This window comes from Anguilla rostrata, chromosome 4, assembly GCF_018555375.3.
Source record: "Anguilla rostrata isolate EN2019 chromosome 4, ASM1855537v3, whole genome shotgun sequence".
In the NCBI taxonomy this organism is placed as follows: domain Eukaryota; kingdom Metazoa; phylum Chordata; class Actinopteri; order Anguilliformes; family Anguillidae; genus Anguilla; species Anguilla rostrata.
The window spans coordinates 34,608,619-34,752,797 of NC_057936.1; the positions used below are offsets into that span (position 1 = coordinate 34,608,619).

At 42.3% G+C, this 144,179-nt stretch overlaps 3 protein-coding genes and 2 long non-coding RNA genes across 9 annotated transcripts in view; 3 read left to right on the forward strand and 2 right to left on the reverse strand.

The window, feature by feature from the left end:
* Positions 1-10,812: 10,812 nt before the first annotated feature.
* Positions 10,813-65,879, forward strand: LOC135253275 (integrin beta-1-like). 4 transcript variants are annotated; one of them, XM_064332364.1, is made up of 18 exons: positions 33,774-34,153; positions 37,125-37,179; positions 51,990-52,056; positions 52,545-52,630; positions 54,672-54,894; positions 55,637-55,807; positions 56,020-56,258; positions 56,993-57,148; positions 57,341-57,436; positions 57,973-58,062; positions 58,291-58,431; positions 58,943-59,145; positions 59,512-59,750; positions 60,352-60,574; positions 61,400-61,632; positions 61,919-62,085; positions 63,283-63,367; positions 64,632-65,879. In XM_064332364.1, the coding sequence occupies exons 3-17, from the start codon at positions 51,990-51,992 to the stop codon at positions 63,358-63,360; spliced, it is 2,412 nt and encodes an 803-aa protein (XP_064188434.1). In that variant the 5' UTR covers positions 33,774-34,153; positions 37,125-37,179; the 3' UTR covers positions 63,361-63,367; positions 64,632-65,879. The 4 variants fall into 4 exon arrangements, with proteins under 4 accessions (XP_064188432.1, XP_064188434.1, XP_064188433.1 ...); XM_064332363.1 differs by lacking the exon at positions 37,125-37,179; XM_064332362.1 differs by lacking the exons at positions 33,774-34,153; positions 37,125-37,179; positions 51,990-52,056; ... (10 more) ...; positions 60,352-60,574; positions 61,400-61,632 and adding exons at positions 10,813-10,879; positions 11,332-11,417; positions 11,771-11,993; ... (8 more) ...; positions 16,957-17,179; positions 17,988-18,219 and having other exon boundaries at positions 61,918-62,085.
* Positions 65,880-69,338: 3,459 nt separating this feature from the next.
* LOC135253278 (integrin beta-1-like) lies at positions 69,339-85,211 on the forward strand. The gene is made up of 16 exons (XM_064332368.1): positions 69,339-69,541; positions 69,903-69,968; positions 70,161-70,252; positions 70,593-70,812; positions 72,831-73,001; positions 73,895-74,139; positions 74,549-74,704; positions 76,630-76,725; positions 76,968-77,057; positions 77,694-77,834; positions 77,930-78,129; positions 78,778-79,019; positions 79,238-79,460; positions 79,546-79,781; positions 80,628-80,794; positions 83,399-85,211. Exons 2-16 carry the CDS (start codon positions 69,908-69,910, stop codon positions 83,462-83,464), a joined length of 2,406 nt encoding a protein of 801 aa, XP_064188438.1. The 5' UTR covers positions 69,339-69,541; positions 69,903-69,907; the 3' UTR covers positions 83,465-85,211.
* On the reverse strand, positions 73,052-74,666 carry LOC135253280 (uncharacterized). The gene is made up of 2 exons (XR_010329573.1): positions 74,528-74,666; positions 73,052-74,247 (listed from the first exon to the last, which is right to left on the reverse strand). It is a non-coding gene; the product is annotated as an uncharacterized LOC135253280 (long non-coding RNA).
* LOC135253279 (uncharacterized) lies at positions 78,316-78,651 on the reverse strand. Its single transcript, XR_010329572.1, has 2 exons — positions 78,598-78,651; positions 78,316-78,535 (listed from the first exon to the last, which is right to left on the reverse strand). It is a non-coding gene; the product is annotated as an uncharacterized LOC135253279 (long non-coding RNA).
* An 8,001-nt stretch (positions 85,212-93,212) lies between the features above and the next one.
* LOC135253276 (enhancer of polycomb homolog 1-like) overlaps positions 93,213-144,179 on the forward strand; it is a 62,155-nt gene continuing 11,188 nt past the window's right edge. Inside the window, exons 1-4 of one of the 2 annotated variants that reach the window (XM_064332367.1) lie at positions 93,213-93,409; positions 107,056-107,153; positions 134,885-135,044; positions 142,308-142,453. In XM_064332367.1, the coding sequence (XP_064188437.1) occupies positions 134,945-135,044; positions 142,308-142,453 (246 nt within the window). In that variant the 5' untranslated portion in view covers positions 93,213-93,409; positions 107,056-107,153; positions 134,885-134,944. Of the gene's footprint in view, positions 93,410-107,055; positions 107,154-109,492; positions 110,030-134,884; positions 135,045-142,307; positions 142,454-144,179 lie in introns of those variants that run through there. The other variant, XM_064332366.1, reaches the window with a different exon arrangement.

Genomic DNA, 144,179 nt, shown 5'->3' on the forward strand with positions numbered 1-144,179 from the left:
AAACACAAATAATTTGGATAATTATATTACAATAAAGCTTATTTTAAAAAGGCTAAGGGAAAGATAGGAATATGCCTTCTTTAATTATTAACCAAACAGCTTTCTCCCGCTGAATTGCTTGCATGGCCTAATGCCAGGCAATGCAGAGCTATTGTAATGTCATGTGCATGAGATTCATGGAAAGAGTTGTGAATAAAGTACTGGACATTCTGAAAACGGAGCAGGCAAGATTAGCTGAAAGAACCATTACACCTGGATTTATTTGCATAAATGTAATTTTAAGAAGTGGAAAAGAGACAAATACTAATCCAACGATGTTCACAGTTTTGCAAGACATGAGTCACTGTATGAAGTGTTTTGAAAATGTGTACTTTTTTATGTGCATAAGCATTAAAATAACTGAAAGGTTTTCTTGTGTATGCAAGTGCGCAGCCCAATCAGCCAGAGATTCTTATGGTAATTGTGCTGTGCCAGAGTCTCAGCTCTGAGATAACGCTCCGCACACAAGGGCTTTTGCACAGTGTGTCTGCATATTTAAAAAATAATAACAATAATAAATCACCCGGCCAGATCCGTCAGCACACTCACTGGTGCAGAAGAGCCCATAAGTAGCTTATGAGAGCTCCTACAAAATGACTGATGAAGCACTGAATTATCATTTCATCCTGACACTCTCAGGCAGGCGAGCCTCAGGGCTTTCCTCCTCAGAGGCAGGGACGCTCAAATCTGCCCCTCGGGGCCAGCATTACTGCCCGTTTCGGTTTCTACCTGGTAGTAACCTGATCGATTCATGCCACCGACTGCTCAGAGATGTAACTCTCCTGGTATCCCAGGTTTAAATCAGGCCTGATTAGAGGAGAAGAATGAAAACCAGCAGAACTACCGGCATTGAGGGCCAGATTTGGGTATCCCTGCCGTATGGTAATTGTTTTAATCGCTTTTTAAACAACCATGAAGAGACAGCACGACTACAAAAGGTAACTTTGCAGGTGCTTCAAATGCATTCATGTGTCCCAGGGGCAACTGGGGCCCCCCTGCAGGTCTGCTTTATAGATGAATGCCCCTGTAAAGCACAAGAGGTACTGAGGTTCAAAGAGCAGTCTCAAGCCTCTAAACTGCAAGAGGAATACTTAATACATCTTTGCTTCTGAAGATGATATATTATAAAGCTATATAGCTGACATGTTACAGAAGCATTCCAGGTTAAGTGCAGCTCCAGTGGGCACAACCTTCTGTGCTCCACTCGTGATCATAGCTGAAACTGTCTGGTAGATCCACCACACTACAGTGCTGGTGATGCAATCATATTGTTCACTCAAATACAGGCCAACCTACAGAAAAGTAACCCCCGTAAAATCAGCTGTTATATCCCTTGGAGTTATATCCTTGAGACCAAAAACTATCAATGTGTTAAAATGTCAAATAAATGTGCTGTTTTATAAAACCTTTTAATGAACTCTCACTGGAATCATGTCTGACATTGTGATAATTCACCACATAGAATAAATCATTACATCAACAAAAAAGAACATTTAAGTCCTCCACAGAGTAGTGAAAAGCTGGCACTGAATGTGATTCTCTGCGACATAATTGTCTAAGAGAAGGGGTTCCAGGGGAACAAATTCCATTTACATGCATACGGCCATTGGCTCCATGTACTGTGCACTGTGATGGAGCATAGTGGTGAACTTGGAGCAATTGTAGAGTAGTGTTTGTGGAGCCTTCCATTACAATAATAAGCCACACTTTTCCAGTATGACACTGTACACTAGTACATTGAACATTGTACATGTGTACCTTGTTCAGTTTTCTTGTTTGCTTGTACAACTGTTTAATTCTGCTTCTTGTTATATACCTGTTATATATTTTCTGTTTATGTATTTTGGGACATCATTATATGACCTTATTTTAGTTTGTCAATTATTAATTTGCTCATTACTTTAGTCCCAAATTACTTTAGAGGCCATCATAGGACGCTACATGTATTAAGTGTATATCAGAAGAGGAATATGAACAGGGGCGTAGATAAGAAGCAGGTGTGTTTTCAGTCAGTGCAGGAATTCTGTGAATTTTATGGTTGCAGGTACCACCTTTAACGACTAGTTATAAAATAAACAGTATTGAGATAGACTAGGCTCATCTCCCTTAACTATCAAGACATTTTAATCTGTTTCTACTAGCTTTGCTCCCCTTTTATTGTAGCATGTTGCTTTGTAGGCTTTTTCTTTTTTTACTTATATTTTTGCTAACTTTGTGTTATCTCAATGTTATTTTGGATCAACAATCAATAAAATACTTTGAGCACTTTGACAAAGTGTGATGCAAATAAAATGCATCCTTTATATCCTCTTAAGCAAACTGCAACATAAACAAATGGTTTTCATGACCAGTTTGGGCCCCAGGGAACACTGGATAGTTAAATGAAAAAATCTACCAATATGGTAAATTCTTGTCAATCAGCAACACTCAGAGCAACCAGACATTATGCCCCAGCCTTTGCCCTTTCTTATACAACCCTGAAGCTGCAGACATTGTCTTGTGTTTGCACTTGGTAGATCTTCAGCCCTAATTGAAGGGCCAGGGTCTGGTGGAGAGAGCACCAGTAGAGACTGCCTGAAAGAGGAGAGAGTGGACAGGATGGTCAGAGAGACCAACGGTCAGTTTGTAAAATGGCAGGAACCATGAGACAACAGAGTCAGTGAGGGCAGACAAGAAAAGTCTTATAAAGTAGACTTAGGAAGGAACAGATAGAGAAGGGAGCACAGCCAGAAGTGTCCAGGGAGGGGATTGAGAGTCAGCTGCCCAAAGGCCTGTGCCATATATATCACCTGCATCTTATAACACACCCTCCTAAAACCATATCTTTGCACAGACCCATATCTTTGCACAGACTCAGTCACTCTGCAGGTCTCTGTTCCTCTGGCCTAGTTGTCCTCCTCCTCCTGGTGTTTCACGGCAGTGTGCAGCTGCTGAATCTCGGACCTGTCCTGCCTGATGAGGTTGGATCTCTCACTGCCCGCGGCATGTGACTGCTCAGGGTTCGGGGGGCCAGAGTCTCTCATGGTTCTGAAGAGGGTGCACCCTCAGGGGGAACAGGAGGTACATTAACCTTAAATTACATTAAGAGGTGCTGCCCACGGACAGACACAGAGACACAGTACTGATAGCGGGGAGGAGGCACACCAAGGCCTTAACCATGGCTCCTTCTTTAGCTTATCTGTCTGTACTTTAAGATCCTGAAAACAGAGTTGAAACCGGTCCAGACTTCTCTCAGACCATATTTATGCACTTGAATGTGACACTCAGCGCTGCTGCTGGTTGAGTCTTTATCTACTGAGATCTGCCTGCCTTTGCTAATACTCTCCTTCTTGCCAGTTTGACATGTTTGACACAAGGCATTGTGCCAGGCAGCGAAAAACAGACAGAACCTGTCCCTATTCTCTTCTGGCCCCAAGTATTCAGACACCAGGGCCACTGGGAAGCTCTTCAGGAGTTTAGTTTTGTGCTATTCTTTGGAATTGGCATCGTGATTGTTTTCAGGGCATTGGATTTACAGGATGAAACTTCCACTCCCTGCCTCCCCCATGGCTGGTGTCAAACAGACACTGATCAACAATACACGGTATAGTTTAACGAGAATGACTGATGAGCTGGTGTTATGTTGCTTTACGATGTACAGTAGCGTCTCTTTAGGGTTCTTTTGTCTGATGGAAATTAAACTCCCGGTCGGCAGACATCAGACATCTGCAGTGAGTGAACTCGGCCAATTTGGCCGTCTGCAGATTCCTGGCCCATGCGTGGAGACAGAAATTGAAAAACCGGAGTGGAATTAGCTGCAATCTGCATTATGGAAAAAGTGAGGATCTATTGTGCTCTGTTCTGGGAGATCCCATAAATCTCCTCTAATGGGATAATCCTAGGAGGACTCTTTCAGGACCCTGGCCATGGTCCAAGCAGTGCTCGTGTGAATATTTCCTTTCCTCAGGATGTCAGGCACGAAGGTTGGATTCAAAAGCAGACCAGGAAGTACAAATTAATATTTGAAGGTGATTTATTCAGCAGTTCAGGGTACAGAATCAGCAAACAGTCTCGTAACCAAAATTCAGGCAAGGGTCAAAGTCCAAAAAAAAAAAAATCCAAAGACAGAGTCGGGTAAACAGGCAGGAGTCGAAACCGGTAATAGTAAAACGGAAAACAGACAGAGTTTGTAACTGGGAATCAGAATAAACGCAGATAAGGCTTGAACGGCACTGGAGGCACGATCTGGCAAAGAACACACAAACCGGCAGGGTATAAGTAACAGGCAGAATGAGGAGATAATGAGCTGCAGGGGAGGAAGGTGAGGAGGCTTATTGAATAATCGCCTCCGGAGCAGGGTGTGGCAGAATGACTGACAGGAGCTGAAGGCGGAGAGTGGGCGGGGCCAAGGAACATATGGACTCTGTAAACAAAAACAAAACCATGCACTCACTGATCTACCGTCGGTCCAAAGAACAAGTAAACGTAATGTCATTGGTGCAAAAATGATTATGCGTTGTTTAGGACTGTCGAATGTTGGTGCCTGACTAGTCCAGAGTTGGTCCAATGAACAAGTAAACATAATATCATTGGTGCAAGAATTATTATTTGTTGTTTAGGACTGCCGAATGTTGCTCAGCTGCTCAGACGTGATTGGTTGGTACAGTCACTGTCTCTCATGATAATAAGTGTGACAACGTCAAGTTTGAAGTTTGACGAGGGTTAAGCTGCGTAAGGTAAGTACTTCAGAATTATCCGGTTGGAGTTAATTATGTTTATATATACTGTATGTATGTGTGTGTGTGTTTGTGTCAGGTTGTTGTAATTTTGAACTGACTGAATCAAATAGCTTATTCAACATCTGTGAGGTAAAAAATGAAAATAAAATTATTTTTTATATATATATATATATATATATATATATATATATATGTACAGCAAGAATTTACCCCAGACTGCTTTGCTTTGACTGAATGAAATAGCTTATTCAACATATGTGAGGTAAAAACAGAACTTTCACGGGGTTTCCCTTTTTTCTGTCAATGGGTTTCCTTAAAAGCTACCTAGCAGATCAGCGCCCTTAGTCCCTTGTCAGTCAGTCAGACAGCACAGATGGCAGAGCTGCAGAGTGATAGGTGGATGGCAAGGTAGGGAGAAAAATAGGTCAGAAACCGACACGTTTAGTAACAGAATGTAAATTGCTCTAATATTCTGCTTAAACAATGTTTCGATTTTACTACATGATAGTTTAACGTTAGCGTAAGATAGTTTGCAGCAGGTTGCCTCCAATCTTTGGTAGCTAGCTAACTGTTATAATGGGCTCCAGAATTATTGGCACAAAAAAATGTTAACTAAAAAATAATAGAGTTATTGACATAAGCTTTATTTTCCAACATGTGTGCTTGATTAATGATTCATTGGAATCAACCAAAGTCTTAAATTTTTTAAATAAAAAAAATATTTGCCCAAAAAACAGGTCCCACAATTATTGGCACCCCTGGTTTAATACTTTGTGAAAACACCCCTGGCAAAGACGACAGCCATGAGTCTTCTCCTATAATTTGTGATAAGGTTAGAGAACACATTTGGAGGGATTTTTGACCACTGCTCCATGTAGAACTTTTCAGAATCATTGATATCTTTGGGCTTGGGCTTATTGACCCCCCTCTTTAGTTCAGACCACAGGTTTTTGATGGAATTTAAGTCTGGAGACTGAGATGGCCATTGGAATCCAATCATGATTTCATTTCTTGATATAAAAGTACCAAACCGAATGGCCAAGCTAGTTCAAGTTTATTGTCCCTTGGCGCATTTCCAATCTGTTTACAGATTTGTCATCATCACGTCATGCCATCAGTGCATTCACTTAATATTAAGGTTTTCCTTTCCCTTTGTCAGTTCTCCTCATTTAAATGCAGAGTTGAGCAGAACAGGGCAGGTGATGAGAGAGGAGCAGAGCAGCTTGGACAGAAGAGAGGAGCAGAGCAGCTTGGACAGAAGAGAGGAGCAGAGCAGCTTGGACAGAAGAGAGGAGCGGAGGAGCTTGGGGAGGAGAGAGGAGCAGAGCAGCTTGGACAGGAGAGAGGAGCAGGAGAGGGGAGCAGCAAGTGAGAACTTACCTGACTGCTGGAATACATATCAATTTGAATATTTCACCAAGACTTACCCAATTCTTATATTTCGCATAGTCACAAATTAGCAGAAGACATACTGAAAAGGCAAGATGAGAAAGCTCTAGAATCAAGCTTTCTTAAAACACAAGCTGAAATTTTAGTTTCAACCCACAATGTCTTCAGAACAGCATACTATATTGCAAAAAATAACCGGCCTTACCCTGATCATCCAGGACTAATAGAGCTACAGATGATAAATGGTGTAAATGTTCTTCACTTAAATGTCACATGTACAGACATTGTATATTTTAGATCAAAAGAGATGAGGCAAGCATTATTGGCAAGTATCAGAGTGACCCAACCAAAGCTCACTGTTATTGTGGATGAAAGCACTTTGTTAAGTAGGAAGTCTTGTTTTATTGTGCACCTCAGAACGTCAGTTGATAGCTCAGAGCCGTTGACCTTCTTCTTAGATCTTCTTGAGCTAGAGAATACAACCACAGATGGAATCACTAGGGAGCTACTGAACAGCCTGCTGAAACAGGGTCTTGATGCTGCTTTTCTCAAAGAATGTCTGGTGGGATTCTGCTCAGGTGGAGCTTCTGTAATGGTAGGCAAAAGAATGTGTATTCAAAACTGAAAAGTAAGTTCCCAGGCCTCATAGGCTGGCATTGTCTAAACCATAGTTTGGAGTTTTCTGTATCAGATGCAGTCATGCACTGCACAGAGACCAACCACTTCACAAGTTATACTGTCTGTATAATCAGTCACCAAAGAACTTAAGAGAGCTTCATGCTATAGGTGTATGTTTGAGAAGGATTGGTCAAGTTTTAGGGATAAGATGGGTGGCTTCATCTTTCAGAACAGTAAACGCTGTTTGGACAATGTATGCTGCACTCTACAATCACCTCACAGCTGCAAGTAAAGATGTGAACCGAAATTCAAGTGAAAGATGTATGTACGAGGGGCTAGCAGCAAAGTTGAGTTCAATTGCTTTTGTTAAAAACCTTGGGCTGATGATGGACGCACTTGAGGAGCTTAAAGACCTGTCTGAGGCTCTGCAGTCCAGAGACATTAGACTGTCTCAATCAGTCAATCTGATAAAAAGGCAGCTAGATGTTTTCAATACCATGAGCAGGAACCCAGACAGTGGTCCATTCTACAAAACTGCGTGTGAGGCTGCGCAGCAAGGTGCTTTTAATGGCATAACACTACAGAGTGACAGCAGGCAGAAGGTAATAGATCCCAGAATGTTCTATGAAGCACTATGTAAAAGCATAGAAACAAGAATGGTCACAAGTGAAGAGGAATCACTCTTTCACGAAGTCAATGTGTTGGATAAAAACACATGGCCAAGCCCTTTACCATTAATGTATGGAGAAAATTAAGTAAGAGAGCTATGCAATCTTTTGAAAATAGGATTCTCTGGTGTTAAGCAAATTTATATGGATTTTAAGGTGAATGCCAGTGTATCAATGCACAATTCCCTTCTGAAACTTAAACATGCAGTGGAAACCATTGCTGTGAGCAGTGCAGAGTGTGAGAGAGGTTTCTCGGAAATGAATCCAGTTGTGACACCGTTGCACTCACAACTGAAAATTGAAAATGTCTCTGCTCTAATGTTCATTAAAATGGTTGGACCTCCTCTTACTTCTTGGGACCCCACAAAATATGTCAGGAAGTGGGTAGCTACCAGAAGGTCTGCAGACCATTTAGCGTGTAGACAAAGATGCACTACCACACAGGCTTCCCCATATCAGCCCATCTGGGATCTGATGAACTTACTGGTCTTACTGATACTTTTACAGTAAGATGTTGTGCACAAAATTTTTAGAAAGTCATGGAATTTGATTGTGTTCTCTGTGATGGAATTAACTGTAATATTAGCCTACTGTTTCCACTGTGTGTATTGATGTGGAAGTTAAAATTCTTCTATCTAGCTAGTTGGGATAATGTGTCTTCAGTGAGTACACATGTAGTTGCTTCTCCATTTTTTCACTTTTCTATCTATAGATTATGGTTAGCAAGATTGCAAGGAAATGGTGATTGAAATTTTATGGGACTTTGAAAAGTCATGGAAAGGTTTGGAAATTTGAAAAGGTGTTGGAAGCCTGTGTATATTGTAATATTGTAAGATGTAAATTAATTCCAGTTTAATGTAACTATTAAAAAGACTGTTCTATTCATATTACTTTGTATTATTATTCTCTCCTTTAGTAGTAACAACACCATTCCTATATTTGATACAGATACACAGGAGAGTGCACTTACAGAAAGATTTTCTTGTCATCAGCTGTAGTTTCGCACACTGCCAACAGTATCTAGAATGACTTTGATTAGCGTTTTAGTGTTCAGAGCAGAGGGTTGTCTCACCTTGTTATATTTTATTTACAGTTTGTCAAATGATATCAATCAGATTTTGTAGTCTATGTGCACCCATGGCAACCCTGAAACCACAGAGCCCCCCCACATAACAAATCCCAATTTAACCCCTGGTTATACGTGTCATTTTGATAACAATATAATTTTATGTTATACGCACCCCCAGTGTGGTTAATGTTTTTGTTGTTTCTAAAATAAGATAATCCGATAAGCGCATGAATGACCGCTGAAGACTGTTCTTTTGTTCACATGTGAAAATTTTTTACTGTGATCTAATCTACCAGTGAACCAGTATGGGTGTATACAGCCAATTAGCTCGTTAAGCTTTTAGGTCCAGGGTAATTGGTGGAAACAAAAATGTGCACCCACACCGGCCCTCCAGGACTGGAATTGCCCACGCCTGGTCTAAATTATACCATGGAGTATACAGTAAATACATTTAAACGTAAGCCTAACTATGCTCATTTATTACTCTAACAAATAATGGTCACTGGTTGGTTAAAAATTAAAGTAATCCCCCTTGTGGTATAATAATATACAATACCCTTTATTACTGGTAATACTACATTTAAGCGGGAAATCCTAAAGGAGCCTTTTTTTTTCTTTTTGGGTCCCTTTGTACTTTATTTTGGACACACACACGCACACACACAACCACATGATTGATCAAGAGAAATAAATCTTCTCTACACACTGTTGCCTTGCATATTCTGTTTAGTTAAGGTTTCATACACTGTACATAAGGATAATTATAGTAGATTTCTGGGGAAATACAGAATATACCACATAATATCTTGGTGTAGCAGTTCCACAGTGGAGGCACTGCGCTTATTATTCATTTATTCACTGCTCATATATATATTACATATTGGATACCGTTTGTTTCATTCTTACATTTGCATTGTTAGTATTACAGGGAATTGAAGAAACGCCGTCTACTGGTAATAGGAAGTGTCAGCCAGCTCACCATCAAGAGAGTGTAGCCATAGTTGTACATCAAGCATACATTAACATTCTAGACACTGCTTATGTCACTCTGCTGGTCAGAGTTCATTGCTAGTCAACAAAGGGTTACACAAGTATGCTGCTTTACTGTTTGTCTTTGATTTGTTGAAATTAAGATTTTCAAATATGCTCTCTGACCAAAACAAATTCTGGTTACTGTTCATATTTAACAGTAAAGCCCTTGACCTAAAAAGAGCAGCACAGAATGTCCCTTTAGCTTGACATTGGCTGATAAAGGGCTAATTTTGGTTCTGCGACCCTAAAAGCTGCTCTATGATCTAATTGAGGGTCATAGACTTGCCGGCTCTGCCGCTGCTCATATAACAGGCACACTCACGGAGGACTGATTCACCCGCCGGTACTGTTAGACACACCGCAGTGACTGGAAATGGAGTCTAATCGGCTCGGGGGGTGGGGGGGTTTGGTTTCATGTCAGAGACTCCCGGACGTCATGTCTTATTCTTGGGGCGTTACTCGCTCTTGTTGTCAACCATGCATTCCCTGCAGGGAGGAAGGTAGGGTGGTACGGCTGAGGCATTTAGCCTCCATGAGGCAATGGGCTTAGTGTTCAAGGGTTACTTATTGATTTGCCCATCATCAGAGGGCTGTGGATCAATGGAGATGACCCAGACATAAGTGAGGAGGGGAGGTCCAGGACAGGGGGCTACTGACTGTAGGGGGCCTGTGCTATTTACAGGACAGAGAGCTGCCGCCCCAGCACTAATCGCACACCAGCCCCCTCTACAATCCTCTCACAGCCTGAGAATAACACTGCTGGCCCACACACACAGACTCAAACACACACACACACACACGCACGCATACACACATACACACGCACAAATGCGCTCGCACTCACACACTCTATCCCATGGCTGACCGTGATTTAGGAAACCCTCCATAAAGCTCTGCTCAGTTGGGCTCTTAAGATGTCAGTAATGAATGTGGTCTCAGAAATAGAAGCACTTAAAAATGATCCACATTCCACATGGTTAATTAGGGGAGCTTAACTTTTAAACAATGTTTAGTAATTAATCGATCGCTTTTTATAATTAGGATGTTTGGGCGTGATTGAAGTAATTCATGCTAACAGCATAATGCTTTCCGCAGGCATTTCCCATAGCAACTATGTTGTTGTTTTTGTTTTGTACAAATGGAAGCTAACTATTGTGTACAACTGGAGGTTGAGAATCCTATCAAATGCAAATGAACTTCCATCTAATCATCCAAACCTCTACATTGTGTGTTCTGAATTATTGTGTAAATGTAATTAATTTATTTTTTATTTTTTTAGATGGACCTGAAGGTACTTTTTATAGCAACTCTCTCAGGGATAATTTGTTACAGTTGTGCCCAGCAAGGTAAGTTCTTTTTATTTTCTTTTTCAGCTTGGTTTTATTTTTGTAACTCACGACACATTGGTAAACTGCTGTTTGGTCACATGATCATAGCAGTGAATCATTCTGGTAGTGTCAGTGATTTTATGCCATTTGTAAAAGAGTGTGGCATTAAAGCCATGCACAGAAAATCGGAGCATAGTGCTAACATGGCTGCGTGCCGTCCCGTGAGGGAGGCAAGCACGCGGACCCGATGGGGTGATGTCATAATTCCGAGGAACCCGCCCTCCCCATCCTCCTCCAACATGGCACAGACGTGAGAGCGGAATGTTCCAGTTTCAGCCTGCCCCATAGAGGGGGACAGGAACCGAAAGCTGCCTCGTTCCAAACTAAATATTGTGTGTGCGCTGTATCACCTTGGGCAAGTTTTGCTCACTATTGATTTTCCTAAAAATGTTCTTCTTTTTGCCCTATAGAGGGGAATGACTGCATCAAGGCCAATGCAAAATCCTGTGGGGAATGCATCATAGTTGGAGAGAAGTGCGGGTGGTGTACAGACCCTGTAAGTGCATTCAAAGATGTTTTTTTTTTGTTGGCATAGTAGAACTCCTTCCTTTTTCCCCTGTAAGATGTGAGGAGTTCTACTCTACCCTGCTACTTGTACCATTGTGGCCATTGCTGTGATGTTGTTGGAGTCTCAGCTCCAGCAGGGTTTAATATCTGCAAAATATGCACAGCCCAGGGATTTTCAGTCAGTGTGCTTCATGCAGGGACTTGTCTGGCTTTATCTGATGCTCACCTGAAAGGCTACAGAAGGGTGTATGCTCCCTGGGCGTATGTACTTAATGTACCCATACACGGGACAGGTGGAAACCATGTGTACCTGCAGCGGCCTTACCGTCTCGTCCCCTGCAGGACTTCCTGAAGCAGGGAGCGCTCGCATCGGCCCGCTGCGACGAGCTGGAGTCGCTGAAGAAGAAGGGCTGTGGCGAGACTCTCATAGAGAACCCCCGTGGGAGTGTGACCATCTACAAGAACGTGCCGGTCACCAAACACAATAAGAACGGGGCGGAGAAACTCAAACCCGAGGACATCACACAGATCCAGCCACAGAAGATCACCCTCAACCTCCGATCTGGTAACCCTTTTTTCACGGTTGTGCGCTCACCTCTGGCCCTTTCCCAGTAAGGAATGCTCTGTGTGGTTTGTCCCGCACGTGCTTTGCATTAGGAAATTTATTTTTGGTTCCCAAATCTTTTTGTCAAGAGGTTTAAAAATGGAGCATGCAAATTTGATTTTCAGAGATCATAGAAAGCCTTGTTGAGGAGCATCTGAAGGTTAGCCTTCATATGCTCCTCATAGTCTTATGCGAATAGTCAACCTTTAAGTGCTGACCTTCTTATATATGTATTCTAATATTAATGTTAAAAATGTACATTATATGTACATGTGCATATTATTAAAAGGACCGATTATTTTGGGTTTGATTTCTGTAACGTCTACGGAAATGTGTGATCCTTTATTGTTTGTGCGGTTCTTTCATGATGATGCGATAGTCTTTTGTTATTAATCATTCAGTCTCCATCTCATCTGACTTTTTTGAAGCCTTGTGAAACAGGCCTGGGAAGTTGGCCAAAAAGACAAAGCCAAAATCTAAAATTCCAATCCGACTTGTTATTAGTTTTAAGAAATTCTCATCCTTTGTGCCATCATCAACAACTTACTATAAGAAGCTACGTTTGGCCTCTTCTTTTGCAGTCATTTGAAGACCATGAAGCTTTGTAACAGAATCATTTTAAAGTATTTTACCCAGAAGGAAGGATATCTTTCAAGCTCTTTGTCCCTATCTTTCTCTCTCTCTATCTCTCTCTCTCACTCTATGCAGGTGAAACCCAGTCCTTTAATCTCAAGTTCAAAAGGGCAGAAGACTACCCCATTGATCTGTACTACCTTATGGACCTCTCATCCTCCATGAAAGATGATTTGGAAAATGTTAAAAACCTGGGAACAAGTCTGATGGTAGAAATGTCAAAGATTACCTCAGATTTAAGAATTGGTAAGGATCCATATTAGCATATTCTCCATTTGCAGATTAGCAGCTGTCTTGATTTTGTAGTCTCAGAGCCCAAGAAGAATAAGAGAAATGTTTTGACCCAACAAGTGTTCACTTTCTTATTGTTAGTGGAAAGATGTCCTTATCAGCTTGGTCCTTGATTACAGTTTTTTGTGCATGGTCTGCTGTCCCAGTGACATTCCTCTAAGGCTGGTCTCTGTCCTTCCCCCTCACCCTTTCCCCAATTTAGGGTTTGGCACCTTTGTGAAGAAGTCCAACATCAGCACCACCCCAGCCAAGCTCCTGAACCCTTGCACTGGTGACCAGAACTGCACCGGCCCCTTCAGCTACAAGAATGTGCTCAAACTCACTAGCGACGGAAAACAGTTCAATACTCTGGTGGGCCAGCAACAGATCTCTGAGAACCTGGATTCACCTGAGGGTGGCTTCGATGCCATCATGCAAGTAGCAGTCTGTGGCGTAAGTGTGAACAACTTCCTGTTTCCGCAAGCAGGTGGAAAACAGTGACCTTGCGACCTTGCGACCATTTCCCTGTACTTTGACCTGGCAGTAGTTAAATAAACAATGCTCAGTTCCTTCTCTATATAATCTGTTTTTTCTAACCAGATTTGATTTATAGTTACTCTAGTGGATTTGTTTTGGAGGCCCAAGGTGTTGATGAACATCTGTACCTCCCACCCTACCCAATGCCCCACCCCCCTAGGAAGCAATTGGCTGGAGGAATGTGACCCGCCTACTCGTGTTCTCCACCGACGCCGGCTTCCACTTCGCAGGAGATGGGAAACTGGGCGGGATCGTGCTGCCCAACGATGGGAAATGCCACCTGGAGAACAACATGTACACGATGAGTCACTACTACGTGCGTAACTGCCTCAAACTCTGCCCTTGTAATATAGTTTGTTCTGAGATAATTTTTTATCTTTCACTGTAACTACTATGGAGATTCGAGCTGTAATGAACAGTTAATTTCTGTGTACAACAGAACATCCATCCTAACAAATGAACAACTGTTTGATAATCAACCATTTTCATGTTATTTCTTCCTTTCCAGGACTATCCCTCAATCGCTCAACTGGTCCAGAAACTTAGCGACAACAACATTCAGACCATCTTTGCCGTCACTGAGGAGTTCCAGCCAGTTTACAAGGTGTGCTTGAGTGAGTCAGTGTGCGAGTGTACGCAGTCCGTGGCTGGTGATCACAGCCGCGGTGCATGTGTTCATGTCTGGGAGAGATCCAGCTATTTGGAATGTCTTCCCTGGGACGGAACCATCTTCTCCTCATTACCGTGTTTGTACCCCACAAGCGTTTCCTATGTGTTCCGTCCCTGCTGGTGATGGTTTGGTTCATCGTCCTTGTATGTTTTCTCAACAGGGACTGTAAGGCTCAGTCAGGATGGAATGAGATGTTATTCTGGTAGACTTTAACTTGGAACACCCTTTGTGGTGACAAAACCTCAACACTGAAAAAGGATTGTAATTTTAGACTCTGTTGTAGAAATATGTGCTTTTATGGGCCAAATTTAAGCATCTTGCCTGAGAGCTAAATCTGTCTCAACAAGGTACACATTACTGTCTTGCACATTAGAATTGCATAAATAGATTTTTTTCAAAAAAAATGTGGAATATTTTGTTTTTGGAAATGTGAAGAATTTTGCTTTGTTTCCTCTTCAGAAACTGCAGAATCTCATTCCGAAGTCTGCCATTGGCACTCTATCTGCCAATTCCAGCAATGTGATCAACCTCATTATTGATGCTTATAGTGTGAGTGAGGCTCAACCCTAGAGGCAGTTTGTACATGTGTGATGTTCGTGCACCATCTTATGTCAATTTCTGTGTATTCAGTTTCATTCCCATATGGACTGTGTTGATTTGGCTTAATTCTACTGCTTAAAAGTACGTGCTTTGAAGACTAAAACAAGTGTTAGCATAAATAAAAATTTTTGTAGTGCCAAACTGTGCTATGAATTCACCTGTGCAATACCATCCACACTCTGCTGTGTTCTGTAGTCCCTGTCCTCAGAGGTGATTTTGAAGAACAGCAAGCTTCCCAAAGGGGTGACCATCACATACCAGTCCCACTGTAAGAATGGCCTGGTGGGAGAAGGAGACAATGGCAGAAAGTGTTCCAACATCTCCATCGGGGACGAGGTTGGTATGAGCCTTGTTCTTTCCAAGTTCGCTCTCTCTTTCTGTTGCTCTCTCTTTCTATCTGTACCTGTCTTTCTGTCTGCTCAATCTCTCTCTCTCTCTCTCATCTTCTTGTGTAAAAATATTTTGTGGTGCAGTTTCCTGTGAAACTTTACACGTACTTCAACCACTCGAGTATAGTGCAGGTAAAGTTTGCTGCGGAAAACTTTGGACTCCTGGGAGCCTCCCTTGTCAGGCTCACAGCCTGACCTGGGGCTTGTTTCATGACAGTGATTTGCAAAGATTTTCATTCGTAGATCACATGAACTTGTCAAAATGCCTTTCACGGAAAAGCATCACTTGCAAATCTCAAATAAACAGTGCCCCCAAGATTTCCCCTCTGATATTGCAGTTCCATGCAAAACTGTATTAGACAATATACTATAAATTGTAATGATGATGGCATTACACACTACTGATATACCAAACCCCTCCTTTCAGGTGTCATTCAAAATCAGCGTCCAAGCACACAAGTGTCCGAAGCAGGGCCAATCGAAGACCATCAAGATCAAACCCCTCGGCTTCACAGAGGAGGTGAAGATTGTCCTCAACTTCATATGCGAGTGCTCGTGCCAGGCCGATGGAGAGAAGGACAGCCCCATCTGTCACAACGGGAATGGAACATTTGAGTGTGGAGCCTGCAGGTAGAGTCTCCCACATCCCCACATTACACACCTTCAATGGGCTGCAACAATACAGTTCTTAAAATGTCCACCCGCTGGGCATCTGCCAGGCTTCATTATTTAAAATGGTCTGTTGAGCATCTAACTGTCTGAATGTTTTCTTCTTTCTTTCTCATGTATTAATGTTGTCTGGCCTTTTTCCTTAATTTTAACTTGATAGAACACTGAGGTATTTCTGTAAACAAATTTGTATGGAATGGAGTTTGCATTCTGTGTCTGAGAGGAGTGACCGGTGTTGGTATGAAATTTCAGGCTTGGTCCTCCAGTCTTTTGTCTCTCTGTAGTCTCCTTCTCAGAATCCTTGTCTCCTTCCCAGGTGCAATGACGGGCGCATTGGCAGACAGTGTGAGTGCAGCACCGACGACGTCTTCAGCGACGACCTGGATGCCAACTGCCGGCGGGACAACGGCGCCGAAATCTGCAGCAACAACGGGGACTGCATATGCGGCGCGTGCGAGTGCAAGAAGAGGGAGAACCCGGAGGAGCGCTACAGCGGCAAGTTCTGCGAGTGCGACAACTTCAACTGCGACCGCTCCAACAACAAGCTCTGCGGAGGTGAGACCCGCCATTAACGCAGCCCGTTTGCAACCTAGCCGCCATTTGAAAAGTAGCCGTTTGAGACGTAGCCATCGCGTCCTGGTTGAGCTTGGCGCCATTGCAGTTAGGGAACAAATGTTGTGTCCAGGACTTTGTGGGTTCATATCCTTGGCTGAAGGTTGCTGCTTTGTTGTTGTCACAATTGCTGTGTCGCTATCCCTTTTAACAGCTGGTAATTTACTAAATCGATTTATGTAAAGTGCCTTGCTCAAGAGAGCTACAGCAGCAGGATTTGAATCTGAAACCTTAGTTACATGATCAGTTCCTTAACTACTGCGCTACTCTGTTGCAACACACTTGTTCCCTTGAGCGCAGTAGAGGACTTGACCTAAATTACTTCAGTAAATACTCAGCTGTATAAATGGGCAATATGTGAAATATTATTTGGGAACGTTTCCCTGGTTACCTGCTTCTGTTTGGAAGAATAATATGGTCATTTAGTGTATTATGATGTATGAGATTGCAGACATTTTAAAATGGGTTTGGCTGTGGAGTGCATTTGGAAGACGGCTCGACGAGACGTGGGTTTTTTAACCGGTCATTTTTGGACGTTTGGCAGGGCACGGCCGCTGCGAGTGCCGGGTGTGCATCTGCGACCCCAACTACACGGGCAGCGCCTGCGACTGCTCCATGGACACCACCACCTGCCTGGCCTCCAACAAGCAGATTTGCAATGGGCGGGGCACCTGCGAGTGCGGCTCCTGCAGGTGCACCAACCCCAAGTTCCAGGGCCCCACCTGTGAGATCTGCCCCACCTGCCCCGGGGTCTGCGCAGAGCACAAGTGAGTTTGCACGGCCGCGTGCGTCCCTGGGCCTTATAGCTGACTCGGTGACCCCAGGACTCCACGTAGCGCAGGACAGACCTTTTCCCTATTGCTGCGACCATGCTGCAACACTTCTGTGACTATTCTGTCAGGTTCTTAATATCTATAGGTTTAGTGTTTTAATAAGCTAAATATCTCTTGAAGAGATGTGGTGCTCCTTTAAAAAATCACCAAAACAATAGTATGTTCTATTTATTTAAGATTTCTTAATCATTTATTGAATAATATCTTATTTAAGTATTTTGTCCATGCTCAGCCTCTTAGATGAAATGGACAAATTGTGTGTAGCTGAAGGTGAGACAAAAGGCTAAATAACAAGCAAAACAAAAATATTTCTAAAATTGGGCACTGATGAAAACCACATCCTGTTTCTTGGCGAGGATCATTTCAGCTCTCTTTCCCACCCAGTGATAAAATTCCTGCATTGGTCTGGAGGGAGAGCAGTTTTCTGGGCTGTTTATCTGAAGGCTAGTCTGTGCCTTGCATGAGTGTTGTGTAAACTCCGCGGTGCCTGCTGAGCAGTGCAGTGTTTCCTCCCGCCAGGCCTTTTCACCCCCTCAAGCCCAGGAGAACTGGGGTGATTTGAAAGCCTTTCGCGCCTGTGGGAGTTGTAGTCCACTGTGTTGTTGTGCTGTAAACTTCCAACTCCCATGAGCACCTCCATGAAATGTAGGACATTTCCTCCCCACGTGCACCAAGCTGAGTGTAGGCCAGAGTGACTGTGGTGACTAGGCTGTGTTTAAGCGGTGACCTCTGCCCCCCACAGGGAGTGCGTGCAGTGCCGGGCCTTCGGGACGGGTGAGAAGAAGGACACGTGCGAGAGGGACTGCAGCTACTTCAACCTGATCAAGGTGAAGGACAGGGACAAGCTGCCCCAGCCCGTGCAGGCCTTCCCCCTCATGCACTGCAAGGAGCGCGACGCCAACGACTGCTGGTTCTACTACACCTACGCTGTCAACAACAACGCCGAGAAGGAGGTCCACGTGGTGGAGACGCTCGATGGGCGGTGGATGTGTGGGTAGCCTCCCTAACTTGTTGGTCAGTAGGTCCTCAATCCTACCTGCGCTCTGCTGTGATAAAGAATAGTAGAGACACACACGCTGAGCTGGTGTTGACTTCACGGCAGGAGGAATTATTCTTTCCCTTTTTCACAAAACATACTTCAGGTATCAAACATATCTGTTGTAAACTAATGGCCTTAGCTTCATTTTTGTATGACATGGCCATTTAACAGCACTGAGCTAGAACAGTAACAGTTTCTTCACATGTTAATTTACTTTACAAGACTATAACTCAGTTAGGCTACTTGGACCCATTGAACACATTCTCACTATTTCAGTATTCCCAGGAAACACATTCACTTAAAAATAAAGTACATATAGCCAAATATATATATATATATATATTCTCTTGTTCTCTAATCTAGTACATTTTCACTGTGTCCATGAAAAATAATAAATGCATTCATTTTTACTGTCTCAACATGAACTGTCCTTACAGTGTTATTTTAACCAAAAACTAATAAAATGGCTTTTGTCCTATAGGCATTATGACCTCTTTTGTTCTTGTTTCATTCTCTTAACATAAACCAAACATTTCCCTTTTTCCATAAAACAAACAAATTTTCCCATTGAGTTCAACTACATTCAAGCTACATTTGCCCATGGCACTGTCCTCCATTATGCTTTGCATACGTTGTGCAGTCGCCATTTTATGTGCTAAACTACTTCACTATCGGTCTTTGTCAGTTACGTGTGTGTATTAGCTGTGACATCACCGAGGCGCCATTTTGAAGGTATAGCTACAGTGAGCGGTACAGTAAGCAACACGAGAAGATTTCAATTAAGTTATCAAACCCATTCACTCGTTAAACTGAGAGAATAGGCTACCATACCAAGACAAACTCAGCAAGGATGCCAGGGACCGTTATTTGGCTAAATTGTCATCTATTAACGTCATTGATCCATACGATCTGACAGCAAAAAGTTGGAGTGCTGACCCCGCATTGCTGCCTCCAACCTCATACTCATATTACCAACTATCTTGCTTACGGTGTAAGTGTGTATACCTGTGAACAGTTCAGAAACTATAAATCCCTTGAAGCCCACAAACATTTCACCAATGGCTGGCTGCAGGATTTGTTTACATTTTGACCGAAGGACTGCGACAACACAGTCCTAACAGCAAAGGTAAGCAAGATTGGCTGTAATCAAGGAAACTTGTGCTTAACATAGCAGCCTTAAACTCGCATTCAATTCCCCCCCATTAAAGCAAGATATTACAAATATATTACAAATTTGGGCTGTAATGATGATGATGAAGTCATGTTATACTCTATATCATCAGGGCTATGCTTCGGCCCATAGCATCATGCCCATACCATGATTATGGTTTGTTTATTTTGTTTATTTCGAACATGAACATAAGAGTCATGAATAGTACATTATTATGATTTTTAAAAATCACCACATGTTCAAAAAGGAGTAGGAAGAAGTAAAAATGATCTAATCCTACCCCTTTTTCATACAACATAATTAAGTTATTTACCGCTATATGCTTTAACATACCCATTCAGCATGTTTAACCTGACATAATACTAAAGTAAACTAGAAACTGTCATTTTGTATATTGTACTTCTCCAAAACATTTTATGCCCACTCTTAAATTGGTTTAAATTTCTACTTAATTTGATAATAAATAAAAGGAAGTGAATGCATATAACATGCTCCGAGTTGATTACATCAAATGGCCTTGACCACAGAATACCTCAAAAATGGCGGTTACACCCGAAATGCACTTCGGTTGTCATGAGTTTTAAGTCATCTGTCAAAGGTTAGAGTTAGGGTTAGGGTTACGGCTAGGGTTAAGGTTATGGCTAGGGTTAGGGTTACAGCTAGGGTTAAAGTTAGGGTTAGGGTTACTGCTAGGGTAAAAGGGTTATGGCTAGTGTTAGGGTTAGGGTAATGGATAGGATTACGTTCATGGCTAGGGTTAGGGTTACGGCTACGGTTAGAGTTAGAGTTAGGGTTACGGCTAGGGTTGGAGTAATGGTTAGGGTTACAGCTAGGGTTAGGTTGGTAGGGTTAGTAGGTTAGGTTAGCGCTAGGGTTAGGTTAGGGTTACAGTTAGGGTTAGGTTAGGGTTGTTGTTAGAGTTAGGAGGTTAGGGTTACGGCTAGGGTTAGAGTTAGGGTTAGGGTTACGGCTAGGGTTAGGGTTAGGGTTAGGGTTACAGCTAGGGTTAGAGTTAGGGTTAGGGTTACAGCTAGGGTTAGAGTTACGGTTACGGCTAGGGTTAGAGTTAGGGTTACAGCTAGGGTTAGCGTTAGGGTTATGGCTAGTGTTAGGGTTCGGGTAACGGATAGGGTTAGGTTTATGGCTAGGGTTAGATTTAGAGTTAGGGTTACAGCTAGGGTTAGAGTTAGGGTTAGGGTTACAGCTAGGGTTAGATTTAGGGTTAGGGTTACGTATAGGCTTAGAGTTAGGGTTAGAGTTAGGGTTATGGCTAGGGTTGGGGTTATGGCTAGGGTTAGAGTTAGAGCTAGGGTTAGGGTTACGTGTGCGAGTGTCTTAGTATACGAGAGTGTAGCAATTGTAGCAGTATGGCTGGGACTGGATGGGGCAGGGGAAAGGGATAAAGCTTTGAGTCATTGCTAGGGGTTGGTTGGATAAGAGTGTGTTCCCTTCTGCACTTCAATACCGGTATGATGGTTGACCCAGAGTGTCATACGTGAATCTTTCTGTTGGTCTCCCTCTCCGCTGGGATCTTCTCATGTCTTCTTTTTCTCCTATGTTTCCATCATCCATCTCTTCCACTTCATCAGGCATTTTCTCGACTAACTCTGGCTTATCCTGAACCTCCTCCCTGTCCTGAGTTCTCCCAGCTTCTTGTCTGACAGGAGGACAGAATTCTCTGGCTGTTGCGCGAAACTTAGGCTGATTTTGAGGATTCTGCTGTGGCATGATATATGTCCGTGTTGCTGAGGCCTTACAAGTCTATAGCATGCGATTCTGCTCCGGAGGTCATTATGGTAGGTATACTCTTCTTCTTCCTCAGAGCTATCTGTTACTGGTCTGTTGATGTATTTTTCAGGTTGTTTCTGTCTTTTCTGTCCTGTCTTTTCTTCCTCAGGGAGTTCTCCTTCTAGAGGTAGGTAATTTACTGGCAGCAGCAGGTTTCTGTGAAGCACACGCAGTGACTTGCTACCTCTCTCTGGCTGTGCTTTATAGACTGGTCCATCTCCCAATCTTTCCACCACGCAATGTACTACTTCACAGTTTATCTGGACCTCCTCTCTCTGAGAGATCTTTCACCAGTACCCTGTCTCCTGGCTGAAGAGTAACACCTCTCACGCCTCTATCATACTGTTTCTTTCCTTTAGCTGAGGACTTCTGGCTGTTGTCAGCAGCGATTTGGTAAGCTGCTCGTATCCTATCTGCCCACTGCGAAGGTCTGATGGTTGCATGCCTCAGTCTCTCTCCTGGAGCTAAATAGCAAGTCGATCGGTAACCGAGGAGCTCTGCCGTAAAAGAGGAAGAACGGAGAGTATCCAGTCGCTTCGTGCCTCGTGCAGCTGTAAGCACGCACGATATGAGGCAGGTGATCCTTCCATTCACTCTTCCTCTCCTCTCGTAGGGTGCGTAGCATTTGAAGGAGTGTGCAATTTAGTCTTTCCACCGGGTTGCACTGTGAATGATAAGGAGTAGTTTGTGAATGAGCAATACCTGTTGTTGTAATCTTTGGAACAAAGCTTTAATTCTGAAACTCACTACAAAGTAAAAAGAACTCACTTTTGCTTCATCTAAGTGATCCATTAAGTAACCATTACAGCCAATGATTATTTGGAAATAAATCGTAGTTGATTTGATTCACAACATATTTTTCATTGGGCCAATATGAAAAATAATTATTTCATCATTTTTAAGCATGCAGCACATAGTGTTACTAAGTAAAAGAACCACACAGACCCAGTCCTCTTCTTACTGAAGGATGGTTGGGCATAAAGTCACCCCCTCTAGAATTCTCGCTGTGCTATTTTTTTTTTTTTTTTTGTGTCCTCACTAGTAAATCTGTTTTGAGTGGGCGATATGGGCAACAGCACAAGGGTGCATTTGAATAAATGGGAAGGTAGTGTAGCGGTCACACACCGGTCAGGCAGTTGTGGCACAGTCTGGTTGGGACTGGTATCGCTATAACGCAGCTTTGAATAAAACCGTTCATAGTTCAGTTCCTCATCTTTGTCATTTTCCAGGGCCTCTAGCTGTAGGCAAACCTGTTTCCATTCATTTGATTACTGATTAGTTTATTAAATCAAATTCGAATAGTATGAATATTTTTTTTCAGATTAGACCACACTAAAAGTTGAAGTCTAGAACTTATTACACTAATGCTCTCAACGTGTATATTATGGTTCATCGAAGCTTGAAACTTTGTACCCTCTATGAAAGCATCAATGCACTTATTCTGTACGTCACTCTGGACAATTGCGTCTTCGTAATTGTTAATGCCATGTAATGTAAAACTTTGGTATGGATAAAAACAGAAGAAAAAAGGTTAATTGCAACAATGAAGTTTCACACATGAACTTGGACTAAAATAATGCTGATCTCTGGAGAATACCTACTGCCACTGGCTTGTCGTGTTATATAAAAATAATTGTGTAATCTGTTGACGTGTGTTTGATCTTTGAATGCTCTGCATCTGAGCACCCATGGGGACAGGCTACCTCTGTGCATGTGTACAGAATTCCACTGAGGCCCATGCTACACCAGCTGCACCATTCCAGGGGGCTCCTGCTGTTACCAGGGAAACCAGACATGGGCATCAACCCATGAATCACATCCAGGTGCAGTCAATCTGAAGTGTCTTTGGGGCAGGAGTTACTGCATAGGATGTGGTGTTTGATGGCTCTATTGAAACCACAGGAGAGTTACGCTTCAGTGCAAATGCATTATGAATCTATTGAATCCATTCCAGAGCACTGCAACAGTGTTTTAATTAAGCATTTAATGCATGTGGGTTTAACAAGGCAAAGATGCTATACAGTTATAAATATGTATTCCAGATGTAGTATTTATTGAAGCTATATCCGCTCCAATGAGAGTTACAGCATACAGTGTATCATGGTTATATTTAACCGACTTCAACTGAGGCGTAAATGTTGCTAGTACTTCTATGGTATGCATAAAGCAAGTGCTTGTCTCTCCTTGAGATTCTTGACATAAATCACACTAATTCTGAAATGAATTTTGAATGAACGTAAAATTCACCAAGTAGTCAATTTTCAGAAGGACTTAATTAGGCATGAACCATCAAAAATAAATACTATGATTCCAGAAAAATATTTCTACATTTTGTGTGGAGAGATGTAGTAAAATGAATGGCAGCATTTCTGAATGTATGACAGAATTTCCTATTGCTCGTGCTTATGTGTTTTCAAGACATTTAGCACATCATTCAAAGCACTTAACACACAATTCTTTACCACTTGCTCCCATATTTACAAAACAAAGTTTTTTATGTTTATGTTATGTCCACGTTCGTGAAAAAGTATTTTTAAAATGCACAAATTTGCATCAAAGCAAAAGCATCAAGCACTATATTCATCTGTCGAAGAACACAAATTAAAAAAATCATTTTAAATAGTTATACATAGAACAAAATTAATTAGAAAGCAAATTAATATTCTGAACCTATCATTCTGATTGATCTTGTCATTCAAAGTTAACATTATAGCAAATCAAGCTCTGACATTTCTGATCACTGGCTAATTCCATGGTTTCCAGCAGGGTAGCTTGTTTGATAGATAGCGATAACTTCCACCTCCCTGAGGAGGAAAACACCTCAGTGCGGTTAAGGAACACGGTGTATGGCAGCAGGTATAAAATATAAATTGCTGGTACCCAGCAAATCAAATTTTCGAATCTGATTATATGTATATAGCACATTTTATCAAGAATATGCTTCCGCTTCACTGCCTAAACCCACTAGTCTCTGATGTAACTCCAGAAATGTTTAAAACTGGGCTGTGCTGTTGTAATATAAAATGCACGGAGGCCCACCCTCCAAATAATCAAGCAAGCGATTACAAATAATCTTTTCTTCTAGCTGGTAGTAACCTGATCGATTCATGCCACCGACTGCTCAGAGATTTAACTCTCCTGGTATCCCAGGTTTAAATCAGGCCTGATTAGAGGAGAAGAATGAAAACCAGCAGAACTACCGGCCTTGAGGGCCAGATTTGGGTATCCCTGCCGTATGGTCATTGTTTTAATCGCTTTTTAAATAACCATGAAGAGACAGCACGACTACAAAAGGTAACTTTGGAGGTGCTTCAACTGCATTCATGTGTCCCAGGGGCAACTGGGGCCCCCTGCAGGTCTGCTTTATAGATGAATGCCCCTGTAAAGCACAAGAGGTACTGAGGTTCAAAGAGCAGTCTCGAGCCTCTAAACTGCAAGAGGAATACCTAATACATCTTTGCTTCTGAAGATGATATACTATAAAGCTATATAGCTGGCTTTTTACAGAAGCATTCCAGGTTAAGTGCAGCTCCAGTGGGCACAACCTTCTGTGCTCCACTCGTGATCATACCTGAAACTGTCTGGTAGATCCACCACACTACAGTGCTGGTGATGCAATCATATTGTTCACTCAAATACAGGCCAACCTAGAGAAAAGTAACCGTCTTTAAAATCAGCTGTTATATGCCTTGGAGCCATGTCCTGGAGACCAAAAACTATCAATATGTTAAAATGCCAAATAAATGTGTTGGTTAATGAAACCTTTTAATGAACTCTCACTGGAACTATGTCTGATATTGCAATAATTCACCACATGGAATACATCAATACATCAACAAAAAAGAACATTTAAGTCCTTCACAGACTAGAGCATGTCTTAATGGCAAAAGCAGGAGATCGGCTGGCACTAAATCTTATTGTCTGCATTGTCTAAGAGAAGGGGTTCCAGGGTGACAGATTCCATTTACATGCATACGGCCATTGGCTCCATGTACTGAGCACTGTGATGGAGCATAGTGGTGAACATGGAGCAATTGTAGAGTAGTGTTTGTGGAGCCTTCCATTACAGTAATGAGCCACACTTTTCCAGTATGGTTCTGTACACTAGTAGGCTACATAGAACATTGTACATCTGTACCTTGTTTAGTTTTCTTGTTTTCTTGTATAGCTGTTTAATTCTGCTTCGTGTTATATACCTTAAGATGCTAAAATACTGCAATTGTAAAATATTTTCTGTTTATGTATTTGGGGACATCATTATGACCTTATTTTAGTTTGTCAGTTATGAATCTGCTTATTACTTTTGTCCCAAATTACTTTAGAGGCCATCATAGGACACTACATGTATTAAGTGTATATCAGAATAGGAATAAGAACCGGGGTGTAGATTATAAGCAGGTGTGTTTTCAGTCAGTGCAGGAATTCTGTGAATTTTTTGGTTGCAGATATTACATTTCACCACTGGAGGGCCAGTTGTATAAGAAACAGTATTTTGATGAAGGCTCATCTCCCTTAACTATCAAGTTTTTGATCTTATATTTTTTCTTATATTTTTGCTAACTTTGTGTTATCTCAATGTTATTTTGGATCAACTATCTATAAAATAATATGAGTACTTTGAAAAGTGTGATACAAATAAAATGCATCCTTTACATTACAGGCAGATGCTCTTATCCAGAGCAACTTACACAACATTTTACATTGTATCCATTTATACAGCTGGATATGCACTGAAGCAATTCCGGTTAAGTACCTTGCTCAAGGGTACAACGGCAGTGTCCTTACGCGGGAATCGAACCTGCGACCTTTCGGTTACAAGCCCAGTTCCTTACCCACTGTGCTACACTCCGTCCTTTATACCCTCTTAAGCAAACTGAAACATAAACAAATGGTCTTCATGACCAGTTTGGGCCTCATGTAACATTGGATAGTTAAATGAACAAAAAAAATCTAGCAAATGTGGTAAATTCTTTCAATCAGCAACACTCAGAGCAACCAGACATTATGCCCCAGCCTTTGCCCTTTCTTATACAACCCTGAAGCTGCAGACATTGTCTTGTGTTTCAATTTGGTAGATCTTCAGCCCTAATTGAAGGGCCAGGGTCTGGTGGAGAGAGCACCAGTAGAGACTGCCTGAAAGAGGAGAGAGTGGACAGGATGGTCAGAGAGACCAACGGTCAGTTTGTAAAATGGTAGGAACCAGGAGACAACAAAGTCAGTGAGGGCAGACAAGAGAAGTCTCAGAAAGTAGACTTAGGAAAAAACTTTCTTAGCACACTTATTGTATCCTGGGAAGGACAGCAGACAATGTGCCCTCCTTTCATGTTTTTTAATTTATTTTTTATTCAGACAAGGAGAAAGCACAGAGGGTAACAACAGATAGAGAAGGGGCCACAGTTTGGAAGGTTCCAGGAAGGGGATTGAGAGTCAGCTGCCCAATGGCCGGTGCCACATATATCACCTGTATCTTTTAACACACCCTCCTAAAACCTGGAAATGTCTTTTTATCCCCTGTAAGAGCCACGGGTCTCTGGTCTAAGTCTCAAGAACCATATATTCTACTATGCTGAAACTTACAAGTGACATTCAGTAAAAAATCATCCAAGACGCTTGTGTAATGTAAACACAGCAGAACGCATTTTCACAGCTGGATACATCCACTGAGGTCCTTCAGGTTAAATACCTTGTCAAAGGTTTATAGCAGCAATGCTCTTCTGGGGAAGGGAACTTGCACCCTGGCTTACAAGACTATTTACAGGACTATTGAGAACCGGCAATGCCAAGAGAGGCAATCCTACTTTATCTACGGGTAGTAAACAAAATAATGGAGACACAAACATCCCAGGAGTGAAGTGGATATCCATCATACACATTTCATTGAACAATTATTCTAAATGAAAATGTTAATTATAAAGGGAAGGTTTATCATTACATCATCATTTAAACAAGTTGTGTACAGATGAAGTTGAGCATTTCTCTTACCTGACTCTGTTTACCAGTTGTGTGAGAGAGCTGTGTGAGGCAACGTCTCTTTCTGGTTTGGATTATGAAGAGTGTGTTTCACTCCGCAGGTCTCTGTTCCTCTGGCCTAGTTGTCCTCCTCCTCCTGGTGTTTCACGGCAGTGTGCAGCTGCTGAATCTCGGACCTGTCCTGCCTGCTGAGGTCGGATCTCTCACTGTTTGCCCGCGGCATGTGACTGCTCAGGGTTCGGGGGGCCAGAGTCTCTCATGGTTCTGAAGAGGGTGCACCCTCAGGGGGAACTGGAGGTACATTAACCTTAAATTACATTAAGAGGTGCTGCCCACAGACAGACACAGAGACACAGTACTGATAGCAGGGGGAGGCACTCCAAGCCTTAGACTTGGCTCCTTCTTTAGCTTATCTGCTTGTACTTTAAGAGTTGAAACCGGTCCAGACTTCTCTCAGACCACATTTATGCACTTGAATGGGCTGTTGTGACAGTCTGTGCTGCTGCTGGTTGAGTCTTTATCTACTGAGATCTGCCTGCCTTTGCTAATACTCTCCTTCTTGCCAGTTTGACATGTTTGACACAAGGCAGTGTGCCAGGCAGTGAAAAACAGACAGAACCTGTCCCTATTCTCTTCTGGCCCCAAGTATTCAGACACCAGGGCCTCTGGGAAGCTCCTCAGGAGTTTAGCTTTGTGTTATTTTTTGGAATTGGCATCGTTAATGTTTTCAGGGCACTGGATTTACAGGATGAAACTTCCACTCCCTGCCTCCCCCATGGCTGGTGTCAAACAGACACTGATCAACAATACACGGTATAGTTTAATGAGAATGACTGATGAGCTGGTGTTATGTCGCTTTACGATGTACAGTAACGTCTCTTTAGGGTTCTTTTGTCTGATGGAAATTAAACTCCCGGTCGGCAGACATCAGACAGCTGCAGTGAGTGAACTCGGCCAATTTGGCCGTCTGCAGATTCCTGGCCCGTGCGGGCAGACGGAAATTGAAAAAAACCGGTGTGGAATTATAGCTACACTTTGCATTATGGAAAAAGTGAGGATCTATTGTGCTCTGTTCTGGGAGATCCCATAAATCTCCTCTAATGGGATAATCCTAGGAGGAGGACTCCTTCAGGATCCTGGCCATGGTCCAAGCAGTGCTCGTGTGGATATTTCCTTTCCTCTGAAAGCTATGTCTTTTGTAGTGCACAGCTGAGAAGCACACCGTACCTATCTGTTTAAAGTTTATGCAGTCACACAAGAAATGGGCTGCATTATTTAGTCTCCAGGGGAAACAAGGCTTTCGAAAAATCAGCCAAACTTTGTTGGCTGGTAATGTCATTGAAGTTTGTGTTTTTTTTATAGCAGTGGTGGTTCCACAAGCAAAAATATAGACAAAATTGCTCATTTGGAAATTGTTTGTTTTGTTAATAATATGAGTAAACTTCTGAGAGTATGTGAACATGTTTACAATTGCATGTGAATGTGTACAAAACTGTGTGTGTGTCTGTGTGTGTGTGTGTGAGAGAGAGAGAGAGAGAGAGAGAGAATGTGTATGAGCACAAGTGTGTGAACATATGCATGTGTGCCTCCATGTCTGCTTGTACATGTGTGTATCTGTATGTATGCGCATGTTTGTGTGAGTGTGTGCATGTGTGAGATGTGTGTGTGCATGTGTTTGGGTGTGCATGTGTGAGCATGTGTGTGTGTATGCATGTGTGTACGTGTATGTGTGTGCGTGCGTGTCTGTGTTTATCTGTGTGTGTGTTTGTGCTTGTGCATGTGTGTGTACGTGTGTGTGTGTGTGCGTGCATGCTTGTGCATTTGTATGTGTATGCATGTGTGTGTACATGTGTGTGTGTGCATGCATGCTTGTGCATTTGTGAGTGTGTGCATGTGTTTTTATTTATATTATCTTTCTTTCTGGAATCAAAAAGAAAAATAAGCAGTGTGCCCTGTGAGTAGGCTGAGTCAGGTGTGCTTTGCTGAGAGGACTGTCTCTGTCGTATAGCCGGAGACCAGCATCAGCAGCCCCACTTCACTCATCCATTCCCTCCTTCTCGCTGATGCATGAGCAAATGTCTGGGCCCAGTTACATATGCCACACAGCCGAAAGAAACAGGAGTCCATTTGAGGGGGAGAAGTGTAGCTTCTGTTTTTTTTTCTGTTCATGTCGCATGTGAGCCCCCCTAACCCCCCCCCCCCCCCCTTTTTTTAGAGTTCCATCTAAACTAACAAATCAAATCATCTGTGCTATTGTTCTCAATTCAAAAGGGGATAGTGCATTGGGCTTCTTGGCTTTTCTTCCGGAAGAAGTTAAGTTCTGGAAAGTGCGGATACGAGAATGTAACCAACGAGGTGTACATTCTGGCACACAGCAACCTGATGTTTTTCAAGTAGTAAACTTAAAGGCACTGGTGTCCAATATCTGTGTGTTGACTAAAAGTTGCCACAAGGGGGCAGAACAACAGAAGAGCATTTCATTGTATTAGTAGTGTATGAAAAGGAATGAACATGGGACCACCGCTTTACCTCTTAGGAAATGTTCAGTTGAGAAAAAAACTTGAGAAAACAGCATTAAACTAATCATTCTGAGGCTTTTTTGAGACAGCAACAAATACATTTTACATTATTAAGTACAATGTAACAATGTGTTCATATTAATTATTGTGTAATTAAATAGGTATTAGGGCAGCTGAATGCCATGCAGAACCAACAGCTATGCTGCTGCAGAAGCTTAATAAATATTTATTTTCAGCAGAGAACGGACTACAGACACAATCTTATTGAAAAGGCATTGAGTCCATTTTAAGTGCTTTGAAGGACATACACTGAACTGTGTGGGAAACAGTTACCCTTGTCAGAAAGAAGAGGGAAGGAAATCACATTTGGGGATTTGTGGTCTCTCTCTTCTCTCTTCCCTTTTTCTATTCTTTTTCATTTGTCTGAGAAAGTAAGAAAGCTCAACACAGCCTCCACATAAATACCACAGACAAAGAAACTGCAGGCAAAGCCGAAATATTTCAAAACTGAAAAAAACCCTTATACCCTTTCTTTCTGCTGGCAGAATAATTTCATCATTTTTTTTCTGTGTTTAACAGAATAATGTGCCCAGTTCAATAATGTTTACTGTACAAGGTTGTGTACAACGCAGACGACTGGTAGCAATAATGACTGATTTACTTGCTGTTTGTTTAGTAGTACTTTATGACTGATTTTGAAGACAGAATTAACCAGTGTTTCAAGGCCACTCTATTTGGCCACTAATTACACATGACAGATTATTTGTTTTTTTATGAAACCAAGGGAGGGTGCAGAGGTGATCCCTGTTCAGATACGAGAGTGAGGAAGATCAGAAAGAAGAACTCTCCAGTGATGTCTCTAAAGAAACCTTCCCCAAAACCCAATAGGCCTGTAATTAGCCTACTGTGATAACATAGCTGAATGCTAGAAATCCACTGAGAGCATACACCCATACCCACACACCCCCCCCCCAACACACACACACACACACACATACACACACCCACACGCACACACAAGCATACATGCACACACACACAGGAAATGCCATTATTTCACTAAATTAATGCAACTGGGATGCTCAGAGCAGGAATGTCTGTGCCTAAGGCAGGGGCGTACAATCTTATCTGAAAAGGGCTGCTATGGGTGCAGGTTTTTGTTTTAACTAATCATGGTCTTCAATCACAACTTTGATAAGGTGATCAGGTGTCCTAGTGCTGTGCCAGAAAAAGAACCTGCGCCCGGCTGTTTTCGGATAAGACTGGACACCCCTGGCCCACGGTCTAAATGCATTTTGGTGTACACCGATTGAAAATATCATGCCAGCAAGAGTCTTTCTGAAACCATCAACGGTCTGGTAAAATTATGTGGACTTCTTTGCCAGACTTTTTTGCTATTCTGTTCAGTTGCATGGAAGTCAATAAACAGATGTTCAATAGGCTCTGCATCATGTTGGGAGAAACCCTCACAGCCTCCAAATAAAGACACATGCTACAGTCTCTCATAAACAGCACAGTGCCGAGGAGTCATTTACCATCATCGCAAGGGGTTCTATTCTTAATCCAACTAAGCGACGAAGACAATGGTAGGCAACAGTCATGATCACTGTCACATCGGCATTGCGGAGAAAGCTCCATCAAATCATGAAGAGAACTGCGGTTGAACCTAGTAAAAGAATATTAAGCTCGGTAATGTAGAGACGCATATTTCTGGAGGCATTGTATCTGCGCAGGTACTGTCTAATATGAAAGCAGGTTGTATATTAGATAAGTGTATGAGTGTACAAGTGATTTAGGCTGTCAGGCTATGGCCAGACCCTGCAGACTACCACTCTGAGTCACTAAGTCACGTTTGTTTGTTTGTTTCAAGTATTGTATTCAGCCTAATAAAATGTTAATAGTAAGATGCAAGAGTAAAATAATAATAATTGTTAATTATGGACAGGGATTTATTGTTATGACATCAGCGAAATAAAACTCTGTCATTAATATCAGTGGACAGCCAACTGCCAGCATTATACAGCGCAACCTGCATATCAGAGTTATGTAACTGTTGCAGCTGATTTTGCTATAATACCCACTGAACAATAACGTTTCACTGTTACTCTTCTGATTTTGTTGCAAATAAATAAAAATGAAACAAAAAAAAAGCTGGCCTGGGAATTTTTCTCAGATAAATAAGGGTTGCATTTATGTTTCATTACATTGTTAAATAAGAGCACTTAGCATCTATACTGTATCGGAATTATGGAGATAAAAGTTTGTCATTCATAGAAATAAGAAACCAAGTATCTGGGGAATAAACAGATAGATTGATGTTCTCATCGAGCGCTGAGCACATATTTGTTGATTATTGTTTAGTTGGAAACATTTTAATACGTCTTCAAAAATTAAGTCAAAGTAAACGAAGTAGGACAAACCAGTATGAATGCATCAAATATGTTCATTTGAAATTATCCAAAAACTATTCAACTCTTTAAGAAGAGTGTTGTGGACACACCTTGTTATAAACACACAGACGGGTTTGTTCACTGTTTAAACGATGTTAAAGTCAAATGCAAAGCTCTGCTAACAGAACAGGTATTGAATGGGGTGTCAAGGCCTGAGAGAATGCCAAACAGTAGACTGTCTGAATGACCTCTTTGATTTTGGAAAAGGGGTCTCTCATGAGCACAAGTGGTTCCTTTGTTTTCAGTTCAGAGACAGGCAACACTGAAGGAATTAGTGTACGCCTAACAGTTAACTAGGAACTTTTGCCACACCCATGTACTGTAATGGAGAACAGAGAATGTTTTTAGTGTGTCAAATACATTTTCGAGTTTGACTTTATGCCTAAATTACAGCTACTTTCACCATAAAGCCATACAAAAAAGAAATAAATTAAGAGACCAACAGGATATCAGAGAAATATCACCTACAAAGGGTAACATGAAAATGGCCACAGAAAAGCTAATAATCCAGTGAGGGGTGATGTCATTACTTATTAATTCATTTAAATCTTTAATGCACCTATTATACTTTGAAACAACAGTTTGATTCAAACACACAAATTCAAAGCTGAAAATGTGTCAGAGAAAGATTCTGGATGTTTGCAGAGGGAAAGATTGGGGTTCACTGGGCATATTTGTGTAGTGATTGTTATAGTTTTTGAATACATTATTTTTATATTGCTGCTGATAATCAGTGATATTTAAACAAGAGTTAAAGAGTTCAGACTGATGGTGGCACTGATTTAGTTTTTTCTTTGTATTGAGCCACAGAGGTGTTGGTAAATGTGTTACGGTGTGGTGAATGCAGTTAAAAGATATTTGATGTGGTGAACACTGATGAATAAACTTTTCAGAATCTGAGGTTGAAGTCAACAGTTATTCTTTATTCGGCAGCTGTGAACATTGTGGGCAAAAATTAAATGTTTGCTGACTTGCAACTGTAATTCAGGATATAATTTCTGAAAGGGTAAAATATACTTGTTGAAAATAGTTTTACATTTAAAGAATTCAAAAATAATGACCCTGAGTAAAGCTGGTGTGGCTACAGCCTAATAAACCGTTAATAGTAAGATGCAAGAGTAAAATAATAATATGTAATCATTTTTGCCGGTAAATTGCATGCCCTTTGGCTGTATATGGCAATATGCAAAAGAAGTGTTCGCAGGAAGTTTCCTCTTTGATGATGTTGTATTTCCAGCGCAAATAAACATAAATGCATAACATACATATTTTGATCTTTGTGTGTGTGATGCTTTATCCTGTTTCAATATATTTCATCACGTGATCATGTGCATGACAGAAACATGAAGTGTAAAAAGAGGTCACATTGCATGTAAGGTCCCAGCAGCAGCCAACCACCTAAGGTGCAATTTGTCCATTCTGGCGTTACAATACACCTAACAATAAGTGCAAGTCAAAGAGAAAACGGAATTCCAGTTTGCGGCCACGGTAAAATTATATTCTGAACTCCCAGTCACAAGGTCAGTTCTGCCAGGATATACAGGCTACTCAATGACTGTGGAACTGTTTCAACGCGCATGACGTATGCTCGGCATTTCCTGTGGGGGCGGGTGGTGATAAAGCAAGGATGGTTGCTGAGTTGTCTCTTCAATCCCCGATCTAAATTAGGTACGGAGGGGTTTCACGCGGTTTTTGCGGACACATTTCATGGTGTTAAACGCATCTGGATCCGTTTGCCCCCGACGCAAATTCAATTTTACCTATTTACCATATTCCACTAAGCGACGAAATATGGTTTAAGAAGAGGAGTGAACCGATTGGTTATATTTTCCAAGAAAAAGTATCCAGCAAGACGTAGAAGAGTTCATTGGGTTTTTTTAAAGGATTGTGCGGAACACCTCGTCACCACATCACGTATGTCGCTTTAAACGCGGGAAGACTACGATCTGGTTTCGCTGAAAGCGTTTTAAGGTGAATATTTAAATTCGGATAATAGTGACACATTTTTACGCACGATGTATTTGTGTCGGGACATCGGCTAGCTTAGTTTGCTTTGCGTCTTTATACTCTGGTGTTAGTTATATGAGGACATTTTTCCTTTTGTATTGTAGCGTACTGGCACTGCATTGCATGCTTGCTGTACAAGTCGACACATCTTTCTATCCATAGCCTAAGGACTTGGAATGCGGTTTGGATATTTTTGGGTGGGGATTGGCGGTGTGAGGCTAAAAATGTTTTTTTTTTTCCCATCTGTTACTGTTAAGCCAATGTGATTTAACATCATACACTGTTGATATGCAGTCGCACAATAATAAACGATTTTACCGATGTTTTCACTTTATAAGGTAACTGTATGGCTGTCTGTGACGCTATTCTGGAGCCCTCATTCCGGCGCGTCCGATGCAGTATTGCATTGGATCAGGCCCAGAATCTCCAGCACTCAGTGACCATGGTTTAAAAAGAAACACTAGTTACATTTAGATAACGGGATTGTAAATCAGAGTAAAAGTCCCGACTAACGGCACCGGTACTTCATTTTATTTATGCTGAAATTAACTGATCTCTTGAGATAGTTACGACAGTAGGCTACTTTTAAAGGACGCTCTGCTGGACTCCTAGTGGTAGACTCGCACGCCTTTTGTTTGGGGGAAAAAAAGTTTTGTGCTTTGTTTTGTTTTTCCAGTCCACAGTTGCTTGCTTGCTCTTTGTCTGAAAAACTAAACGGTTAAAATTTTGACATTCTGAAGCTGAACGACTGTATTCTCAGTTATACAATTTGACCTTTTTTAGGGAGTGTCTTTTATGAGAGTGTAGCAAACTGACCGCTGAGTTTGTCTCGCTACGTAGACCTGTTGTTGGATGTGTCGAACGCCAGGAGACCAAAATGCTATTTAAACTGTGAAACGTCGAGGTTATATTTGGCACTGTAGCCTTGAAAAGTCAAACAGGCCAAGTTACCCTTTTAATTATTTGTTTATTTATTTAATAAGCCAACATTGCATTGATGGATAGGTGTATGGATGTCTTTGTACTTTTCCTATGAGTAATTTCCAACCATGTGTTTTTCCAGTGACATGCAAGTGTATTTTCCCAAGCTGGGAATCCACTGTTTTAGTGTTAATGGCACATGGAACATGGTTTGGGTGTATTTTGCTACCTGAATATTTGTCAGTTTCACCAATACCAACATATAAAACCTCTTAGACTTACTTGTGTGCCATCCTTTTAAATATGAAGTCAATTTGGATTTCCTCATGTTTTATATCCATATTTCAGAGTATTTTCTCGTGCTTTGGCAAGGTGTGTTTACATTTTTTTAGGGTAAAGTGTTTAAGTATTAAGAGGCCTCTCTCAGTAGAGACCCGTTAGCCAGTTCAAACCTGGTCTTCCCTTGTAAATGTCTATTTGTCAGTGTTGACACAGTAATTTGGTTCATGCTTCTCTCCTCTCTGCATAATCATATATTACAATGTGTTTTTAGCCATTCTTGAAGTTTAAACAATTTCCTGAGAATTAATTGGAAGTTGTTGGGGTTTTTTTTTGTTTTGATTTGTTTTTTCTCAAAATTGTATGTGGTTCTTGGAATTTGCCTTCTACGAATATACACTGCTGTGCACTGCAACAACATGAAAGACTTAAGTCAGAGAATGTGTTTTCATTATTGGTTAAAAATGCTGTAATTTGAAGTTTTCTTTTTGACCACACCGCTTCTCTCTGGTTTGTCATGGTAACTGTATGCCGAGGTTAAAAAGAAGAGACATTCACAGTGAATTTTATGTAAACCTTAAAAACAGCCTTGTTGAAAGTCAGGGGAACCATACCGATTGTGAATAATGGTTTATGCTATCATTGTGCTTGGTGTCTTAGTGTAATTAAGTAATATTTTCATGTGGTTAAACCAGCGTTTAGCTGTGGTTGGCAAACTGAGGGCCGGTATTGATGCAGCATGTTTGGTCTGAACGGTTTCCTAGTTTAGCAAGGTGTTACTCAGTTGCTTCCTTTGGGAGCATTATAGCCTTTAGGGGTGTATTTTTGTTGGCATGCAAGATAGATCTAAATCATCTGCTGTTGCAACTTTGGAAGTGGTCTTGTAATCAAAGGGTCTTGGGGTTTGATTTCCACACAGAGCACTGCTATTAAATCCTTGCACAATGTACTTAACCTGAATAACTTTTTTTTACAACAATATCAATATATGTGGGGTTTTTTTTAAAAAGGGGGGCAGCTAACAACACTGGAAAATGATTTCTTCCATCTTGATGAAGTCCAATAATCCATGAATAACAAACTAAACTGTAAACATTCAGGCCCTCTGGTCAATCATGGATTGTCATTTTAAGTGCTTATTGAATTCCTGCTGCTATATCTGCACCATCCTGAGGTAAAAAGATTTCTCCATTTGCTATTGATGCTTTACCTATTTTTGCTTTGCATCCATGTCTGTCTGGATGAACTAATCGATCATCAAGTTTAGCTAGGTTAAATTTAGGCATGCATAATTTGGAAAGTCTGGATCAATAAGTATTTGGCTGACCATAATAACTGATATTGATGCCTCCCTGTTTTAAATTAAACAAACTGCAACCAACTTTATTGATAAATGGAATAGCCTATATCAACTTATGAAGGAAAAATGCAGCACATTTTATTTATTTTAATTATGTGCTTACTTTATCATTAAACGGAGAGCATGACTCTGGAGAACTACTGGGTCTGTATCGCTTTGCTTATTAAATTGGCTTGGAAAAATGATTTAAAGACATTCAGATTAGGCTGGTTTTTGAGACATTTTCACTTAAATTACAGCATCAACAATGCATCAGATGCCTTGCCCCTGTTATCAGCTTAAAAATGAAGTCAATACAAGCACAATATTGTTATGCATTCCAAATGCTTCCCTAGCTACACTGATACTGGCCTTTTCTGTGTTTGCTATTTCTAGTGTCTTGTGGCATTTGCTGTGTCACTGTATCTTTTGCCTGGATATTGCTCAACAAGTAAATAAAAGAAGCCAGTTGTATCAACAGTGGTGTATCAACTACTTCTACCAAAGGGGTCCTTTTAGCAATGTGGATGAAAAATAAAATTGAATGGTGAGATTTTATGGAGGTCCAAACCACAGTTCAGTTGGGATAACAGTTAACATCCTTCTCTGCAAAAATCAAGATTCCGGACTTCTGGGTTTCATCCAAAGCTCTCGCCTCCTCTGTAACCATAAAAAATGGAGAATGCAAAGTTCTCTTTCTGGTGTGCTGGGGAATCTTGGGCATAAATTAAGGGCACGAGGGGCTGAAATGCTTTTTGTGGGGGAGCTAATTGAGGAGAGTTGGAGGCAGGGCATGAGTTATGCCAGCAGAATTAATGTGACCTCAAGCCCCGCATAGCAGCTGTTGGGGGGCAGAGTGGCAGTCTGATTCATGGGAAGTTTGACCGCTCACCAGACCCCCCACAACCCAGCCCTACAATAGATTCCACCTGCTTTATTACGCTAGTTTGTTGTGTATGTGTACAGACTCACTTGTATCTACCTTTTTTCTGTCCTTTGAGAGAGGAACATGGTAAGCACACATTGCTTAGCATACATACTGTACTGACAGTTGGGCTTTGTTGGGATCTTTTATTAATACATTGTTCCTGCTGCTTACCTTCAAATTTAAAAAGCTTTGATCTCTAAGAAGGGAGGAAAATGGAAGAAGGGGATGAACTGAGAAGATGAAGTAGGATGTGAAAAAATAGGCCTATCCTTTTATCTTGATACTTTGTGTGCTTTCATGTAAAGACAGTGGGCTCAGCTCAGACTGTTAATTGGTTATGCATTTATTTGGCAGACTTATACAGGGGAGCCTTCACCACCCTAGCAAGTGCCATTAAAGGTCTATCCAACTAAAACATGAGTACTGAACAGTCAGTAACTGTCATTAAGCTGTGCTTAATGACTGTTGCAAACAGTAGGATTGTTTCAGAATGTACTTGGCCTTATAATTTCTGAGAGAAAAATGCCTTCTTTATACTAATGCACACAAAGATATTAAATACTGAATGATCAGTACAAGTGACACTACCTTGTATCATAGTGTTCATAAGATCTCAGGATGATCTGTAAGAGTGACCTCACACAACATGATCTCACATGTTAGAGGATCTTGAGCAATATTTTCTAGTTTGGACATTTTCAGAGCTTATTCCACTGTTGGAGGGGGTGGGGGGGCTGTTAGCATGCACCCACACACCCAGCACCTTGGAATGGTCCCAATCTTTTATTGAGCCACTACATTAAAAATCGTGTGAGTGTTTCAGTTCATTAATGGGCAGTTCCAGTAATGGCCTAATGGTGTCAGTGGTCAGATTTGCTTGCCATGGATAGGTTATTGTGATGTACAAAAAGAGCTCTATTGAGTGATTTGCATTCTAAACTTTTTTAAAAAGTAAGACCAGGGAATGTCTAATGTGCGTTGTGTTTGGGCATGTATGAGAGCATGCCACAAAGACCTTCTTTGTGGAAGAACTGCCATTCTGAGAGTTTAGATTGTGGTGGAGGGGTTGGGCTCAACCCCTCATATTTGGCTGCATGAGGCATTCCCCACTCATGCTCAAAGGCTTTGTATGATTCTGCAGGTTCAGGATACCACCGTCTTTAAAAAATAAAAAATAAAAAACTGAAATGATGTGGTTTGGTCTGTGTCTATCAGGTACAGTGTGCATTTGGTATGCTTAGTAGGCTTGTAAGTAATGGAGAGCACGCTGGGATATGTTCTCTTAAATCGCAGCAGCTTTTGTGTACAATAGCTATTTCGAAGCTGGAGGATCTTTTGCAAAAGTTGGAAGCACTGGACCTCCATCACACTGAAATTCAGTCTGACATGTTCCTTTCAGAGGAATATCACTCTTGGAAAATGGGATCCTAATGGTTTTGTTCCTAATGCTCTAACTGTGCTCCAAGGGAAATATATTTTCATTCAGTGAATCAACTCGCTAACAAATTGCCAAGAGTAGAATTTGTAGAAGTCAATGTGATCAGGCTTAAATGCAGACTTCACTTATTTCCATTAAGCCTGTCAGTTTTTTTTACATTGCCTGTTAAGGGTCTGCTCTGGCAGCTGCCTCTAATGTGACTGCAGCCATTGATAAAACGTCACATTTATATTCAATCAGCCTCTCTGCTGTTGGAAAAGCAAGGTTTCATCAGTGCCTTAATGGGTGGAGTTGAGAGAGTGCTGTCCATCACTAGCTTGAGTGAACCAATCAATACTTTTTTCCATGGTAAAACACTGAAATGGCTTTTTTGTAAGCAATTTGTGTTACCGTTTACTCAGGGATAGACTTGCAAAGTCCTCTTTTAGTGTTTTGTGTAGTAGACATTGGTTACCAATGCAGCACTTTGAGCCTTACTGTGACCACCTGCATTACTGACAGAACCACATCGGTTTTATCTTACCTTTTTATCTCGCTGTATCGGTTATTCATAAAATGAAAATGCAACTGTGTCTAGTAGGGCTGTCAAAAAATATTCGAAGTTTGAAAAATATTCGAAAATCTTTCTTTCTTTTTTAAGTTCGAACCTAAATTTGAGCATTCGAATATTAGTTTTGGATCCCGCGTTTAGTGATTAACATGAATATACAGGCTTTTCATACGGTGAATCATGTTCATGCACGCAAAGTTCATTTCCTGTGCTAACGTTACTTCCTCTATCAACAAAAAACGTTCTCCCCTGGACCCAGAGCAAGTGAATCGTCTGGTTTTCCTTGCCAATAACCTCCGGTGATACTTTCAGCTCCATGGACACCTAACGTTACCGGTCAGCTAGCCTCGCGAGCCAGTCTCTTTTTTCACTTCGTTCAACGGATCTGGTCAGCTAACAATTTAGGCTAAATAATGTTCCCATGGCAGGCTATGTTTCCTTTCTGTTCTGAAGATTTTGATAAAATTGGATGATGAAACAAGTTAAACAACTAAACTAAGTAATTTGTTGTTTTAGGCTACAAGTATTAGCCGTTTGAATATTTTTTGTGTTAAGAAATAAACAGGGATTTCCTATAAACAATCATTCCCCTATTATTGTGATTAATAAATGCCGAGTTGTGGAAAATTACATCCACGAGAAAGTGCTTTATTCATTTGCGCATGAGGCTATAGAAACTGCAGGGGGCTCATTTATACAATTAACTTGCGTGTGCATACGTCAAGTGAAGACCTGACGTAGAGCCACAACCGTTTCCACCGTCAAATCATGTTGAAATTTTATAAATCACTACTTTGATGTGATTTTCTACGTACACGCCACACAGTTGATCTAAAATACGTTTTATAAACGAGGCCCCAGATGTAGTAACCTAGTATGAAAGTTCACCGATGTCCTCTATTCTACTGCCCGCTTGTGGAAAATAACGCGCAGGCCAGTTTAGAGGGAGCGTCACGTGCATATTGCGCCCGACAATAAGCAGCTTATTTTTGTGAATTATATGGAAATGATATTCGAATATATTCAAAATCTAACTAATTACAAAAGCTAATATTCAAACTCAATTTTATGGCACTTTTGACAGCCTTAGTGTCTAGGCTATATCACCTGTTCCTTTGTGCTCCAATGCAGGCAAGGTATTGCCAGTATTTTGTGGAGCATTTGTTTAAAAATGGAGACACTCTCGAAATAATAGACCTTGCACAACATCCTTGCTTAAAGTTACAATCTCGAAGATTTGTTTCGTTCTCTTTGGGGGTACCAATGGCGAAAAGCAGTAATTGCAGGTGTGTTTTTGGACCTCACTTCCCAGAGATCCAACCGGATCCAACCAGTGTCGCCTGTGTGACGTCAGTCAGTTGGCACCTGGGCCACGCCAACTATAACACTTACTATTTACTGAATAAAAAATGGTTGTTATAAAAGTAACGTTATGTACACACACATTCATTGTCTAACATTAGGCTAGCTTAAGCTGTCTTTACACTGCCGAGCTGGGTTAAAATGCTGTAGCAGACCTGGGGTAGAATTATTTATGATCAATATCCGCAGACATCTTTATCCACCTTTTGCCCGGTATGAACATCTTTACACTGCAGAGAATTTGCAGGATCGCCAAGTGCAGTTAGAACGTTTACAATCAGACGTCTTGGAATTTTGCAAGTTGCATCCAGTCTCTTAGCGAATCATTGATCTGAACTGACCTTTAGTTAGCTACATTGCAACGTTGCAACAAGGTAGCATTGCATTCGAGAGACGTTTTGTGAGCTCAGTACCAGTCGGTAGCATTAGCTAGCGTTTTTTCTAATTGTTAGCTGACATTAAATTGTGTTAATTACATTAGCTAGCTAGCTAACGCAACGTTTTTCCCGGGAATGTCGCCACAGACACCCAGTTCTTTAATCATAAATTATTATATTAATAATAATATAAATTAATATAATAGGCTCAATCACCATTGTGTTACCTAATTCGGCGATAGATAGTGACTTAACAGACATTTATTTTAATGAAAATCTTTTTAAACATGAAGCGTATTTTATATTACATAATTTTGTCTTTATTCCTGTAACTAGTTAATTTCATGCATCCTACCCCTCAAAATGGTATACTTTAGAATACATCTACTATTATAATGCAGCAATTTTGGTACTTCCAAAAGTAAATGCCACCCTGGGTTTTGTTTTAGAGAAGAGTAGCTGTCCTCCTGATTAATGAGCTCAGCCTACCTGGAGTGAGTGCTGAGGTATAACCCCAAACTACTGTGCATGGTCCTGTTTCCTGCTTTACTATGGACTACAACAGGGCGGAGCTTACAGTCCATGGGCAGGGATCAGACGGCCCCAATCACAGGTTGCCGCTTCTACCGAATACAAACAAAGACTGGGCATTACTACCACTACTCTCTAGGAAACTAGCCACTAAAGAAAGAAAATCTAGTTTACCTTTGTGCTTCAGATCTACTGAAAAGAAAATGCTGGTTTGCTATGGTTTTCCAGCTATATAAATTGCAAGGGTTTAACATCAGTGAAGGAAAGTGTTTACTTTTACTGGCTACCAGAGGATGAGGGTGAAGGTACTGTTTGCAGCTGGAACAGCAGATACCCCTCCTCTCTCTCTCTCTCTCTCTCTGTGAGTTTGATCACCACCCTCTTTGCCCATAGTTCTTGTAAAATAAGCAATGGTAGAGGTCTATACCTATACCAAATTTGCTCCTGCCACTGGCGCTGTTTCTGTGCAGAATTTGCTTTGGCCAGCTGCTAGGAGAGACATAATCAGCTACACCTTAGTCTGTTTAAATGAGGTTAATGTTGTTTTTCTGTGGAATTTCCCTTTAATGTTTTGCTGACGGTTGCCTACAAGTTAACAAAGTCAGTAAGGAAGCCTTAAGCTGCCACCATATGTTTGGGTTGAATTGGTGGGTTGGTTTTGGAGCATGATGACTCCTTATACCATAGATTGATTTCTCTCCCTTTTCTAAGGCTACATTGTTCCCCGAAAAAGTGTGATGCACTCTGTAGTTCAATCCCCCACCGTGACATTTTCTGAACTGTGATCCCTTCTCTCTCGAGTGTTCCCTCCATCTGCTGTCCTTTAAAAATGAACAAGTAATACATAAGTTTTGTCATGTTGGGGAAAGTACAACTGTAACCAACTAGAGACATATTTCAGAAACACTAATACAGTTATACCGATGCAGTGAAATGCTCCAGCACTTTGATAAATTTGGCAAATGTATCTTTTTGCTGTCTGTCCTCTTCAGGCTTGTTTAAATACAGCAGCAAAAGTTTCCAGCACTTCGATACAGTTGGCAAATGTATCTCTTTTGCGGTTCATGTCCTCATCAGGATAGTTTAAATAAGGAGGAGGGATCCCAACAGCAGTCCCTCTGGGAGACTCACCCACAACACACAGTGCAGACTGTTGGTACTCTATGCGTTCCATTTTGAAGACGGTTCAGATTTTGAGGACGCCCCAAGTAACTTACAGTTTGGTAAAGAATCGCTCGGGTGATCACTGATACTAAGAAATTACAGAGGCTTAGGCCAAAATTTTCACATGCATAATTTTCACACGCACTAAGCTCAAATAAAAAGCCATTTGTATGTCTGCAGAATTCTCAAACGGTTGTGTGCATTTTTCTTCTGTAGTTCTCTTGTGGAAATCGTGCCATTTGGCGCACTGCAGTTCTACACAAGGGCTGGGGGGATATTTTCCAAACATTTCAAACATTCCAATCATTCAGTGAAGGCTGCCAGCAAAGGCTATAAGGACACAGCTGGCCTCTCGCTGTGGTAACGGTCCAGGACAGTGGAATAAGCAAGTGTGCCAGTGAAACCACTATCTCCCCACGCAGCTGGGAACTGGGCTTTGCGTGTCCTGCTGTAAATAGACAACGAAGCCTGTTTATTACAGCCTGCTCTACTTTAAAGTGGAACAACAAAAAAAACACTTGTTAAAGGCTTCTTTTAGACCATCTAATTGCTGCATCTCTTAATATTACTTTGTTGATTTACTTGTTAGGTGTACTGTGCATGAAGGTACTCATAATACTTTGGCAAGATGCCTTAAGTGGTTTTCATTGTCTACATTACTGCATTGTGCCCATTTATATTGGGGTCTTTACGTTTACGTTTAATTTTCAGGTTAAGTAGAACTTTATAATGGTACACCAGTGAAGTTGCACCTGTGTATAAACATGGATTTTTAATTCTTTTAATTTTCAGCGAATTCCCTTTGCCAGTACACCATACTTGCACTTTTAATGTCCTGGCAGCAGCTGTCACAGGAATAGCCCAAATGTTTATGATGACATGCGTCAGCTTGTTTTTCCTGTCTGTAAGGCACCTCTGTTAGTTTGTTGTTGGAATTGCACATGGCGATTGTGATCCAATTCTGTGTTTGGTGCAGTACATGCTTGTTCGAGTTTGTACTTTTTGTCACCTTTTGTTTATAAAATGCTTGTTTTTACTGTGATAGATGTATGATTTGGCTATCCTTACTGACATATCATAGTGCTGCTGAACCAAACCAGTGCAAGTTCCACGTGTACTTTATTTGATCTTTTGAACTCATTCTCAAAATGCTGGGAGGGTCATGTGGTATATGCAATGGTTCTTAACAGGTACATTTGCTTTCCCAAATGACACAGGCTGTGTAGAGGACATGATTATAAAGTCTGTTACGTTTGGAATTTGCCACATGATCTTTGGATTCACCTAAAATATGCTGACTGAACTACAGGACAGGAAAAAGATATCATTGATTGCCTTACACGTTGTTTAATAGTCCCACTTCAAAGCAAATTGAATCCTGTTTTGAATTTGAGTCAGAGCTGGATTTATTTTTATTTTATTTCTTCTTTTTTTCTGAGAGACATTTAAACCTACCATGTAACCTGTTTGTTAAATAACTGGTTGCCAAGGTGAAGGAGAGTCTGCAGTTCAGCCTAATCAGTAGCATCTGAATCTCATTAAAATACCTTGTCCTGTTATGAAGGCTTCACAGAAATGGGCTTAAATGTGTACACTGCTAACCCAAGGAGCTCCCTCCCATGACTTACCGTTCATTCACAATGTGCATTTCATCTTTAAAATGTCAACCAAGGGCATCACAAAGCAGTCATCTGAAGTATTCAGCAATGTGCATGCTGAAATTTAGCACCGGATTAGGAGGACGCTTTCGGTGAGCACAGACCAAATGGTTTCCCTCAAGGTTTTCTTGAAGGTCCAGGAAACTGGATTCAAATTGTGATTATATTCCCCAGAAGTGACTTTTTTATATTTCTTTCAAGTTTTTAACCCAATTATAACCATTAAATTGTAATAAACACTATTAGATTATTGTGACCTGTTCAGCGGACATGGACAGGGTGGGCATGTATCCTGCGCTCATTAACATTCAAATGCATAAGACACATCATATGTAAATCATTCCTCATTGCTAGCTAGGTTAGAACTGGTTAGAGCAAATTGTCCCATGCAGCAACCTTACAGTACCAGACAAAACAAAAGAAAGCAACATAAACTAGGCTTTACCATCATATAGTTAAACCTGAAGATCATTCAACGTGTCATGTTTTAACACTGAGCTACTGTACACCAGTCTCTATAGCAGTCTCTAGCTCCGGACCAAACGCCTGAATAAAGAAAGTCTTTTCCACACGTGTCAGCTTCATAGCTATTTAATTGCAATAGCTAACAGTAGGCCTACTTACCGATTCACCTCATTCTGCAACGTTCCAGGTGAAAATGGGCACTGCAAATACTAACTGTACAGGTTATTGTAATATTGCAGTGCCCATGAGCTCCAGAAATAAAACCCATTTCTGGTAGGTCACATCATTTTTGGGGAAAACGTATTCCTTTCTTTGCATCCAGAGAAGGGACGATTCTTCAGCATTGTTTGTTTTTTGCAAGAATCATTTTAAAATATTTCTCTGCTGTTTGTGAATGCAAAAAAGTATTAAAACAACACATCAGCAAAGAATTCGCAGATTTCAGTTTTATGGAACTTTAAAAGCTGCTAGGAGAACTGTACTGCAGTTAGGCACTGCTTTGTTGTAAATGCAACGTATTCTCATATAAGTGGCGACTGGTTGTAATGTGGAGTATCCCAGATAACTAATGTGTCACAACCATGTGTTTATATAATCTGTGTAATGATAGTTGAGCATTAAGTACAGCTAAACTAACATTATGTTGTCCAGAATAAAGGATACTTGTTAAATAACCGGATGTTGAAATGTATTCATGATGTGTAAATCTGGATTTTAGAGGGAAAGTATGAGGGGGTGTACTGGCTTTGAAAGGAGTGGTTGGTTGTTAGTTGCTAATGGACAAGCTAAAGATTCTTTACAAAATCATGTATTGCACACAACTATGAACAGTGTATGCACTGGCCTTATGCTAAGTCTGTGTGAAATATTAGTCCCTTCCTTCCTGCTGTAAATATTATACTGTGAACTATGCCACATATTGGCTGCTACTTTAATCTACCGTTTGACTTGACTGTCGTATTACATTTCTGTTTAAATTGGTTTATGTCCAGGCTTCGTTGGCTTAATTTTGGCTTGAACACTTCTGTACAGTGCAGCACTGACAGTGATTTAAAAACAACCCCAAAAAAAATCAAAGGAAGGTTTTAATTGGTGCACAATTGGGATGCAGGCCAGCCACTCCAGGGAGATGCCCCCTGCTGCTGAAAAGACTTTTTTTGTTTGGAGGGGGGGGGTTGATTAGTCTGTTTGTTACCATGGTGATAATGCCTACTCTATTATGCCCCACACTGGGGTTTTGGCTGCCAGCCAGACAGCATGCCATTTTCCTAACGTGATTGGGTGGGAAGAGTTTTCTGAGTAAAGGGAGCAGAAAGGCTAACTCAGCAGTTTATGGGGACAGGAGGCCCCACACATATCCTCTGTAGATTCATATAGGCTAGATTCAGTCACAGTGTGACTATATTGCATTACCAACTCTGGGTCACAATAGACTTGAGTATCATGATTTCATAAAAATCCTTTAATTGAAATTTACAGTTTTGGAATTTAAACCCTTCGTCAATATTAATATTATATCGTGTGGAAAATTACATTTCAGAATCCCATCAGTTTTTTCAAACCTCTTTTAATTAGAATAAGGTTCAGTTTCTAATATAGTTCCTGTCTGTATTACATCTGCACAATCCTCTATGTTGTCTGTTTGATATTTCAATATTTTGAATACCGCATACCTGTAGCTTCATGTATGGAATGTAATAACATTTCAGAATGCAATAAAACAACTTGATTGAACTTTCGTTTTACCATACTGAAACTGGAACATGCAATTACTTGGTGACTGTCTCCTCCAGCATTTACATATACCACATCTGCTGAACAATTTAAGATTGGTATATGAAGGTGTGGTATACGTAAATGATTTATGTCTAGTTAACAATGAACATGTTAGCCTGGTGCAGTCCATAGGGCGGCCACCTCTCATCCCATATGCAAGTGCCCTTGTGTGGTTTGGGGCTGCACAAGCTGCTTTGGAGTTACTTGAAGTGAATTTTCTTTCTTTAGACCACGACTCCTAAATTCCCCTTATACCAGCCATTGTGAAGCCCACACATTGTCAGAAACACCTGCAAGCGCCTGAATTATCCTTCATTACACTCAAGAACTGGGCCAATCAAAAACATAAAATAAATGATATTTATAAAACAAAGTGAACTGCCTCTTTAATGACTCTGAAATCATTTAAACCACTTTACAATTAAGGGGTAAATTTACCCAGCCCCCCAAGAATGTCTGACCCCCCCTCTTTAGTATGTATGGAAGAGTTTGCCATTCGCTATCAATACAGGCTAAAATATATTTATGGGGGATTATTTGGTAGCCAATGAGAATGAAAGCATGATTATATTTCTTAAATTAGTTCTGATGTTAATCTTTCTTATATTTATGTAGCCTATTTAGTTCTAATGTTGATTGACAGTCTGGCACTGGACTATGAACTGGCCTTAAGGGGGATTTTGATTGGAATGGAGTTTTATTCCCATTGTATTAAAGCCTCTGATGTGGTGTACAGATTGAAAACACAGCTTAGCTGTAATGATGAACAAGATTCAATTAATGAAGTGTGACTAATTGCTTTTAGCCTCTTCTTATTTAGTATGGGTCTTGCATTAAAATTTTGGAAGCCCCGTAAAAGGTTCGTGTTCTTGTTGAAAATGTGGTAGACATGGCAGCCATCTGGATGTTTTCCACTCTCTCGTTGGTTTTTCTGCGATATCCATCCCATATCAAACAATCCAGCTGCTGGGAGCTGGACGAATGGCGTCTCATGTGGTGGGAGTGAAATTGTTTTGGAATGTGCACTGACAGTTAGCCAAAAAAAATCAAACTGATGTTGTCTCATAAGATAAGATGCTTTAAAATACTCCCACAGCAGTAGAAGTCCCCAGGACTCTTCTACTGCTGCATATTTATGGGTGCACTGAAACCCAAGACACTGTAAGTGCCTTGTTGTTTTTATCCATTTGAAGCTGAGGTTGAGCTCCTACATATGAGGCAGGGAAATTATGAATTTTGTGGTCACTTTTTAAGTATAACCTGAATGGTTAATTAAAAAAAGAGAAGATAACTGCAGTTCTCTACATGGTGTCTCATTTTAGTTCTTGATCTGGACTTCCTTGTCATGACCAGGGTATGTGCTTCCTGTTTAGAGGAAACAGACAAACACTGACTAAGCCAGAGTCTGGTTGAGCATTTTGTGATTCTGCTAGTGACCATGACGGCCTGGCCCGTTCCTGGCCTCCCAAAGCGGCCATGAGAGAATTGGATGAGCTGCAAGCTGGTGATTCTGGCTTTCACACTTGCACCCTGTCTACAGACCCATTATGTACAGTCTTGCTGCTTGGTTTTGAAAATGTTAAAGAAGGTATTTCATGTGTGGTGAGAGGGATCACTTGGTGGCACTCTCTCCCTTCTCTCAGACAGCTTGTCCACATCTGATCAGGGCCGCATTTCACGGTGGCTCTGGGCTCTAGCTGAAGGTCCTGTGGTTGAATCTTCTCACGGGTGGGGGGTGCGGGATTGTAATGAGTAGAACGATTTTTGTTGGTAGTGTTCCACTTTTCTATTAGGAGGAGGGTTGGGGCGGGGCTGTTGCAGCATTGCACTGGTCGATTGTGCAGTTGGTCACTGTAATATGTTTGTATCCTTCAGCGGAAAGCCTCCTTTTCCTGTTTAGATTCCTGTCTCATTAGAACTGATCCTCGACTGGGCCGTGCCGTGGTCCTGGTAACAACACACGCGCCCTCACTGCCGTGCTGCTGGTGGACTCTTCGCAAAATTGCTTTTGCTGCAGCAGAAATTAGTTTTTGCGCTGACCAGGGGCATTTTTTTAATCTAATGAAAGCGGTGTAGTTCGGACTAATGCCCTCACTCTGACTGCCAACAGGCCTCCCTCGTGCCTCAAGCTGAAGGAATATTTTACAAAGATGCCCCCGGCCCCCCTTTTGCTGAACTTAAACAGTGCTCTAGCAGTTAATCACTCAAGCAGCTTTCTCTGCATGCCTTCCCCCCCCCCCGCTGGAGTAGAGGGAGGTCTCTAACCGAGCTCTGTGTTCTGGGGAAGGGGGCGGGGCCCTGAGGTTGCCACCTATCCATATATGGCAGCACATGAACAGCAGCTGTGCATGCTGTGTGCCATGATTGAGCTCAGGCCTTCTTCAGGTCTGTGGAGATTCAGCCCTTCTGGAGTTTTGGACCACCGAGACCCATTTTAGACGTGTTTTAGGCAGTGCATCACTGCCTCCCCTGGTGTGCTGGCGAGAGCCCCGCTCCCCAGCACCTTAAGCAGGCGGGGCTGTCGTTAGTCCCCAAGTGAGGTTCAGGAGCAGTGTGTGAGGGGCAACAGCTCCAGCTAACCAGCCAGGCAAGAAAGGGTGATATGCAGCAGGACGATTTTGTCCAGTAGATCTGTTCATTTGTGTTCACTCTTGTTTCTCGCTTCATCCAGGCTTCTTTTACGAGCCTCTGTTTTTAGCCTCATCCTGAGGGTGGTGTGTCCACTTTTCTTGGTGGGCTGCAGTTACTTTATCCAATGGAGGCTGGCCTGAATAAAAGAGGTTATATTTATATATTATATTTATTCCTCAACATATCATATGTACCTTTGAGAAAAGTCACACACACATACAGGCTGTTCATATACTTGTCTCTGTGTAAACTAAGTGCTATGTATTGAGCATAGTCTTTGTGGGCTTTACCAGACTGCGTTTGATGTCCATGGCTCTTAATCTGATGGTATTAGGGATATCCACCTCCTTGTCTCTCATAGGTGTACTTAACGTACCAGTTCCGATCTACATAGTTGACTGCACTCACATTAACTGCTGCATTATTGTATTTGTACTCAAATAGCTTTCGTGAAAATAATTTGATGGGTTTTTTTTTTCTTTGCATCAAACTGACACACCATCCCCTTCAAGTTGATTGCACCTTTGTTTTGTTATACTGAGAATATTTAACCAAGGCTTTACCGGTACAGTGTTGTTCATTTTTCTATCTTTGTGACCAATGATGTATGTAAACTTAAAGCTTGAGTCAGAGTCCCAGACAGTCTCGCAGTGAGCTCTGCTGATAGGAGTAACAGAGGAAATGCTGAAAGATAGCAGTGAATAATCAGCAATTTCCTGTTTTTTCCTGCACGCACACGATGAAGAGTTTCTTGTTGTCACATGTAGACTTGGAGGCTACCGTTGGCAGGCTCTCTCAGATCCGTGAGGCACTCTTTAGTCACTCATCTTTCCCTCCTCACCCCTTCCCCCCTTCCAGACCTTCTATCACATACATTTTACTTACAACCATCCCCATCTCCACCCAAGTGCCTGAGATTTGTATTATAATTCTCTTTACAAGTTACAACCAGCATCTTGATGGAGCAAATTCCAAAGAGCAGCATAAGACACGTAGCAGCAGGACATGGAGATTACAGGTTATCTTAGTGCAGCTCTTGAGACATAATAAACATCCTTTATCTTTGGTTGTATCTGAAAACCTAAGTCAGGAAAATAAATAGGCTAAAAATTGTGGACCGTGAACTCCAAGTATGCTGCTTTACTGTTTGTCTTTGATTTGTTGAAATTAAGATTTTCAAATATGCTCTCTGACCAAAACAAATTCTGGTTACTGTTCATATTTAACAGTAAAGCCCTTGACCTAAAAAGAGTAGCACAGAATGTCCCTTTAGCTTGACATTGGCTGATAAAGGGCTAATTTTGGTTCTGCGACCCTAAAAGCTGCTCTATGATCTAATTGAGGGTCAGAGACTTGCCGGCTCTGCCGCTGCTCATATAACAGGCACACTCACGGAGGACTGATTCACCCGCCGGTACTGTTAGACACACCGCAGTGACTGGAAACGGAGTCTAATCGGCTCGGGGGGGGGGTTTGGTTTCATGTCAGAGACTCCCGGACGTCATGTCTTATTCTTGGGGCGTTACTCGCTCTTGTTGTCAACCATGCGTTCCCTGCAGGGAGGAAGGTAGGGCGGTACGGCTGAGGCATTTAGCCTCCACGAGGCAATGGGCTTAGTGTTCAAGGGTTACTTGATTGGTTATTGATTTGCCCATCATCAGAGGGCTGTGGATCAATGGAGATGACCCAGACAGAAGGGAGGAGGGGAGGTCCAGGACAGGGGGCTACTGACTGTAGGGAGCCTGTGCTATTTACAGGACAGAGAGCTGCCGCCCCAGCACTAATCGAACACCAGCCCCCTCTACAATCCTCTCACAGCCTGAGAATAACACTGCTGGCCCACACACACACACACACACACACACACACACACAAGCATACACAACACACACACATACACACAGAAGCATACACACATACACACGCACAAATGCCCTCGCACTCACACACTCTGTCCCATGGCTGACCGTGATTTAGGAAACCCTCCATAAAGCTTTGCTCAGTTGGGCTCTTAAGCTGTCAGTAATGAATGTGGTCTCAGAAATAGAAGCACTTAAATGATCCACATTCCACATGGTTAATGAGGGGAACATAACTTTTAAACAATGTTTAGCAATTAATCGATCGCTTTTTATAATTAGGATGTTTGGGCGTGATTGAAGTAATTCATGCTAACAGCATAATGCTTTTCCCAGGCATTTCCCATAGCAACTATGTTGTTTTTGCTTTGTACAAATGGAAGCTAACAACTACGTACAACTGGAGGGCACCTAGAGGTTGTGAATCCTATCAATTGCCCATTAACTTTCATCTAATCATCCAAACTTCTACATTGTGTGTTCTGAATTATTGTGTAAATGTAATTTTTTTTTTTTTTTTAGATGGACCTGAAAGTACTTTTTATAGCAACTCTCTCGGGGATAATTTGTTACAGCTGTGCCCAGCATGGTAAGTTGCTTTTTCTTTTCTTTTTTATTTCCCAGCTCGATTTTATTCTTGTAACTCACGACAAATTGGTAAACTGCTGTTTGGTCACATGATCATAGCAGTGAATCATTCTGGTAGTGTCAAAATTGCGATGCCTCCCACTCTAGATTTTATGCCATTTGTAAAAGAGTGTGGCATTAAAGCCATGCACAGAAAATCGGAGCGGGGCGCTAACATGGCTGCGTGCCGTCCCGTGAGGGAGGCAAGCACGCGGACCCGATGGGGTGATGTCATAATTCCGAGGAACCCGCCCTCCCCATCCTCCTCCAACATGGCACAGACGTGAGAGCGGAATGTTCCAGTTTCAGCCTGCCCCATAGAGGGGGGCAGGAACCGAAAGCTGTTTCGTTCCAAACGAAATATTGTGTGTGCGCTGCATCACCTTGGGCAAGGTTTGCTGGCTATTGCTTTTTAAAAAAAAAAAAAATGTTCTTCTTTTTGCCCTATAGAGGGGAATGACTGCATCAAGGCCAATGCGAGATCCTGTGGGGAATGCATTCAAGTTGGAGAGAAGTGCGGGTGGTGTACAGACCCTGTAAGTGCATTCAAAGATTTTTGTTTTGTTGGCATAGTAGAACTCCTTCCTTTTTCCCCTGTAAGATGTGAGGAGTTCTACTCTACCCTGCTACTTGTACCATTGTGGCCATTGCTGTGATGTCGTTGGAGTCTCAGCTCCAGCAGGGTTTAATATCTGCAAAATATGCACAGCCCAGGGATTTTCAGTCAGTGTGCTTCATGCAGGGACTTGTCTGGCTTTATCTGATGCTCACCTGAAAGGCTACAGAAGGGTGTATGCTCCCTGGGCGTATGTACTTAATACATAATACAATACATACATGTACCCATACATGGGACAGGTGGAAACCATGTGTACCTCTGATCTCTGAAAGTTACTTCGTTGTATTCTGTGGGATCCACAACCACATCATATCCATAACGGTACCACAATGGCCCCACACCTAGCACGGACAATTTGAACGTCCCTCTCGTTCACTGTATTCACATACAATTCACACGTAAAGCAATGTTTGTATTGCCAATGAACATTGTACAGTTAATTTTCTTTAAGCACTAACAGGCACTATTGTCGGTCCATCCTAACTCTCTACTCTTGTGTTGTTTGCAAAGTGTTACAGGTATTTTACTGCAAAATCTCCATTGTAATGTTGGCATAGCTCTGGGCACTATGTTTTTTGCTTGTTTGTTTATCTGTTTTGTGCTTTTTGACATTGACAGGGTTTATCTGCCAATGTTAATGCTTTTCGTTCCCTTCTGTGAGAATGGCACAGGAAATGGTTTTCTTTCACTCTTATGTAATCGGCCTGGAGTCTTGCTTCTCGGCAGTGTTTTCTTAGGCCTTATAAGGGAACAGAGTGTGTTTGGTGCCCGCACCCCTTGCTTGCCTTAAACCAAGACCCCTCAGAAATGGAACACTTGGTAACAGGTGGTTATAGAACAAATATAACACAGTTCTGTTTCTTCTACATTTGATATTGCAGTAAAAAAAAAGAATGGAACAGTCCTGTTTTTGATCCGAAGCCGAGACCAAAAATAATGGGGTTGTCCGAAGGTCATTTGAGCACAATGCTTTTAAATTCGACAGTATTCCCATTGTTTTTGACTATGGGAATAATTCACAACCTCAGAATCAAAGTAGAAATGAACCTGCTGCACCATTTCCCGGTTGCATTAAAGGAGTACCATGGTGGTTGAACGTGACACTTCCCAGTTGTCTTCAGGCAACAACAAAACAAATGTGCATAATTGTTTTATTCTTCAGTCATTTCAATGTACTTTAAAACGTATTTTTCTAAGCCTAAATTTCCCACGATAAAAATTCACCCGAACCGTCTGGGCGTGGTAATGAGAACTGTCAGTTAGCTATGATTGACAGACCGTGCCCCGTTACCATAGCTACCCCCATGCTACGCGCTCTCTTTGGGAGACTGAATTTTCACAAGCTAGCTAGCTTAGTAGTATATCAAGTATCGATAGATAGCTAAGGTAAGGACGTTGACTTATATACAGTTATAATTTTTGCTATCTAGCTAGCCAAGTTAAGATAAAAGCACAACTATAACGTCCTCATAAAAGCAAACTAGCAAGCTAACGTTATCGATAACATTGGCTTATGAAAGCAAACCTCCTAGCTAGCGAACGTTAGCTAGCTAGCTAAATGAATATAACCAGAAATAATCTAAAGGCACTCTAATTTAAGTGAACCTAACGTTAGTCAAATATTTGCATTGTCTGAACAGCAGGACGGTGTGTCCTGTCAGATTTCTTTACGGGGCGTGGAAATGGGAGTGGTTACTGTATTCGTGACGTAGCAAAATGACAACTTTCTCAACCGGTTGAAAATAGGACGATGAATTTAAAACGCATATTTCTCCGAAAATACAGAACGGACATATTTAATACTTTGCTCATTGTGTTTCTTCAATGCCTCTTGTGCAAATAGCACATAAAACCGAGAAAGTGTGAAAATCACCATGGTACTCCTTTAAGCTTTGTAGCTGGTCTTCGTGTTGGCACAGTGGCTACCTGCAGCGGCCTTACCGTCTCGTCCCCTGCAGGTCTTCCTGAAGCAGGGAGAGCCCACGTCGGCCCGCTGCGACGAGCTGGAGTCGCTGAAGAAGAAGGGCTGTAATATGACTCTCATAGAGAACCCCCGTGGGAGTCACACCTTCGACAAGAACGTGTCGGTCACCGACCGCAGTAAGAGCGGGGCGGAGAAAATCGACCCCAAGGACATCACACAGATCCAGCCACAGAAGATCACCCTCAACCTCCGATCTGGTAACCCTTTTTCACGGTTGTGCGCTCACGTCTGGCCCTTTCCCAGTTAGGAATGCTCTGTGTGGTTTGTCCCGCACGTGCTTTGCATTAGGAAATGTATTCTGGTTCCCGAAACTTTTTGTCTAGAGTTTTAAAAATTGAGCATGCAAATTTGATTTTCAGAGATCATAGAAAACCTTGTTCAGAAGTATCTGAAGCCTAGCCTCATAGTCTTATGCGAATAGTCAACCTTTAAGTGCTGACGTTCCTATATATGTATTATGATATAAAATGTTAAAAATGTACATTATATGTACATGTGCATATTGTTAAAATAACAGATTATTTTGGGTTTGATTTCTGTAACGTCTATGTAAATGTGTGATCCTTTATTGTTTGTGCGGTTCTTTCATGATGATGCGATAGTCTTTTGTTATTAATCATTCAGTCTCCATCTCATCTGACTTTTTTAAAGCCTTGTGAAACAGGCCTGGGAAGTTGGCCAAAAAGACAAAGCCAAAATCTAAAGTTCCAGTCCGACTCTGTCTTAGTTTTAGGAAATTCTCATCTTTTGTGCCATCATCGACAACTTAGTATAAGGAAACAGTTTTACAAGAAGCTACGTTTGGCCTCTTCTTTTGCAGTCATTTGAAGACCATGAAGCTGTCCAGCAGAATCATTTTAAAGTATTTTACCCTGAAGGACGGATATTGTTCAAGCTCTTTGTTCCTATCTTTCTCTCTATCTCTCTCTCTCTATGCAGGTGAAGCCCAGTCATTTAATCTCAAGTTCAAAAGGGCAGAAGACTACCCCATTGATCTGTACTACCTTATGGACCTCTCATTCTCCATGAAAGATGATTTGGAAAATGTTAAAAACCTGGGAACAAGTCTGATGATAGAAATGTCAAAGATTACCTCAGATTTCAAAATTGGTAAGGATCAGATTAGCAGCTGTCTTGATTTTGTGGTCTCAGAGCCCAAGAAGAATAAGAGAAATGTTTTGTCCCAACAAGTATTCACTTTCTTATTGTTAGTGAAAAGATGTCCTTAGCAGCTTTGTCCTTGACTGCAGTTTTTTTGTGCATGGTCTGCTGTACCAGTGACATTCCTCTAAGGCTGGTCCCTCACCCTTTCCCCAATTTAGGGTTTGGCTCCTTTGTGGAGAAGACTGTCATGCCCTACATCAGTACCACCCCAGCCAAGCTCCTGAACCCCTGCACTGGTGACCAGAACTGCACCAGCCCCTTCAGCTACAAGAATGTGCTCAAACTCACCAGCGACGGAAAACAGTTCAATACTCTGGTGGGCCAGCAACAGATCTCTGGGAACCTGGACTCACCTGAGGGTGGCTTCGACGCCATCATGCAAGTAGCAGTCTGTGGCGTAAGTGTGAACAACTTTCTTTTTCCGCAAGCAGGCGGAAAATAGTGACCTTGCGACCTCCCATTTCCCTGTACTTTGACCTGGCAGTAGTTAATAAACAATGCTTAGTTCCTTTACTATATAATCTGTTTTTATGCCTCCGCAACGGCGCAGCCGTGGCCGGAGGCATTATGTTTTTGGGTTGTCCATCTGTCCGTCCGTCCCGATTCTCCTGAACACGATATCTCAGGAACTTCTTGAGGGAATTTCTTCAAATTTGGCACAAACGTCCACTTGGACTCAAGGAAGAACTGATTAGATTTTGGTGGTCAAAGGTCAAGGTCACTGACCTCACAAAACACGTTTTTCCCTTGATGGAATACAAAACACGTTTTTGCCTTGAGGGAATTTCCTCACATTTGGCGCATACGTCCACTTGGAATCAAGGATGAACTGATTAGATTTTGGTGGTCAAAGGTCAAAAGTCAAAGTCACTGTGACCTCACAAAACACATTTTTGGCCATAACTCAAGAATTCATACGCTAATTATGACAAAGTTTCACAAAAATGTCTAATAAGATAAAATGATGGAGTGATGACATTTTATATCCAAACTAGCTACTGGTTGGCGGAGGCATACAACCACAAGGCGGTATTTCTATTTTCTAACCAGATTTGATTTTTAGTTACTCTAGTGGATTTGTTTTGATGAACCTCTGTACCTCCCACTCTACCCATTGCTCCAACCCCCTAGGATGCAATTGGCTGGAGGAATGTGACCCGCCTACTCGTATTCTCCACCGACGCCGGCTTCCACTTCGCAGGAGATGGGAAACTGGGCGGGATCGTGCTGCCCAACGATGGGAAATGCCACCTGGAGAACAACATGTACACGATGAGTCACTACTATGTGCGTAACTGCCTCAAACTCTGCCCTTGTAATATAGTTTGTTCTGAGATAAGTTTTTATCTTTCACTGTAACTACTATGGAGATTTGAGCTGTAATGAACAGTTAATTTCTGTGTACAACATAACACCCATCCTAACAAATGAACAACTGTTTGATAATCAACCATTTTCATGTTATTTCTTCCTTTCCAGGACTATCCCTCAATCGCTCACCTGGTCCAGAAACTCAGCGACAACAACATTCAGACCATTTTTGCCGTCACTGAGGAGTTCCAGCCAGTTTACAAGGTGTGCTTGAGTGAGTCAGTGTGTGAGTGTACGCAGTTCGTGGCTGGAGATCACAGCCGCAGTGCATGTGTTCATGTCTGGGAGAGATCCAGCTATTTGAATGCCCGTGGAATGTCTGCCCTGGGACGGAACCATCTGCTCCTCATTAGCATGTTTGTACCCCACAAGCATTTCCTATGTGTTCCGTCCGTGCTGGTGATGGTTTGGTTCATCGTCCTTGTATGTTTTCTCAACAAGGACTGTAAGGCTCAGTCAGGATGGAATGAGATGGTATTCTGGTAGACTTTAACTTGGAACACCCTTTGTGGTGACAAAACCACAACACTGAAAAAGGATTGTAATTCTAGACTCCGTTGTAGAAATATGTGCTTTTATGGGCCAAATTTAAACATCTTGCCAGCGAGCTAAATTTGTCTCAACAAGGTAAACATTACTGTCTTGCACATTAGAATTGCATAAATAGATTGTTTTTCTAAAAAAATGTGAAATATATTGTTTTTGGAAATGTGAAGAATTTTGCTTTGTTTCCTCTCCAGGAACTGAAGAATCTCATTCCGAAGTCCGCTGTTGGGACTCTATCCGCCAACTCCAGCAATGTGATCAATCTCATTATTGATGCTTACAATGTGAGTGAGGCTCAACACTAGAGGCAGTTTCTGTGTATTCAGCTTCATTCCCACATGGACTGTGTTGATTTGGCTTAATACTACTGCTTAGAAGTACGTGCTTTGAAGACTAAAACAAGTGTTAGCATAAAATTTTTTGTCAATTGCATGTAGTGCCAAACCGTGCTATGAATTCACCTGTGCAACACCATCCAGTTAAGCTGTGCCACACTGTGCTGTGTTCTGTAGTCCCTGTCCTCAGAGGTGATTTTGGAGAACAGCAAGCTTCCCGAAGGGGTGACCATCACATACCAGTCCCACTGTAAGAATGGCCTGGTGGGAGAAGGAGACAATGGCAGAAAGTGTTCCAACATCTCCATCGGTGACGAGGTTGGTATGAGCATCGTTCTTTCACTCTTTCTGTTGCTCTCTCTTTCTGTTTGTACCTGTCTTTCTGTCTGCTCAGTCTCTCTCTCTCTTGTGTAAAAATATTTTGTGGTGCAGTTTCCTGTGAAACTTTGCACGTACTTTAACCACTGAAGTAGAGTACTGGGAATGTTTGCTGTGGAAAACTTTGGACTCCTGGGAGCCTCCCTTGTCAGGCTGACAGCCTGTGAACGGTTTTATGAATCATGAAAGTGATTCATAAAACTGCAAAGATTTTCTTTCGCCGATTGCATTAACTTGTCAAAATGCCTTTCACGGAAATGCATCGCTTGCGAATCGCAAATAAACAGACATATCACAGGTTGCCCCTCTGATATTACAGTTCCTTGTAAAACCGTATTAGACAATATACTATAAATGTAATGATGATAGCATTACACACTACTTGTGAGAAATGGACAAATTTGTACATGTGCTTGCTGTATGCATTGATATGCCAAACCACACCTTTCAGGTGTCATTCAAAATCAGCGTCCAAGCACACAAGTGTCCGAAGCAGGGCCAGTCGGAGGTCATCAAGATCAAACCCCTTGGCTTCACAGAGGAGGTGGAGATTGTCCTCAACTTCATATGCGAGTGCTCGTGCCAGGCCGATGGAGAGAAGGACAGCCCCATCTGTCACAACGGGAATGGAACATTTGAGTGTGGAGCCTGCAGGTAGAGTCTCCCACATCCCCACATTACACACCTTCAATGGGCTGCAACAATACAGTGCTTAAAATGTCCGCCCACTAGGCATCTGTCAGGCTTCATTATTTAAAATGATCTGTTGCGCATCTAACTGTCTGAATGTTTTCCTCTTCCTTTCTCATGTATTAATGTTGTTTGGCCTTTTTCCTTAATTTTAACTTGATAGAACACTGAGGTATTTCTGTAAATTAGTTTGTATGGAATGGAGTTTGAATTCTGTGTCTGAGAGGAGTGACCGGTGTTGTTATGAGATGTCAGCCACTGTGTCTTTCAGTCTTAGACGGGTATTGTCTCTCTCTAGTCTACTTCTCAGAGTCCTTGTCTCCTTCCCAGGTGCAATGAGGGGCGCATTGGCAGACAGTGTGAGTGCAGCACCGACGACGTCAACAGCGACGACCTGGATGCCAACTGCCGGCGGGACAACGGCACCGAAATCTGCAGCAACAACGGGGACTGCATATGCGGCGCGTGTGAGTGCAAGAAGAGGGAGAACCCAGAGGAGCGCTACAGCGGCAAGTACTGCGAGTGCGACAACTTCAACTGCGACCGCTCCAACAACAAGCTCTGCGGAGGTGAGTCCCGCCATTAACGCAGCCCGTTTGAAACCTAGCCGCCATTTGAAAAGTAGCAGTTTGAGACGTAGCCATCGCTTCCTGGTTGAGCTTGGCGCCATTGCAGTTAGGGAACAAATGTTGTGTCCAGGAGGTTGTGGGTTCATATCCTTGGCTGAATGTTGCTGCTCTGTTGTTGTCACAATTGCTGTGTCGCTATCCCTTTCAACAGCTGGTAATTTACTAAATCGATTTATGTCAAGTGCCTTGCTCAAGAGAGCTACAGCAGCAGGATTTGAATCTGAAACCTTAGTTACATGATCAGTTCCTTAACTACTGCGCTACTCTGTTGCAACACACTTGTTCCCTTGAGCACAGTAGAGTACTTGACCTAAATTACTTCAGTAAATACTCAGCTGTATAAATGGGCAATATGTGAAATATTATTTGGGAACGTTTCCCTGGTTACCTGCTTCTGTTTGGAAGAATAATATGGTAATTTAGTGTATTATGATGTATGAGATTGCAGGCATTTTAAAATGGGTTTGGCTGTGGAGTGCATTTGGAAGACGGCTCGACGAGACGTGGGTTTTTTAACCGGTCATTTTTGGACGTTTGGCAGGGCACGGCCGCTGCGAGTGCCGGGTGTGCATCTGCGACGCCAACTACACGGGCAGCGCCTGCGACTGCTCCATGGACACCACCACCTGCCTGGCCTCCAACAAGCAGGTCTGCAATGGGCGGGGCACTTGCGAATGCGGCACCTGCAAGTGCACCGACCCCAAGTTCCAGGGCCCCACCTGTGAGATCTGCCCCACCTGCCCCGGGGTCTGCGCAGAGCACAAGTGAGTTTGCACGGCCGCGTGCGTCCCTGGGCCTTATAGCTGACTTGGTGACCCCAGGACTCCACGTAGCGCAGGACAGACCTTTTCCCTATTGCTGCGACCATGCTGCAACACTTCCGTGACTATTCTGTCAGGTTCTTAGTATCTATAAACCGGTTTAGCGTTTTTAATAAGTTGAATATCTCTTTAAGAGATGTGGTTCTCATTTAAAAAATCACCAAAAGACTGGAATGTTCTATATATCTATTAATTGTTCTATTTATCTATTAAAATCATTTATTGAGTAATATCTTATTTAAGCATTTTGTGTTCATTTGCGATGCTCAGCCTCTAAGATGAAATGGACTAAGTGTGTGTAGCTGAAGGTCAGACAAAACAAAACAAAAAAATTCTAATATTGGGCACAGATGAAAACTACATCCTGTTTTTTGAAGGCAAGGATCATTTCAGCTCTCCTTCCCACCCAGTGATAAAATTCCTGCGTTGGTCTGGAGGGAGAGCAGTTTTCTGGGCTGTTTATCTGAAGGCTAGTCTGTGCCTTGCATGAGTGTTGTGTAAACTCCGCGGTGCCTGCTGAGCAGTGCAGTGTTTCCTCCCGCCAGGCCTTTTCACCCCCTCAAGCCCAGGAGAACTGGGGTGATTTGAAAGCCTTTCGCGCCTGTGGGAGTTGTAGTCCACTGTGTTGTTGTGCTGTAAACTTCCAACTCCCATGAGCACCTCCATGAAATGTAGGACATTTCCTCCCCACGTGCACCAAGCTGAGTGTAGGCCAGAGTGACTGTGGTGACTAGGCTGTGTTTAAGCGGTGACCTCTGCCCCCCACAGGGAGTGCGTGCAGTGCCGGGCCTTCGGGACGGGTGAGAAGAAGGACACGTGCGAGAGGGACTGCAGCTACTTCAACCTGATCAAGGTGAAGGACAGGGACAAGCTGCCCCAGCCCGTGCAGGCCTTCCCCCTCATGCACTGCAAGGAGCGCGATGCCAACGACTGCTGGTTCTACTACACCTACGCTGTCAACAACAACACCGAGAAGGAGGTCCACGTGGTGGAGACACTCGGTGGGTGGTGGATGTGTGGTGCTCTTCACTGGCTCAGGAGTCAGGATCTGCTTCTATTTATGCCATTTTCTAGTTTGAATTTGCTAGTGGCATAAAGGAATATGCTATGTGGAGCTTTGTTTACATACATATACATGCATACTATGCATTTATAGACATACGTACAATAAATTTGTATGTGTATATGGTGTTTGGAAGTAGGGAGCAATGAATCTGAGGAATTGGCTCTGACTACATTTCCCATAATACCTTGCCTCATCTGATCTTCTCCCCGACCTTGCGACAGAGTGCCCTACGGGTCCCGACATCATCCCCATTGTAGCGGGCGTGGTGGCGGGCATCGTGCTGATCGGCCTGGCGCTGCTGCTCATCTGGAAGCTGCTCATGATCATCCACGACAGGCGGGAGTTCGCCAAGTTTGAGAAGGAGAAGATGAATGCCAGATGGGACACGGTAAGGGGCTCGATCGTCTCCGCACTCATACGGGACTACAGTTACAATATGTGTTTCCGTCTTTCCTGTCATTCCAAATTGTAGCATTGTGTCCCGGGCTGATGAGTGCAGGATACAGTCAGAAGGGAGCGTCTGTGGAAAACGGGCGTCTTTCCCGATGACCGTAAGGTGGAGTTGTCAGTCTCGTATGAGCCTCTGTCCCTGATGTGTTTAACAGGCCTGTGTGCTCTTTCACTGGCCTGTCTCGGAAATGTAGTTCAGCCTCCTCCAGGGCTACTGCAGCGATCTCCAAAGAGCTCCAGACCCTCGGCCGCCTGTTTAAAATCAGCCTCACACGCGCTGAGGATACCACCTCTGGCTGCAGCTGCTACGGATGGGGCTGTTGTAACAGCAAGGGCTGCAGGCTTATTTCAGGCCCGGAGGATCAGTGAAAATGTCGACCTTTCCTTTTTCTGGGAGTGGCCTCTGGTTTCCAGTGTATATAGTGAGGTAGTGTTTCCCCCTGCTGTTCAGCTTGTGGTACTGCATATCTATTATTTGACAAAGGGCATAACAAGGACACCGACAGCTGGGGGCAGGGCAACTGTTCAGATTACTCACAGCTTGGCCACATGCAGAGGGTCTCTGGTCACATGACCAGGGCGGTGAGGCTTGGGGCTCTGGGGACTCTGTCATTACAGCAGATGAAGGCAGCCCAAAGGCGGATAAAAGGGAGGATTTCCAGAGTCCTTTCCAGCCGTCCTTAAACTCCACTTCAAATGAGTCGTCAGTTGAGACTGTTTATGGTTTCTGTGTGTGCTGGGCTCAGTGCCCTACCACTGTGGAATCCCATCTGGACATCGGTGATTGTAGACCGTCTGGGTGTATGTGTGTGGTCGGTGGGTACACACAGTTCGGTTTTTAATATAGACGGCAGGGATCTGTGTCTGTGTGTGTGTGTGTGTGTGTGTGTGTGTGTGCGTGCAGTCAGTCAGCAGGTGTATGCATTTCTGTTAAATACACTGGTGATCCTGTGTCAGCTTGAGGCAGTACAGGTGTCAGAGCATGAAAGTGAATAGTGAAACTTCTGATCTCTCTGAATATTGAAGTCTCTCCTGTCCGCTGCTCATTCCCACCCTATTCTCATGCTCACACCATGCTCTTGATCTGTCACCTTTTGTTCTGCTCTCTCATGTCTGTCCCCTTTTCTGCCCATAGCAAGATAATCCCATATACAAGAGTCCTATTAATAAGTTCCAGAATCCACACTATGGACGCAAAGCTGTGGCGCTATAAGTTCTGAGTTTGTATTCCTCTCTCTCTTCCTTTTTCTGCATGGGATTTTTCTAGCGTGTTTGTGCTGACTCTTCTGAACTTCCTTCATCTTTGCCACCATCTCTCAAAATCCTTGCCCTCTTTTACATCCACACATCCGTTTCTAACGTACCAAGACTACTGGGGGGAGGGAGACAGTTTACCTGGTTTCTTTTCATGTTGGCGAAGTGAAGTTTGCTGAGTGCGTCCCAGTGGATAAACGGGCCAGGCTTGTAACCCAGAGAGGTTGCAGGTTCAGCTCCTATTTGAGGTACTGCCATTGTACCCTTTGCTTCAGAATAAATCCATCAGTAGACAGGGATAATGGGTGGAGTGTGCACCGTGTACATTTTGCTGTGTCTGTGCCCTGTGTGAAGGCACCTATATGGTGGGAAAATAAGTATTCGGCACTGGGCATGTCGGCGTCATCACCCTGTGCCACTATTTACCCTGGTATATTACTCAGGCCCTATGCTCTTTCACTTAACATGGTGTGTGACTGCTGGAAGCCTCCGTGTGCTTGCAGGATAACCTTAAACCTGCTGTTCTGGATTCAGGATGGCTCTTATTTGTCATTACATTACTGGAATTTGGCAGATGTTCTTATTCAGAGCGACTTGCAATGAGGAAAAGTGCATAAATTGGGGTTAAAAGCAACAGTAACTCTAGAGGCGGGGGAGAAACACACACACACGCGCGCAAACACACACATTCTCTAAACAGCTCAGTTCACAGGCAGGGTTGTTGGGAATCCAATCAGTTTTTAAAACTGCTCGCAACTGCATGTTGTGAAGTTTGAATTTAACATGCTGAACAGATGTGCTTTCACAATATACTAAATTCTAACAAAAAATAACTATTAATAATATTGGTGTTGCTGTACTGTGAAGTAAGTTTTATATAGCATTAGAGTTCACTGATTAATACATTTTCAGAATGAAGCTACCTTAATATGACATGGAGGTTTGCAAACTACAGGTATTTTTGAGGTATCAGGACCACTATCTTGCACACTTTCGTCATGGTTCCAAGTTATCGTGTGATAAATCTTGTTTGAGATCCGTGCTGAGCTTTCTGCTGAGATGGGGTGTTCTCTGAAAGTGCCATAAAAATAATGGCTCTGCATGTGGGAAATGTAGTTTATAAGGTAAGAACTGGTGATGACCTGAGTTCACGGCATGCCTCTGACCAGCTGACGCATCGCTAGCTAACGGCCGTGCGCGCTCATCCCTGTTTTCCCTCTCATCTCCCAGGGCGAGAATCCCATCTACAAGAGTGCCGTGACAACTGTGGTCAATCCCAAATACGAGGGCAAATGACGGAGCCTCTGTTCTCTCATCACAACACTGTATGCAAAATAGTCCAGGGCAGGGGAGGGGCAAGGGCGAGTTTGTTTTTTGTTTTTTTTTTTGTTTTTTTTTGTTTTGGGTTTTTTTTTTGTTTGTTTGTTTGTTTGTTTTTTTACATTTTCTCAATTTCCTTTGTTTTTGTAGACACAGTATAATAGCATTGTGTCACTCTTTCTGTATGTTTTACTAACCGTAGTTTTTTTTTGTTTGTTTTTTCTATGCATCATTTGAAAAAAAAGAAATGTACAGTATGTGTAAACATGAATTTACTTTTGTTGATGATCCTTTTAAATGTTTTAACTGAACTTGTTTTTTTGCCACAGGACTGGCAAGGACAGTTATGGTCATATTGTGCCTTTCACAGAACACAACCCGTATGGACATGAGAGATTCGTTCTATGCATGGACTTTTAGCTATCGGGAATGTCAGACGGGACCTGAGTTTAGAACAAAGACGTGTAGTGTTGCGCATTGTGATATGGCTGCCCCCTGAACAGCCATACAATGGTGCAGTGTGGGGTTGTGTGTATGTAGATTCTGTTCTGAATAAAGATGGAAATAAGTTGGGAGTAGATTATTGTTTCTGTTTTTTTATTATTATTATTATTATTGAAACATTCAATGGAAATGTTAAAATGTGTGGGGAAATATTTGTCAGCGGAATCATGTCAATGAAAATTTATAACAGGCAGCAGTATTCTGGAAGTAGGTAGAAATTGCTTATATACAAACTCAGGTCCTTTTCTGTGTTCAAATTCGAAGCTATACCAAATAGCTGCCTTATTTGCAAGACTCATGCCTTATTTCAATTGTTTTGCATCAACCACCTTAAGCGAACTTGTTTCTGAAAGGGTACAGAATGTTTCAATGGTCAGAGCTTGCTTGTTTGTTTTTTTGTACTGTTTATTATGTGCATTCTGAAGTGAAGAGGCTTGGTTATTCTTTTCCACATGAGAGCTCAGAATGAACCAACGCATTATTGTTTGAAGATCAGTGTTAAGGGAAACGGCCTCTTGGACTCTTAAAGACTTTAACGGCACATTTACTCCACGCCTTGTGTTCCTGTTTTAAAGTGCCTTTTTGTTTCTGCATTATGTTCACTTTTGCAATACTGTCTCTGAACTTATTTATTAAAGTACCAAAAAACAACCATTACGCTGCTTTGTGTTTATTTGCCATTCCTTCTCCTTGGATAAGTTTAAAAAAATCAATTTCAGTAGTATTAACAGTGATTTTTGTTTCCGTTTCTATCTTCAGTGTGAAAAAGATGGACAGGCCTAGGCACAAGTTTCGCCACTTTCTTGGCATGGGAAGTAACACTATATAGAGCAGTGGTAACCAACCCTGTTCCTGGAGATCTACCATCCTGTAGGTTTTCACTCCAGCCCTAACTAAGCACACCTCATTCAACAGCGAGAGGTCTCTCTGAGCTGCTAATTAGTAGAATCAGGTGTGCCAAATTAGGGTTGAAATTAAAACCTTCAGGACTACATTTCCAGGAACAGGGCTGGTTACCACTGATATAGAGTATGCCCTGTATTGGCCACCCGGTGGTGCTATTACAGGCCTTTGAATGAAAACAGCACACAATCTGTGTGCCTGGAAAAAGTATTTGCTCCCTTCCTGATTTCCTTTATTGCATATTTTTCACACTGAATGGTTTCAGATCTTTAGACAAAATATATTCCACAAAGGGAACCTGAGTAAAGACAACACTTTTTTTATTATTAAATTAATTTATTGAAAAGGCTTATCAGACATCCATAAAATGATCCCAAACATACTGCTAAAGCAACAAATGTTTTTCAATGCCAAAAACTGGACATATTGTTTCACCTAATCTAAATGCAATTCAAAATGTGTATCATATGCTGAACAGAAAACTTCAGCTGCACAGGCCTGACAGAGCATTACCAGAGAAGATACTTAGCACCTGCTGATGTTTATGGGTGCCAGACATCAAGCTTTCTCTGCATGCAAATGAACTGTGATGAAGTTTGAAACATGACTATATATATGTATACAGCACTAGGCAGTAGACACCCTAGATTTTTTTTATTTAAATTTGCCCTTAGATGTTCATTTTTTGTTTTATGCATTACTGTGTCAGTAGAAAAGAGCAAATTTGACATTTCCAAATATTCATTTTCCAAAAAATGTAATGCTCCAGCGACATTATTTTTGTATTTTGTGCATATTCAGTAATAGACCACTTTTCCGATTAAAAACTTGATTACTTTGTGGGTACAAAGCCCAGTGCATGATTAAACAAAGATAACAAACAGATGCTAATGATCAATAACATAATGAGTTGATTGAACAAAACTTATTAACTGAAATAAGGAATCAAACTGGGAAAAGAACTAAAAGGTGAGGGTGTGGCAGATGTTTAACATTTAAATAATAAATTCTTATACCATGGCAAGAGTGGTGCAAGGTGGTCATCCTGCATCAGCAAGGTCTCTCCCAAGCAAAAACCCAAGTACGCCCCTCCATAGTCCGGAAAGGTCTTGTCAGAAGTGGTCTTCAAGGAAGAGTTGCTGCCAAAAAGCCATTCCTCTGAAGTAGAAACAAAGCTAAAAGTCTCACCTATGCCCAAAACCACAAGGACTGGGGAGCTGGACAATGGCAGCAAGTGCTCTGGACTGATAAGTCAAACAGGAGGCAGTTTGTCGTAGAACAGCCGGAGAGCGCTACATGGACGAGTGTCTGCAGCCAACAGTGAAGCATGGCAGAGGTTCCCTACAGGTTTGAGGCTGCATTTCTGCAGATGCAATTGGAGATCTGGTCAGAATTAGTAGAATCCTCAGTGCTGAGACGAGTAAGCATCCATCATGCAATACAATCAGGGAGGCGTCTGATTGGTCCCAACTTTCTGCATTCTGCAGCTGTACAATGACCCCAAACACACATCCAAGGTCATAAAGTACTATCTTCAGCAAAACAAGGAGTTCTGCAACAGACGGTAAGGCCTCCACAGAGCCCTGATCTCAACATCATTGAGACTGTCTGGGATTACCTGTCGAGACTGAAGCAAGTGAGACAGCCAATGTTTCTTAATGCAGTTTTAAAGGAGAAGGGTGGTCACACCAAATATTGATTTGATTTTGTTCTGAACTGTTCACTGCTCTTCATAGTAATTTTTTGTTATGATATTTAGAAACTTTTCATGTAATTATTTTTGAAAGCATCATTGCTTTATGGAATTTTTCCGTGTGCACACAGTACAAGGAATAGTTTTTTTTTTTTTTAATGACTGGTTGGTTGTAAAGCCTCACCTCTGCAGATCATCTGACTGATGCAACTGTCACTACTCTGCATTCCCTTTTCAATGTGAACATTTTTATCCATCCACCACCATGTCTTTATTTTAATTTAAACTTGGGCTACTCCACTCGCACTGTGCTTGCATCCATCCGCACTTGGAGATTCCTCATATTTTGTCATATAGAGCCTCATATGAAGTTTTGATAAACACAGAGAAGTGTGTACTGTGGGAAATTCTTCTGGATCTTCCTGTTCTGTAGCACATTAGTTTGCTTCCACCAGGTGGCGCCACATTGCTCTTTGGAGGCTGTGAATCAAGTGGTCCTTGTCAACTGAGATGATCTTTTAACAGTCTGCATTATATAATTGTATGCACACTATATCCTCCTAAGGCATGGCAAGTCACTTCTGACATGAGTTTCTCAAGAACCATATATTCTACTGTGTTGAAAGCTACAATACACTATAAACTGCTTACTTTTAATATTAACAAGAAAAAAACAAACTTGAAAAACAAACTCATTTTAAAATGATCAGTTAAAAAAGTATTTGTTTTCAAATTAGCTTACTGGAGGGGTTTGAGTTCTCATAACATTAAGTAATGTGGCTCCATGCTTAATTTTAGTTTAATGAATTTAAGTAAATAATTATAAACAAGAGGAAGGGTGTTGCCTGAAAAGGTTTTTCAGGCAACACCTGCCTGAAGTGTCTTCTGCATCAAAACAATTCACAGCTCATTTCCCCCAGAGTGGTGCTGAAATGTGTGCCAAGTTTAGTGATCCTGCGGTAACTTCAGATGGAGGAAGTTTGCCTACTTTTCTTTTCTTTGTTTTCAAATCCTCGTTTGAACAAGCACTGGAATTGAATCAAATCCCTGGTCCACCCTCTGGTTACAAATAAACTTCCCATGATGGCAATATCTTGTTACATCATTTATTCATAAAGCATGCCAGCAGAGAAGGATTGAACGTTTTGCTTTATATTGGAAAGGCTAAAGTAATGTTCTTTGCTGAGGGGTACAATAACAGCTGTGTCCCACCTATTATTTTGCACCCCCTGGTCCTGCAGACACACTTCTGTAAATGCCCTGCTCCTGTGTAATAATTCCCACTCTACTTCTAACAGTCTGGAGCCTTGACCACCCACAGCAGTGTTGGAGTTGAGCTAATTTAACATGACAAGTCTATTATTATTCAATCTGGACTTACAGTTTGACCAACCAGGTGATGACAGGGGCACTTGACTCCATCCCTGGTCACCTAAAGGACCTGCAACTGGATTTTCTCCAATGTCTTGCAAATCAGGGAAGGGTGTAAGACAGCAGCCACATCCTGAGTCCCGCCTGTGCTGTTGAGTGCAGGAGCGGGGAGCTGGGGGCGGTCCTGTCCCACCTCCAGAGAGGCAGGAAACTTAACCAAGATGTTTGGTCTTTCCCACCACACCACCCGCCCCATCTCCACAAGTGTTTCCACTACCATCAGGATATACTGTAGAGCTGAGAACTGGCTAACGCAGGGGACTGCACCTATGTGGACAATACCCAGAAGGTAATGTCAGGATCACATGTATGTTAATTGTAAAGAGTATGTGTCTTAATCAGTTCCTTTCATCTATGTAATCTAATATCTGGCTGTTTGCACAGCCATGTAGATGGTTTAAAACATTCTCTGTTCTTTATACTCATTGTAAGCTTTGTATGAGGCTATTCAAGAAATGTCTAGGATTTTCTTTTCTTGTTCTTATTTGAAATGCATTCAACTGAGAACGCTTTTTTATGCGATTGATGTCATTATACAATGCAATGGAATATTCTAGCATAATTATGGTATATTTCACTATGCCAAGAGTAAATCATTGAGTTTATTTATGTATCACTGTATAATTTTTTATTCTATTGTTTTTGTCAAGATATTATGAAAGTAGTAGTTGTGGTATTACTGCTGTGCTGCTGGGACAGTGCCCAGGGAGAACAGGGTAAGGTCACCCCTATCACTTGCATGTTTGGCCCACAACCTCACCTTCTGTGACACAAAATCTTTTGGCCATTGGAGCCTCATACCCATGAGGTGCCTGCCTGAACCACCTTTGCAAGTTGGCATGTTCCTCTGGAGCTCCCCCTGCTGGTGGTGCTGGAAAAGGCTAATGGTCTGACTGCCCTCACCGCAGGTGACAGAGAGCAGGCCTGCCATGCCGTTGGGGCGCGGAGCTGTGACGAGTGCCTGGCGTTGGGGCCACATTGTGCCTGGTGCTCAAACGAGGTGAGGACCTCCTACCTAACACTGCAGCCTCTAGTGATCACTCATTTCACATATGCTCTATTGTTCCGTATTATACTGGGTTACTAGACTCGGGGTGTTTTACGTCCTGCAAGTGGTTGAGCAAAAATACGGGGTCTGCCTCATGAGGGAAAACTATTGCCTCTGGTGGGGTATAGCATTAAACACCTGTCTGATAGTCTTCAAACTTCAGAACATTTGGCTGTGAGCTGGTTTAAAAAACTGACTGTGTGTGTTTGTGTGTGTCTGTGTGTGTGTGTGCATATGTGTGTGCGTCTATCTGACTGTCTGTGTAATCTGTCCATGCCTGTCCACTGCACAGAGTTTCAATAAGTCTGGCTGGTTCACCTGGGAGCGCTGTGACACTGTGAGTGCTCTAATAGAGAAGGGGTGCCCCCAGGGTCAGATCGAGGACCCCCGGGGAGACACCATGCTCCTGCTCAACCATAATGTCACGTCCCACCACGGGGATCAGAATCAGCATGCAGCCAAAGGCACCGTCCAGCTGCAGCCACAGAAGGTCCGGCTGCATCTGAGGCCAGGTGGGTCTCCCACACCTGTACAGGGCTTTTACGGTATGGCCTACACGCCTATTCATTCCAGACTGGAGTCTGTTATCACACTGGCGAGCAAACAGTTTGAAAGCACTCGCTGCAATAAGGAATTTACTGAAATGGCTATGTAGGAGGTTTAGCTGGAGGAAGGGCTGAAGAACACCCTGAGGCTGAATTTGTTCTATGATTGTCAGATGTCATTGTCAATAGGGTTGCAAAATTTGGGGAATGTTCAAGGGGTGGAAGCTTTCCATAGGAATTAACAGAAATATATTGGAATTATTTGGATTAAAGGGAAATTGTGGAGATTATTTGCATGGGCTGCATTTACCATGTCATATGCATATAGAAATATTAACCTTCATCATAAGCAGACATCATGTAAAACACACTAATAGAGATCAAAAATTGATCATTTAGTTTTGATTTGAACTATAATTAAACAAGTTTACTTTTTACGAGGGCTTCTTTCACTGAACACCAAAAAAAACAATAATGTTGAATAATGTATTCCATTACATTACATTACATTACATTACAGGCATTTGGCAGACGCTCTTATCCAGAGCGACGTACAACAAAGTGTATAACCATAACCAGGAACAAGTATGACGAAACCCCTAGAGAGAAGTACCGGTCCAAGTACAGGGAACAACCGCATAGTTCAACCTGGACCCTGGTGGTTAAACTGATTAACACTAACAACGAGAACGGCAACAACGCAATCTATGGAAAAATAAAAATAAATAAAAATACAAGTAGTCGTTAAGACTGGCGCATCAACTAAGTCACCTATTAAACAGCTGCCTAGTTACAACCCTAAGTTTAGTCATTTACAGGGGGGAAGGGATGGGGAGAGGTGCAGCCTGAAGAGGTGGGTCTTCAGTCGTCGTTTGAAATGGGTCACAGTCTCAGCTGTTCTGACCTCCACAGGGAGGTCATTCCACCATCGTGGGGCCAGAACAGAGAGGAGACGTGTTCTGGAAGTGCAGGTGCGAAGAGGGGAGGTGCTAGGCGTCCTGAGGTAGCAGAACGGAGGGATCTGGCTGGCATGTAGGGTTTGAATATCTTTTGAAGGTATGCTGGGGCTGATCCCTTGACTGCCTGGTATGCTAGAACCAATGTTTTGAATTTGATGCGAGCTATAACAGGCAGCCAGTGGAGGGTAGTGAGCAGGGGAGTTACATGGGAGTGTCTGGGTAGGTTGAAGACCAGACGAGCCGCAGCATTCTGAATGAGCTGCAGGGGTCTGGTGGCAGATGCCGGTAGTCCAGCCAGAAGAGAGTTGCAGTAGTCCAGGCGGGATAGAACCATTGCTTGGACCAGGAGCTGGGTTGAGTAGGTGGTGAGAAAGGGGCGGATTCTGCGGATGTTGTATAGGAAAAATCTGCATGCCCGGGTTACTGCTGCAATGTTGTTGGAGAGGGACAGCCTGTTGTCCATCATCACTCCGAGATTCTTGGTGCAGGGTGATGATGTCACTACGGTGTCCCCTAAGGAAATGGAAAAGTCGAGGAGGGGAGAGGATAGAGCAGGAATAAAGATTAGCTCCGTCTTTCCCGGGTTGAGCTTCAGGTGGTGATTGTCCATCCATCCATCATTCCTTCTGATGGACGAATATACTGTGTCTGCAGAGGGTTGCATTTCTACTGAATTCCCATGACAAGTATCTGTGCATGCCATGCTAGAGTGCACTACACTGGAAGAATTGTATTTCAACCGAATTTCTATTAAATGGCACAATATCTAAAATTACTTCTTTATGGGTATTTTCCCCCCAAAATAATTCACTACTATAAGCTAAGATTTTATATTTAAATTATACAAAATTTACAAAATTACAAAGCTTAACTTCCCATAGAAACTTTCCAGAAAGTTTCCGGGAATTTACCGTAAATTTTCTGACCCTTTGCAACTCTAGGTGTCACTGGGTGGCCATTGAACACAGATTCCACTTGATTCCTTCTCTTCTTTATTTAAATGGCATAATATGTTGCACTTGGCAGGGGAACCTCAGACTTTCAAGGTGAAGTTTAAGCGAGTGGAGGGCTACCCGATTGACCTGTACTATCTCATGGACCTGTCCTTCTCCATGGAGGACGACCTGCTGAATGTGAAGCAGCTGGGAACGGATCTGATGAAGGAGATGGGAAATATCACACAGGATTTCCGAATGGGTGAGTAACATCTCTGAGCAGGATATGGAACCGCTAGACATTCACAACAGAATGTGAACAGTCCGTTTGTTCTCTCAATACTGCTACTGCTCTTACATATTTGATTTGCCTGCTCTGGCTTCATTCATTGCTGGTCTTATAGTTAAACACATCATCATACATTAACATTGTACTCTCTCACTCCACTGTAAAGCAACACATAGCAGGGATTAAAGCAGGGCTGCCCAACCCTGTTCCTGGAGATCTACCATCCTGTGGGTTTTCACTCATACCCTAACAAGCACACCTCATTCAACAGCTAGAGATCATATTGAGCTGCTAATAGCATCAAGTGTGCCAAATTAGGGTTGAAATGAAAACCTACAGGATAGCAGTTCTCCAGGAACAGCTTTGTACTAAAGTGCAGTCTTAAAGTGTAAGCTCCACTATACTACATCTGCACTGAAGAAATAAACTGGAGAATGGATTTGGATTTGAATTTGTTTTAAAATATGATGAACAGGCCTTCATCAGGTTAGTATTGTGGAGAGGCTGGGATACACAACTTCATCATAGGATGAAGAATAATGGTTAGGGAAACAGGGCTTGTAAATCTGAGGTTGTAAGATCAATTTACAGGTGGAGCACTGCAGTTGTAGTCTTGAGCAAGGCACTTGACCTGAATTGCTTCAGGAAATATCCAGCAGTAAAAATGGACTGTACGCAAATAATGTAAGCCGTATGAGTTGCTCAGGATCACAGCATTTGCTCAGTGTTTTAAAAAGTAAATGTCAGTACTCTCATGTGCTCTCTGTAAATTAAGATTTGTTTACTTGTAGTAAAAGTAAAAAGGATGTAGGTCTGAGAATTTTCGACAAACTTCTAAAAACAAAAACTGTCGTCTGCACGTGAAGGGTTCGGCGCGTTTGTGGACAAGACGGTGATGCCGTACATCAGCACCACGGAGTCCATGCTGCAGAACCCCTGTAAGAGACAGGAGCCCCAGTCCTGCGCCCCGGCCTTCAGCTTCCGCCACGTCCTCAGCCTTACCCAAAACGGAAGCCTGTTCGGTGAGCTTGTGGGCCGCCAGAACATCTCAGGAAACCTGGACTCGCCTGAAGGGGGGCTGGATGCCCTGATGCAGGTTGCTGCGTGCGAGGTGAGGGGGAGGGATGGGTGGTCGGGGGCTTTGATCCTCAGCTGAGTTTGGCCTTTGTTTCCAGTGAGCGTTGTCCCCGGAGACACATAGACAAAGGGTTGGCTTCACCTGTGAAGAAGTTCTTATGTCTATAGTCCCACTGTTTATGCGATACTGATTTAAAATTCAGCATCCAAACATCAACTTGTGTGGGGAGCTTTTTTCTCCCTTCTCCACATCAACAAAGTAAATGTTTTTCCTTCATTAGACTATTTATGTTATTATTATTGCCTTTGAATATGCATTTCCTGCATTATTTTATTTGCCAACTCCTCCCTCATCTAATTAGTTGTTTCTCGCAAATGAATCAGATCTTCGGTCACTGTGAGGGATTAGTTTTGGGGCTTACAGTGTTTACCACGTCCCCTAGGAAGCAATTGGCTGGAGGAATGTGACCCGCCTACTCGTATTCTCCACCGACGCCGGCTCCCACTTCGCAGGAGATGGGAAACTGGGCGGGATCGTGCTGCCCAACGATGGGAAATGCCACCTGGAGAACAACATGTACACCATGAGCAACCATTATGTAAGTTATAACACAAAAGTACTGCTGTAATTAGGGAGTTAAAGGATGCCATTTTAAATTTGGTCACTCTTTCTATATGTTTTATATTTTATTTTTTAAAAATGAAAATATAAATACTCTTAAAGTGTGAAAAGTTAAAGCACCTCAATTCAGGCTGCAATTGACGTGACCATTTTTTTTAAACGAGGACACAAATACATTACAATAAAATAAATCAAATATTTACATTACGCTACATCTGGGCAAGGAGACTATAATAAACAAAAAGATTGTTCATTTATTAATATGCTTTTAAAACAGTGTGAAGATTTATACACAGTGCACATATTCTAATATGCCAAACTGAAGGCTTCTTCACTGCATACACAAAACAAAGATGCTTCAGTTCATTTCTCTTTATAGAAAGGAGGTCCCTCCTCAATAAAAACAGTAATATAAATAGATGCAAGATGTTAACTACAGTCACCTCTCAATGGGGAACAGTTGATTAAACAGTTTAGAAGGGGGCAGACAATCTTGGCAGCAAACTGAATAGTTTCCGGGGTAGGTCTCGTGGACCTTCTTTCTGAGTGTCCGAAATATAACTGTCTACGTTTAAAAGTATTTATAAGTGTTCTTGTTTTCACACATTCAAGTGTGTTTGGTGGTGTGGCAGTACACTTATTAGCCCGGTCAGTGCTGTGTTTTTTTGGATGTTAGAATACTGCGTTTGGTACTGTGGGCATTTGTGTCTATTAGCACTAGCGTGTTAGATGAAAATGTGCTTGCTTGGTCTTTTGACCCAATCGGACTATCCTTCTTGTGAGTATGTGCCTTTGGTGCTCTGGCTACTGCGTCTGTGTGAGTTTTTTTATATTGTCCGCGTCTTTGCCCTAAGTCTACCCATGTTGCAATAAGGTATCCTATACATTATCTGAACACATTCTTGATTTTTTAGAAATGTACTGCATAAAACCATCGAAGACGTTGTCAAAACATGGCGATCCAATAGCTTTGCTATAATAAACCAACTATAGCATAAACAGGCTTACCCACCAACCGGGTCATTCACAGGAAGAGAACAACACAACCTAAACAAAAAGAACAGCTGCTTATAAGCTATAGACTATATAGACTATAGTCTGACGCTACCTGTTTCAAAATGTGTCTATACCGGGAAGCTAAGTCCAACTGTCCAAAGGAAACCAAAGCCTTCTGAAAACTGCAACTGCAAGTTAAACACTCTAGGGTAAAATAAAAATAAACACACCACGTTATCTCCGACTTGGGTGCGGTGATTTTATTATTTTTCCCAACCCACTTACGGCAGTGGCACACCGTGTGGCACACCAAGTTTTTGACTGGTACACCCAAACATCGAGGGTGTTTCCTTGGCCTTTCCGGTGATTGTTTGGAGACGCTCACCCCATAACGACGGTAGCGAGTTGCTCGAAAGTTGAAATAGGGGAAGAATAAAATAACCTTTAAAATAATCTCTGCGTTCTTAAGTGCCCTTATTTTGTATAGTGCAGTCAGGTTGATTTGTGGCTGCCCAATGATTTTGCTGTTGATTTTTTTAAAAAATTCCCAGTCTGTTCAGGTTGGCTGTACTTGTATTTCCAAACCAACTAATAAAACGGTGCGTTAAAACACTTTCAGTGAAGTATTTAGCCTATAAAACAGTGTATGGATGGTACAGTCCACATTTAAAAATCTCAGCTTCCTTAAGAACAAGCGGTGTGACAACAAGGAGCCCCAGGTTAGCCAAGTAAAAAGGTAGGTATGCAAGGCAGATGGACGTAACTGTGAGGGCCAGAGTGCTTGTTTGTGTCTGCCTGAGTATGAGGTGCACTGTGCTTCTGTTTGTGAATCTGTGAGTATAACAGTGTTGAGAGGAGTCATTTATGTCTGTGTAAATATGAGTGTTTGGCGCTGTGGCCCAACAGGACTATCCCTCTGTGGCTCACGTGGCCTACAAGTTGAAGCAGAAAAATATCCAGACCATATTTGCTGTGACCCAGGATGTCCAACACTTGTACGAGGTATGAACTGTCCAAGCACACATGCCCTTTGCTTTCATCATTAGACTTTAACACAAAATGAAAATTAAAATGGCCAGCTACATGCAAACTGCCTCAAGGTTGATTCTGAGTATTAATATTTTTTTAGACAGAGAAAAGAAATTAAAACTTGTTTTCCTCTTCATCTCTTTTTTACTTCTGCACAAATAAGAGTGCCTCCGATTGTTACCAGCACTCTTAATGGTCTCATTATTCTTTGACAGGGTTTAAAAGGCATGTTTCCAAAGTGCGCTGTTGGAACCTTGTCAAACAACTCCCACAATATCCTGCAGTTGATTGTTGATGCTTACAATGTGAGTGCGTCCTTGTTCCCTCCTACAGAAGCCATTTCTGCTGTTTCCATTGCAACCCTGAGGGACGTGTACCAAATAACACAATACACAACACACGTTTAGCACCATGCTGATCATTTATATTTTCTTTTACAAGAGGTTAGACACCCCCTGGCCCTTGTATCTTATAGATCAGCAGTTGATTTGTAATTTTCTAGTTTTTTCTACTTATCTTTATTGGCAGCTGACATTTGTGCATTAGGGAGATAACAATTTTCTATAGACCATGACTGCAGTGACTCAGGCATACTTGCATTACATTATTTGTATGTTTTTCTTGTCAAATATATATATTGATTTTACATCAGCTGGATAATCCTTTAAGTGGTCTTGCCAGGAAGCTGTAGCCTGCCTTGCTCAGGATTATGTCTGCATGAATACGCATGGGATTCAGATAACAATCTTCTTGTTCCATAACCACTACACCACACTGCCAGAACTTTCACAACTTTACTGGACCAACCATGTGTGAATGTAATGAGCCCCTGTCCCATTCAGTTTGTGTTTGCAAAACAGGAACTTTCAGCATGCATCAAGGTACCCAGCAGTCAGTTACTACATGTGTGTGACATTGTGAACTTGAACCAATTCCCCAAGGCCCTGACCTCAGAGGTTATTATGGATAACAGCAACCTGCCAGAGGGCTATCAGATAGCATTCAGCTCCTCCTGCAAGGACCATGTGCTTCGGACCGGAGAGGAGGGTCGAAAGTGCTCAAATATCTCCATTGGTGATGAGGTGGGCTTCTCTCAAACTGCCCTTTGGCCCAAATACTCCCACACCACAATAACACGTGTTTGCATGCTTCTGAATTTTGCGCGTCTCGTCCTCAGGTGAGCTTCCACGTGAGCATCACGGCGACGGGGTGTGAGGGTGGCAGTGGGGAGTCACGCGTGTTCATCAAGCCCCAGGGATTTAGTGAGGTGGTGGAGGTCTTGCTGCAGCCGGTGTGCCAGTGCAACTGTTCCCAGTACAGACAGCCCCTCAGTCCCAGCTGTAACAGTACAGGGACTCTAGAGTGTGGGGCCTGCAGGTCAGAACCAGCTCACTTTTCTCTTGCTGACAGTCTGTGCTTTCACAGCCAATGGGCTCCTCCATGTGGCAGTGTGTATGTGTATGAGACCTGAGAAGTCATGCAGTGTGTATGTGTATGAGACCTGAGAAGTAATGCAGTGTGTATGTGTATGAGACCTGAGAAGTAATGCAGTGTGTATGTGTATGAGACCTGAGAAGTAATGCAGTGTGTATGTGTATGAGACCTGAGAAGTAATGCAGTGTGTATGTGTATGAGACCTGAGAAGTAATGCAGTGTGTATGTGTATGAGACCTCAGAAGTAATGCAGTGTATAAGAAAGTGCAGTAGCAGCGTACATGCATGGAGAGCTCAGTAGATGCAGTGTGTGTATGAGCTCAGTAGTTATGCAGTGTGTGTGTGAGGCCTCAGAAGTAATAGTGTGTGTGTGTGTGAGACCTCAGAAGTAATGCAGAGTGTGTGTGAGACCTCAGAAGTAATGCAGTGTGTGTGTGTGTGTATGAGACCTCAGAAGTAATGCAGTGTATAAGAAAGTGCAGTAGCAGCGTACATGCATGGAGAGCTCAGTAGATGCAGTGTGTGTATGAGCTCAGTAGTTATGCAGTGTGCATGCATGAGAGCACAGTGATTTTGTTAGTCTCATCATAGGTGTAAGGAGGGTCACATTGGCACATTCTGCGAGTGTGATGAGGACGCATTGAATAATGGGGACATGAATGGCCAGTGTCGGCGGAACAACGCCTCAGAGGTGTGCAGCGGACATGGGGACTGTGTCTGCGGGAAATGTGTGTGTCACAAGAGCAGGAGGAATCCTGACCACATGTATTATGGGAAGTACTGCGAGTGTGACAACTTCCATTGTGACCAGTACCAGGGCCTGCTCTGTGGAGGTAAGGGTAGACTAATAACCTGAACAGAGCCTCATCTTAGTGGTATAAGTAGCTCGAGCTATTACCTTTTACAATACTGTCATAAAGTACTGTTCCTTTCATTAGGTAAAACCCAATGTGAAGAATGTTACTTGAATAGTACTTTTTTAATGTAGCATGTTTAAGTGTAGCATGATGCAATATGTGTGGCTGTGTTCATGTGTGTGTTTGTGTATCAGGACAGGGCAAGTGCAAGTGCGGCGTGTGCCAGTGTTTCCCAGGGTTCACTGGGAGCGCGTGCGAGTGTCCGCTCAGCCTGCAGCCGTGTCTGTCCCGCGCCGGCTTCCTCTGCAGCGGCAGGGGACGCTGCGTGTGCGGCACCTGCGTGTGCGAGGACGGCCGCTTCCAGGGCCCCACCTGTGAGATCTGCCCCTCCTGCCCCGACGTCTGCACTGAGCACAGGTGAGACGGCCCGCTCGAGCCCTCCGGGGAAGGAAGGCAGTGCAGCCCGCGGGCAGCGCAGGTGACACATGCCCCTGTCCCGCAGGGAGTGCGTCCTGTGTCGGGCCTTCAGACAAGGCCTTGGGGAGGAGGAGTGCGACAGGGACTGCAACCATCTTAACCTCACACTGCTAGAGGAGCTCGCTCACCTGCCCCAGGAGAACCATAACGCCGGGCTCCACAGGTGTAAAGAGAGGGACGTGGATGGCTGCTGGGTGCACTTCCTGTACCAGGCGGAGCACAGAAACCAGTCTGCCCACATCCATGTTGCTCTTGAGAGAGGTAAGCTCATCGACCTGCATGCTTCCCGCCCCCCTGCCCCCCCGATGCAGTACAGTACTGCAATGCCCCCTTTCCACTGTACGTCTGGAACCAGGCGACCCCTAGCTGGAGCTAAAGCTTGCTGACTTGGTACATTGTAGTCCTTGCATTTCTATTACAGTGCCTTCAACTGGACCTAGGCCCAAAACGGCATTTATTCCATTTAATGAAAAGTAATACATTTGAAAATACATTAAAGTAAATATACTAGAAAATACTGTATATTGCAACACGTCACAGTAATTTGCCAAATAGACAAATGATTGCCACTTTAAAACATTACAATATATCACGTTGCAGTGATATATATTATAATATTTTTCCACATACTCACATAATATATTATATTTCCATAGGGGATGTTAATGCAGTCAAACAATTGCTTAAAGAATGGAATATACTGCAATTTATTTAAGTTAATATATCAATGTATTTAAGTTAAATATATTATCATGATTAAAAATATATTGTATATATGAGTAAATATGCAGATTATTGCCATTTTCTAATTTTAATTGTCACTTTATTGCTCTGAAATATATTTATTATTGTATATTCCAAGAAGTCAATGTGTTTACAATATATTATATATTATATTTCTGCAAGGAAATATTTTGTCCTCTGATTCTGGGAATTGATTCTGGGACTTGCCAAAAGTATCACATTGGAACTCCCTTATAACAACAAAATGGTTTAAATATAAACAATACTCAAACTGAGCACTGGGCTTTGTGTTTGTTGCTTCACTGTGAGTTCCCTGCAAAGGCCCTCTCCTGTGTTTGACCTGGCTTTCCCCCACTCGCTCAGAGTGTCCCTCGGGCCCTGATGTGGTACTCATCACTGCCCTGGTGTCTGGTTCCATTGTGCTTTTGGGACTGGTGCTGCTGCTGGTGTGGAAGCTCTTTACCACCATCCATGACAGGAGGGAGTTTGCACGCTTCCAGACAGAACTGGTGAAGGCCAAGTGGGACATGGTGAGTGGGACTGCTCCAGACCACACTGTACACACTGTACAGCACTACATCATACCACACTGTACCCTACCACACTACATCATACCACACTGTACAGCACTGCATCATACCACACCGTACCCTACCACACTATATCATACCACACTGTACCTACCACACTGCGCTGTACCACATGTACACACTGCATCATACCACACTGTACCCTACCACACTACGCTGTACCACACTGTACAGCACTGCATCATACCACACCGTACCCTACCACACTACATCATACCACACTGTACAGCACTGCATCATACCACACCGTACCCTACCACACTATATCATACCACCTGTACCTACCACACTGCGCTGTACACACTGTACAGCACTGCATCATACCACACTGTACCCTACCACACTGCGCTGTACCACACTGTACACACTGTACAGCACTACATCATACCACACTGTACCCTACCACACTCATCAACACACTGTACTACACTCATCATACCACACCGTACCCTACACACTATCATCAACCACACTGTACCCTACCACACTGCTGTACCACACTGTACAGCACTGCATCATACCACACTGTACCCTACCCCACTACATCTACACACTGTACAGCACTACATCATACCACACCTGTACCCTACCACACTACATCAAACCACACTGTACAGCACTGCATCATACCACACCGTACCCTACCACACTATATCATACCACACTGTACCCTACCCACTGCGCTGTACCACACTGTACAGCACTCATCATACCAACTGTACCCTACCACACTGCGCTGTACCACACTGTACAGCACTGCATCATACCACACCGTACCCTACCACACTATATCATACCACACTGTACCCTACCACACTGCGCTGTACCACACTGTACAGCACTACATCATACCACACTGTACCCTACCACACTACATCATACCACACTGTACAGCACTGCATCATACCACACTGTACCCTACCACACTGCGCTGTACCACACTGTACAGCACTGCATCATACCACACTGTACCCTACCACACTGCGCTGTACACACTGTACAGCACTACATCATACCACACTGTACCCTACCACACTACATCAAACCACACTGTACAGCACTGCATCATACCACACCGTACCCTACCACACTATATCATACCACACTGTACCCTACCACACTGCGCTGTACCACACTGTACAGCACTGCATCATACCACACTGTACCCTACCACACTGCGCTGTACCACACTGTACAGCACTGCATCATACCACACCGTACCCTACCACACTACATCATACCACACTGTACAGCACTGCATCATACCACACCGTACCCTACCACACTATATCATACCACACTGTACCCTACCACACTGCGCTGTACCACACTGTACAGCACTGCATCATACCACACTGTACCCTACCACACTGCGCTGTACCACACTGTACAGCACTGCATCATACCACACCGTACCCTACCACACTACATCATACCACACTGTACCCTACCACACTACGCTGTACCACACTGTACCCTACCACACTATATCATACCACACTGTACAGCACTGCATCATACCACACTGTACCCTACCACACTGCGCTGTACCACACTGTACAGCACTGCATCATACCACACTGTACCCTACCACACTACGCTGTACCAATGACAGACAGCATGGTACTATACAGTAGGGCTGCATGATTTATCGAATCATAATCTTTTTAAGCATAATAAGAATAACCGCTGACATATAGCATGTAGGCGACCTTTTTTTTTTCTTTACTCATACTTGATGTGATAGGAAACAACCAAACGTCAGAGGCCATGGGAAATACTTTCGGAGGAAAAACCATGTTTGATATGACAACCAATCAGCAGAAAGGTCATAAAGATTCAATGTGATCATGTGATTTGCTTTATCAATCACAAAGCTACAAGGATTGCTGCTGATTGGCAGTCTTTTCAGCACCCACAGTACAGTGGATATCAGCCTGTGATATCAATGACGTTTTTTTCTTGGAAGCGTTTCACGCCGCCTCTGACGTTTAGCTGTTTACTACTGTATCAGGTATGATTAAAGAAAAAAGACGAAAGATCACCTTATACGCACTAAGGCAGCGGTTATTCTTATTATGATTATAAATATCACAATTTAATAAATCGTTACTCCCTACTATACAGCACATTGTACTGCACAGTCCCCACTGCAGCTGCTATTGCTACGGTCATCGAGTAATTACGGGTATTCTTACAGTAATGCCAAATGAAGCCATTATAAACATTTGGTGGCATTCACTTTGAAATTCACTCTTATCCGTCGCTCTGGATAAGAGCGTCTGCCAAATGCCTGTAATGTAATGTAATGTAATGAAATGTGCATTTTATAGATTTTCATCTTGATAGACTTTCAAGTTAACATTGGGCTCCAATTTGATGTCAACTGATAACTTGGAAGTTACAAACAGTTCACAGGTCAGAAAATGCCCCAGTGTACTCCCAGGGTGTCATTGTCCAGTTTAAATGTTATTACATACCACAATGTTTTATTAATTAAAATGATGGGATCTGTTTGACAGACTGACTTTCTGTTCATTGCAGGATGATAACCCAATCTACAGGAGTGCCATTACAACTGTTCACAATCCCAAGTACAAGGCCCAGTGACCACTCCTTTCTTTGGCAACAGAAAATACACAAAGGAAGTGTTTCCTCATTCATGTTTCTCTTTAGTGGCTGAATTCCCTTTATAAAAATTCTGCCCAAATAAATCCAACAGGGGGAAAAGGGATAGCAGGTGGTCCCTTTGATTTGTTTCTATATCTGTAAACAATGAGGTGTATTGGCTTTAAACATCAAAGCTATGTGCCCTGAGTAGGGGGCGAGCATATGAAACAGGATGCGAGTGTCGGACTTACTTCCCTTTTTGGCACATGTTTGTCTGAATTGCAGTGTGGTCTGGGCCAGCTCTCTCTCTGGCTTGGCAGCCAGTTCCACAACACCGATGAATGCACCACTAGTTCATAACCAGACCCCTTCCAGACACTCCTCTGTACAGCCTTGATTAACTTGCTGACGTGTCAAGATCTTGTTTTGAGATTTCTGGGAAATGGAATGTAAAGTGCGCTTATCAGTTATGTGAGCTTGCGGTCATGCACGCTGGTGTACGGGTGTTTTTTTTGTTTGTTTTTCTTTCCTCCCCCATTTGGGCTGGGCAATTATAATTGCATGTCTGTCTCATTGCTGCCTGTTGTGCCTTGTCAATTTGTGTGAGCGCAGACTAGCAAATTAGTCTTCTGAAATACTTGTAGCTCACTTCTGTTTCTTTCCGAAACTTTCCGAAATTCTGAAACTCACCAGCTAAGCTGTGCAGCTATTGCACCAGAGAACTGTGCAACTGCGTAGCTTGTGCATGGAAGGCCGACAGGGAGTCAACCAACCAGAGGAGCTGCTGTTGCATCATAAATCAGCTAAACCCTCTCAGGTCCCCTTGCCACTGTCAGAACTGACAATCAAGACTCAATATGGACTGTTGAGCACATTATTGAACCAAGAACAAATGATTTAGCTGGACAAGCCACCTGGAGAGTATTTCTGAGTGTTATCTATACTTCCGGCAGAGTATCTTTGGAAATCTGAGATAAAAGAAAAAAGAAATCTCAGATAAGCTGCACAGTATCTTTGAGGATCTCAGCTGAGAACCAAGGTGTTGGCATGACCTACTTCCCCAAACTTTAAAGATACTGTAACTGAAAATTCGGCCATTGACTTGATCTTGATTATTGACTGGTTGCTCATTCACAATGTTAAGGTCTTCCTCAATACTTTCCTACTGCATCGAGAGGGACATTGGCATTACTAATCTCTTATCTGATTGGTTCAAACAATGAGTATGCTGCATCTTAATATTATTGGTGCTGTCGGATTATTATACAGAGCAGCACTGCCCTCTAGTGAGTCCTGGTAACTGCTCAGCTCTTGCCTTCTTGCTATCACAGAAAAATATGTTGTGTAATCCCTCAACACACCACGGGGTAGTGATAGAAATGGGAAGTCCTGTTGTCATGTGATCCCCTGCTTCTCAAAGCACTGCATATGCAAATAAACACTGATGCTGTATGTGCCAACCTGTGAAATCGAGCTCCTGCAGTACTATTTCTGCTAGAAATAATCTCTACATAAATACATGGTGGTTTATACATCAATGAAATATGCAAAGCTGTGTGCATTCAAATGAACCTGCATGATTACTCTGAATTAGTCACTTTGCTTGTGCATATGCGAATAATTACACACTTTTTGGAATGTTACCTCTAGGACTTGGCTCAGTGTAAAACTCATTTCCCCTTCTCTGGTGGTTCCTGTCAATCATAACTCTCTTTAAAAAAATAAAAACATTTTTTTTAAAAGCTGATACTGCTTCACTGCTGTGATACAATGTGAAACATAGTGTCCTACATGTAGCCCTATGCATCATGCCAAGATGGTACGAGTGTACAGAGGGTATATGTTAAAAAAATAAAAATAGAGGCAGTCTGTTCTTTGATTCCTGCTTAGGAAATCAGGGAAATGAAAGAGTGGGCAAAGAATGATGGTGCTAGAGGTAAGAAAGAAGAGCAAAGGAACAAACCATCTTTCTGAGATGGCAGGGAAAAGTAACTGTGGGAGACAGGAGAGAGAGATGGATAGAAGGAGGGAGGGTGAGAGAGAGAGAGAGAGAGAGAACCCACAGCTGGGAGGAGGGTGCACTGATGGAGAATGTCTGCTGTAGAAAATGGGGGAGGGGTTATGATAATATAATCATCGCACAGTCTTACATTTATAAAATCATTACACATGACTAAAAAAAATAATACCTTGGAATGCTGTGTGTCTTTTTTTGTACCAATAGAAATGCAGTGGCAGAAAAACCCCTCTAAACATTCTTAAATAAGTAAATCCATTGCACAGTAATGAATGTATTTCCAAACACAGACACGCTTACATCGCCAACATGCTCTGCAGGGAATAGAGGTACTGGCTGCATGTGACAGAGCGCGTTATGGAAATGTAAAACACGCCCATCAAAGCCAGTGATGATACGGAGAGTGCAGTGGGGGTTGGGAGAGACTGGGCAATAATGCTGCATTATGTTGGCCTGCCTGTTTACTGAGGGGTGCAGCCTGGAGGTTGCTGTGCCTGGCCTGTCATCTGAGTGGGTGAGCACTCTGCAGCCAGGGCTGATCCATGTGCAGACTGCTGGGGGAGGAGGGAGTGAGCGAGGGTGGAGAGAGAGAGAAAGAGAGGGGGAGAGAGAGAGAGAGAGAGAGAGCGACATGAAGAGATGCAGGACTAGTAGCAATCGCTTTGGCCCACTGGGAAAAGGTTACGTAACGCAGCACCACTCCTCTTTCTCTCTGAGAAGAGTGCTCCAGCGCTGCTGCCAGTGAGCTCAAACACAGCAGCTGAGAGAATGTATGGATTCACAGATTCTGAAGGCTGCCGGTCGCAGTTCTCAAGAGGTACACGAAACGAAACAAAGCAGCTCTCAACCTCTGCCGACAAAGATCAGAGAGAACATTAATATGACACTGCGCTTAAGGGTGTATCGTATTATATGCTTGAAATGTTTGTAAGAGTTAATGTTCTGAAAATCCAGATGGTCTATTATTCTACTTTGTGAAGCTAGTGTGGCGTGACTACAGACCTAAACGACCATTTTTACACATGTTAAGTTGTACTTTTCAATTAACCCTTCACTGTCATGAGCAGAAATACTACGTGAGAGGACATGGACCATTACAGAGGATTTTTTTCTGTATTATTTCCCCCTGCTTATTGAGCTGCCATCTAGGCCAGGTCTCCACTGTGAAAGAGATTCTATATCTCAGTGGGACTGCTCGGTTAAAGGTGAAAAAAGCATTGCAAGTAGGGAGTTGGTGTCTCTGTTACAGTATGCACTGGTGCAAAACACCCTTACACAGTCTGAGGGGTATTCCACAGAGTTTTGGTTGTGGGGCTTATTTGGCAGCAGTGACGGTCTGAGGAAGAGGAGAGTAGGAGGGGACACTGCAGTGCCACTTTGGCTGGAGGAGAAGGACAAGTAATATGGCTGTGTTCTCTATTTTCAGGGACCTCCCAGGATACACGCTGCTCTCAGAGCCTCATTAAAAACCGGAACATTCACGAGAGAAAGAGCAGGAGGCGGGTTGACCGTGACAACTCAGCCTGGTGAAACTGAAAGTGGGGGAGGGCAGAGTATGCTCTTGATTGTTGTATGTATGATTGTTTCAAACCACAGCTTACTCTGTGACAAGAAGCACCATATTTTGCATCTCCCAACAAGCAATCCATACAGAATCACTTATGGCATGAAATTGTAACTCGAGAATCTCAGTTCCTTGCTTAATGATGGACAAGAAGTAATTTTTCAAGGGAGGTACAAGATAACTATAAACAGCAGACTGTCTCTCACACAAAGGTTCCACAAAAATAGCTGAGAATGAACTGATGGTCTGTGAAGATTGTAGGTAGAAAAACAGAAACAAACAGATGCAGAACAATATATCTAATAATTTCCCTCACTTGATGTATACCATACTGGCTTTACAAACACTTCATAGGCTCCTATCATGGCTGTTCGTCATTTTTAGGTGACCAACCCCCCCCCCCCCCACTAAATCAATTAACCTAATGATCAAAGTATCAATTTTAAATAAATAAATCATGTTTCATGTGTCCACTTCTGCTCGGTATACCAGATACAGTAACATAACATAATGATGAGAACAGGCCACTCAGCCCAACAATGCTCAGTGCTCTGATTACCTACAGTACAGACTAGATAGTATCTAACACCTATCAAGCCTAGACTTAAAAATCCCCAGAGTTTCTGCCTCTACTATGTGACCTGGCAGGCTGTTTCCACACATTGACTTCTCTCTGTGTGGAAAAAATATTCCTAATGTCTGTACAGAATTTACCTTTTACTAATATCCATTTGTCCCTTTGCTCTCCTAACAGAACTAATTTTGATGATCTCCTATATGAATTTAAAAGCCTCAACCAAATCACCCCTGAGTCTTCTTTTACTAAGCTTAAGATTAAACATCTTAAGTCTTCCCTCATAGCTTTTATCTTTCATACCAGGAATCAATTTGGTTGCTCTTCTTTGAACCTTTTCCAGAGCCTTTATATCTTTCTTGTAGTATGGTCCCCAGAACTGCACACAATACTCCAAGTGTGGTCAAACAAATGCATTGTATAAGATAAGTATAACTACTTTGGATTTATACTTAATGCTTTTGGCTATATCCCAGCATCCTGTTGGCCTTTTTTACTGCTACAGCAGTAAAGTGCCTAGAACCTGAAAGGCTTTGATCAACCATTATTCTCATGTCTTTTTCAAATTGAGCACATTCCAATTTTGTTCTTCCCATAAAGTAATCCAGCCTAATGTTTTCATTTCCTACATGCAGAACTTTACATTTGGCTATATTAAATTTAATTTGCCAGGTTTCTGCCCACTTCTGGATTTTATTTCAATCCTCTTGGATTACTTTAGTAGATCCCAAACTATTAGCTGGGCCTCCCAGTTTTGTATCATCTGCAAATTTGACTAATGTACTTTCTATGTCCCTGGCAAGGTCATTGATATATATGAGGAAGAGCAGTGGTCCCAGCACCCATCCAAGTGGGACTCCACTTCCAACAGTTCCCTGCTCAGTTAATATCCCTCCTACTACTACTCTTTGTGTTCTGCCCTGTAGCCAGTTCAGAATCCACTCTGAAATATGTCCTCTAATTCCTGCTGTCTTCATTTTACTAACAAGTTTCTCATGTGGCACCTTATCAAATGCCTTTTGGAAATCTAAGTAGATATCATAAGCCTTGTTGTATCATAAGCTTTGTTATAATCAAAACACTTGGTAGCTTCTTCAAAGAATGCTAGAAGGTTTGTCAGGCATGACCCTCCCTTGTGAAAACCACGCTGGCTATCCCTTACGGTGCATTCACCGATATGATACCATTTCGCTAATTAATGTTCCACTCCATGAGGAAAAATGGACGAACAACTTATCATTATGGTACAATAGCACCCTATGTTTTTATTTTGCACTATTTTTTTAAAAAGAGTACAAGGATAAGCATCTGAAAATGATGCTTGGACGGCAGTTTTAACTTGCTTGCTAGCTAGCGAGGGAGATAGAGATTGCTGGCTAGGCAGCTAACTAGTGAGAGAGATATGGAGAGATTGCTAGCCAACCAGTGAGAGGATAGAGAGGTCACTATCTAGGTGGCTAACTAGAGTGAGATATATACTTCCAACTTGTCTCTAATGACAGATTCCAGTATTTAACATGTGATGCAAATTAAACTGACAGGCCAGTAGTTTCCTGGATCAGTACGGTCCCCTTTCTGATATATTTGTATGTTTCCAGTCCTCAGGTATTTCTCTAGTTTCTAAGGACTGTCTAAAACTACCTGCCAGTGGTTTAAAGATGATCACACCTAAATCTTTGAGTACTCTCGGGTATATGCCATCAGGGACTGCTGCCTTATTTGTCTTTAGTTTAAGTAATTCATCCAGTATTTCTTTATCCTCTATTTCAATATCTGATTGAATATGCTTTCCAGTCTATTAGTAACTTCTTCGCTAGTAAAACACTCAACAAAATAACTATTTAAAGCATTAGAAATATCTTTATTCTTAGAAAGCAATGCTCCTTCTTCTTTCCTGATGCACCTGATATCCTCTTTGACTTTGCTTTTCCTACTACAGTATTGAAAGAAACGTTTAGGGTTACTTTTTGCATCTTGGGCAATTTGCCTTTCAAAAAGCCTTTAATAAAATGTTACTTATAACATCTAAAAATTCTTCCTCACTCCTTGTCCTGTCATAAATTCCCAATTAATATCAGGGTAATTGAAGCCACCCATAATAATAGTCTCACATTCATGACAAGCTTGTTTTATGTTTCTAAAGAGCATTGAAGCTGGCAGCCGGTAACGCACGCTTACCCTAAGGCTCTATTCATGTTCCCCTAAGAGCTTAATCCAAATATCCTCACTAGACATGAGCTGGTCAATTTCTGGAATTTTCTGCACATTAAAATTTTATTTTGCATAGAGAGCTACACCCCCACCTATCTTACTGGATCTATACTTCCTAATGAGTTTGTATCCCTCTATATTATATTCATCCCCATCCTCCTCCCCAAGCCAAGTCTCTGTAATGCCAACTATGTCATAGCCCCCACTATTCATAGCAGCCTCAAGTTCCAAATAAAAAATTGTTATACTTCTTGCATTTAAACAAAGAAATGTCAGATTATTCTAATATGTTTGTGTATACTCCTATGGTCAGTGACAAGACAGCCTTCTCCGTAAAATTAAACAAACATTGCCAGAATATCATAGCCCATTTAGGTTGCTGTGAAACAGTAACATTTGTCACTGGTGTTAGCATACACAGAATAAATACATACTGTGGCTTTTCATGCTTGCCAGCAGCTGCATCACAATATCACATTAAATGATAAGGTCAATTTCAAAGGTTATGCATTTTTATTTCATGTTCACATGGAGTGTGTTGATAATATGTTAAGAATTTCAGTGCACTGGCGATAAGTAGGCTTCTTACTTAGTACTACTTGAATGTGCAGGCAGGCTATTTCTACTGTATTCAGCTATTGCATGCAGGTGACATATATAGTCTTATTCGTGCACAAGTAAGTTTAGTGAAGTCTCATTGTATTGTACAGTACTTTTCTCCTTCTCTGAGCATAATCATCATGTCTGTCTCAATATCATTCTGTGTTGGACAGCACTTGGGATATGCACTGCCTTTTACCCCTAAGAAACAACTAATACAATAAACACATCAAGCATAAAATTATTATTATATGTACATTATACTTCAGTGTTCCACCTGAAATTTCAATGAAAGCGATTATCATTGCTAACATTATGTATATGATAAATTGTGGGGACTTTTTCATGAACCCCTCTATTTTGTCTGCATAGCTTAGGACACTTATTTGTAAAATAACAAAACAGAAAGCACTGAACTCATAACCTAAGCATTGAAGCAAGGAATGAAGAGTCATTTCTCCAATTCCTTGTGTGGGCTTCTTACTGCATGATGAGGCATTTTCCCAAGAAACCAACAGCTCGTCCAATACTTGAGCACTATATTCATTTGGTTGACATAAACTATGTACAGCTGGGAGTGAGGTGACTGCACTACATCCACAGCTACTGGAAACCGTTAAATTCACATAGAGCAATGATAAAGATCAACAGACACACTGATGGAAAGTAAATGGCAAGATAAGCCTTGTCAAAAATTGCTTGGATGCCTGGTCTCAAAAGACCTATTGAACAGGCATTACTTGTGGATTATTTGAAACCTTCTGATCAATAAGTAAAGAAAAGAAGAGCTCCACAGAGGCCATTACACTCAAACTCACTCGCAATTATTCCCACAAACCCACTACAGGACCCAGGAGTACCAGTTAGGAGCGTGTAATGAGGTACTTTTGTGGGATGGCGAAAATATTGTTGATTCATAGACAGTGTCGTCAGTGTCTAATTCACGGCATGAGTGACTTCAGAAAAAAAAATGAACAAAGAAACCAATTTTAGATTATGATCTCACTGCTGACCACTTGTTAGTCATCTGTAGACACTGACCCTGTGATTGGCACAAACCGCCATGCTCTTGATTTTGGAATGGCTTGTCTTTGCCTTTCTGTTCCTTCTACATAATATTATGTGCTTGCATAGTATCTATGACTGCAGCCGCCCTTGATGTATGTTCTTTAATACTTTGTCTTTGTTCTAATGTTCCTTAGCAACCCATAGATTCTAATTTGCAATATTTAACATCACAATTAGATTAGCCCTAAGACTTCCATACACATCTGGCCAATCACATTTCTCTCATATGTACTCTCATCTTTCAAGACCAGCAGTCAGGCCATTTTATAACCCAAAATTGAAACCACACTACTAAGTGTGGACCACACTACTAAGTCCTCTTTCATTTCAGGATAGCACACACTAGGACAGGACGAACACATGCTGCCAGTCCTTTCTTTGATTCAATCTGAAATCCGCCATCTGAGCTGTGCCAGAAGTCTGTCAACTGATAGCCTATAGGTAGACCACAGGTGCCTGAAAAATTGGAAAAGTTGCAATTGGGTGATGAGGCAGAAGATTCTTTGTCAGCTAAAACCTGATTAATGACCAGAGTGCTCACCCCACACCAGATTGGTAGCAAAATAATTCAAACAAAAACATTTCAAATTCATTTTAAATGACAAGAAATTCCCAGTTCTGCTTTGGTTCTATTTCTGACTGCAGAAGTACCATGACCACTTCCCATTTCTGGGTTCACCACTATAGATTTAGAATATGGAATTATTAAATTGACCACAATTAATGTTTATCTGTGATCCCGTTTATCTTTACAATTGCTATCACAACTCCAAATAAAGAGCAATGTAATCATTTTAACTTACGTTGATATGAAGCTAAATTTAGAGGAAAGACAGAGAGCTTAAGGCACGCTTAATAACTAGATGACAAATTAATTTTAGGTTTAAGATAGGTATCTGCAAGTGGCGTAATTTCAATTCCAAAGGTGGGGGACACAGGGCCGGTATCGTGAGGGTGTGGAGGGTGAATGGGGGATCCGGTGGCCATCCCCCAAGGAAAGTTTTGCTATAAATAAAGTCGATCCTACATTTCACTCTCTTATGAGAGGCTAGATCCGATTAGAACAACAAACAAACAAACAAAAGATATAGGCTACTTTAGCTATATCTTACACCTGCTACATATTGGTTAAGCCAAACTTTCACCTTTTCTTCCATATCTGACCAGTCTGTAAAGGTGCAGGGGACATTCCCCCCGTAAATTACGCCTACGGGTATCTGTCAAGATGCAGAACTATTTTCTTAAATAAAGCTTTGATTAGCTCTACAAATTTTTTAAGTATGTAAAGGCTTATGACCATTGATACATCGTGATTACGCACGCACGGTTTCAAACAATAATTTGTTTAACTGCAGACAGTTGTTCTGTATTTGAAACCACGGGCGTGTTTCCTCTGCTCGCTCACTCACTCGTCTCGGGCGCTGCATTCCGCTGTTTCTGGTGCGCTGGGCTGCGCGACGTTTTTCTAATTTGTGTGGCGCTACTGAACTTTCCCTGTTGAGTGAGCTCATCAACCCTAGGCTCTCCACAGGTGATTGGTGCCACTCGCCGTCCAATCACAAAGCGCCTGTTTGCTTTTGCAAAGTTGTTAACCCCATACCAGAGTCGTCTTCTGGCTTGGTGAGCTTTAATCTTCTTGAACGCTGTTATTTCCCCTATCCACAACAATATGTGGCGACGGGGGCACTTCTCGATGGTCGGGAACGAGCGATCGGTTCACCCCACGGGATATTTCAATGGGAAATCTAGAACATGTTTCAGTAATTTTGCTGCATGGCGTTTCTTGTTTGCTGAACACCAACTACATAGTCTGTCTTTGGGTAGCTAGCTAACGTTGGCTAACTAACTAGCTGACCAGCTAGCTAATTATGTTGAGAAGATTTGTCATCATCCGTCCTGACGACTTCAGTGGTAAGTTAATTTTTACGCCAGATTTTTACGATGTTTTTCGGTTAATATACCTGTGATAGAGACCGTTTCATTTCAATGATTGTTACATGAGCTTTGTCAGTGCTGACTTAGCCATTCAGCTAGTTGGCTAGCTAGTAAGCTAGCTGTGAATAGACTACCGCCCTTGGTGTCGCGTCAGTCCTAGCTAAGCTTAAATTTGTAACAAATGTCGGACCAAAGTAATTATTTCTTCGCATCGATATTTTTCAGAACATTAAAACATGATGTATGCATATTTTCTTCACCATGTTGTTGCAAATGAATGTGTCTCTTAAACGGAAAAAAAAACTTGTTCTAACAACATTAGTTGCTCATCACAAGCTATCTCTTCTGACTTTTTCCATCTAGTAACTTAGTGCGAGTGAACTCGCTTGATTTTAAAGATAGTAAAGGGTTGGTAGAGCTAGCTAGGTTGCAGCCAGCTACTTTAATGCCTGCAACGCAAAATACGTATCTACGTTGCACTATTCCTTAGCAAGCCACAGACCCATAAATGATCTTTGTCTTCATTGTCGCGAAAGGAAAACGATAACCTTTTAGGAATAAAAGCGAATTTGTTAAGAAGCTATCTGTCTGATTATTTCAAAATATTTGCATGATATCATCTGGCTACTTAACAGAATACGTGAGTGTGGAAACTGCCCTCGCTTGTGCTTAGGTAGGTGGGGGTTGACACATTAGCTAGCTAGCAGTTAGTAACTTAGTGCAAGGTAGCTGGCTAACGTCGTGTCGAACAGAATGGTAAATTTAGCCAGCTAGCGTCGCTTGCTAACTAGTTGTATGTTGTTTGATAGCTAACATAATGATGCTAAAAGTACGAATCTCGCCCATTTACGTATTTTAGTTGCCAGATAAAGTTACTCGGTCTCGCTTTGGATTTCCCTTAATTTTCCTTGTGACCTGGATTGGAAGGGTGTAGTTTAATTGAATTTATTTTTTAGTCTGTACGACACCCAACGTTGGCTTGCAAGATAGCCAGATCTTTTGCGCACGGTGGGGGAGGTCTTTTTGTTTGCATTTATCTATGACGGTGGCGCTGTGGTCCTCAGGTCTAGGCTTAAATTCACACTCTTCATATTTAATATCAAACATAAGGTAGGACCAGGGGTTTTATATCTGTATTTGAGCTACATCCATTCAAGCGGATGTTTCTGTGTTGTAATAGCCTGTTGTGTTACCGAATTGTCTGTTTCCCCTCCCCCGCCTCTAAATATTCTTATGGAAATGCCCCTGAGGTGCCTTGACGCCTGATCTAATTGCAGTTGATACAGTATTTCAAATAGGCGGGGCTACTTCCTACTTTATCAGTTGTGCAGTTTTGTTTCCTTAGGAAATTTGCTGACCGCCAGTGAAATTTTGTTGAAACTGGAAGACCGTTTGTGTCTGGTTAAGATAGTATGATGAATATTGAAATGTAAAAATATATTATAACAGCCTGAATTACTCTCGTTTTCTGATTTACCGTTTAGCCTCCCTCTCGCTCATCCCCTTTCATTATACAATGTTCCCGCATTGAAAATGGCCTTTCCGCTTCTCTGAGCCCCCCCTATTTTGCATTTATGCATTTGACCTAATTTGAACATGGAAAGACTGACGTGTATCCAGAACCAATTATTTTGTCTTTGGTCTGGGGATTAATATGTAACGAGAAATAAGGTTTTAAGTGACATGCTTGCAAATGCACAGCGTATGTAGTATTATAGTTATCTAATTAGGACTGAGAGAATTGTGTTCGCTTAACGGTAAAGCCTAACGATTAACACGTACCATTAGTTTGACCGTTGAGGTGTATTTAAATGGTGATATTAAACGATTTTATGATCTTTTAAATAATTATCAGGGCACCCCAGCCGACTTATCTTTAAAGAATACATTTGTTTATATAACCAAGGAAGTGTCACTTCCGTCTTTTTTTTTAAGGTTTTTTTTTTTTTTTTTTTTTTTACAAGAGAGCCCTAGCAAGACAGTGCTCTTGTCAGAAATCATTTTAAGCTTTCTAGTGGTATCTGTTGTGTGTTAGTGTTTTTGAAAGACCATTTGCTCTGATGTTAGAACGCTAGGACTCAGAAGAAATGGTGTATCCAATTCATTTAAAAGAACCAGTTTAATTATGGGGTTTCCAATATTTCTATTCAGGAGCCTTCCTAAATATTTGGTCCTTATTTGAATAGTTGCCTTGTGCTTGAATCCAAAGGGTTGGGTTTCTTAGCATGTGGAAAGTTGCCATAAAATGGGTCCTGTCAGGACAGGGTGCTCAACACTGCAGCAGCTTTTAAAAGAGTAACAGGCATGCCCAGTGGCTGTGGTGTGCTTCGCTCAGGTCAACAAATTGAAAGGGGGGCCCCTTTGTGCCTCTTAACACGGCCTTCATTTCTATTTAACGGTTGCATGTCGTGTTCCAATTCTCTCTGTTCCAGAGTTAGAGGTGCATTCCTGGCTACACTCCTCCCCATTTATTAGAAGGCGGAGCAGAAAAATGCCCCCCCCCCCCCCCCAAAAAAAAAAAAAAAAAATCTGTCAGGCCGTCCAGCTCTGCGAATAAACATAGCTTGGCAGCCACTCAGAGCGCTGGGTGTTCTGCCACTGCATCTGTTTAAACAGTGGTGTTGAAGCTGGACATTAGGTGCAAGGCTGAACTAATATGGTGTCCCTGTTGGTGAGAGTGACTGAACCCCCTGCTCTGGCTCTGTCCTTCTATAGTTTTAGACTTGCAGACCCTAGGCATCTTTGATACTTTTAAATGTGACCAAAATGATCTCAAATTGATTAGTGTGTCTATCAGCAGGTCGATTCCTTATTTGTCCCAGGCCTTAATGTGTGAAATGCAAGCCACAGGGTGATGCGTACAAACTTCAAAATTGTTATTGGTGTGCTATACAGCGTGCTATGTATGGACCTTTTGAATTGAGAAATGTTTGGAAAGTTTTTGGATTGCACAGGTGCTGCATGTTTTGGCACAGTGCACTACATGTGTCACCGTGCCAAAATCTTATCTTTGGTTCCTGAAAGAGGGTTAATGTATGTCTTCCGCTTTGTCTTTCTAAAGGCTCTGTCAACAGCTGATTCATTTAGCTCAGTTTTGAATTTGTAGCCTTGGTAAACTTTTGCACTCTCATGGATAAGATTTTTGGCAACCATACAGTGGGAATGTTTGTATACATATGATCTGCATAAATCCATGTTATCAAGTACTTCAGAAAGTTTAACTCTTACCTGGAAACTAGCTAACTACCACATTACCATTTTACATATTAGAACTAGAGAATTAGCATTTTGACATCATTAATATGGGGTGATTTACCTGAGATTTCATGGTTTTTTTTTTTTTGTGACTGCAGTGTATTATCCAGTAGTCATGTATTAGCCAGTGTTTGCAGGGTTATGATTTTTTTATGCAGAAAAAATACACTGCGTCCTATAAATGCAGTTATTTTGAGGTTTTTATTTTATTTTTAAGATTACAACAGATGATGACCCAGACTTGAACCCCAACAAAGTAATTACTCGTTTCTTTGAGTCTGACATTTGTGTCTATTGATCATGATATTTACACAACCATTAGTAGCACTGCAAGATTCAAAGAGAGAGCACAATCTGAATTAAGTTTAAAACAAGATGGCATGTTCTAGCTCAACATGAGTAAATTAAAACAGCAAAAATATATTTTGATCATAACACCAAAACATTATTTTATTTCATCTCGCTAATCCTGCTGTCCCACTTCTGCTTTAAGTGTCATAATATAATTATGAACGACATTGTGAATTGGTGTAAAACCAGTGGCGGTTCTATAATGCGGGGCGCTGGGGCGCCGCCCCCCTAAATGCGAAATAATTATAAAATAAAAATTGTTTTCTCGTACAATGCACCTGGTAGTCTGTCAGCGACTGCCAGCATTCATTAAAAATTGGTTCGTGTGATTATAGCCTACTTCCTCGGTGAAGGGCGCCGGCCAAATGAGTGTGTATGTAAGTCTTTCAACTTTTGGCAAGCAGATGACCTGAGGCTGCTCTCTAAATGGTTGCTTCAGATTTTCCACGAGGCGCAGCTCTCTGCGCCCCAGACACTCCTACTTTTTTTGGCAGCGAATTGGTATTGTTTTAATGTTTTTTGATCTAATGTGATTGGACAATTCTCAACGCTATCTTTCATGTTTACGCCCGCCATTAATATAACTATCGATGCGCGACTGTCACTCCTGCTCCTTAGCTAGCTGACAGGTACTTTCAGGAGATGGCAACTTCAAGTAGAACTGCGGAAATCAAAGAAAATTTGGATAGGATAAAGGAGTTTGGACCGGACCAACCCATTTTACAAATTCAGCAGCAGGCAAGTGGTCGAGGACGAGCATACACCCGGAACAGGTTCTTGTTCTGACAAACGGAGTTGGCTAGCTGGATGTGGTGTAAGTAATGCCTTTTATTGCTTTCCCTGTTTGCTATTTCAAAGTGTTGGCACCGAAGCGTTGTGGACAACGACGGGAGTACAAGACCTATAACATCTTTCTGAAAAATGCAAACGCCACGAAAGTAGCCGCAGCCGTCTAGACAATAGTATGAGACTAAATTTTTTTGGCAGGTTTAGCACTGCTGAACAGCTAGATGAAGGCTACAGGATTGGCATTAGAAGGCACAACGAAGAGATTACAAAATCGACACATCCTGTCCAGAATAATAGACTATGTTAAATTTTGTGGAGCCTTTGAATTGGCTTTGCGTGGCCATGATGAGAGTGAGAGCTCCGATAATCCCAGGATATTGGTTGGTGAATTTTGTTGCCTCCTTTAAACTTCAGCAGTCACATTCATTTTGTCCAGCAGATGGCAGCAGAAGGCTCTATAAATGACATTGGAGTTAGCTAATATTTTCCTACTTTTTTATGACTTTATAGAATGTAACAGTGGCAGTAAAAATAACTTTAGTAGTTCCATATTTGGAAATTGAGCTATTGCCTGTTGGTAACTTTAGGTGATGTAGGGGAAATGGGCATTTTGTCATCTCTACATATTATTTTATATTATTAAGGAGGGCAAAATATGTTCAAGTAGTGCTACTGGTCAGTGTTTAGGCAACATTACAGTGTGTTGTGTTGTTTTTAGATTTATTTATTTATTTATTTTATTTGCTGAGCTATGAAGTGCTGCTTCAGTTTATTTGTCCCCCCCAAAACTGCGCCCGCCCAAAATGTTTTATCACCAGCCACCACTGTGTAAAACACAGATTTTTTAATGTCCTGCATTCCAAAGATGCAGCATTCTTTGGGCTGGTGCAATCTCTGATTATCTGCCACTTCAATAAGGGAATGTCCCAGAAATTTCCCCTCTTACTATTATTGGGGTACTTTGGTGCTGTCTGTGGTTGTAAACGTTCTGCTCAGATGGGTTTGCCAATAACTGATGCTGTTTTCATGTCTGATGGCAGAGATGTGCTGACTTCACTGACTGCCATTTAAGAGACTGTCAGGTAAGCATCTAGAGAGGGGATGTCATGGAGAATTGCAAGCAAGGACTCAAATGGTCCATGCTGTTAAAACTGTGCATCGATTTTAAAATGTTGTCCATGCTTCTGCTATTTGTGACTTAGAAACTTGCACGTCTCTGTTACCACAATTTTTAAAGGGATGGTTCACTTTCGGAACCTTTTGATATTTCAGTTTTAATATTTTAAGTTGGCTCAGATATTTTTATTATCTTTTTGTGTGATTATGGAAATTTTAGATACTTAAACTAAATATTAGATTATTAAAGTATACTGTAATGGCTGGTATTCATGGCCTTGTGGCCAGTGTGAGAGTACAGTTCACTACAGTTCTCTCACACTGGTTGCCAGTGTGCATCCATCGGTTTCTCAAGGTGCATTACTGGATACATCAGAGTGGTCAGAAAACCTTAGTGGTTGCCTCCCCCCCCCCTCCCAGCCAAGGTTTGCTATAAAGGGATAGTCCACCTTTTTGGGAAATTCGCTTTTCATCTATCTTGCCCATAGTTAGATGATACGGTCGATAATTTCATGACTGTGCTTCCAGTATAAAAATATTAGACTATATTAACAGTATGCTCACAGTTGAATGGTCGCAGACGGAAGCAACATTAGCTGTCCTATGTGAAGTGTCGGAAATACAAGCGTGAGTTAGGGCTAGCCAGGTGTACGTGTCACTGACTGTAAACTTGCATTCCCGCTGCCACTCCCACTGCAGTCAATAGTACTGCATACCTGGCAAACCCAAACTCATGCTCCAAGTGGCACTGCACAACCACTAATCACTGCGCCCAGTGGATGAACACATGGTAATGTCATTGTCAATTATTATTCTGAAACTACTAAACTCTTGGTCTTTCTGTTTTTACTTTTACATGTTATAAACAGGTAAGATGCAAGTGCAAATAATTCAGCTTTTGGAGATGCTGGAATGTGTATTTCCATCATTAAATGGCAAAGCTAATGTTTCCATTGTCTGCAGTCATTCATAGAAGTGTCACAGTTGCCATGCAGCACATAGATACTGTCTAATATGTTTGTACTGGAAGCACATGCATGAAATTGGTATCAATATTATCGTATAACTAAGATGGCCAAAAAGCAAATTTCCCAAAAAGTTGGACTATTGTTTTAATAGTAGATGCATAAACCAGATCTAGTTGTATTGAAAGTTATTAAATATGTCCATAAGTACAATAAATATTCTTCATTGGAAAATGTTGTCTCCTTATTTATGTAATTTTAAGCACTCCCTGGGAATTTGGGTTAATTAGAAACATCCCCTATGGACCAGAAGCCATTGGTGTAGTCTTACGGCAGGGGTGTCACATGCCACTAGTAAACTGCAGTCTCCTGACTCATTCCTGCTGATGGACACTGCAGAGGCAACAGTGGGTTCACATGCAGATCACCATGGAGACAACAGTGAATGATACTGGATATGTGGGCAACCTCATACAAAACTATTATATATTTTCCATTTTATGGCATTATAATTTTCAGGGTGCCTTAGAGGTCTGCAATTATTCTATTTTCAGTTATTTTATAGTATTCCACAAGGAATATGTTGATTTGGGGGAAAAAATGATCTCCTGCTCACACATGAACACAGGAAAAATCATACATGTTCAAGCTGGAGTCCTCTCTTTTCAACACCAGTCTTGCTGTGCTGCCAGCATTATACTGGACTTCGTTTAGGAAGCACTCTGTGGCAAAATGACTGGAGCACACCAGTAAGGGGCTCTCATTTGCCAGAATGCGTCCCTCAAATATAAATAGCAGCCGACCCCTCCTTACACTCTCCTCCTTTGGAAGGCTGTGTAATGTGCAGTTAGCTGGCCGGCAACTAGTAATAATGCACTTAGTCACTAACAATGACACTCGACATTTCACTCGTACAGATTGACTCGTACAGCTCGCTAATAGCGCGATGATGCTGCGCTGTAGGTTAAGAAATGCATAGAAGTATTAATGCAAATATGATTGGCTGCTTACAGAATCTATTTCAGATCTGGAGCCCAATTTAACTTGCTTGTTTTGTCAGATTTTTTTTTTCCTGTGAGTAAATGTGGCCAAATGTTATAGATTTCGAGACAAGTTAGACAATGCAAACAAACAAACATTTAATAAAACGTTAAACAAATAGCCTAAGTTATGGCCTTTAAGTACAGCTTCCATCTTGCTTTTTGCCTCACATTATGGATCTATGGCTTGCTCTTTCGGGTCAGTGGTCTTTGACCATGCCACTGGAACCAAAGATTAGTCGCACTAGCCCTTGGTAGTTCGAACGGATCTGCCCTTAGAGCTGGTTGGTTGTTAGTTCAGCCCTGTTGTTAGCTGTAACCCTATTGTTTTTGTTCAGTTTTTATTTGTTTTTGGGTTTTTTTCCTGCAGGGAAAATGCTTATCTCCAAAATGGTACGGTGAAAACTCAGATTTGGTGTGAACCAACTAGTCCCTAGTTAACTAACTAGTCACTTAATTGATTAATTCCAGACATGGGCTGTGTTCCGAACTTGTGTTCTATATAGTGCGTAATGGATCGATTTGTACCACTCTACATACAACACAAGCATAGAGTTTGGAATATGGTCTTTGAAACATGCTCTGAATTTAAGGCCATTTCATACTGAACAAGGCAAAACTTGACCAGTGTCAGTTGCTTGAAAAACATGGCCATTGTCACATAAGAAAAAAAACACAAAAAATCTTCTTATGAAGTCTGATCAACATGCAGTTTTGAACATTTTTTGTTCAAATGCCTAACTAATTTTTTTTTGCCATTTTCCCCCATTTTCTCCCCAGTTTAGTCCTTATACAAATTCCCCTTGTGTATCACAATCCTGGTCGATGTGCAACCCTCTGTCGGTCTGGGGAGGGTGTAGACTACCACATGCCTCCTCCGATACATGTGGAGTCGCCAGCCGCTTCTTTTCACCTGACAGCGAGGAGTTTCACTGGGAGAGCGTAACGCACATGGAGGTTCATGCTATCTCCCCCAGATCCCCTCCCCGCTGAACAGGCCCCCTGACCAACCAGTAGGATTCGCTAATGCAACGATCAGGATTCATACCCTCACCGGCTTCCCACCCGCGAACACTGCCAATTGTGTTTGTAGGAACGTCTGACCAAGCCGGAAGTACCACTGCCGGGGATTGAGCCCGGGTCTCTACGGTGGTAGGCGAGTGCTTAATACCTCTACACTACCCACACGGCCAACTGCCTAACTAATCTGCGGAGGAAATTTCTACGTTCAAAGATGGCAAAATAACAGCCAGTCACTTCAGCATATGAAACGCTTTAATTCTTGGTCTGTTTAATTTCAGACTTGGTCTTCACCCTTGTACCGTGTCATTTTGCACTGGCTGCTTGGACCCCGGAATCACTGCTTTGCAACTGTATTTATATATTTTAAGCTAGGTTTACAGGAATGGGCCCATTGGCTCAGAATAACTTTGTTGAAACAAACAAGCTGTGGTCTATATTATCTTGCAAAACATTTTTTTCTTGCCTTAGCATCGGCAGAACATTAATCTTTTGGCATGTTGTTCATATATAGTCATGAAATTTGTGGAAATGATTGTGCTCATTTACTTTTAAAAAAATTTATTAGTAGCAATTACGTATGTCTTCAGTCATTGTTAGTTGTTACGGGGGGCTATATGGGAGTCTCCTGCATTGTTTGCTTCCCCAACTCATCCGTAGGGAGTGGTAAACATACTTTTATTTGGACCTTGTCTTTTATATGGACCTTGAGTCCACAATAAAGTTTTGATTGATTGATTGATTGATTGATTGATTGATTATACGAGTGAATTAAGGTGTATAGTTCCATTATTTTTACATGGTAGCTTTAGCTGTTTGTAATTTTATGGGTAACAATGTTATTTTTGGAAATCCTGCTGTGACGTTTTCCACAACATTGTTAGCCTCAAGGATACAAACACTGATGTTATTTCAACGCTGTCGATGATTCTAAGCAATCTTGGGTGTTCAGTTGCTTAGAAAATTACATCAAAATGTGAGTTTTATAGTCAAATTCGTATATCACATGAAAACTCAATTTAAAGATTTTTGTAGTCTATGATAGGGAGAATCACTAAAAACATGACATCATAAATGTAACATTACATTACAGGCATTTAGCAGACGCGCTTATCCAGAGCGACTTACACAACTTTTACATAGCATTTTTACATTGTATCCATTTATACAGCTGGATATATAATGAAGCAATTTCGGTTAAGTACCCTGCTCAAGGGTACAACGCCAGTGTCCTACCCGGGAATCGAACCTGCAACCTTTCGGTTACAAGCCCAGTTCCTTACCCACTGTGCTACACTCCGTCCTATGCAACATGCGTCAATAACTTTTGTACACTACTGTTACAGTAGCCATTTCAGGTTTGTGCACGTGTAACTCAGTCCTCTACCCCGTACCAATAGAACAGGGCAATTTGACAATCTTAGCAGGAAATATTTCTTTATACTGTTTTTGAGTGAGGTAAGTACAAATCTGTCCTGGAAATAATTTTACGATATAAGGCATCATTTTTATTTGCAGTGAATGAAATCATAAACCATTTTAAGCAGTCATCTGTCCTTGAAATGTTTGTATGTTTTTTGGAGTGAATTTTAATGGGAATTGTTTGCAGGGTGAGGAAATGCATGTACATGTCTGTATAAATGTAACAGCTGCTACAATTATGCTGCCTCTGAGCTGCTATAACAAACAGTGTGCTTTTTATGCCTCCGCGATGGCACAGCCGTGGCCGGAGGCATTATGTTTTCGGGTTGTCCGTCCGTTTGACCGTCCCGATAGCTCAGGAAAGCCTTGAGGGAATTTCTTCAAATTTGGCATAAACGTCCACTTGGACTCAAGGATGAACTGATTAGATTTTGGTGGTCAAAGGTCAAGGTCACTGTGACCTCACGTCTGTCCCATTCTTTCGTGAACGCGATATCTCAGGAACGCCTTGAGGGAATTTCTTCAAATTTGGCATAAACGTCCACTTGGACTCAAGGATGAACTGATTAGATTTTGGTGGTCAAAGGTCAAAGTCACTGTGACCTCACAAAACACATTTTTGGCCATAACTCAATAATTCATACGCCAATTATGACAAAGTTTCACACAAATGTCTAATCGGATAAAATGATGAAGTGATGACATTTTATATCCAAACGGTCAAACAGAGCAGTGGCTACTGGTTGGTGGAAGCATACAACCACGAGGCGGTATTTCTAGTTTGCTGTTATGTTTACAGAATGTAGCCTAATCTAAAGAGAAAAGGAGAGAGTTGGTAGCCAGGGAAGTCATGGAGAGGGCTTCAAATTTGGACACTAGATGGTGTTGAAAACTATCTACATGTAGCGTCCTATTTAGGAGACCGTAAACATTTTAAATCGTGTTTAATATTTATTAAATGTATTGTAGTAATCAATGCATTTATGACTTAATTTAATTTGGTGTTTAATGTTAAATGTGTTCTGGATGCTCCAAGTGATTAATGGAAAAGAAAAAGCCACCTGGTCACAGGCATTTATAATAAGCACACATCTGATTGGTCTGTATGGTAGGCTATTTGCTTTGTATAAGCTTACCTGGATCTTAACAAACAAACAAAAGCTGCTTTCCTCATCTATTTGGACATAACCACAACTCGCTGCATGGTATGTTTTGAAGTTGCTTGTGCGTCAATGTTTGTGCAGTTTTATTTTTTATTTTTCATAAATAAAGGCCCATGTATTATAATCTGAGGATGTCGGTGGTCTCACGTTACCATTGGAAAGGTATGCTTGTCACGGTAGGAATCCAGCAAACAAAATCCAACGTCATTTTTAAACTATAGTCCAGGACTGATGTGCCACACAGTTTGTGAAATTGGGCAATCGCACTGTGTGCTACCTCCTCAACAGTCACTGGCCAGCATGATTGGCAAGTCCAGCAAAGACATGAAGTTACTCCATATGCAATGAGTCTCTGTTGTCACCACATTAGGATTCACAGTCAGGGATTTATTAACACAGGATTCTGTATTTTTTTTTTTTACAGATTAGAAGAGCCAAAACACAGATATTGATCTGGCATTTGTGTTGTTTATTGATCATAATATTTACACCGCTGCGTCGGTAACATTGAAAGAATCCTGTGAGTTTTCTGTGCATGTGATCATTGTACTGTGGCCAATTAAAACTCTGGAACATCAAAAAAAGGTTACTGTGTGTGGGGGAAAAAAATAAGACTAGTAGCCCTGTGGTAAGGTTGTCGTCCATATAAAGAAGTGCATTCCAAATTAGTTTGATGCGCTACCTCCTCCTCCATAAGCCATCAGTGTTAAGATAGCTACATTTTTCATGGGTGCTGTGGGAATGTTACTATAATCTGGGCACTAAAGGTGCTGTCATGTACGTTAACAGATTGTTAATGTTTGTCACTAGAGGTGTCAAGTAAAAAAAGCAAGTTTGTTTACGAAAACTGTAGGCCTTTTAGAGTATTGCTGATGATTTTCTGCCTGGCATGGGCATGCTATATTGTAGGATGCTTGACGGTATGGGTTTAAGTGTGCTGTTTTTATATTTCTCTTGAGGTGACATCTCAACTGTCCGATTTGAATAGCCTACATTAAATTTTTTTATTAGGGCTAATAAGTTGTGGCTGTCAGGAGCAGATGCACGCTTTATAGTGAGGGGTGTTGCATTCTTGGTTTGGGTTTATATGAAGCCTGTGCTCTCCTTGTTGTGTACTTAGTCTTGCTGTATAAAAATGATTAGTTTATTATTATTAGCCCCCATTATGTGACCTTGTGATCGAAGGCTAGAGCTGTTGGCAGAGGTGCAGAAGCTGGCTTTCGCAGACTGTAAAATGTGAAAATGGCAGTCATATGCTTGTTTGCAGACTGCTTGTTCCCTCACTGATGCTGTGTCTTATGACACTTCAATAACCATTCCTTGCTAGATAATCACTGTCTAGACTGTGTATCGTTGTAAAAATCTCTCTTCATGGTCAGTAGTCTCCAGCTTCTGAAATGAACACCCTTTCTCACTTATGATGTCTGTGCATGGAACATCTCGCCTACTCTTCAATATTGGAGCGTCACAGTAATTTGACTGCAAACTCTTCAAGCGTGATTAACCTGAATGAACAGGTTATCAGGGATGAGTTACTGAGCTGGGGACGTTATGTTGGACATATTTTGAAATTACACTTAAAATTCTCCAAAAAAAACCCCCACAACTATTTAAAATAAAAAAAATAAAAAATGCATGTTGTACATGTGTTGTTAGATTTATTATTTTGGTTTCAATGGGTTGGAAATTTTCCAGGGAAAATTTCTATGGGAAGTCAAGAGCTCTAAAATTTTAGAAATTTGCCAAATTTCAATATAGAATGTTAGCTTATAATAGTGAATATTTGTTGGGGAGAAATGCACATAAAAGCACATAATAGGTCATCCTAGATATTGTGGCATTTTTGGTTGAAATTTCCTTATTTAATAGAAATTCAGTTGAATTACAACCCTGCATTTCGCATTCTTCCATCTCATGCAGTGCACTATAGCATGACATGCACAGATGCTTGTCAGAATCCCATTTAATGGGAATTCAGTATAAATTCAACCCTTTGCATACACGGTGCATTCTCCTATCAGATGGAATACATTATTCAACATTATTGTTTTTTTTGGTATTCAGTGAAAGAATCCTATGTAAAAAGTAATCTCACTTATTGTCAATTTTTTATTTCTATTAGTAGGTTTTAGCCTATGTCTGCTTATGGTGAGGTAAAAGGTTTATGCTTCTGTTTGCATAAGACATGGTAAATGCAGCCTGTGCAAATAACCCCCACAATTTTTCTTTAAGTCCCATTAAATCTCGTGGAAAGTTTCCACCCTTGAACAATCCCAAAATTTTTACAACCCAAATTATTATAACCAACCTTTACCACTAATTATTATTATTATTATTCAGTGATATTGCTCATGAATTACCAAATCAATTGGTTACATGCTGGTGAACTCTGCACACCATTCTGGTAGTGTTAATTGTGTGCTTTATTTAATATTGATCTGATTGTGCTGGGTGATGTTTGAAAAATCTTTTTAAAATAGTTTTTTCCTTGTCTATTTCAGGCCTTCACTAGGCAAGCTTTTCAAATGGATGATCTAATTGGAATATAGGATTGATTGTGGTTCACCATGGCTAAATCCCTTCTCTCTACCAAGAACAGGTAAGCTGCATTTACCATAAATATTCTGTATTTTGCACACGCATTCACCTCCTGTGTTCATTCAGTCCTCCATACTTTCTGATCTGGGAAGTTCCAATTTGTTATAGGCGGCCCCTGTGGTTGCAGCCTTACTTTGCTAGCTATGGATGTTTTGCCATAAATGGCCTTTTTGTGAATATTGGTACCAGGACAGGTGAATGGAACCCTCTGAGTTTCAACAGTTGCATAGAAATAACTTTCAAGGTTAAACATGGAGTTGAATATCTTGTCAGTAGATTTTAAACTCTTTTCAACTTTTAAATTTTTCAGTGTGACATGGGCCAGTAGATACTCTGTACTCGGGACTGTTGTTAGTGATGCAGATTAGGGCTACAACGCGAACAGATAATTTACAAAAAATCAGTTTCAGTTTAGACAGTAATTAATCATATGGTGACAAATTAAGGTCCTAAAAGTTTCACCGAAAGCACCCATCAATGAACAAGCACTGCTGCTGATTTGAGTTGGGGAAATGATTTGAATGGCGCAGGTGTTTCAGATAAATGGGTTCCTTTCTGAGTGCGGTTATTTGTTTGAATAGGGTTTTTTAAATTCTGGGATGGCTGGGCATGTCATCAATTGACTTTCCTTATGAAGTAAATGAAAAGAAATGGGGGACTATAGCTAATGGTTCTTAGAGTATTATTCAGAACCTTCATTGTGTCAGTGAGCTGTTCAGTGTTTTCTCAAAATAATGGATTTAAAATTTTCATTTTTACAACGGATTATTCAAGAAAATATAGTGATCACGAACAAAATGATCAATAGCTGCAATCGTAATGCAAATTTGGCAAAACAGATATTGAGAGTGCCTATATAGTGGCAATTTTTATTTTAAATGAAAGCCTTTTGGAAATGAATGATTAAATCTGAAGCCGTCGTTGATGTGGGTTGTGACCTGGCTGTTCATGTATGCAGGATGTTTTGTGCATTCCTTTAGTAGGGTTTGATTAATCTATCTCTTTTGGAAAAAGCCTTTGATAATTAATGCAGCCTGCAGCAATGTTTATTTCTTGGGTTGCTGATTATGGGTCCAACTGGATGTTTGGTATGCAGAATATGCACTGTATTGCTGATTAAGGTCTAACACAAAATATTTCACTACAGAGTTAGGTTTTTTATATAAAAAGAAAAAATACACACTGAAGCAATTGGACAGTGAGGTTCTATGGAAATTTGTCTCTGAAAGTTCTACAGAAACTTATGGTTATAATATAAGATGCTTTGTGTACAATTAAATATGCATGGACTACATATAAATATTATCTCAAATGGATCCCATGGAAAATGTATTTATTAGATTTCTGTAACTTCATTAGTGTCAAGTCCCTCATTTTTATTTTACCCTGTTCAAACCGGAAATTCCACTTATTTCTCATATAAGCATGCGATATGTAGGTTTGTCGCAGTCAGTACACAATAAAATTATTCAAAATGTTTGTGTCTTTGTCGGAATGCTAGAGTGACGTACCTCCCTGCTGCACCTCATGTCCTCAGGATATGCATTCCTCGTTTTTTTCAGTAGCCAGTTTTAAGAGTATCATCAGTCTTGACTGAAAGTTCCATGCCATTTCGGATCATTCCAGAAGAGGGTGACATTTCCTAACATTGGTATCGTCTGGGAAATGTATCTAGTCTACTGTATTCTCAAAAGTTAACTGTGAACTCTTACGTAGCCAGCAAGTCGCGGCGTCGGTGTTTTTCGAACATAAACTATTTTATTATATAGTGGATGCCATATGACTAATGCTACAAGACATAGAATTGTGCATTAACGTAGCTAGCACCAAACTAACAGTAGTTGCTCCTGGCTAGGCGTATTCAGCTGAGCTAATTTATGATATCGGTTATAGCTAATGTTGGGTGGTGAAAGTCGGGTCCTCAGTATAATTGGCAAGCTGTTATTTAGTGAGCCAAATTTGCTCTCCAGACGCAATCTCCGTTAGATCTACAACCATTTGTCTTGCTGGTTGTCCGCTATTTAAAATTCTATTTTAGATCTAGAAATGTATCTGCTTCAAAAAAGAGAAGGGATTTGAAATTATTCTCGACTTTTGTCATAGACTAATTTTAATCCGTTAAGGTTAACATCACATAAAACAAGGTATGCAAGTTTCTGTGACTGTTACTCGTGATTGCGAAGACGCTGGTGTACACGTTATCTCAAAGCTGGTTGCGAAGTGATTTGAGATTCACGAACGAGCTTTGCTTTGTCCTCGGGTGGCGCGCACAGTTTTTCAGTTGCGCGAGTGGAGGGGGGTTTCCTCTGGCTGTTTATTAGAAATTTGTGTGAAGCACTCCCCTCCCCCATCAACTGCCCCCTCCCCTCAGGGCACCGCGAACGCGCACGCGCGCGGAATCGGGTGGGAATGGCTGTTGTCTTATCGGGGGGTTGGGCCGCTAGGAGCGAAGGGAGAGTTAAAGAGTTTTTAATGTCCGCCATGTTGGCCATGGCGTATTGAACCAGAGAGAGAGAGCGGAGCGACTGAAAAAGGAGACCGAGAGAGAGCGACCAAGATCCGGGCCTTCCCGGCTCCGTTCGCATCGCCATTTATATATTTTTGTAACCAATCGAACGATAGACTCCTGGGGACCGCAACCGATTCATCCATGAGAACTATAATTGAGACTGTTGTGAATTTTAGGGGATCGGATAGATTTATGCTGCATCTTTAATTATAAAAATGAGTAAATTGTCGTTTCGGGCACGGGCGCTGGACGCTACCAAGCCGCTGCCCGTCTTCCGCTGCGAGGACTTACCAGATCTGCACGAATATGCCTCTATTAATCGGGCCGTGCCACAGATGCCGACTGGGATGGAGAAGGAGGAGGAATCGGTACGTTTTAGGGTTCCAAAACCTACATTTAACTATATGACCGTATTTTCATGCTATGAGAGGCGCCCCTATCTTTGCTGCGCAAGTTTGCACAAAATGGCCGCCATTTTTCTCTTTCAGGAAAGACGGTAAAGCGCTATGTATTCTTCATGCAACATCGAATTAAATTACATTTACGTAAATATTGTGGTGCATTGGTTCAAAATTGGGCAAAGGAGTTTGGTTGTAACGGGTCGTTTTATCAGAAATTGATTTACAAAGCACAAAGGAATCACGTGACAATGCTTCAATCCGCCATTTTGTTGACTTTCTTTTTGCTTTGGGATGGGCCTTGTGTTGGTGCAGTTATAATGCTTGACTGATAGGGGACGCCAGTGAGCTGGATGACTGCGGTTACTGGCACATTGAATAGAACAGAACGTGACAGCAAGCCAATGCGAACCAGTTTACTTATGAAGCTGAGTTGCAATTACGTGAAACTCTTTTTCCGTACGGAATGTTGTTATTGTTCAGTTGCATAGCCAGTTGTACGATCTTCCGTACAATGATGCATAATGCCATGTAGTCACAAATGTCAAAACTCTAAGCTGGGTTTGCAAATGCTAGTTCGCTGAATAGCTATTTTCTGAGTAGCTCACTCACAACCGAGTTTTCGGAATTGCTCGAATGAAGCGTGCGTTAATGCTAATTACAAAAGGGGTGTGTTGGCAATCTTAGCAAGTTAACCAGTTAGCCTCGTATTAGTAAAGATATGGCACATTTGTTGTATCCGAGCAACTAGCCGCCTAACTATAGGCGCCACGACCGTGATAGCAAATGCATGCTCTGTTTTGTCCAAGTGAGTTGCCTTGTTAGCAATAGCAGGACATGTCTCTTAAAACAGCGTCCTTGATATTGATTCACGGCGTCTAGGTAGCAGTTGCAGACTGAGACAAAGTTTAGGTGGTTTAGGTGCACTGCTATAAAACTAGGTACATTGCTACGTTTTCCACTCGCCTGCTTGTGATATAGCGAAATTGATATTAGCGTTACTTCAGAAGTCCTGCGTGAATACCGAGATAGCTAGCTGCATCGAGGCTGGTTTTAGATCCACACTATGTTGCATGTTTATCGCTTAAGTAGGCGCGACGCAAACAACTCCCAGACCCAGTTTTCGAAGTTATGTATTGAAAACAAACATCAGCTAATAGTTTATGGTTTCGAATATTTCAGGAATCAAGTGTTGAATGGTAGTTTAAGAACCACATGTAGAGGTTTAACGCAATACCGGTGTTGCGATAGCAGCTCAAATCGGTGTACCAAATCCCGGTTTGGCATGAATAGTTTACTGTTCATGCCAAGCATGATATCAGTTTAATGGAAATCCCTTTATTACTGTCATTAGGTGTGTGTTGAACATTGAGAGACGCACTGTCAAGACATGGTTGGTTTCTCTCTCTCACGTTATCTTGACACATTTCAGGCTTTACCTGTGCGCATGAGAGCGAGGTGGAGAGTGATCGAGCAAATAATGCCTGTGTCATCCTCTTGTGTAAAGAATGCACTTGCTTACTCACGCTTCTAAGTGCCTTGAAGATGAGAGTAGTATTGCATGCTTTTGGCGACTCAAAATCGTTGACTTTCTAAGAGTCAACTTGTTTGCTGTGTATGATATTAAATGCATAACCTCAGCTCATTCAGTAGTTTACAAAGTGTATTTCAGGTTATAAGGGCAGGTGTAGTTTAATTCGTGTGCCTGTCATCTTACTGTGAATTTTGGTGATTAGTGAAAACATCAAGCAAAAGTGCATTCGGATGCTTTCTGTCATTAGTTGTATCAGTGGGTTCCATTATTAGCAAAATGAACTGCTGTTTCTGACACACTGGAAAGAATGAAGTGATTGATGAAATTCCCTTGCCTTCTTAATGGTTGTTTATCCTGTCTTAGCTATATCTACATGGTTTTCCACTGTAAATTCAAGTAATCATCATATCTATTCATTCTTTCAATGTTTTGGCATAAATGTTTGCGCTAGTTCAGAGTAAGTATGCATGGGTGTAGTTTTGATGCCCTTCTGGTAAGCATGTCGCTTTTGTTCTAATTTCAGTGTTTGGTTGGTTAAGTATTCCATTCTCTATGTTGATTGTGTATTACCAAACTGCATGTGAATATTTAAATTCACAGTTAAGGATGTTTGTACTTAACTATGAAATTTAAGTGACCTGTATGCTCCATATTTCTGTGGGCATGGGGGGCCTTGGGGGCAGAAAGGTTGAGAACCACTGGACTGGAAGATCTAGCCCTTAAATTGTTGGAGGCATTTTGCATTTGGTTAGATTTAAGCACGAGATGTCCTTCTAAAAGATGAGCCCTTCTACTGCCATTCTGCCCACAATTGTGCGAGAAGGGCCTTACTCCTGGGAATACAAAGATAGGTGGTTGCCTTTCAGAATTGGTTTTTATTTCCAGAGCACGAGAGGGGAAAAAGATGGTTCAAAAACCAGACTTTGTACTCCTAGAGGACAGAGCCTGTGCATGTCATCCCTGGTAAATGTTGTGTTTTGGGAACTTTGAGCCATGAAATGCCTAGGTTTGCAGTGTTTTTGTGAGGACCCTTTTCCTGTGGGATCTCTCATCTCATGAAAGGTGTTTTGTTCTGAAAATTGACCACTTGTTGCTGGTTTCTCATTTTCTCAACCATTCTGGAACTAAGGGCTTGGAGTGTGATCTCAGATTGGACCCTCCACTTGGCTTTTTATCAGAACAGTCTGGTGCTGAGTGTTTTTGTTTCTCAGTTGGTTCTATGTGTGTTGGATAGCACCCCACCCACTCCTTCATCCTTATTCTGTTAGCCTTGGCCTAGGGCAAGCCTTTTCTGTGAATGGTGAGATGTTCAGGGATTTGGCATTTAAATGTCACATTGTCAGCTTTCTAAATACATTGCTTTTAAAATAAATTTTTATTTTTTGGCAGGAACGAGCCAAACAGTTACCCATTGTCTGTTTTGTGTGTGGGATATATAGGGATGCTGCAGTAAATCAACATTTAATATCCATAATAACTGTCCTGTTCACCCATATGTGACGTTGCATCAGAAAATGAGTTATTTGTGAGCTTGTGGTTTTGACTTGGTATCAGCTCACATGGTATCTTGTCAGTAGGGATGCCCCCCCCCCCCCCAAAACCCTGTTCTAAATGGGAACCAGTTATAAATTTGTGAAACCCAGAGTGTTGATAAGGTTCGATGTTACTGGTTCTGCTATTGGCACTGGAGAAATTAGGGAGTGAGATTTCCATAGCGCCAAATTTTGAGGAATTTATAGAAACATTGTGAGCATGATCTTGCTGCCTTTTCTCTCGCTAGGTTTACACCTTGTATTAACATTGTATTTCTTCTTACTCTGGTGAGATATCAGGTTACCGTTGGCATAAATGCGATTGCTCTCCCACCCTCATTAAATGACCAAATGTCCACCGCGTTCATGGAACAACCCACACTGTCTGCAGGTGACACTCAAACGGTCTCAAGTGTGGTTATTTTACCTGAGTCGATGACGATGCTTGTTCCCACGAGTGTAATAATAAAACCCTTGCTAGTAAGGGAGGCAACATGAGCAATTTATCCAAGCGTCTGTCGAACAAATGTAATATGGTAAATCTGGAGAAATGCAGTTTTCTGCAGCCAGGTTCCTGCCAACTCCCTTCATGCTGACAGCTAGCTGCTGGGAGTGAGTGTACAGTGCATGCTGCCTGGGTACTGCCGGGATGGAAGTGGCTCTGTTATTCATTTGGCTCTGTGTAATAATACTGCGCAGAACCTAGATCCCTGTCAATGCACAAACATGCTTCTAGTAAGCTCCGTAAAGGCTCAGTGTGCTTTGCAGTGGGAGATTACATCCCTTGTACTGCACATACTCTCTTGAGCATGGCTAGTTCTGAAGCTTGATGACAAAATGTCACGTAGTTGTACAGTTCTTTCAAAGGAGTTTCGTAAGTCTCAAAGGAAGAAAGTGACTACAGAGCATTTAAGCAATGGAGTGTAAATTATTTAATGCCATCATGGGCAGCCTGGAAGATTTTAGACTCAAGGAAGTGGATTTGCTGTTGGTGAGTCATCTCACAGTTAAGACCACCGAATCAGCCACAGCCCTTGGTACACATCAAGTACACTGAACTTGGTTTGATCATTGCTAGGCATTTGTATCAGCAGTTGTGTTTATGAAGACCAATCACACCACCCCATATTTGATATGAGCAGGATTAGCTTGGTGTGGTTGAACTTGTCACTCCTGTTTATAACTGAAATGTGTATAGGAGCTGTATTAAGAGTACAAGCTCTGCACATTCCTTATTGACAATGTTTACTGTACAATCCTTGGTGGTCCCGTGTAACTACTGATCCTGTGCTTATCATTATAGGTCACAAGTCTTTGGATTCAGATCCTCCTTATTTGGCAGATGATTTTTTTTAAATTAATGGCTCCAGTGACTATTTAGTAGTGCATCACCTGAGTCAGAAGCTATGGCTGCCTAGCAACATCTTGTTGAATAATGGAAGGTTATACATTTAGCTATGTAAAATAAGTTCAGTAAGCCATTGGCCATTAGGTGCAAGTGTTTTTAGAAAGGTTTGACCACTACTGCAGGCACCTATTTCAGCATTTTTCATTGGATATTCATTCTGTGGTGTGAATTAATATAGTGGGTACCACACCAATGCACCAAGGGGTAAGTCCGGGTCAGTGCAACACACTTTTGGACAGCATTTAAAATAAGAACCATTTCTATATAGGCTAACCTATAGTAATGTAGATAGGGCAAGTCAGAGTCATGTAGTCACGCTCTTGCTCAAATGTTAGCTTCCCTTAATAATGGTCCTAGACGAGTGTAATATCAGTCCTAGGGGTTTCTTATAAGACCAATAAGTATGCGAGATCTCATTCAAATCTGTGATGATGCGGTCCAAAATTGTGTTGAATTGACCTGGTCATGCCCCAAGCTCTGTCAAAGCCCCTTGGACTGCATCTCCCCTTAGACGCCCATTTGCTGATAATAAGCACCGTGCTTATAACACAGCCTAAAAATGAATAGCAAATAAGTGACATTTGTTATGAGGAAGATGTGAATAGACTTTGGTTTTTTGACACTGCACTAGTTACTTGGTTTTTATTTTTTAAGATTAGCTTCTCATTTGAAGGGATGTCAAAGGGACAGTATCCCTCTGTTCTAGGCAAACCTAACTCCATAGCTGTTTTTGAAGAATAATTGTCGGGGTAACACTGGTTAACTAGGGGCTGGACATTGTATATTATTTCTCCTTTTGCCATTACATTGTTGAGACCTAATTGAACATAAGCTGAGCTCAGCACAAGGTTTGCCTTCGTTATCTGAGCCATAGCTATTGATGACAGAACTCATTCAAGCTGTAGCTTAACGTGTGTTATATTGTGTGATATATTTAAGCGCTACAAAAACAGACATGCGGGTGGTGGGGCGTGTCAACTGAACTGCACAAAACCCACGTTTCTTTACTTGTAAAACCCACATTCCCCACCATGACACCCTGTGAAGGCAGTCAGTTTTATTTTGGTCTGTGAAGTGCTGATTTTCTGAGGCATGCTTACCAATACTAATGACTCTAAGAAATGTTGTGACGATGGCAAAATGGAATACAACCCTGTGTTTGTCATGATTTAAATTTTGGTGTCACAATTTGCTATCTGAGATGGCTGCAAATGTCTTGGCAGGGAATGCTGAGCATTGTTTTTAGCCCTTTTGCCCATGTTTGCAAATCTTTTATCGGTCACACATGAAGTGCCTGCATTTTCATCAGATATGCCCTCAACACCGGTCAGTCAGATTGCATGTTTTTACTTTGCATGCAGCTGAAGCAGAATTTCTAAATGTGTATTAAGGTACGATATGAGGTACGCAAACATGTGGGACTAGAATTTGCAATTCATTTGGAATGTTTCACTTTGAAAGTGCTGTCAAAAAAGTTCATTCCATTTAAATCCTTTATTGGAATGGTTATTTTATTTTGATATAATTTGTATCCTCAGTGGCCGAACATAGTGCATCTCAAAATCTACTTTTTACACATTAATTTGTGTTCCAATAAAAAAAACTTTTTTGCCATAATATACCAACTCAAAATGCATCTCATTTATTATTTTATGACGCTTGTAACAGAAGTGGAATGAAACGGTGTGATTAGCTGGATGCAGTAAGCTAAAAATAATGTTTTGCTGTTCTGAGCAAAATGTAGCCTATATTTGCCATTTTAAAAACCCTAGGAGCGATTTGTGTTCATGTTGAGCAGACTAGCTAGAGCCTGACACCTCATTTTTGAATTAATTAAAATTAAGCACCTTCTCTTTGGATCTCACAATGCTACTGACAGCTGTGTAAATATGACCAATAAACAAAAATATCAGGCACGAAAGGTGTTCTTCCATCGATAGCTTTGTTTTTGTCTGGCAGAAAAGCACCTGAAATGCCAAGCTCTTCCCATCTCTATACTGCAGCCCTGCCATGTCCAACATAAGCCTGTCCGTTGTCCCCAAAAATGCCTTTTTGAATAGCCTTTTCCAAAAAATGTAATTTTGAAAATATATCATTGAAAGCCAGCACCATCAGCCAGTGTTCACGCGTACCTGGATTGTTATGTGTGAGGGCTCTTGGCACTGAGAGGGTGATGCACATGTGGATGAAGGGGAGAAGAGGCGAACATGCCTGGCTGTTCAGATGCAGGTGCTGCCTCCTCGTGTCTGCTGGATGCGGAGTTGGCAAGTGGGCCCTCAGATTGCTGTATTTTTTTTTGTGATGTTTTAGCTTAATTCTGCAAGCTGCAGTCTCTGTTGAATCTTTGTATGAAATGCATGAAATGAAGTACTTTCCATGTTTTTGCATCTTCAGGAGTGGTAAGACAATGCAATCAGCATTTTTGGCAATTATGCTGCCGCTTTAGTGCTTGACTCATTCCTACGCCAGTGACTACAGAGGAAGAAACTACTGTAGCAATGAGATTACATGGGAATGGCGAGGAGCCAGTTGAGCAGGCAAGTTCTGAGAGCACACACAAATATTCTGCTGTTGTATATTTTCAATAGCTGCTATCTTTTCCATTTGAATCGTGAAATTAATTCAAGCAGCCCTAGTCCATTACGTCTCATCCTCTGCCCAAATGTTGGTGTTTAAATTTCTACGACCAGAATGAACTTATCCGAGTTTTGCCGCCTTGACCGTGACATCAAATTCCTTTTACCTCTTAGGAGTCGGGTGGATTCGCCTCGGGCGAAGTCCACATTCCCAACACAGGCAGTCCTTAGAGAGGCAACTCTCAACTCGCAGCACATTTCTCCTGTTAGTCGATTTACTTTCACTTTCACACCTGTAGGAAATGGCTATTACACATTTTCTAGTAGATGTGAGGGTGCCTTTGGACTTTGACTGTTGACGGAACAGTCAAGTGGTTTTGTCATTAACGAAATTGAGCAGTTTTCTTGCGAAAGTAATATAGTTGAGTACAATTTCTCAGGGGAAATTATCACTGTTGGTGCATTTCCAAGACAATTTAAAAGATTAGCTGATCATTAGCATGACATGTCATGGGTTAACTGATTTAGATTAATCATTTACATGGTTTTAATTGTGTTGGCTAAACCTGCTTATGTGTTTGCCCAGCTGTTCAGGTTTTTTTTTTGTTCAATTAAATTTCTTTGGGATTCTTTGCATGTTTTGGTCTTCATTTTGTGGAAGTGAAGAGGCGCTTGCTTATTGGAATTCAAGAACTCGACCCGAGGAAGTGGTTGTGATGGAGTGGAATTAATGTAAACGAAGACCTCTCTTCTCTGCACTAACTGCTAGTGCAGTGTTTTGCCCTTGAGGACTAACATTGGTTTCACTTAAATGAGCCTTTCACGTTAATTTCTGAGGTTCAGTTAATCATTTGGTGGGCTTAAATATTATATGGTAAAGCTTTTAATTATCCATATAGCATGCTTACATTGCTTTGAACTGTGACAACTGGAATTCTGATTGAATATAGGTTTACTTGAGACCTTTATATTTTCCCAACCTATTCTCTTGAGTACAGTAGTTACAAGTGAAAGATAAGAAATTAATCAGAATCTTTCATTGCAGTTCAATTCAAAATAATTCTTTTGAAAATGTATTTTTGTCTGGACCACAGCAGCAGGGCCAGCCCTGTAAACACGAATGTCTGTGACTGAGTGATGAAGTTACACCGTTGGTTGGCCGGATGAAGTCGGCCACAATTTCGCACACCCATACACGGTCCAGCCATATACTAGGTTTTGACTTGGTCTTGTTTGGCACCTTTTTGAAAAGATGCAAACGCCAGTCTGGTGCAGTTGAATGGGTCTAGCTGAAATTATTCTGTCGATTTCAGCTAGGCATGTTCCCATCCATAGATCGGCATCGGGGTCTCGATACCACCATTGAGTATACCACCAAGTATCATATAAACTATGGCAAGCCCGATCTTAATCCGATCCTCTGACACCACAGCACTTAAATGTGTATATTCTCACCTGTAGCAAAGCTTCGTTTCTGTACTTTCTCACTTTGCCTGCACTCAGTTTACGCCAGTTGTCGTAAATCTGGAGCGAGCACTGTCCATTCACCACCATGGCTTCCCTGAATGAGACCATGATATGATTTGCGGTCTGCTATGATGTCTGCCGTGTGTTCACTTTTACGAAGCTACCGGTATGACTCCTTGCAGTACTGCATGGTTTTGAATTACCATATTCAATGCAATGGGGTTTTTACTTTCATCCAATGAATATTAAAAATTGCATGTTGCAACAGTATGAAAGAATTTGGAGCATGAACTTAAGGTGAATTGTCTGTTTTGAATAAAACTTGTGCCATTTTGTTTGAAAAGCAGACCTGATGTTGAAAACAACACGTACTGAGAAGTTTATGGAAATACATGGAGTTGGTGCCAGGATATGATGAAAGGAGAAAAAGACTAAACAAAGCAGATTTTAATCCAGACTGGGTGTTATTGTTGTGCATAAGTGTTGAATAATACATTTTTTTAAAGAGACATGACAAAAAATAACGATATTGGGTTTGCCTGATACTGCATCGTAATGTACTCTGATCGTATCTTCAGACAACAAACCAGGATCGTGGAGTCCCCAATTTCATATTTTCTATTACAGTTGTGTAATATTGACAGGTTAGAAGTGGAATTGTATGTTCAAAATGCTGTTTTTTTTTTTTTTGGTGAAGGATTGAGATCACTTGACTGTGTCGAGTTCCATGTCCCTTTACATTCTATTGGTTAAACATCAGATTGGTTCAAAAAAAGATTTTTACCCCTACAATGATCAGATTTGTCTGAAGATTTTGAATATTTTGGGCTGATTCGAACAATGCTTTCATTAGCCCTGTGCTGAACCTGTTCATTCCATTTTGAGGATCTCGGCTCACACTGAGAATCTTGAATTTTTTTTTCTTCTAAGGGAAGTTGCTGTACAACTGTCTCTGCAGCAAGTCTTTCCGCTCTTTCAAGATACTACATTAAACCACAGGCAGGCCAAGGAAACTATTGATTTTATCAGATTGTCTGGTCTGTCATTTTCGATCGCGTGGGAGGGTTTATGCCACATTAAATGCAGTGTACCACACTACATTAAACAACATGACTGCTTCCCGAATTACCAGATTGTCTAGTCACACCCTGTCACTCATGAATGTCAGAGCAGTGTGCTCTTCTGAACATATGTCTCTTCTGTTAAGATATAGAAATTGATGTAGTTTAAAAATAGTGAAAGTCTGTTCTACATGACCAGAATTTCAGTCACTCAAAACCAAGGATGTTTTCAGTTGCATTTTGAAGCCCTTTAATCGTTTGAAAATGTGACTTTTTGGAATTGGCTATTTTCTGAGAAAAAATCTGAGACTTACCAGGGAGTGTAAACTATCCGAGTCTTTGCACATGAAACTAACTTGAAATATAGGTTTCTGCATCAGAATCGGCAGCTTTGATTTGGCAGATGTAGCCCTTGGCCCACATTGAATATAGTGTTCCTGCTGCCTGTTTTGGATTGTGGAGCGGTACAAACTGTCACGTGGACTAGCAGTGGTTGGCTTTGAGTGATTGCTGTGTTGTGAATGATGTAATGACAGGGAATACCCTTGCAATGCACTTTAGTTTGACTGGGAGCCTTATCAGCTTAGCCAATGACAATCCATTTCATGAGCTGCTTTCAGGTATATGGGCTGAACAAACTAGTCGGAGAACAGTCACAGACAGCTGGCAGCCAGTTGGTGTCTGGCACCTCACTGGGAAGGGCTAATGTAACTGTAACCTGAGTAACCCTGACTGATTAAACACACCCTTTCCCTGGTGGGGAAAATGCCAGAACTTTGTGTCCCCGCCGCTGATTTTCAGCATAAGTCTACTGTTGACACAGCTGAGACTCAAACCTGAGAGTACAGGGCTCGGTACAAGCCAGTGCTTGTGGAGGACACCCGTCCCACCTGTCTCTCTTTTACATTTGATGGCTGTGAACCCAAAAATTGGCCTTCTTTTTTAAAAACACGGAGTGTGAGGTGTGAATACCTGCGTGGTGCAGTGGTGTATTGATTGCGTGTGTATCGGGTGCCTGTGCACGGCGCTAGCTTGCTTGCGTGCTCGCGCTGGGCTTTTTCAGGAGGCCCTCTGTCCTGCGCAGAAGCAGTCCCCTGAGCCACGGGTCCTGCAGGTTGTCCAGGGTTCAGTCAGTGTGTCAGGCTGGGGGCCGGCGGGAGGTGCTCCATTTAAGCTCTGAGTCAGGGCTGCTCTGGCGGATCAGCAGCACAAAGCGCTCTGCGGGAGACCGGGGGAGGGGCGGGGGGGAGCTGTCAGCAGAACATCTCCTACCATCCCCTCATGTGCACCGCGTTACGTAACGGCCAGGGATGACAATGAAGATGAAGCGCTGGCGTAACCGCGGGCGCCGCGCTGGGGAGACGTGTGCGGCCGCACGGCGGGCTGACCCATTTCCCCTCAGAGCGCCAGCACCAAGGCCCGCTAAAGCCTTCCTCTCTGTCTGTCAGAGCCCAGTCCCACTGCTCAACCAAGTCAGACTTATTCCACTTTCTTAAAATTCGGGTCTGTCACACCACGGGTTTTGCTTCGTTAACGATGGCTGTTGGACAGCTACCTCTTAATTTGTTACGCTGGAAATTGTAGCGCTAGCAGTCTTCTCACCTATTGTCACTTTTCCTCAATCGGTGTCTGAAATTAACTTTTTTTCCCCCCACTAACCACTGAGGCAGGTAGATACAAATTGCTGCTAGCTACTCACATTTTTTTTAAAACCTGAAAACCACGTTAAAAACATTATCACAAAGATGGTAATTTAGAATTCCAATAGAAAATTCCAATCTAAGATTAGGGAGGACAAAAACTAGTTTTGGAACGTAGACAGCAGTGTGTGCATGTGAGCTTGACAATAGGTTTCTCGCAAAAAATGTGGTTTGACTGTTAACTTGATCAAACTTAAAGGAAGTTAGTGTTAGTATGTTCGCTTTTGTTGTATAATTCTATGAGGTCGAAGCCAACCGCACTGACCAATAAAATATTTTTTTATTGTTCAAAGTGAACTCTGAAATATGGTCAGCGGCACCAAAAATTTGTCACCCTCAATGAATGGCAAAAGTCCCAGTAGGAGATTAAATTAAATCTTTAAACGCTTTGTGTTTTCTGAATCGTAACTGATGTCTCTTGGCTGCTGTCGATGAGGCCATGTGATCTGAGCCATGCAGTACATTTCCTCCAGGAGCACCAAATTTTTTGAGTACACCTTATGATTATTGTAGGGTTGTAATGCTGTTTTCATGGCTGTCTGTATGTCATAGTTATTCCCTCTACAATAATCATAATGTGTTTTGATAACTGAATCATATCGCGATAAATAGTATGCAGTAATCTGTGTATTTGCCAAAGTATAGCTTGATTTTGTAGCATTGAAGTGTGACCTGTAAAACGGTCGTCAAACATACAAATGATCACTTCTGACATGGCCTCGTACAGCTAAATGAATGTTATACGTACTTAGCGGTGACGAAATGGCTAACTTAATAAAAAATTTAGATGTACTTTGATTCACATCTAATGGCCCGAATCCACTTTCCTATTCATTGGCTTGGTCTTTTTGCATGGGGGCACATAAAACCTCAGATCTGCATTCTTGGCCTTTTTATTAGTACAGCCCACCACAGAGCATCTTGTAAATCTGCCGACTGGTAATAATAACTCTATGGTGCGCAGCAGATTGTTTTCCATCGTGGGCGTGGCCTTCATTGCGGGATGCTTTATGCACCGTCTCTGTGGTAGAGACTTGTGATAGAATAGCGTGGTCAGTGTTCTCATCGCATTGTGGCGCTGTATACAAGGAGCTTAGTCACACCTGTTTCAGTCTTACTCATTTTTAAAAACCTTTGGCGGGTGACAAGGACAGTTTCTCCCACTGCAGCCGACACAACCTGCATTTGGCTGGTGGCACGCGTTTCATTTCAGCCCCTGCTCTAAATCCTTTGAAATTAATAGAATGACTGAAACACTGATTCTTCAATTATGGGCCATGAGCAAAACCTTTTTATTTATTTATTTATTTTTAAGTCTGGTGCTTGATTTGGCACCTTGTTTAAATTATTTGTGATTCCTCGGCTGATGTGGACATCAGTATTCTATGTGCAGTCTTATAAAGAGCAGATTCGTCTGGGTTGTTTGTTGTTGAAGTGGACAGGCCATTGATTATTTGGGCATTGATTTTTTTTTGGGGGGGGGGGGGGGCGGGTGGAAGGGCCTTGTAATCATGGCAATTTCATTAATGCATTACTCTCCTCAAAAGACACTTGGTTGATCGCTCAGTGTTTTTCAATGAAGTGCTATGCACGGTGCCGAAGCTATTTCTTTCTGCTATTAAGGAAGGAAGAAAGCCATGCAGTTCTTGTCTTCCAATTATTTGTAGTATATAATTCATAGTTAAACTGGGAGACTTTAATTTACTGTCAAAACCTAGCTGAGAAAACAACTGTAAAGTCCTTCAAGGCAGGAAATAAAATGTAATTAAATTTGTCCACTTGTGGCTTGGCTGTTACGCAGAATTTCTAGGAGATCTAATTTCACATTAAATTGTTTTAATGCGTGGACTTTGAAAACTATTAGCCAGCACACCCTCATGTTTATTTTAAACCATCTGTCTTTGTGATTTGTTATGCATGGATATAATTAGGGCAGCCAGTTTTTCTCGGGCTGAATTTAATTGTTTTAATGATACTAAATGTGACCCAGTATAGGAGGTTTCAAATGGAACTTTCTGAAGTGCTTCTGCAGTTTTCTTTGTGAAATGATTATTGGTTTTTCACGTTAACTCATTAATGAATGACACCCCCCTCCCCCAGAAGCATCTTCCCTTAAACCGTCCCATTCCAAGGGACTGAAATCCCCACATCCCCCACAAATTTATTTCACAATATCTATTTCCTTTAGGTCACACACAAGGTTTCTACTATGAAAGAGGCAGAATGCATCTTTGTGAACCTATGTGGAGCCCCTGTGTCTTAGATGAACAGTCTTGGCCTTTGGTTTCAGCTCTGCAAGGAGGAAGATGGCACCTGCAGGAAGCCACACTCTGGTCACTATGGCAACCTTTATGGGCATTCTGTCTGCCCCTGTCAAAGTGAAGAGTGTATGCCCTTCTCTGTGGGAAGTTGACTGGGTGTTTTCCCTGGAACACGCTTTGCTAATGAGTTTACACATGCTAGAAGGAAACGCTGAACTTCCTTTTCAAGGGATTGTTTTTACAGTTGCCATTGTTTGACTAACCAGAAGCCATCTGGTTTTTCAGTTATGTATTGGTGTACAACTTCCACAGTCGTATGGACATTTGCTGTATTGAATACCTTCAGAAAGTACTCAGTATGTGTTTTGGGGTACGTGTATGATTATTATGCTTCCTTCTGACGTGATTTTATATGAACTGGTGATTTTTTTTTTTTAATTTGCATTGTTATGTGGGAAAGCAATTGACTGTACCAGGAACCGTAATTAGTTTAGCCAACTGGAATTGCATTTTGGGTTACAGGGTGAAATCTTGAAAATGAAGTACCTGATGGAGACAGTGGTAGTCTTCCGTTTTAGTTCCTCGTGGACTGAATGAAATGCTTAGTGTATTGTCCTTGAAGGGGTTGTTATAATTGCCTCCTGTATGATTAGTTTCTATGCTGGACAAACTTTATCAGAAGAGCAACGTGTGAAAGGAAGTGGGGAAGTGGCGGCATGAGGGTACTTGCTTCTCTACTGCTCGATTTTCTGAGAGGATTGCTGTTTTTAGGAAACGAACAATAGAGCACATTCCACAAATGTTAAACTACTTTACAGCCAGCTGTTCTGCTGGTGTATCTGAGTGAAGTTTGTCTCTAGGCTGCATGAAACGTGCTGATATAGGTAGGTAGTGCTAACGGATGCGGCTTCTCACATCTGGAGATTGTTGGCTGTGTGCTTACTTGCAAAGCTTAATCCACATTTCTTTTTGGTTTGGGGGTAAATGGACAAACCCAACGCCTTCCAGAATACCTGCAATGTGAATAGCTATTTCAGCTATTTCTCTGTACATCTTCAGACAGTAGGCCTAAGTGTAATTTAAAATGCATCAAATGCACAGTACGTTCTGGTGGCATTTGTAACCACCGTTGAAAAGCGTGCATTTGAAGTCTCTATTGGTTTGGGTAATTTGCGCATGGCAGGCTGCATACTGCTTGTGGAACCGTTTTAGAATTAGGCTAGTTCCTGCCAGAAGTGCACTTTGGCATCAGTGTTGACAGTTCGCAATGCAAGGGTTAGTTCCATCCCCGCACTCCACCCCCCTGAACTGATCAGTCTGAAATTATGTAGAAATCTGACCGGATGTATATTGCATATATATCCCAGTGGTAACAACAAAATGCCCAGAGAACTAGCTTTTTAATGTGCTGTCCACAGAGAGTGATATGTGCAGTGGCAAGGGGTCATTTTATTTTGGGGACATTCTTGAGGATGCATCCTGTTTGTATTTGATTACTGCCGTAGTGACAAGTCAAAACACGGGTTGAACGGGTTGAAATGGATTTCTGAAGTGTCAGTGAATCTATAACCCTGTCCTTCAGTGTCAATCAGCCATTTTTCCATATTAAACAATTCCATATTTGGTACGTTTTCACACTGGAATTTTTGTAAAGCCGCGTTTCCACCGCAGGAACTATACCCCGGAACTAGGAACCTTTTGAGGAACTCAGTGCGTTTCCACCGCAGGAACTAGGGTCTAAATTTAGTTCTGGGGGCTTTGTTTTACCCCCCAAAACGTTCCTGCTCGGGGGGTAGTACTTTCCGAAAGTACAGGAACCTTTTGGGTGGAGCTTGCAGCGCTGAACATTTCTGATTGGTCGAGTACTCGCAGCATGTGTGTTGTATTTATTTTCCGCCATTACCCGCCATGTTTGAAAATATGCAGCGGTAAACCAATTTATTTTCATAATAACTTCAAATCAGACTTGTATGTTATGCGGCGCAGTAGCCTAGTTTTGGTTATAGCCTGTCAACGTCTTGGAATTATAACGTGTGCTCTTCTGTTCTTTTCTTGCTTTAGTATTCGTTTTATAAAATGCTAAGCATTCGTGCTGGGACAGCATATTACGTAGGCTACCAAAACATTCAAACGGATTAATTCGGTTGCTGAATATTTTCTTCCGGATTTTCTTTGTTAGCCCGTTGTAATTGACTCAAAAAGTTTGATACAGTTATGTGTCTTATGCGGTAGTTCTGCATAATTAACATTGGTGATACAGTACAAGCAAACTGGAAATCACCATCCGCACTTTTTATCCGGGTAAAATAACAGGTTCATTCTAGTAATCTTCCCTTTAGCTTTTTCAGACTGCCGTAATTTTACTCAATTTTACTGCCATTTTTCAATTCCACGAAAAGACCAGGAAGACTATGGACTAATTTATGGTGCATGTTTCGCATCTGGAGGGCACACTTCGCTGCTCGGCTAGCAGTAACTTCGAAGGAAAGCAAACGGTGGCTGTACCACTACTAATTTACATTTTCACGCAAGTCCGAGTTTTCGTTCTATTCTTGTCATTTTGCCATTAGCCTATATGGAATTGACGACGAGGAAGTAATCAAACAGCAAATTGTTTACAACGTGTGCATGTTTTCTGCTGTTGTTGCCGGTTAAATGTGAATGCATTCTGTCGCTTCGGATGTCAAGACATGAAAGCGAATGTTCGCATAAAAACATAATGTGTTTGAGAGGATATATGAAAATAAATAAATACAAAAGTAACCATATAGTCATTGTTGGTAACCCGTTGTATAAGTGGAATAAACCCCTCCGGGCTGTCCCGGTTATTAGAAAATAATGTAGGCTACTTCGGTGGTAGTATGGGGTTACGAAAGAAATCATATGACAGATGGACCGACGACAACGTTGCTTTTTCATACGTCAGTGGGCTAATTTGCCTAATATTCGCGGTACTTTAGACCCCGGTGGAAACGCAGACAACCATTGGCTGAAGGAACCTTTTAGTTCCTGGTAAAGTAGTTCCTGGGACTGAAAGTTCCGGGTAATTTTGGTGGAAACGCGGCTTAATATCCATTCAGTGTTTGGGTTCTGTAATTGCTCCTTTATTTGCTGTTTTTCATTGGTGCTTTTGGGTACAACAGTCCTGCCAGGAATTCATATATGGTGAAGCACGCCCAGGAACATGCATGTAGAATGTGTAAGAGCAAGCACCTATTATAGCTATTTAAGCTGTTACAGCATAGGGGTGTCACGGTATGGGATTTCCATGGTATGATAACCTCGCCCAAAAATATTACGGTTTTATGGTATCACGGTATTATGCGGCCATTAACAGAACATACAGACAGGAGGGGGGAATTGAAAGAAAAGTGTATTCTAACATCCGTGTCGGGTAACACACAGGGCTGTGATGAGTACTCTTGTAATATCAGTTAGGTCCTCTTACACTTGCTTACACTTGTGAGGTTTTGTGAGCATTGGGACCTACAAAATAAATCATCTGCAAGCAAAAGGTGCTCATCAGCTTTTTTGTGGGACACATTTTATTGGACTGCAGCAAGTCAAGTGCAGTTTTCAAACAAGTGTACCAATAAATCTGGCAATACACGGTGCATACAGTTAGCTTAATAGCTGTTTATCTGGTGATTAGCTTAATGCTAACAAAAATAATGGAAAACCCAATAGATGCAAATTAGCACGCAAGTGCGATCGGTTTTACAGTACTCAAAATGACAATTTATGGCAAATGCACAGTTTGCAATAATGTTCCACAAAAAAACAAAAAGGGCACCTGTTATCCAGGCAGGGAAAGAAGTAAAGCATAGGCCTATATGTGGCCGCTTAATAGACGGAAATGTATTTTAATAGTTTATTTTTGTGTGTTTATATACGAATGTCAATGGTGCGGTAACTGTTCGGTCATGCACTGTGACCTTAAAGAATGACGCTCTGAGCTATACAAAAGACGCCTGAAGAGGTCCCTGGTTGTTTTGCGATAACAGAAGCAACAGAAATCACACTTTTTAGTTCATCTTCAGTGAGAGGTGAAGAAGCTGGCCAGCAGCATCCTGAATCATTACACTGGTGGTCTAGCATTAGCATGTCTTGCAGTCATCTGAAACGCAAGCGTTTTGTCCTTCAGAGACACTAGGAGTGGCCTTGCTTCTTTAAAATGCGTGCTTGGGAACAAACGCATAACTTCACTCCGAGGGCTGCTTTGCCCCCCCCCCCCCCAACCCGAAGGCTGTGTTTTAGGACAGACATGGTCAGATTGCAGGGCGAGTGAGTGTGCTGCTGAACCGCGTGGGTGAACACTGGCTGTGTTCCTCGGAACCCTCTTGTTGTGGCCTGACATGGACCTGCCATGTTTTCCGCTGGGCCCGAAGCCAGGGGCGCGCAGTCCGCTAGCTCACGCCGCGGTTTGCCTCCTGCCTCTCGGCCTGTCACAGCTCACTGTTCCTCAGCGGGGCCTGCTGGGAATTAGTCATACGGTTAGCGTGAATCTCTGTGCTAATTAGCACGGGCGAGTACATCATAATTAAGCGTGGCCTTGGTGAAACCCTTTGGCGGGTCAGATGAATGGGTCTTTTCCTTTATTTGGAGTGTGGTCTGTGGGGACATAGGTGTCATTGGGGGGAGCTTTTTGCTGGGGGGTCTAGCAGTAGACCGATTATGATACCGTGCGCCTTTAGTCATGTCATGCCATGTCCTGTGCAAACACTGTTGTTATAGCAGGAATTGTTTGGTGTACTAGCAGTGCAAATCTTTCTAAGCTGCAAATGTGTTATTTTATGTTAGCTGCATATTGCACGGGTAATTTAGGTATGTTGTAGTATTGTTGGCAGATCCTTTTACCGTGTCTGAGTAGTTCCTTTATTTGTCCTTCAATTTGTTTTCTTTTGAATGCAAGGTTATAACTATGCGGTTGTAGTAATCTGTCACTTATGTTTAGTAGTACATGCCAAATGAAACTTGATTTGTTCTCGTAAGCCTTAAATCAAATGTTTTGAAAATGATGTCATGCTTGGCATGATTTGGCATCATAGAGTAATTCCAATCATGTTTCACCAACATCTAAAAGACATTGTGGACCAGATTTAGCATCGAGTGTGTCATTTGAAGGAAATACTGAAGCTGCTGCGCAAACACTACTTCAAAAAAAATTCAAGTGTGCTGGATTGACGGGAATAAGTACCGCAGACAGGCACGTGTTCACACGAATGGTGAATGTAGTTAGATTTTTGTGTGAGACTGGACCTTGTCCTCCGCTCTATCGTGAGGAATTAATGATTCTCATGTTTAGGTTCACCATCTTAAAATGCGCGGAGCGTCTACAAATACAAACACCCAGAGCAATGCATTTCAGTTGCCAAAATCAATTAGTCCGTTCTTGGGAATGGAATATTACTGGGGTGAATTTAAATTGGTAACTTTCAAATGGGAAATTCAATTAAATCTAGTGATTAGGGCCACTGCTATTTTCTTTTAAAAGGGCAATTCCCTTTTCAGAATGGCACCTCTTGTAATCATCTTGTAACACCCTTTGCTTTAAATGGATTGTTGATTTTATGGACAAAATAAATATGCAAGATAACAACACAAGGAGTAGGTTATTGTTTGACATGGCAACTATTATGGTGTTTTAATTTGCCATTGGATCACACTGATCAATGATTCAATGCACTGTTAGTTGTTGACATGGGGAAACCTCACTCTTTTTTTGTAATGTTTTTTTAGTCTGTTCCTTTTTTACTGCCCAGTAATGTGGTTAGATGTTTGGTATTTGGTTTTTAAATGGTTACTCTTGTTGTGGCTTGTATTTTTCATTAAATTTTAATGTTTAAAATCAGTGCAAATATTTGCCTTTCCATGTGTGCTTCCATATCTGAAGATGTTTGAAAATTGTTTAAATTAGGGCTGCCCAACTCTGTTCCTGGAGATCTGCCAACCTGTTGGTTTTTACTCCAGCCCAAACAAAGCACGTCGTTCAATAACTAGAGTTCTCATTGAGCTGCTAATTAGTGGAATCAGGTGTTCCAAAACAGGGTTGAAATGAACATCATACCGGATGGTAGATCTTAGGAACAGGTCTGTCTTGGTTTAAATGAAATGTATCCACCAACAGCTAGCGCATCAGCGTTTGTCTGAAAACTGAGGGAGTCATGCACCACAACTCGCATACTCAAAAATGCATGCTTCCCAGTGAGTTTAACCATGTCGTTCAGTCATGTGATTTATTTGAAACTTAAATATGCTGGTGTCTTGCCTATTTATATTTCAGTTAGAAGCAGATACTGTATGACGTTCACAAGAATAGAGCTCTGGTAGTGTGACTTCAGTTGATAGCAGTCTACTTTATACTCGTGAAGAATAATTTGGTATACATGTTCAATTTCCAAATGAGCCATGTGGCTGAGTGGCTTCTAAGTGATGGGAAATATATCATTATCGGTCAGGGTTGTGCCCAGCTCCACACACTCCACAATTTCATGGTAAATCTAATAACTAATTATGAAACTGTCTTTGATGAAATGTCTTAAAAACTTCATCCAGTGACTCTTCCCCAAATTCTCCTCCTTATCTGCCCCTTTGTATTGAGCTGTTCTCCGCTTTGGTTGTGTTGACCACTTTCAGACTCCAAACAAGATACGATTTATTACGGTCATTAAAAACTCCCCCAGCGAGACTCATTCAGTAAGAAGTCCAATACTAAAACGAGCGATTAGTTAATGATTTTAAAATTCGCCTGGGCACAGATTTTTCGAAAACATTAAAATTGAGCAGCTGCCGCTTATCAAGCTGGCAGCCAGTCCGAATGATATTTAGGTGTAGGAATGGTAGGAATATAGCATAAAAGGAGTAGGTGTATTTTCCTGTGCTCTTTTACATGCAGCAACCTATTTGTTTTTAACAGTGCCAAGGTTTCACACCGAACAGACTCCCAGGGTTCGTTCTTCCATGTAGGCTATTTTATATCCGTACGCCTTGTGTGATGAGTGCTTTCACTTATACTAAGTGTAATCGATTTCTTTTGGAATTGCCTTTTTGCTTTTGAAAATGTACGTTTTCAGGTCCGGAAACGCATCATTTTTCAATTCTGGAAATTTGGGGTGTACGCAGACAGCATTTTGAGCATCAATCAGTGCGTTTGGCAGAAAGGTCTGCATACCTGTTTTCTTCACAGCCTCTGCTACGTCCCATGAGTTTTCTTCTTTAGAATATTCCAAACTCTGTGCAGAAAAATATTGTGATGTAAAGCTGTCAATTTATAGCATTTGAGTACTTTGTAAGAGTAGTCTTGGCTTGGGGAAAGGGTATGTGATTCACAGGATGGTTAAAAAATGTTCAGGGTGTATTTGCGTGTGTAGATGCTGAATAAGGCTTGGATCCGCGCTTTAATTCCATCCTTTCCCCCATGTGGCCTCACTGTGGGCAGCATGGCTGAAGTCGCCGCCCCTACAGTGGTCTTCGGGAAAGCGGAGCAGGCCCAGCGGGGGGGGCGGGGGGTGGCGGGTTGTTCGGGATCACTCTGTCTGCCAGCACTACCCTGCTGATACCTGAGCCTGAGGGCTTGCTGCTGTCCGACTGTGCTCCACTCACCACCTCTCACTGGCCCGGCCTGGCACGGTGGTGCTTTTTATAGCCCCGGGGTAAAATTGCACAACCCCGCACGCTTTTGTGCGCTTTTCACCCCAGGATTAATAGTTCTGTAGAAATGACTTTAGTCCATCAGCTTACTCGCTGTCACTCAAGAGGATTGGCTTGCACTTTGGTTTAGAGCGTTCAAAAGGTCATATTACCTACGAGAGACTGGGAAAATTTTTATCTTTTTTGTATTGAAAAGAAATTGGCGGTTGTGGGAAATTAAAACATTCCGCTCTAGCTGTCTGATTGTGGGTCTGGGACAGATTCTGTATTTTTGTTTAGTTTATTTTCCAACCTGCTGTAGCTCACTTTCACGCACTGGAACTTGGCTAAGTGTTGCATGCAGAGAGATGGCTGAATGAATGTCAGTAGTATTGGTTGTTTGTCATGTTTGAAATGGAGCCCTGGTGTTGTATGCTGTCAGTGTGTGCAAGCCATTTTGTGTGGTCACCTGTTTTTTCTTAGTCATCATGCCGTCTTTGTGGTTGTCCCTTTAGAATTTTTCTGAGAATCCGTTTGCATAATGACGTGTAATGTGAAGTAGAAGCAGCACTACCCGGACATCCAGTACAGATTTGCAACCTTTATTATAAAATGTTGAGAGTGCATTTGAACTGTGGTTATGTCCTAACAATGTATCATCTTAATTTGGCTTCTTAAGTTTAATTTGTCTACCAGTATAAATTTCCTCCTGATCAGAACTTCATCTGTTTTCCAAGTCTCTAAGTGGTGTCTGCAAAAGCTGTTTTGCATCAGATTGAAAGCTTGGCCTTGGGTATTGGGAGTGTGGTGGTATTTTGTTTAAAGCTGGCTGAACAAGTTGGAGAGGGTACAATAAGGGATTCTTCTCATTGTTGAAGTTCAGTTACTGGTTGAATTCATGCGAATATACCATCCCCACCCAATTATGTGAAAGGTTACTTATTGTTCTGCTTGTGTGGAAAATAGTCCCAGTAAATCATTGCTGTCATGTAGATATAGCCTAGATGGATAGATTATAGCTTGTCAAATGGTCACACATTCTTTAATATTCAAGGTGACTCGTTTTACCTTTCATTTAATCAGGTAGGTCAACTGATGAGAAATCGGAGCTCGTTTGCAGTGATGACACGAGGCATTCCAGTTTCTAGGCAATGCTAGGGATTTCATAGGCAATTAGATGCAAGTGGCCAGATGTCAAAGCAGTTTTTGGGCAGTTTGACTTTGGCAGCTCTGCCAACACCCTAACTCTTGAGAGCCATGAGGTCTGTTATGACCTCAGTGAGTGAGCCTGCTTTAGCATCTCATCTAAAGCATGGGACAGACGGCACAGTCCACTCAACTGAAACTTAGCAAATTAATGCTACCTCGCTCATTTTTTTTTTGTATGTTAAAATAATGTTGCTTGATTCTCAGCTTATTTTTCTTCGTGTCTTTTGTCCCTGTATTTGAGAACATTGAAGTGTGTTCAGACTGCTTTATTTTGGTCTGTTTTGAGACTGTCAGATGGTTCAAGCAGGTTTTTATTTTTTGTTTTGTTTTTTGTTAGCAGGGAAGGAACCTTTTTTCTTCCATGGTGAAGTATTTTTCATGTGATCTTGCTTACCTAAACATTTTATACATAGCTCTGCGGTGTTGGGTGGGCTACACAAGAGCACACAATTCAAAAGAAAAATGCCTTCAGTCTCATTTGTTATGCTGAAAAGGAAAAATAAATGGCATGCCAAATAGTGCATTCTATGAATATGTAATGTTTTGACCGAGCAGAAAATCATCTGAAATAGTACTTTATTATAGGAGAGAATTTACAGCGTTTGAATAGTAATGCTTTTGTCCTGTGGATTTTCAGCACTGCTATCTGGCTTATTCCTACCTTCAGTATACAAGAGGGTTGCATTGTGTGCTCATTTTAGCCCCAGTATAGCTCTTGCTTATGCTGGAATATTTTGTCGCAGCTTAGTTTTACTCGGCATGTATATTCTAGAGCCTTTTCATGGCTTCAGTCTTTACTTGTGTAGAGTGCCGTAACTGACTACTACCAGCATCCAATGAAAAACAACCCTCCAGTTTATTCAAAGGTGTAGACTACTTAATAGAGACAGTTGGTTTAACTAAATTTGGATGGGATTGATTATCAAGTCGGGTATTCAGTCAAGGTCAGAACCCAAAGTTGTATAACTGCTCAGCCGCTCACAATTTAAGATTTGCAATTTAGTTGGTCTTTGGTCAGCACCACTGATCTTGGTCAAGCTTGGTGAAAACATGCCTCACAGCTGTACAGGCATTTTTTTTAGGTAATGGGGTTGGCTGGCAGGTATGTCTGTTTTAGTCAATTTCTCATGGCTCAGTGTTCTGATTTAAATTTTTAGAGTGAGAAATTACAGAATTTGTATTTAACAGTAGTTGGGCTACATTCCTAAGCTTTTACAGCACGCTAATGTGAGTTAATTTGCTTTGGAATCCTCCAACATGTCTACATACATTTAAAATTGTATAAGACTGTCTGTGTAACACTTGTGAATTTGGTCTCCTGATGTTGGATTCGACTTGCTATCTTTCTATTAGTCTTTGGCAAGGCCCAAATATGTGGTGTAGTTTATATGTTTTGGCAGATTTTTCTTGGTCTGGCCTTTAGGGCTGGGCTAGATGGTGATGGTATCGGGTATTGACAATGATTGACAGCTGTCATGATGGGAGCTGGGTATTGTGATTTACAGACATTGTCCTCTTCACTAAGTTTGCTTCTCGCTGCCAGCGCTTAAAGGACCATAATCCCGCACGGCGGAATGCACAACAGACAGCCAAAAATGCTCTCCGGTGATGGTATTGCACATCTCATGACTGTATTGGGATATTGTTTTTATCGGCATCGCCCTACTGGGCTTAGTGGAGTTTTCTCTTTCTATATCCCAGCATGCACCTGCCTTTGTTAATGTGGTATTTCCCAACCCTGGGGTTTCGGCCGTTCCCCATTGGAGCATTTCTGAGGCGTTGCCCTTTATTCCTCAGGTTCTGCTGTGCGCTCGGTGGAGACGTAGCATTTACCAGGCTTCGGGTTGAAGTGTCAAGCTTCACCTGTTTGATACGAGTGTGAATGCCTTTGAGAAGTCAACAAGCTTTCCCCAATGGGGAATTCATCGTTGGGTCATTTGGAAATGGTATCAAGTAACTGAACCAGCCATAGATGTAGTGGTTTTCTTGTAGTACGTAAAGCGAATGGGCAGTTGTATGCAATTTCCTTTCACTTTAGACAAACATGGTTATATGAACAATAGAAAATATGGATTAATGGTTTAACTATAAAAGCCTTTTGGCACAGTCCAAATCCAAGACCTGTCTTCAGATTTCATCCCCAGGTTTTTTGCATTCATTTGAGATGTCAGATTGTCAGTTAGCTACTGCAACAGCATGAAAAATAAAGAAGAATCGACCGTATCGAAAGCTTTAGCAGGAAGAGCATTTGCCATTTGCCACATTTATCATAGCAGCGCGAGGAAATGCTCTTTACGGCACACACACATTTTCAGCGAGGATGTAACGACCACTGGAAGCCATTCATTACCCCGTAGCGCTGATGTGCAGCTGTTATACGAAAGGGAATGTTTTGGAGAAGTGGAAAATGGGTTCTGGGTCCTAATGTGATTTTATTTTCTCTTGCAGGAACACCATCTCCAGCGGGCCATCTCGGCACAGCAGGTTTATGGAGAGAAACGGGATAATATGGTCATTCCCGTTCCGGAGGCCGAGAGCAACATCGCCTACTATGAGTCTCTGTACCCGGGGGAGTTCAAGATGCCAAAGCAGCTTATTCACTTGCAGCGTGAGTACTGCCCGGAGAGAGAGAGCCGTCCTTTCGTCTTGTTTGGGGTGTTCATTGGAAGCAGCGAGATGAAAGTGTCACTGTATTGCCTGTGTGTTTTTTGTGGATTTAAGCACCCTTACCATTTGTCCTGCAGACTGTTCTAGAGTTACTGCAAGAGAAGTGAATTTGCTTATTCGCATTGTGCAGTTAGTTAATACTACTAGTGATTGGAGAATAAAGCATCATTTACTGGACAGTGTTGAGGTTGACAGTAGGCTGTTGGTTGAGCTTTATAGTGTTGATAACAGTAGGCTGTTGGTTGTGCTGGACAGTGTTGATGTTAACAGTAGGCTGTTGGTTGTGCTGGACAGTGTTGGTGTTGACAGTAGGCTGTTGGTTGTGCTGGACAGTGTTGGTGTTGACAGTAGGCTGTTGGTTGTGCTGGACAGTGTTGATGTTGACAGTAGGCTGTTGGTTGTGCTGGACAGTGTTGATGTTGACAGTAGGCTGTTGGTTGTGCTGGACAGTGTTGGTGTTGACAGTAGGCTGTTGGTTGAGCTGGACAGTGTTGGTGTTGACAGTAGGCTGGTGGTTGTGCTGGACAGTGTTGGTGTTGACAGCAGGCTGTTGGTTGTGCTGGACAGTGTTGATGTTGACAGTAGGCGGTTGGTTGTGCTGGACAGTGTTGGTGTTGACAGTAGGCGGTTGGTTGTGCTGGACAGTGTTGGTGTTGACAGTAGGCTGTTTGTTGAGCTGGACAGTGTTGGTGTTGACAGTAGGCTGTTGGTTGAGCTGGACAGTGTTGGTGTTGACAGTAGGCTGTTGGTTGTGCTGGACAGTGTTGGTGTTGACAGTAGGCTGGTGGTTGTGCTGGACAGTGTTGGTGTTGACAGTAGGCTGTTGGTTGTGCTGGACAGTGTTGATGTTGACAGTAGGCTGTTGGTTGTGCTGGACAGTGTTGATGTTGACAGTAGGCTGTTGGTTGTGCTGGACAGTGTTGGTGTTGACAGTAGGCTGTTGGTTGAGCTGGACAGTGTTGGTGTTGACAGTAGGCTGGTGGTTGTGCTGGACAGTGTTGGTGTTGACAGCAGGCTGTTGGTTGTGCTGGACAGTGTTGATGTTGACAGTAGGCGGTTGGTTGTGCTGGACAGTGTTGGTGTTGACAGTAGGCGGTTGGTTGTGCTGGACAGTGTTGGTGTTGACAGTAGGCTGTTTGTTGAGCTGGACAGTGTTGGTGTTGACAGTAGGCTGTTGGTTGAGCTGGACAGTGTTGGTGTTGACAGTAGGCTGTTGGTTGTGCTGGACAGTGTTGGTGTTGACAGTAGGCTGTTGGTTGTGCTGGACAGTGTTGGTTTTGACAGTAGGCTGTTGGTTGTGCTGGACAGTGGTGATAACTGTAGGCCATGTCATTTTCTGTGTCCTGCTTAATGGCGTGTGCTGTGACACAAGAAGGCCCTGCATGTGAGATGCCATTGGCTTGTAGTGCGGCCATTGGGCTGTGACACAAGTCCAATTTCAACAGTGTTGTTCCATTTAGGCTGTGTGATGAGCAGTCGGCAGTAGAGACCCTGTGTTCAGTTATGCATTTAGCATTAGGCTGTGTTATGCCTTGTGTACGGTGAGTAGCTGGCTTTGTGGGATGGACAGTAATAATAAACGTTGCTGGGAAACTGCTGTGGAGTAAAGGCAGGGAGAGGGTGAAATGGGATGAGCAGGCTGTGTGTGATGCGAGCCTCGTGTGGTGCAGCACTGTGGGCAGCGGGAAGCCGCCAGCGCGCCAGCGGGCCGTGCGCCCGGACTGCCGCGGGCGACTCCGGGGCGCGTCTAACGGCAGCCGCCCGATCCCGCGCTGTCCCGCCGTCTGCGCGGCCGAGATCAGAGCGGAGCGCCGCGCTCCCCAGTCCCGCGGGACGCTGCGGCACGGCGGCCCGCGCGCACCTCGCTCGGGTTCACTGACCGAAACCGTTTCCACGTACGAAAAAGCACCGCCTGAGCACCTCTCGTTCTGCGGCGCGGTGTTTCTTGGGGCCCCGTCCGGGGCTGGTTTTGCTTCTCCCAGGAGATGCCGAATTTATCCGCTGTCCAGTGTTTAATGTGTCTGCAGTTCCGCCAAACGGTGCGCTCTGTGTGCATTGAGGGTTGGCAGAACGAATGCCATTTTTCATCAACGTGGCACTCCATCACCAGGTGGAGCTTGTTAGCGGTGTTGGGCCCTGAGCGGTATTGCACTTTGGGGAGGCCGTTTCACAGCAGAGGAAAATGATGGTGGTTGAACTGGGAATCTGCCAAAAACCTACTTGGTTTGAGAGCTTTTGTGGAGCTGAATTTTGATGCTTGGTTTAAAAGTAAAAAATAAATAAAGAAAAGTGCACCATTTAGGGGTGGACAATTTTCTGTAAACGATTACGAGCGGGTTTGTCCTTGCGGTTACTCAAGTTACTCTTTGATAAGATAAAAGCTTGTTTTGAACCGCTGATCGGCTTGGCTCTAGCAGTGATTCCCCCAGGATTTGTTCTGTGGGAGGGGTGGTGAGGTGGTGCGGCACGACCCAGCACTGAGTCCTGCGGGTGGGGGGGTGCAGAGATTTCTGCTCTTTGTGCTGTCAGCACCAGTGCCAGAGCATCCCTTCAGCAGTGGCCAGAATTGCATTATGACAACAGAGCGGCTCCCAGCGTCACCAATCTCGTTTACATTTTCATGGAAGGAAGATGAGATCTTTAGCTGGCGTCTTTTTGGTGGTGTGCTCGTCTTATTAGCTGTAGATAACATTATTTAGCTAGGCTAGTTATTTGCTATGTCTTCGACCAACATCCACTCATCTGTGCATGACCAAGCAGTCAATCGTAGTGAGAACTACCTATGAAAACACTCATTTCATACTTTGAGTAGGTTACCAACCAAGGGGAGTCCACAAACCCCACAAATGTTCACGCGTGAATCGTTCATAGTTTCTGAAAAATAGTGCTTATGCAAACAAATTTTCTATTTATTATAACATCATAGTAATTTAGCTGTCAAATAATGACATTGCCATGTTATATTTCTTTTTAACGTTTTTAGATGGCACCTAATGTATTGCAGGGATATGATTGCGGCAGAAAGGCTAGATTGCCGACCAGGGTGTAGCGCGTAGCAGCACGTAAGAATCTGCTCGCAGGTACTCGTTTACTTGAGGAAACTGTTCCACCCCTAACGCTGGTACGGCTGAGAGTACGGTGCGTTTTGAGTGTGTTTTTAATCCTGATAAAGAATTCCAGCGAGCGGCTGTAAATGGCACTGTCGCCTCGCAGCAAGATGGTACTAAATTTGAAAGGCCTTCGAGACTTTTACGCTACATTTTGGTTACTCTGTCTTTTTGTTGGTATGAAAGTGCGTGTGAATGGTGTGTGGGCCCTGCGATGGATGGGCGACCTGTCCCAGGGTGTATTCCGGCCTTTCACCCAATGCATCCTGGGATAGGCTCCAAACCCTCTCTGACCCTGAGTGGCAATATGCAGTTTGGAAAATGAATGAGTGAATAATGCCACATTTGGAAGAGAAAAAGCTTTCAGAATTATGGTTAATGGCAAGCAAAAAATGGTGTTGTTTTGAGACTGCTCCAGCCTTTCTTCTCGTCCCTCTGACCTGTATCCTGTCCTGTCATCGAAGGAACTGCTGACAGGCGCATTTACAGAGGAACTGCCTTTGGAAACACTGGAGTAACTCCAGTGGTCCTTGGCTCATCGTCTCGGCATTTTCCATTCTTCACCTTCCTGTTGGAAAGCAGGGATCCTCTGGGATCTGTCACCGCCACTCTGATTCATGGTGTACTCTGCCGTCATAATCACCTCAGATCACGTTCCTGTGCTGCCGGCGTCGCTCTTCGCTGGCTGTAGCCAATACTATTAGTAGTATTTAGCTTTTACTACTAGATGGCAAATGGAGATTCATAATTTGCTCATCAGCTGATTTTGTGATGGTGTCCTGAGGGCTGGCTAAGAACGGTGAATGTCTGTTCTGCGGTGGCTGTGTAGCCTGAAGGTTGCAGGTTCGATTCCCGGTAGGACACTGTCATGGAACCCTTTAACAAGGTACTTAATCTGCGTTGCCTCAGTATATATCCAGCTGTATAAACTGATACTATGTGAATGTCTATTCGTTGGAAGAATAATGTGTATTGTGCAGCTGTAGAACATTGGTCCAAAAATTCAGTTTTGAGGACCTACAATGTATTCTGGTTCAGTCCCACTATTATTTGTTTTAAGATGCTAATTCTCACTTTAAATGCCATTTGGCCATTGTAAGGTTGTATTGGGACAGAAACAGCCATGCACTCTATGAAGAAGAAATCTTCCACATGCATGTCCACGGACATTTAATCCAGCTGATAGTCTAATGCTTTCATTCTCTGTAATGTGCAGTGATGAATCCTGCAGAAAGGTTACCTCTTGAGTGATTCAGTTGAACTGTTGGGTGAAATCTGTTGGATCCTAAATTCTGAATGCGCTGGAACCTGGTCACTGAAACTACTCTAATCACGGTACGGTTGATCTCTGCTGCTTTTTTCTCACGGCATCTTTTCTCACCATATTTTGTATAAATGTTGCCTGTTAAACGCACGTGGATAAGATTGACAGTTGACATATCAATTTTCTCCTATAAGGGATTATTTTCAAGGAAAAAAAAGGTCTAAATCAACAGAATTCCTAAGCATACATTTGTTTTAAACAAAAACAGCAATACTTTGTTCTTTACCAACTGAGAAATGTACTTGATTAAATCAGTTATTAGTAATATAAAGAACACGTTTCATATATAGAAGTTTCTGTATAAATACATACTGTAAATGAAACTGCAGTGAGGACGCATAGCCTAAACGGAGCTGATAGGCGTTGGTTTGTGCAGTTACCAACCGCTCATTTGCAGCTTGAAACTTAAATCTGGATAGAGAGTGTCCGCATTCTCAGCTGAGAGGCTGCTCTGCTGTGACTGGGTCCCCTGCTGTGGACATGCTTTCATTCGCCATCACGCAGGAATGGAGCCGCTCGCTGCTGCTCCTGCTTCACTTATCTCTGTCGCCAGTTCAGTCATGCCTGGATCAAATTGTAGTGCCGTTGCATCACTGCACACCTGTTGCTTGGAATTGAGCAATCGGCTCATGTATGAGGAGAAAACGTTCTAGGAGCTATGTGTAAGGCTGCACTGGTAATTGGCTAACTAGCATCTGAGTTAAAGGACATGCAGGGAGCACTATGGGAGTCCCGTTACGTTCCCGTCAGGAGAGTGATTGGTGGCCACCCTGACCTGTATTTCAGTATGATAGTTTGTATGTGAAGTCTTAAGGAAGATGAAGTATGAGAATGCTGTGTGTGTTCATTGTTATGTCTCCTATTATGTACTTTAAGTAGGCTAGGTTAAACTGGATAGTGGATCAAGTCAGTTTTTGTACTGCCATCACTATGATGCTTTTCTTCAGAATCCTTAATCCTGTCAGTGTCTTTAATAGAGCGCGCTCTCAAATTTCAGTAGTATTTGAAGGCTTGGACTTGGCATTGGAGAGCACAACAGCAAGTGCTTGGCACAGCAGCTCAAAACGGTGCATGGCAGCATGCCCGTTGCATCAGATCGCAGCGTGCTGTAGTTGCGCGCACGGGTCGGGTGCGTAATGAGCAGCTGTGCTCCTGCTCCCTGGAGCAGCTGGAGCAGCGGTACTCTGCTATTGACCTGTAACTGTGTTAAGGCTGGGCGATGTGGCCAAAATGTCATTTTTCATATTATTGATGGTATTTGATGGCATTTTGTTTTCCAGTACAAATTACACAAGAAATAAATTGAAGTGTGCTGTAAATAAACAATAAGCATCAGCAAATGCATGCAGTAGTAATAAATTTCACCATTTGTATACGGAACATGAATATTGAGTAGTGTGGAATATTGGATGACTTTTGAAAATTGGAGAGCCTTGTAAACAAAACCCATATAAGCAACCTATGAATGTTAAGCTACTATACTAAATCTTAAAGCTCAATGAAAAAAATAAATAAAATCTAAATCTGCTAGGCTTGGAATTAAATGTAAGAAATGTCGCCTACTTCCAGGTAGGACTGGGTGCGAAACCTTATTGTTTTTTTTGGGGTTTTTTTAAGCGTAATAACATATGGCATATCAGCTTTCTTTTCTCTTTGATCTTGTGATTGGTGCAATAGTAAGCATTCAAACTTCAGAGCCCGCTTGAAAAGCTTCTGAGAGAAACAGTGCCACTCCTATCTGCTGGGTGTTCATGTGACATCCGCTCGGCAGCAAGGCCTTGCAGCTTTTGTCTGATAGACAGAAAGGCATCACATGGTTGCACAAGAAAGAAAGATTATTATTATTGAAATAATAAGCCAGAGCCATGTCGGCTGGTTTTGGGCAGTTTTGGGCTCTTCACTCAGAGTGCTCACCAGCTGAGCTCCGGTGTCAATGCAGTACCATGGATCTGCTGCACCTCAAACTCAAACGCAGCCAGACACTTACCCACAAAATGTCACGTTCCAGTGCTCCTTAAAGTGCCTGAATATTCAAGACTGATGACAGTTGGCTAATTGTGAAAGAAAAATACTGTAACTTGCAGACAAGACATGCATTTATTACGTGCCAACAAACCTATAAAATTTTGTTGAATGAAATTTGATATAAAAAGGTACTCTGCAGCCACCAGAACATTGCCAGTTGAATGAAATATTCTTCATTAAAATGAAAGCTTTCGTTTCATCTTTGCCATGCGTGTCATGCACCTGAGTTCACCTCAGAAATGATTTGAGGTTTTGGGCCTTGTTGCAATCTGACTGCAGCGTCAGTGTTGCTGTGAAAGTTGAAGTGTTGGTTTTATTAGTGCTGCACCTTAAAAAGGATGCCACAGTCAGTCTGGATGGACTCTGGGTAGTACATAACCAAGTTTTTGGCTGGACCACAACAGCGGGGCCAGCCCTATAAAATGCGAATGTCTGTGACTGAGTGACTGACTGATGAAGTTACACCATTGGTCGGCCGGTTCGGTCCAGCCATATACTAGGTTTTGACCTTGTCTTTTTGTACTTATGACAATTTTAATAATGGTTGTCTTGGGTTATTTATTTTTTTGTGCAAGAGTATAGTTCTTCCCCTTCCAGAGAGAGTGCAAGACTCATGGAAAGATGGTGGTGTGTGTGTGTGTGTGTGAGTGAGCGAGAGAGAGTAGGTACACGCACGGTCTGCTTGCACTTGCGTGTTTGGTTTTGACCGCTCGGGTGCGGTTGTATGACCCCTGTCCTCTTCCTTCAGCCTTCAGCCTGGATGCAGAGCAACCGGACTATGACCTGGACACAGAGGATGAGGCTTTCGTGAACAAGCTGAAGAAGAAGCTGGAGATCACGCCTCTGCAGTTTGAGGAGATGATGGACCGTTTGGAAAAGGGCAGCGGACAGCAGGTAATAGGCTTTAGACCACTCCTACACCCTGCAATACTTCTCTCCTGCTCAGCCCCTCTCCATACCGCCAGTCTGAGGCTCTGTAGAGCACCTCTCAGCCCCTCTCCATACCGCCAGTCTGAGGCTCTGTAGAGCACCTCTCAGCCCCTCTCCATACCGCCAGTCTGAGGCTCTGTAGAGCGGCTCTCAGCCCCTCTCCATACCGCCAGTCTGAGGCTCTGTAGAGCGGCTCTCAGCCCCTCTCCATACCGCCAGTCTGAGGCTCTGTAGAGCGCTCTCAGCCCCCCTCCATACCGCCAGTCTGAGGCTCTGTAGAGCGGCTCTCAGCCCCTCTCCATACCGCCAGTCTGAGGCTCTGTAGAGCGGCTCTCAGCCCCCCTCCATACCGCCAGTCTGAGGCTCTGTAGAGCGGCTCTCAGCCCCCCTCCATACCGCCAGTCTGAGGCTCTGTAGAGCGCTCTCAGCCCCCTCCATACCGCCAGTCTGAGGCTCTGTAGAGCGGCTCTCAGCCCCCTCCATACCGCCAGTCTGAGGCTCTGTAGAGCGGCTCTCAGCCCCCCTCCATACCGCCAGTCTGAGGCTCTGTAGAGCGGCTCTCAGCCCCCTCCATACCGCCAGTCTGAGGCTCTGTAGAGCGGCTCTAGCCCCCTCCATACCGCCAGTCTGAGGCTCTGTAGAGCGGCTCTCAGCCCCTCTCCATACCGCCAGTCTGAGGCTCTGTAGAGCGGCTCTCAGCCCCCCTCCATACCGCCAGTCTGAGGCTCTGTAGAGCACCTCTCAGCCCCTCTCCATACCGCCAGTCTGAGGCTCTGTAGAGCGGCTCTCAGCCCCCCTCCATACCGCCAGTCTGAGGCTCTGTAGAGCGGCTCTCAGCCCCCTCCATACCGCCAGTCTGAGGCTCTGTAGAGCGGCTCTCAGCCCCCCTCCATACCGCCAGTCTGAGGCTCTGTAGAGCGGCTCTCAGCCCCCTCCATACCGCCAGTCTGAGGCTCTGTAGAGCGGCTCTCAGCCCCCTCCATACCGCCAGTCTGAGGCTCTGTAGAGCCTCTCAGCCCCCTCCATACCGCCAGTCTGAGGCTCTGTAGAGCGGCTCTCAGCCCCCTCCATACCGCCAGTCTGAGGCTCTGTAGAGCGGCTCTCAGCCCCCTCCATACCGCCAGTCTGAGGCTCTGTAGAGCGGCTCTCAGCCCCTCTCCATACCGCCAGTCTGAGGCTCTGTAGAGCACCTCTCAGCCCCTCTCCATACCGCCAGTCTGAGGCTCTGTAGAGCGCTCTCAGCCCCCCTCCATACCGCCAGTCTGAGGCTCTGTAGAGCGGCTCTCAGCCCCCTCCATACCGCCAGTCTGAGGCTCTGTAGAGCGGCTCTCAGCCCCCTCCATACCGCCAGTCTGAGGCTCTGTAGAGCGGCTCTCAGCCCCCCTCCATACCGCCAGTCTGAGGCTCTGTAGAGCGGCTCTCAGCCCCCCTCCATACCGCCAGTCTGAGGCTCTGTAGAGCGGCTCTCAGCCCCTCTCCATACCGCCAGTCTGAGGCTCTGTAGAGCGGCTCTCAGCCCCCCTCCATACCGCCAGTCTGAGGCTCTGTAGAGCGGCTCTCAGCCCCCCCTCCATACCGCCAGTCTGAGGCTCTGTAGAGCGGCTCTCAGCCCCCTCCATACCGCCAGTCTGAGGCTCTGTAGAGCGGCTCTCAGCCCCCTCCATACCGCCAGTCTGAGGCTCTGTAGAGC

Bases quoted from the DNA above. Each gene is read 5' to 3' on its own strand.
- LOC135253275 (XM_064332364.1), top strand. From the start codon at position 51,990: ATGGACCTGAAAGTACTTTTTATAGCAACTCTCTCGGGGATAATTTGT. The intron at 57,149-57,340 runs GTGCGTAACTGC...CTTCCTTTCCAG, and splicing joins ACACGATGAGTCACTACTAT to GACTATCCCTCAATCGCTCA. The intron at 58,432-58,942 runs GTTGGTATGAGC...CACACCTTTCAG, and splicing joins ACATCTCCATCGGTGACGAG to GTGTCATTCAAAATCAGCGT.
- LOC135253278 (XM_064332368.1), top strand. From the start codon at position 69,908: ATGAAAGTAGTAGTTGTGGTATTACTGCTGTGCTGCTGGGACAGTGCC. The intron at 77,835-77,929 runs GTGGGCTTCTCT...TCTCGTCCTCAG, and splicing joins ATATCTCCATTGGTGATGAG to GTGAGCTTCCACGTGAGCAT. The intron at 79,020-79,237 runs GTAAGGGTAGAC...TTTGTGTATCAG, and splicing joins CCAGGGCCTGCTCTGTGGAG to GACAGGGCAAGTGCAAGTGC.